Here is a 103,490-nt window from a genome sequence, read left to right on the forward strand (position 1 = left end):
ACCTTTAACCTCGTCTGTTGTCCTTGAACTTTGTCATTGACCTTGAACTTTGATCTTGAACTTTGTCCTTGACCTTGAACTTTGACCATGAAATTTGACCTTGAACTTGAAATTTTACCTTGAACTTGAAATTTTACCTTGACCTTGTTATTTGACATTGACCTTGACGAACATCATGGATCCATCATTTTATGTTCAGTACATGCAGTGGGGGATCCAGGATTTTGGTTTGGGAGGGGCTTGACCCAGCTGAGGCTAGGCTTTATCAAGGCAAACACTAAAACAATAGTGGACCCAGATGCTTTTGGGGGGGGGCTTGAGCCCCTTAGCCCCCCCTCTGGATCCGCTACTGAGTACATGCTACCAGGAGCTACCACATGCTAGTGGTCATTGCCGCCATCATGTTTTCGTCTGCTGGAGGACACCATCATGTGTGTACTCGTCTTACCATCATGCTAGTTTTATTCTAACCTGCTACAGTGCAGTAATCATTTATTATTACTGAGGTGCCCACCATCTTGAAATTTGGGAGCCATCTTGAAAATCCGTAATTATTTAGCTAGAAATGCGGGAAAAATTCCAAAAGTCTCCGATGAAATCAATTATTAATTTACAAATTGAATCGATGGATTCCTGTCCACGGTTCGATTCTTGACCAGTGACAGTTGTAACAAATTATTAAATAAATTTTATATTCTGTTTTCCATTACCTTTCGTGGTGTTTATTAATCATTCACTCTACGAAAAACAACTCAAGTCAATATACCTGACCAACGAATTAATACAGTGCCGATTATCATATTATGAAAGTCTAATTTTTCAATGATCTGAATAACCTATAAGCCGTTCATGTAAAAAGCCACACATATAGATCAATTGCCGTTAGTCCATGAGACCGAGTCATGTCATTATCAGACGTATAGGCTAGTCATTTCAGGACCGCATGACCTTCGTCGTTAGCTAATTATATTCAATTAATCCATCGTGACATTTTTATACATTCTAAAGGACCAAGTAACCTTGAAAAATATTTTAGTAACACCAAGAGGTTTTAAACCTGTAAATATTCAATCACTACATTTTGTACTACGCGAAATCAACAAAAAGGAAGCACCGTCAACGAAAAGGCAGCACATTTGGCAGCACCGACAACGAAAAGGCAGCACCTCCAACGAAAAGACAGCACCGCCAACGAAAAGGCAGCACATTTGGAAGCACCGACAACGAAAAGGCAGCACCGCCAACGAAAAGGAAGCACATTTGGAAGCACCGACAACGAAAAAGCAGCTCATTTGGAAGCACCGACAACGAAAAGGCAGCACATTTGGAAGCACCGACAACGAAAAGGCAGCACCGCCAACGAAAAGGAAGCACATTTGGAAGCACCGACAACCTAAAAGGCAGCACCGCCAACGAAAAGACAGCACCGCCAACGAAAAGGCAGCTCATTTGGAAGCACCGACAACTATAAGGCAGCACCGCCAACGAAAAAGCAGCACATTTGGAAGCACCGACAACGAAAAGGCAGCACCGCCAACGAAAAGGAAGCACATTTGGAAGCACCGACAACGAAAAGGCAGCACCGCCAACGAAAAGGCAGCACCACCAACGAAAAAGCAGCAAATTTGGAAGCACCGACAACGAAAAGGCAGTACCGCCAACGAAAAAGCAGCACATTTGGAAGCACCGACAACTAAAAGGCAGCACCGCCAACGAAAATGCAGCACATTTGGAAGCACCGCCAACGAAAAGACAGCACATTTTGAAGCACCGTCAACGAAAAGGCAGCACCATCGACGAAAAGGAATCACATTTGGAAGCACAAGTTACGAGAACTAAGTTTTAGTTAGAAATCAGAATACAAGGAATAAAAGAATTAAATTTTTATAATTCAAATTATTTATTTTATTTCTGTACATTATACAAATGCAAGTAAAACAAGCCATTATTGTATGTAGCAAGCTTCCCTCAGTTATTTGAGTATGAAGGATATTTCTTTGATGCACGAATAGTTTCCTGCACAAAGCGAGCCATGTAGAAGTCTTAGCCGGTCAACCAACATGTTTGGATCTTTCCATGATGTGTAATCAATCTCTTCTACCACCATTTTACTTGCTTGTTTATTATAAATATTATGATCTCTGGTGTATTCCGTTTTAACAACAACCTCAGGGTAACTTTCATTATCGAGATAGTGATCATCACAAGCTTGATCAGATTTATTTAATATATCTCGACGTTTCCATCGTTTCGGTCTCAGGACACCGACACAGTCTTCGATCTTGCCTGCTTTAGCTGCTTCATCACAGTCTATGTCTTTGTCAACAGCCTCAGAGTCGCTGTAGCAATCACCGTAGAAGGCATCATCTTCACCCAGATTACCGTAAGAATTCGATGCCGATGATGTCGAAGTGTCTTCATCGTCTTCATGCTTCCTTTTTAGGAGTCCATCATTTTTACAGAGTAGGAAAGATCTACTTGAATTCGGCTGGAATGTATTCTCACTTTTCACGTTAAGGATTCTTCCATAAATCATCATCATCCTTCAATTTAAGTTTTTTGTCGAGATCGGAAGAGCCGCGTACATAATCTCTCCCAAGACAAGGAAAATTATTGTCGTAATGCAAATCGCTCTTCCTTAGCATAGTAGAGCCATCTTTGTCCTCTAGCTTGTACGCAGGCTTGGCGTTACAAGTTCTGTCATGTCTTTTTAAGCTCTCTCTCCGCGTAAACGACTTGCTACATCTAACACAACTTATCATATTACGTAGTGGATTTTTAACACAGTCATTATTCTCGTGTTGTCTTCCATTCTTTCTCAAGATAAATTCTTTGCTGCAAAACTTACACCTGTGTCCTTTCAATACAGCAACAGTCTCCGAATCAGGATTCATATTAGTTACTGAGACTATTGTCAGATGCAAACTGAGTGAATTAAATTAGATACATTACTTAAATAGAATTTTCTAAATATTTCAACAGCAAGAATTAAGTTACCTCATACAAAAGAAATTGTTTCATGTGGTTTCGATTATTAGCATGAGATGTCGCCACGTGTTTTGTTGAGTCATAATTTATTTAGTTCTTTTATGTGGTATGCGGGATGCTCACTAACATTCGCAAAACAAGGATGGCTTCGCTAGACATCAAGGAGAAGGAAGTTTGTCTTTCATGGTAATGCTTCTCAGCTGTCTCAAAGCATATTATTTGTCTGAGTAAAGTTATTATTTTTTAAATCCACCTGATAAAAATATTGTATGTTCTGATTTATTGACAGTATTTCACTGATTAAATGTAACTCTGAATAGAAATGACATGACTCAGTAAGTAAAAAATTCTTCATGCAGAGATAGATCTCTCACAAATAATCAGGAGCACTCGGTGTTAACCATTAGATGTCTAACCAGGAATAATCAGAAACACTTGGAGAAAGCCATCAATATAATATCAAGATTAATCAGAAGCACTCGGAGAAATCCATCAGATGTCTAGTTAGGTATAATCAGAAGCACACGGAGTAAACCACCTTAATATTATCAAGAATAATCGGAAGCTCACGGAGAAAACCACCATAATATTGTCAAGAATAATCAGGAGCACACGGAGAAAACCACCATAATATTAACAATAATAATCGGAAGCACACAGAGAAAACCACCATAATATTGACAAGAATAATCGGAAGCACACGGAGAAAACCACCACAAGTTTTCTTTGATATCATAAAAATACAGAAAAAATATTTAATAAATAACAAAAAATTTAATAAAAATTTTTAAATATCAAAATAAAATACAAAAATACATAAACAGATTCTGCTAGCTTGTGAACTTCTCATTGTTGAGCAAAGATATAGTTCTAGTACAAGCCAGAATTTTATGTATTTTTAAATTTTATTTTGTTATTTAAATTTTTTTATTATTTTTTTTGTTATTTATTAAATATTTTTTCTGTATTTTTATGATATCAAAGAAAACTTGTGGTGGATTTCTCCGTGTGTTTCCGATTATTCTTGTCAATATTATGGTGGTTTTCTCTGTGTGCTTCCGATTATTATTGTTAATATTATGGTGGTTTTCTCCGTGTGCTCCTGATTATTCTTGACAATATTATGGTGGTTTTCTCCGTGAGCTTCCGATTATTCTTGATAATATTAAGGTGGTTTACTCCGTGTGCTTCTGATTATACCTAACTAGACATCTGATGGATTTCTCCGAGTGCTTCTGATTAATCTTGATATTATATTGATGGCTTTCTCCAAGTGTTTCTGATTATTCCTGGCTAGACATCTGATGGTTAACACCGAGTGCTCCTGATTATTTGTGAAAGATCTATCTCTGCATGAAGAATTTTTTACTTACTGAGTCATGTCATTTCTATTCAGAGTTACTTTTAATCAGTGAAATACTGTCAATAAATCAGAACATACAATATTTTTATCAGGTGGATTTAAAAAATAATAACTTTACTCAGACAAATAATATGCTTTGAGACAGCTGAGAAGCATTAACATGAAAGACAAACTTCCTTCTCCTTGATGTCTAGCGAAGCCATCCTTGTTTTGCGAACGTTAGTGAGCATCCCGCATACCACATAAAAGAACTAAATAAATTATGACTCAACAAAACACGTGGCGACATCTCATGCTAATAATCGAAACCACATGAAACAATTTCTTTTGTATTAGGTAACTTAATTCTTGCTGTTGAAATATTTAGAAAATTCTATTTAAGTAATGTATCTAATTTAATTCACTCAGTTTGCATCTGACAATAGTCTCAGTAACTAATATGAATCCTGATTCGGAGACTGTTGCTGTATTGAAAGGACACAGGTGTAAGTTTTGCAGCAAAGAATTTATCTTGAGAAAGAATGGAAGACAACACGAGAAGAATGACTGTGTTAAAAATCCACTACGTAATATGATAAGTTGTGTTAGATGTAGCAAGTCGTTTACGCGGAGAGAGAGCTTAAAAAGACATGACAGAACTTGTAACGCCAAGCCTGCGTACAAGCTAGAGGACAACGATGGCTCTACTATGCTAAGGAAGAGCGATTTGCATTACGACAATAATTTTCCTTGTCTTGGGAGAGATTATGTACGCGGCTCTTCCGATCTCGACAAAAAACTTAAATTGAAGGATGATGATGATTTATGGAAGAATCCTTAACGTGAAAAGTGAGAATACATTCCAGCCGAATTCAAGTAGATCTTTCCTACTCTGTAAAAATGATGGACTCCTAAAAAGGAAGCATGAAGACGATGAAGACACTTCGACATCATCGGCATCGAATTCTTACGGTAATCTGGGCGAAGATGATGCCTTCTACGGTGATAGCTACAGCGACTCTGAGGCTGTTGACAAAGACATAGACTGTGATGAAGCAGCTAAAGCAGGCAAGATCGAAGACTGTGTCGGTGTCCTGAGACCGAAACGATGGAAACGTCGAGATATATTAAATAAATCTGATCAAGCTTGTGATGATCACTATCTCGATAATGAAAGTTACCCTGAGGTTGTTGTTAAAACGGAATACGCCAGAGATCATAATATTTATAATAAACAAGCAAGTAAAATGGTGGTAGAAGAGATTGATTACACATCATGGAAAGATCCAAACATGTTGGTTGACCGGCTAAGACTTCTACATGGCTCGCTTTGTGCAGGAAACTATTCGTGCATCAAAGAAATATCCTTCATACTCAAATAACTGAGGGAAGCTTGCTACATACAATAATGGCTTGTTTTACTTGCATTTGTATAATGTACAGAAATAAAATAAATAATTTGAATTATAAAAATTTAATTCTTTTATTCCTTGTATTCTGATTTCTAACTAAAACTTAGTTCTCGTAACTTGTGCTTCCAAATGTGCTTCCTTTCGTCGATGGTGCTGCCTTTTCGTTGACGGTGCTTCCAAATGTGCTGTCTTTTCGTTGGCGGTGCTTCCAAATGTGCTGCCTTTTCGTTGGCGGTGCTGCCTTTTCGTTGTCGGTGCTTCCCAATGTGCTTCCTTTTCGTTGGCGGTGCTGCCTTTTCGTTGTCGGTGCTTCCAAATGTGCTGCTTTTTCGTTGGCGGTGCTGCCTTATAGTTGTCGGTGCTTCCAAATGAGCTGCCTTTTCGTTGGCGGTGCTGTCTTTTCGTTGGCGGTGCTGCCTTTTAGGTTGTCGGTGCTTCCAAATGTGCTTCCTTTTCGTTGGCGGTGCTGCCTTTTCGTTGTCGGTGCTTCCAAATGTGCTGCCTTTTCGTTGTCGGTGCTTCCAAATGAGCTGCTTTTTCGTTGGCGGTGCTGCCTTTTCGTTGGTGGTGCTGCCTTTTCGTTGTCGGTGCTTCCAAATGTGCTTCCTTTTCGTTGGCGGTGCTGCCTTTTCGTTGTCGGTGCTTCCAAATGTGCTGCCTTTTCGTTGGCGGTGCTGTCTTTTCGTTGGAGGTGCTGCCTTTTCGTTGTCGGTGCTTCCAAATGTGCTGCCTTTTCGTTGACGGTGCTTCCTTTTTGTTGATTTCGCGTAGTACAAAATGTAGTGATTGAATATTTACAGGTTTAAAACCTCTTGGTGTTACTAAAATATTTTTCAAGGTTACTTGGTCCTTTAGAATGTATAAAAATGTCACGATGGATTAATTGAATATAATTAGCTAACGACGAAGGTCATGCGGTCCTGAAATGACTAGCCTATACGTCTGATAATGACATGACTCGGTCTCATGGACTAACGGCAATTGATCTATATGTGTGGCTTTTTACATGAACGGCTTATAGGTTATTCAGATCATTGAAAAATTAGACTTTCATAATATGATAATCGGCACTGTATTAATTCGTTGGTCAGGTATATTGACTTGAGTTGTTTTTCGTAGAGTGAATGATTAATAAACACCACGAAAGGTAATGGAAAACAGAATATAAAATTTATTTAATAATTTGTTACAACTGTCACTGGTCAAGAATCGAACCGTGGACAGGAATCCATCGATTCAATTTGTAAATTAATAATTGATTTCATCGGAGACTTTTGGAATTTTTCCCGCATTTCTAGCTAAATAATTACGGATTTTCAAGATGGCTCCCAAATTTCAAGATGGTGGGCACCTCAGTAATAATAAGTGATTACTGCACTGTAGCAGGTTAGAATAAAACTAGCATGATGGTAAGACGAGTACACACATGATGGTGTCCTCCAGCAGACGAAAACATGATGGCGGCAATGACCACTAGCATATGGTAGCTCCTGGTAGCATGTACTGAACATAAAATGACGGATCCATGATGTTCGTCAAGGTCAATGTCAAATAACAAGGTCAAGGTCAAATTTCAAGTTCAAGGTAAAATTTCAAGTTCAAGGTCAAATTTCATGGTCAAAGTTCAAGGTCAAGGACAAAGTTCAAGATCAAAGTTCAAGGTCAAAGTTCAAGGTCAATGACAAAGTTCAAGGACAACAGACGAGGTTAAAGGTATAGTGAACAGAAAATTATATCAACATGTCGCCAGCACACTCTAGCAGACGAAAACAAGATGGATGCCTCCAGCGGACAGAGACAAGATGGCGGACATGACGTCATACCAGCTGATGGTAAATACCTTGTTATTGGTGGTGGTAGGTCAGTCTGAAGGTGGCTTCTGTGGAGGAAAGATCTGATTTTCTGTATTTTTTGCCCTCACCGGTTTCGAACCAAGGACGGGAATCTATATAATCAATTAGAATTGTATTAAGTTAATTTTTTGATGAATTTTGGAATTTTTCCCGATTTTCTAACATAAAAATTACGGATTTCCAAGATGGCGTCTAAATTTCAAGATGGCGACCATAACGACAATTGCAACATTAATAGGATCCAATATGGTGGTCGTAACGTAAAGTGTAAGAATGACATGGTACTCAACCAAGATGGCGGGTGTAACGAAATATTCAACATTTATATAATCCAAGATGGCGACCGTTACGATAACTGCAACAGTGGTTTTTAAGATTTTTATTATTTATTCGATTAAATAATTTTTTTAATGATTTTTAAAAATTTTCCCGATTTTCTAACATAAAAATTGCGGATTTTCAAGATGGCGACCGTAACGATAACTGCAACAGTGGTTTTTAAGATTTTTATTATTTACTCGATTAAATATTTTTTTTAATGATTTTTAAAATTTTTCCCGATTTTCTAACATAAAAATTGTGGATTTTCAAGATGGCGGGCGTAACGGAAAATGTAACGGTGACGTCATCCATGATGAGGCTTATCTGAGGCTGTAGACATGGATGCTTAAGCCTACATATGGACATTTCTAGCTGCTGGGATTTTTACGGAATAAAACGGGAAATTTTCCCTCGAAACGGGAATTTTTCCCTCGAAAACGGGAAATTTTTTCTTAAAACTGGAATTTTTGAGTCATTTTGAGTCAATTTTGAGGAATTTTGAGTCAAAAATGGCCGCCGTGACGTCACAATCCAAGATGGCGGTCGGCTCCACAGCCTGAAGCCTGTTTCCGGACATACATTCGTATACTACTTGTTACAACAGCTCATTTTGTATCACCCAAAGTAACATAGTAAAATATTGCCTTCACTTGTATTTTGCAAAATGTTTTCCCTAACTTGTTGATTTTGGAGGGGGACTGTGTTAAGAAAGAAAAATGTTTAATTCTTTTAATAAAAATTCATAATTATTGTCTTAAAGTGTAAACGCAGTCCCTTAAATTCAATCCTGGATGACACTGTCCAAATTCATGGCAAACATTTAAATTCACGAATTCTAAAATGTCTCAACATGGTTTTACTTTCAGAACTTAGAATTTATAATTTTTTATTTATTTCATGTATGGGTATCAAATATTAGCTATAATGTTATTAATTCATAAAATTTTGTGGTTGTTCAACAACTCAGTATCAACTGTGCAGTGTTTCATTAGAAAACTATAGATGAAAAAAATATACCTACACTTCCGACTTGGCAAGAATTCGAAAAGTTGAGAATCATAGCATGAACTAAACAAGTTCTTAAGTTTTAACATGTATGTATAATTTTTTTGTCAAATAAATGTGCATGTGCAATTTTGAAGCACAAAGTTTTCAGGCTAGATAAAAATGCAAAACTTCATAAATTAAATCTGCAATACCATTTAAATCAAGTAACGATACTTGAGTGATTCAAATAAAAGTATGACAAACCGCTATTAAGTAGTTTTCTTGAAGAATGGAGCAGCTGATTGAAGGAGAGAAGCCTCACGCTCGCCAGTGTTTCGCACAAACTAACCTGCTTCACGTTTATTAAATCATAGTTCTTACATTACTGCTGTCCACTGTGCAGTAAACCATCAATCCACACTGCCCCAACAATCTTACAATCACAAAATTTAGTGAGCAAACTTAAGAAATTTTACCAATCAGCTTGTATAAATAGAAAAGTGATGATTGTAATTAATATTATAGACTCTCAAATTACAATATGTCCTTCCATAACCACCCCCCTCCCCCCCCCCCCAAAAAAAAAATTAACAGATTTCATTACTAGCAGGATCTTTTCTAATACACTACACAAATTAAATTTAAAGCAGGTTGCAGGTTGCAGTTTGGGAGAAAGGCATTAATGGAATAATAAAGACATGTAATGAATGATAAGGCAAACTTTACTGTGATTTATTTAGCAGAACAATAACTCTCATATTACATCAACTTATGGTTTGCATAATTAATGACTTATAACATTAATATCACTATTTATCACAGTATGATTCCAGGTTCCACAAATATAGGCACTAGCGCACATCTATCATGGCATGGTTGCGTTTCACAATACAATTCCCTGGAACACAGGACCGTCGAGAGAGAGAGAGCAACAACATATGTACAATATTTTAACAACCTAACTTTTGTGACAAAACAAAACTTTGATTGCATGTTTTTAGATATGAAGATACAACACACACTTATTGCTGGGTATGCAGTAGGAGCAGAAATATAAACCAGGATATTTTGTCTCATTTCATTCACTAAACACACAGCAAAAACCCTACTATTTACAAAGTCTGAAAAATCATAACAGTACTCCAGCTTATGTTAACATTCTGGAATTAACCTTGTGACACACATTCCTGACAAAGATTACACAAAATGTAACTTAATAATAAAATGTGATACATTTTTTTTATCAACTGGTAACATATATAGACGTAGGTTTCATGTTCTGTTGAAAAGCATTCAGATTAACTGTAATTCCCTCTACATTTCTTCATATGAAAAAAATTCACACAATTAACTAAACATTTGTACAGGAACTATAAATTCTCATAACAATTTAATAATTAACAATACTACACAGCATTATTAAAAATTTAATTAAAAATATAAACCTACTATATTTTCAACTACTACCAGTATAATTCCAAACACAGCTGCAAATCACTTCAGTACCTTTACTGTCCTAAACAAGGCAAAAAAATTAGCATTAAATCCATTCATTAGTAAAATTTGTCTTTTTAATTTATCCGCCTTAGTACAAACGATGAACTATTTACAACATTTGCCAAATATAATCTTTACCAGTAAGTTTCTGCTAGCATTATTTATTTTGAACATTAGTAATATAGCATTATACATTTTTATATCTCTACAACTTGAAACACAAAAAATTGCACTCTAGTCCATCTCTATAGAGCATCCCACTCTTAGATTGCAGTATGGAAGTAAATGGGCGCATTCTCTCTCTCTCTAACACACGCAGAATGCTGTTAGCACTGTCCTTGTTTCTCCGTGCGTTGTTGCCAAATATTAAACGAAATTTAAAATTTTAATTTTTGGACCAAGCTTTTTTCATATTGTATAGAATCAAAATACGCATCAGGCAATGCTTATTTTGAATACTTAACAATATTTTAAGTGTCCGAAAAAATTAAAAACATAACTTATTCGCTGCGAACTGTTTTGAAGTATTCCGATATGTTTCACATCAAGAAAAAAAAACCTACATGTGTATTTCATTCAGATTTTTTTTATTAGTAAATTAATGCCTTAGGACGCCACCGAACAAATGTTAAGACAAAAACTGTACAGGTTTCACTTAAATAATTTTTTTAATATATTGAAATGCATTTTCTCACAAACTGACACATCAAAAAGTTGACCCGCGGAAAATTTTTTTTCTATTAAAGATAGATGGGGGACGAAAGCGAGAAAAATGTTCACAATGAATTGAATTAGTTTTTAAAAGCAGCTCCATCTCAATTGCTTCTACAGTTTCCGTGGAAATAGCTGTTAAAGATGTGTCTTATCAGTACAAGAGCGCGCGCTGCCGTCGTAAGAGGAAACAGGGTCGTGTGTTTAGATAAGTGGGGTTCTGTCCTACAAGCAATTTCAAATACATGGCTTCCTTAGTCAACAAAAAATATTATAATCGATTCTTGAACATAATATGTAAAATGTATGAAATAAATACGAAGGAATTTAATAGCGATCATGGTACAAAATTTTGAATTATTTTTCTATCCTTCTCACCAAGCATCTTATCAAACATTGTTTTAGACTTAGTTTTGGAAAATAATTATGATATTATTACAAACAATTTAAACAGATTTGATAAGGTGTCTACTAAGGCAGTTGCGTTTTTTTGTCCGGTGAAAATTCTTTTCGAACCCATGCAGTTATGGCTGGTCGTATCAAAAATGTATTTAGAAGACATTTTTCAGCATTAGGTAATCCGAGTTATCATACGTTAAAACAGATTCGATATTATTCATATTATGGGAGTTGTTGCGATTTTTCTGTTTTTCAAAAAATCTTCCCCATTTCGAACCAATTGTTCGGATTTTTCCGTAACTTACTCGACCGAGAATTTCCATTACCGTATTTTATTTATCATTTTGGACATGACTTGTCCAAAAGTACGGCATTTATCGGGCCCATGAAAATGTGATATATATATATATATATATATAGTTTTCTTTTCTGTTCTAAAAATCCCATATATATATATATATATATATATATATATATATATATATATATATATATATATATATATGGGATTTTTAGAACAGAAAAGAAAACTATAAGAAAATTTCGTCTACAATAGGAAGTTTTTATTTGAAATTTACATAAAAGTGGCATTATTACAAATTTATATGTGTAATAGTATAACATATTATAAATTACGATATGATTTCTTAAAATGCTTCTTGTTCGATCCAAATTACAAAGACACGCATCTCCTGAAATTCGTAATGTGTTAGAGATTTGGCAACAGCGCGCGCCATAAGCCGTGTACTGCAATCTAAGAGTGGGACGGGCTATAGCACTTACGTTATTGAGAGCCAAAAGTGTGGGTTTTTAACACCTGTTATAATGAGATTTCACTGCTGCAGTTACGAATGTGCAGTACGTATCTGGAACAGCAGGATGCTGTGGATCATAAGGTTACGTGAAGACTTGCAAATATATGTGAAAAACTTGGAGGAAAACGTCTCCTACTTGCAGAAACCCATAACCATTTTCAAAAGTTTTAAACGGTACGATGGACTCGTTCGACATTTCTGAAGACTCCCGAGCGCAGTGCCACTTCCCCTCGTGTGCCTCCGCGCCGATGCACGGAGCGCTACGGCACGGCTTTGATAAGGTTCAGGTCCTTGATGATTTCTCGTTAGCACGGCACGCACATCTGGGTCTATTGTGGTATTGTTTTGTACGTGGTGGCTGTACTGATTAATACAACTACAATTTTTGAGTAACATTTATTCTAAATTCCTATTCATTCTGCCACTGTATAAATTATGTAGCTAATTTATGTAGTTATACAGCCTGATAGTGTTTCTTTGCCATATGCTTAGGCATGTCGCACCCATGCGAATATTTAGCATCACATACTTCCCCCCACCCTTTGTAACATGCTGGGCATTATCATATATTTCTGATTTTATGTCTTTGCTAGTGATGATTTGGTATAGCTCTACCTCTCTTTGTTCTTGTATATTTGCACGAGTACCGAATACATTGGACCCCTATTTCATCTGTTTGTTGTGCACAAGATAAAGAGTTTTTTGTGTGACTTGCTTGTATTACATTCAACAGTATTTTGTATTAGCCTGGATTGTTTTGTTGCGGTCACATAATAAAGTAATTTTGTTTTAGTATAATCCATTCAATATACTGTGCTACGTTCTTACATTTTTTTTGTAATGCTCACTATGCACAACCTAATATACAACTTTGGCTTTTTGAAAGAAATCTTGAGGTGTTTTCTTGTAATCTTAAATTTTGGTGCGATCATAAATAAATAGTTTGAAGTACATTTAAAATGCTGTTAATGGTTCATTAATCAGTTTAGCCACCTCCCCCCCCCCCCCCCAAACACACACAGATACACACACTTAGCCATTATCTGCTGCCTAAACCTGAATAGACTTTCTGCAGCTTTGCCTTCTTTTCTCTTTTGTCGTGCACTTTGGAAGCTGCTCAGAACACTGCGTCCCGGGAGGTTTCAAATTATGAAATTATCAAATGGTAGTTTAGGCTGTAAATCTAAAATATCAGCACTAGCCATTCCGTTGATGCAGCAAAATTTTGTAGTATAGTGTGCTGTAACCACAAGACTAAATGTAAAATAAGTGAAAATTCACAAATTATAGAATAAAACAATGTTAACCTTTTCTATGGAATATAATTTCAAGTGAAACTGACTAGCATAGTAGCATTTATCAAAAATGAACTTCAATAGGCACAATTCTGCGACATGTCGGAATGACTGATCCAGGAGTGTTCATAAAGCAAGGTTTTCTCCAGTTTTCGTCAAAACGTAATTTTACAGTGAATATCCTGCAATCAGATGGCACACGGATCCAATGCTAGTCAAAGACTTCAGAAATAAATCCTAATCCTAAATAACATTTTTTTACAATATTGCAGAGAGCTTACAGACCTATTTACAACATTTACATCCAAAATGGTGTGCAGAGAATGAATACTGATAGATTTATGTAGAAGATTGTGCTGAAAATTTGGTATAAAAGTAATAATATTACAATTTGCACATCTTTGCCTACATGTGAACAACAGATAAAGGATGTGAATATTGATCAAATATAAATTGTGTAGTACTTCTAGCATAACTTACATCAAAACCTTTTTATAGAATATTTCTAGAGTCAAGAAAAAACAAAAAATGTTGCAACATGCAAAAAAACTTGATTTATAAAATGTATAACTTTAAATAAAAGTGATAACATAAAAAAAAAATTTTTTTTTGTTATTCTATGTATGGAAAAATATTTTTCACGCCAGTTACTTAAATAGCCACTTTTTAAATAAAACCATCTATGATTAATTTAAAATTGTAAAAGGTACCATCCAACAGATACTACACTACGTCATTGTTTTCACGGCGCGACTCAGTCCACAGTAGACACGATGAGCCACAGGGAAGTCTCTGCGAGACGAGGCGAGGTGAGGCGCTGTGTCGGAGCAGCAAGCGGCCGTCCACGGGAACCGCTACGTCTCTGGCGGAGGGGTGGGGGAAGAGTTCTTGTTGCGCCTCTTGGAGATGAGCTCCCGAGTGTCGTCGCGGTCCCAGCCGTGCCGCACTGTGACCACCAGGCCGACCACGAGGATCAGCAGGCCGACGGCGGAGAGGCCGAACAGAGTGCCCCAGCCGATCACAGGGGCCGACAGCACCAGCTTGGCCGTGGACGCCAGGCTGTCGTCTATGTCGGCCTTCTGCGTGAACCACAGGGTGGGGATGAAGACACGCGGCAAGTCCTTGAACATCCTGGAACACAGGCATCGTGTCCCGTTGCGACCCACATGCCCCATACCATACTACCGCCATTTCATTACAATCGTTTTATAATCTTTTCACTTATTCAATATTTCCCGCTGAATGACTTGCTTCTCTGCATGTGAGAAGAACTGGACCATACTACCGCCATTTCATTACAATCGTTTTATAATCTTTTCACTTATTCAATATTTCCCGCTGAATGACTTGCTTCTCTGCATGTGAGAAGAACTGGACCATACTACCGCCATTTCATTACAATCGTTTTATAATCTTTTCACTTATTCAATATTTCCCGCTGAATGACTTGCTTCTCTGCATGTGAGAAGAACTGGACCATACTACCGCCATTTCATTACAATCGTTTTATAATCTTTTCACTTATTCAATATTTCCCGCTGAATGACTTGCTTCTCTGCATGTGAGAAGAACTGGACCATACTACCGCCATTTCATTACAATCGTTTTATAATCTTTTCACTTATTCGATATTTCCCGCTGAATGACTTGCTTCTCCGCACGCGTGAAGTACTGGTCGCCAGGAGATCGCAATGCTACTGTACAGCATAACCTCACACTAGTTGCAGTAAAATGAACAAGAAGGGGAAGGGGGCAAATGGCCCGGTGCCGAGGCACTGACCTGGGCAACATGAGATGGAACAAGAACACGAGAGATTCATAACGTCTTTAAAATAAAAAGAAGAATAACAAAGTATAAGATATATAGGTAAATGATCAAAACACCAGAGCACTTACTTCATGTCCTGGTATGGTTGAAGTAATATATTAAGCTGCATGCGTGCTCTCACTGCCAAAGGTATACCAGTTTTCTGAAAAAAAGATACAAAAAATTAAACATTTAAACACCTCAGTCATGTGTTTGTGAGAAACCTCAGGTAACCTTATGTTCCTACAAACCTAAGCACACCCGCTCCTCTTAAGTAACGCTGTTCAATTTGCAGGGTTTTGAAGTAACTACGCCAATAAATTATCAATTATGGCATGATTTGAAGTAACGCGGTCATATATTAGAAGTTGTGCTTTTTTATTTACATGAATTTTTATTTCCATGTGCACACAATTGCAATGGCACTTGTGTAGCATTTAATAAATGCAACAAATTAATAATGTGACGAATCAACAAGAAATATTTTCCTCTTTCCTTAATAGCTATTCGCTTCCTTCATTGCGTATTTATTTCTGACAACGCCCAAATATTCAGCAAACGTTTATATTCCGCCATCCCGCATGTCAGCAGCAGATATGTAGAGAAAAGCCAGAAGCTTTCGGGGATAGTTTACCTCGCACTAACTAGGATGCGCTAGGGGCAAATCATTGCAGAAACACATTTAGTAAACAACCTAGCTTGAAAATTCTTTCTAATAATAGAAAATGTTAAGTCAGTACTTTTTAAAATCTTATTAGAACAAAAATATATATATGACCTGTATTAATTACATTATTATTTTGTAACTGAGAAATGTTGTCAGCAACTACTTAGAAATGTTATACCCAAGCCCTCTTAAGTAAACAATGTGGTACATGAGTTATATTTAATTTAATTTTCGGTTGTTTTATTTCAAAATGTTTCAATACTTATTTCAAAGTACTTCAAAAGTATTTAGGCATATAGTAGTACTATAAATTGATTTAACATGAGTAATGTCGTGATTCAAGAAGCAAAAACACTTACCTGTCTGGAAAACAAATATTATTTTGATTAACATATTCTCTTACAGGACGCATTTGGTTAGCCTGTTGTTGGTTCTCTGCTTTCTTGAAACAACTTAGGGCGTTACTTCAAGTGGTAGGTGTGCTGTGTATATTTTATTACGTGATTTTAATTAAAATTTTATACAAAAACAGTTGACAATTTTCTCAAATTCTGATGGTAAATCCAAGAGAGAAAGTTTAAGCAGTGTTTACTGCAACATATCCATTAATATCCAACTCACGGCCAGTTTGACATTTTGCCAGTAAAGAAATAAATGCCTCTTAAAATAGCAAGAAGCAAAAATACTATGTCCATGCATTTTATTTCTTTTCAAAATGAAGACTAATATGAAATCCTGTTGAGAAATTGCTGAAGGCATTCACTGAGACAGCTACGACCTCACCGGCAAACAAACTGCCATGCACTCACCCGTGCTACCTGTTAGCGGATCTGATAACATCACACACGGGAGTGTAGGGAAGGTTAACACAGCATACATTACAATAATTTTTGTTCATCTCACAGCCATTTAGGCATTAAGACATTGAAACTTTTCTCTAACATGTAGGTTGGAGCAGACAGGCAGTTGTGGACATGGATGAGGGTCCAGTATAAATTTTCCTGATTAGCTGGAAGGTACAATATGATTGAAATTTGAAAATAATACTGTATTTAAAAGAATATTACCTGAATGTACTTAATGGAACATTGCTGGGTGCATGTATATATATATATATATATATTTTTTTTTAATAAAATGTTATCTTGTACAGTCAGTGAAACACAAATATCTTATAAAATATAAAATTTAAAAAAAAATTAATATTTTAATATACTGTATAGTATACCTATATTTACAATATGTGTCCAGAAAGTAAGTACCGTTTGATAATTAAAAAATATAAACTCATGAAAAAAAAAAAGGTTTTATTGAAAGTTTTAGTTAACTACATATCTACATCACACTCTCACATGGTCGTCTTCAGTTCCAAGCCTAGCCCCTCTGCTTAGCAGTTCGCCGCGTGGGAATGGAACTGAGGCCTCGGCCGCAGGCATCGTGGACTTTGAATACACAATGCGTGTAGCCCAAGTACAGACACTTAGTACACATCTCCGGAAACAGTTCAAGCAATCTCCGTACTCGAGTCCAAACATGATGGCTACTGTTTTTTGGGGCAAGAAGGGCTTCATTTTGGTTGCTTTAATGAAACATGAGTCCGACAACTACAGCAAAATGTACAAAACTATGATTGTCCACTGGTTTGGTTCCCAGGCGGCGAACTCCTACGCAGGGGGGTTAAATAAACTGGCGCAGAGTTGCGAAAAGTGCTTGGAACTGAGAGGCGAATATGTGAAAATGTGATGTAGATGTGTGGTAAACTAAAAATTTCAATAAAACCTTTTTTCCCCACGAGTTTATTTTTTTTTTTTTTTTTTTCAATTGCCAAACGGTGCTTTCCTCCCGGACACGCGTCGCAAGTACAAATCGCACCCTGAGTACCTACAAGACTATCGTAACTCAAAAATCAGTGCAATACTATCACAACTCAGATGCCATAGTCTTGCACATATTCTTACATAATGTTTTCCAGAGTGCAACACTACATTATTTGCCACAAGTCCCGTAAAAGTAAATATAATATAGCGATAGTCTTGCAGTGCCTAGATAATGATATTTTCCTGCTCATGGTAAAAATATATCATAAACTCTATTTTTTGAGTAAATATAATATTGCGATAGTCTTGCAGTGCCTAGATGATATTTTCCTGCTGATGGTAAAAATATCTCATAAACTCTATTTTTTGAGTAAATATAATATTGCGATAGTCTTGCAGTGCCTAGATAATGATATTTTCCTGCTCATGGTAAAAATATCTCATAAACTCTTATTTTTTGAGTTACGATAGTCTTGTGCCGAGGGTGCGAAATAAAGCCTGCGACGAGCTGGCGGGACGGTTGCACGGAGCAGCGCGACTCACCGGCTCCACGGCCAGGAAGAACTCGTGCAGGGACTTGTTGGGCCTCATGCCCGCCACGGCGCCGCGGTACGACTCATCCGCGAGGTAGAAGTGCGGGTACGACACGAACGCCGGGGCGTTCCACTTGCACAGGGAGATGTTGAGGGCGCCCGCCGGCACCGGAGTGCCGCTCGTGTAGCAGGACTTCTCCGGGAAGTACGTCCCGTTGTCCAGGTTCCTGAGGTCCGCGCTGAACCTGGTCCCGACCACGCCCTTCGTCTCGTAGTCCCCCTGGCTGACGAGCGACAGCGACCTGTTCCGGTAAGTGGGGTACCGCTTCACCATGTGCTTTTAGTGTTCTTCTCAGGTGCATTTCCTGGCCAACTAACTCACTTCACTGCCTACTCACCTCAACAGTAGAAAAGATAACATATAGTTTAGAGATGATGCAAAACCAATAAATCTGTCATGTTTGGGGTTGTGTGTGTCGGTGCACAGACTGTCACCAGGAAGCGGTCAGACCAGGAGAGGGGGGGTAAACTGGTTGTGGAGGGGGTGGCTGTCTTGCAAGCAACGAGAGGACTCGCAAGGACATTGTGTTACGAGACTCGTGTGACAATGCGGGTAAACATGTGATAGGAATTTTATTTTTATGTAAACCAGTTCTTTTATTATTTATTTCAGTCATCCATTATGGTAATCTGTCAACACCTCTTACTCATGACTTCTTTGTAACAGTCTATGTCCTAATTGTGCATGTTCATAAATAAGAACCAACATGTGTAAAAACATTTCCTCCGAATCAAAATTTACAGCTGTAATGTCCCAATCATTGTGCCCAATCAAAGCCTAATCAGTTAATCATCCAATGATTACTAATTTTGCTTCCAAGTTGGGCACAAAATAAATAAAAGGATTTCTGAAGAATTTTTTTGGTCATGTGAACTTAACATAAAATATTAAAGATTTTGGTTTTGTGATTTATTATTATTTTAGGTTTCACTGGGTTGCAATTATAACCTGCCCCTTTCTGCTGTGACACGGTATGGCTGGGGTGATAGTGACTGGCCACATTTCATAAGTCACATGGGGACATGTGCATTACATTAACATGTTGCAATCTCAACATTATGTCAAAAACCTACTGGATGATATTCTTAAAATACAGTTATATTAAAATTATGATTTTCAAGAAAAATTAAAGATAGCTTTTTTTTCTTTTCAAAAAAGTATCTTGTATTATTGCATAATTCTCGCACATTTTATACTAAAATCAAGTTTGAAAAGTAGGGTGCAACTTGTGTGCAAACAAGCCTCTTTATATATATATATATATATATATATATATATATATATATATATATATATGTGTGTGTGTGTGTGTGTGTGTGTGTGTGTGTGTGTGTGTGTGTGTGTGTGTGTGTGTGTGTGTGTGTGTGTATATGTATATATATGTATATATATGTATATGTATATATATGTATATGTGTATATATATATGTATATATGTATATATGTATGTACAGTAGAGCACCCTTCAACCGTAATTCCCACAAACGGAACTCCCGATATCCGGAACTAATTTTCAAAAAAAAAAAAAATTTCAAAACATTTCCGCACTGGAACGAGGCATTTCTGCTTGTGCCTGACTGTACATGCCTTCTAGGCGCGCGCGCGCGCACGTCTGTCAGAGAGCTAATTATAGCCAGTCTTTCCCGCGCATTGCGTCGACGAGATGCATGAAGTGTTAAAGCTGGACTCCCAATCATCCGTTTCATCAGTCCGTCACCCGTCCGTCCGTCAATCACGTGACCTGCAACCAATCAGATGGCCCGAAAAATTCCATCCGTCTGTCCGTCAAAACCTTGCCAAGCTTTAGCTTTTGACGGACCAACGGATGGTCCACCGCCTTGTTAAGTCGATCGTCTTCAATACGACTTTCCAAAAACCGTGTTCCATTTTTTTAATTTCCAATATATAGAAGGCTGTGTCGTATTGACCTATTATTATTGTCATAATAACGGTAAATATTGCTTATGAGAATGAGCTTTTCGGAAGAAATGCTGATATATTACGTCCGGGAAAGGGAGCATTTGTATAATATTTAATATAAATATATATAGCAAAGACTATCGGGATAAGCAACTGAGGGAAAAAGCCTGGATAGAAATAGCTTCTTTCTGTTTCCTTTGACGCAGTAATAAAAGAAGCATAATTTTGTTTATTGCTGGCATGACTAATGTTATTTTTAAAACGGCACCCGTTTAATCCACTTGTTAAAGCACGGTTCCCGCCTGTCAACTTATTATCACATTCATAAAAACAAAAGTTAATTATCCCAAGTAAATTATTTTCACCAAAAGTTTACCTACAATTGAGAAAGTATGTGGCGGAAAGTTTAAGTACTGATATTTTAGAATAGTGACGGAAGGACGGATGGCAGATGGTGAGTCGGTAATAATTGCCGAGAGAAATAAGGACCGAAATTGACGGACGGACGGGTGACGGACGGATGAAACGGATGATTGGGAGTCCAGCTTTTGTTGTGTATGTGAAATGTAAACTGTGCGTGGCAGTGACTATACACTCTCCCGGAAGTGTGAATCACTTGCGCGTCAACACAGAAGTAACACAACACCGCAGCTGTAGGTCTAATACCTCCCCTGACCCCTCTGTTTCTTCCTCTTTCCTCACGCACGCACGCACCCACCCACAGTGATAAGAAACGCGTGCCTGCCAGCTTGCTTGAATGAAGGTCATTCAACCGGCCGGGAGGCCGGCCCTACCGCAACTCCCCTTAACCGGAATTTTCCCATAACCGGAATAGACCTCCCCCCGATGATTCCGGTTGAGGGGTGCTCTACTGTATATATATATATGTATATATGTATGTATGTATGTAAAGTTATTCATAAAAACCAAACCTATTCATGGAAAGTATGTTTACTTAAACACCAAACAATTTAAATTAATAGTCATGCAACAAAAACTTTGTTCAACTTGAAATAATAAAAAATAAAACTTTAAATTTAAAAAAACAAATAAAACACTTAAACACACAATATTTGTTTCGCATCAGTACCAGTTTCGGGAAAAAAAAAACTGCACTGGCTTTGACAATGGACTACAACCCCAAATACAAGGGAACCTTCGTGCTACGGATAAAATGACCACATTGTTTGAAATGTTTAAATCAATAGACGTTGCGACTTGTGCCTTGAAAGCAAACATTAAACAAACTTAAAAATAAATGAAGTGCCAGAACTGAGTGAAAGTTCACTGCTAGTGTGTTTGCAATGTTGTGGAACGGGTGCGTGGCAGGGAAATGTCCCGGCTCTACAGGGTAGCGGGAGGCGAGAGGCGAGGGGCACTCACGTGCACAGGTCGGGCGAGAACACGAAGATCTCGTCGAGCCCGTCCACGGGGGGCATGAGCTCGCCGGTGGAGCCCCTCACGAGCCCGCAGGTGGACTTGTAGTAGGGCGTGCGGGGGGCGTAGTTCCATGCGTACAGGTTGCCCAGGTTCCGCACGTCGCCCGCGCCCGTGTGCATGTTGAACCACCCGTCGTAGCTCGCCGAGTTGTTGCGCTGCACGACACGTTCACAGTGTTTCAAACACACCCGAACCACCGTCAGAGCTGTTTCACTTACGTCCCAAAACGGTAGCGGAGGGAATCTCCTCCACATTTGAAAAAAAAAAAGAATTTTAGACACTTGAACACGTAAAAGCTAGTGCCGGCTACTCTGGGAAAACATTAAAGATGAAACAGTTCAAATAAGAAAAACCTCTTTAACCTCCCTTTCGTAAAAAACAAACAGGTCAAAATCAACGTCTCCGATAAAAAAAAAAAATCACCCAGTGTATTGTGCAGATCTCAATATAAATTTTCCATATTTTATGTTAAATGCTGTTAAAGACTTTGAATGAACTCACATGAACATCACAGAGTCAATGCATAATAACACTTTAAAAACTGCAATGTCTCAAAATTCTTCCTTAACTTTTTTTTTTCATTTACTCTACAGCGATTCTTCAAACCAAATGAACTTTTTATATAGATATTAAATGCAAGATGGGCTAAAATCAGCTATTGCAATTCTCTATATATTCATGCTTCTAACACACCCCAGCTTCGCTCGGGTAGATAAATATTTATTTTAACAGAGAAACACTTTTGAAGAATCATAACAAAAACCTGATATTTAAATTATTGCTAATTTCAAACAAAGGCAATATAAATTACAGAAAAGAGTAAGAATAGGTACTCAAGATGTACGAGATGAATAAATGATTTGTTTAATTTTACCGAAACAGATTTGTTTCAATATTTTTGAGTAAACAGACTACAATTTTTATAATATTTCTGAACAGATCCAAAATATACTGATTCTCCGTGTTCCATTATTTAGATAGATTAATATATAGTTGTCCAAACACCAACATATTAGTATGTTTGACACAGAATTGTTGACGATGATCACAAATAAAATTTTAAGTGTAAATTGAAGTCGCTTAAATTGAAGAGGTGCGTCGGTTGGGATGACGGGAAAGCGAGGAATGTGTGCCTTTTGACCGCTGCTGGTCCTGCAAGGATGCTGTTCCCGAGGATCTTACTTGCAGTCTCGTCCACGGCTCAGGTTCCATCACAGTCATTGGAATCCCAACTTTTATTTTCGACAGTTAGACGGAAGGCCTGGTAGGTTGAGGAGTTTCGTATTAAATTACACATTATAAGGGTACTTGTAGAATTTATGTTTTGCTATTTTTACCTAAATCATTGTATAATTTATAAATATTTTGTTGTACAGTTGACAGTATTGAAACATTCTGAACATTCATGAAATGTAGCCCCAAAATTTAACAAAAAAATTTTATAATTTTTTTACTGGTGTCACTGTTATTATAGATGGTGGAGTCTGCCCTTGAGGCTATTAATGACTAGGTTTTACACGAACGAATATCGTAAATATAGCAGTGCACTACATTACACACAATAAACATTAGTTGTAGACAATACAGAAACAATTTCCACAAACATAAATTTAATAGTTCATATTGTTGAAAACAATACAATTTATTATGTATGACATAGTATACATGATTATTGTTATTATATATGGTTGTAACATTTATATTAGTTTGTGTTAATGTTTGTCATGTTGGTACAGGAAGTGTTTTTTTATCTTTATGGTGAAGTGGGTTGTATCCTTACAGAACCATGTTTTGTGTTGTCTTTCTCTGCTATTAAAAGTCGGTAGTAAAAGTGATGTGTGCTATAAGATAGTTTTACATTTATGTATATCTCATCACAAATACCATGCCTTCTAACACATATTAGAGTCAGGGTTCAGTATTGTTGACATGAGAAGTTATCAAAGTACTTCTGCTAATTATATTGAGTATGAAAATGATGATCTTAAGATGGTTTTACTGAATTTAAAGGAAACTGATTTACAAACAAAATAATTATTACCTCAGCGAACCACGCAAATTTCTTGAAGGGTAGTTTGAACTTCTGAATGTGCAACTCAGTCGCGAGATCAATAAGTTTGTCATCGTAGCCATCAAACAGCATCTCCCCCACAGTGTGTGTCGTCGAAATAGACTCCAACTTTTCCAGGAAGCCATCCATAATAATCTTGAAGTAAATGTTATCATACCTAGAAAAATAGGCTGCTGCCTAAAAGGTAAAAAATTCTTCAAGTTAACAAATTATATTTCCAAAGTATACAAAAAAACTCACTACCTAATAAGTTTATAGTAATTATAATCTTCATGTAATTCATTAAGCTACCAACAAAATAAAGTGTCATCATTTAAGTAAACAAGATGATCGTCTCACGTGTCGAATTAAGAAACCAAAATTAAAAATAATATGAAGCATCTACTATAAAGCAGTCAACCTAAAGCAACAACAAAATACATTCCCGTAACATTGTAAGTAAAATCGAATTCTCATTAAAAATTAATTATGAAAAATAACTGTGTACTCTGCAGACGTAAATACTAGAAATTATTCAGTACACAGTCAAGTATTTATACCAATACCTGCATAAAATTATACTTAAAAATACGAGTCTTTAAAGAATGTTAGCTGAATAATAAAGAAACAGAATGATAGCAACAACATTATAAAACAGAGACACCAGACAGTCCCGCTCCTTGCACGGACAGCTGGCGAGTGGGGGGTGCCACGGAGCACAGATCAACTCGCACAGGACTACACAACATGCACAAATGTCGCGGATGGCGAGTCCCCACGGTACTCAATTAACATGAACGTGATACATCAAAATCAAGTCAAATTGTTGAATATTCTATTGCCTTTTCCACGCTTATGCTTGGATGAAACACTAATTAAAAATTAAATTATGCATTAATTGTCCTAAGAAATACTCACTATTATTATGTTGAAAAACATGAACATATTCGCTGAGTACTTGAACATGAAAACTTTTAAATTTTTTTTTCATTTCAATAAAGAGGCAATATGTAAAATCTTAGCAAAATACACTACACCTATCCCTCACTTAGCACAAATAATTTGTTTCTAAAAATGCTCGTGTTATTCGAAATCGCGTATTCTGAAGCATTAATTTCCATAAATAGCAAGGCTAATTTATTTAATGTGTTCCAAAATTGTGTGGCAAAGTATACTTTACGTAATATAAATGCATTGAATAACACTCAAATATAAATATATGTCTCACCATTTATCTTTATATGCCTCCCATCGCACTTTGTATGACAAATACGACACCGCGTAACGGGAGATACGTTGTTATGTATATTATCGTCAGTCGGCTGGCTGACTTGCCCGCCTGGGCGTGACCAACTCACGTCGCGTACCTTTCCAAACCATCCTTTACTGACAGTGAAACCGATATTACTGTCCGGATAGTTACATTTTAATTTTTCAAAAATTAAAGTGCTTATTCGCGTATCACCACTTGGTAAACACCAATCCTAGCAGGCCAATGATTATTTTTTTCATTGCAACATTCATTTAACAACATGTGTATCATCTGTTCATTTCTGTTCCGGTATCTAATGTCAAATATATTCCCGCTAGTACAACCAACAGCATCAGACTTACAGAAACTTTTGGTAGGAGTCCTTATTTCGTACGATTGTGTGCACAGTCGACTTGATTAAAACTAAAGTGCGACCAACATAAGCGTGGTCTTCATGACAATCTGCGTGCCGTAATACTTCTAGTTTTGTCTCAGATACTTGAACACGATGCATTATGAGTGATCAAGCACGTACAGTTACCGGCAGCTGAATGGGCAGACATTGCTTTTGTTTGAGTGAATTCCCTGCCACTGGTTAGACTGAGTTCACGGCCCAGTTTGTGGCCAGGCGACAATGGTACGGCACGGCGGCATACGCGCAGACGTAAAAACATTTGGTCTTTACATTCCATAGCAGCAATTTAACTAGCCGTAGCTGATGTTTGTACAACAGCTGATAGCGTAGACAGACCTGCGCGCGCTTATGTTCTCCCCTTGTTTGGCTACCTGTATCCCACGACATCTGTTGTTTACAGAAGTTGAAACAGACTTTGTGGCATCGTGCTCGACTTTTTTTTTTTTTTTTTGCCTGCTGAGATTGCGTGCTAACTGAACTTTACAGATGTGTTATTCAAGACTGGGACAGTAAAATTCACATCGCGCTAAATGAATCCGCGCAATCTGAAGACGTGCTAAGTGAGGGATAGGTGTACGAATAATGATTATAACGTTACAAATATGTAAATCTAAAATTTTGCTAAATATACTTAAAAGTTAATAAAAGGTAACTAAATATCATAGCTGATAACATGATAACTATCAAAGAATGATAAATGGCAACATGGCAAGCTATTCCCCTAATATCTAAATACCCAATATATAATCTTAGCCATGTTGAGTGTGTTTTGATTTACATGTTATCCTGATTTGAGTTTGAGGTTAACATAAAAAACCATTCTGAGATCCATTTTTTATTGTTATTTTCCCATCTATAAAGCCATAATGTTTGTTGTGAATGTACAAACCTGTGATTTTTATGATCAAGTTGCTATGCACCAGCCTCTACATAGAATAATTCTACATTGTTCTGTCTTGTGATTTTGATTTGTAATTGTCGTCATGCCTTATGTGATTTTTATTTAATATATTTTTGCAAATGTTTTCAAATTTAATTACGAAAAAAATCATACATCACAACTTGTAAAATAAAAAAGATGATAATTTTCAATTAACATTTCAGATATAAAAAAAATCAATTATCAGCATTGAAATTATATTTCAACATTTATATTTTTTGAAGAAAGTAATACATGGTCAGTAGTTCAAAAATTACCAGTCAGTATAAAATATGTTTCCGCTGTTCATAATACAGACAACGTAGGTAGTTTTTACATACCACAGCAATGACATTGACGGTAGTGACTTTATCATCAATAGAACCACTTGAAAGTTCAGGACGAAAAACATACTGTCTTGTTTGCTGGAAAGTGACAGTATCGTTGCTGTTCCAGGTGAGATTTACTCTTTTATTGTGTTCACTAGAAAAGAAAGAAGTCAGTAAAATCATTTTAGTTTCCAGACAAAACTCTTAAAATATATGTATTTTCTTTCCTGAAAACTAAACTTCTGCACTGAAAACATGTTCCATAACAAAAACACCCAGTGAGAAATGGCCGCGAGAACCCGCGGTACACATGCCCGTCCAACCAGGTCTCTTCTAGCACGGCCAGGAGTCGCAACACAGCAATCAAGGAGACCTGCTGCAAATAATCTTACCGATTAAAAACAAATTGATCTGCAGCAATACCAAATTAAAGAATCATGCTTCTGCAACTACAAAGTTTCCCTTCAAAAATCGGTGCAAGGAACTATCAGGAACCATCACAAGGGAAGGAGAATTACATACAATTAACTTTTCTCAATGTGGAAAAAAAAATTCAATACATGCATTGGCCTTTGAGTAAGTATGCATAATTATATAGTTGTATGTAATATTCTGAAACACTGAACATCCACGATCATGCCTGGTCACATAAAACGTCAGTTAGCTTACACTGTGTGTACCAAACTTGAGTTTCGACATTCCCGGCTTTTCCCCCGGTTTTCACTGGGATGTTTTCAGTTTTCCTGATTATTTGCAAGACTGAAGTTAGGCCTGTAATAGAGTACATGAAGAGCAACGGGCGACACACTGCAGATTACCCATTGAGACGCAGAAAAGAAAAGGTTTGATCATTGGTGGGTGCGTCCAGCCCAGTTTGTTTTATTAAATCTTTAGTCCCCGCACTTTCACTCTGCTGCATTGTGCACTGAAAGTAACCACCACCACAAGTAATAAACTGTATAGTTAGTAATTCCAATGTCAATTCTTATGTAACTTACACATCCAATGATTGCAACATAAAGTCCCAAAGTAAAACACCTTCATTAGGAAAAAGTAGCATTGTCATTAATGGTTTACAATTTTTTTTTGATGTGCAACTTCTTACATGGCATTTGACAGGAGTAACTTCGTGAGTGGAACAGAAGTCGACCGGAATGGGAATGTGTAACCATGGTGCTGTCATCTGCGAAAGTCTTAGACCCACATGATTCATACATATATAAAGTTGTAGCAAACATTGCAGAATTAACATCACGCGTATGAATAAAAAAAATAAAAAAAGTAATGCATAACACCACATCGTTACCATAAGTCCCAAAGAGAGAGATAAATAAACATTTTGGACCAAATAACTCGCTCCCGACCCCTATACATAAAAATTTGCCATTTTTTGCACCAAGTCCGTGTTCAGTCGTATCTGGCACAGAGTCAACTAGTTTTCAAAATCAAATATGATATTTTAATACTATGCATCTTCCAAAAATGAAAGATACCCAAGAAATGCATATTTTACCAACAACTGTCACCGAAATGAGCATAAACACGGAGCAAAGTGCAGCGGAAATGAACCATTGCCCCACTGACACAGATTTCATAAGGAAAATAAAACGAATTTTCTTACAAATGTTGGTTTATCAGGCATGGGCCGCAACTATGGACCACTCACAAGATGTGGAATGTTACAAAGGGCGGACGCTGTGCAGTGTGTAGCAGCACTTAAACTTTTTTTTTTGCGCTGTGAAGCCACCTTTCTTTGTTAACCCAGGGAAAGATTAAACTGCCTTAGCTATCACGGCCGCTGATAAAACGCTAAGGGGGAAAGGGGCGGGCCATAGGCATGCATCTAGATATTTTGCTGTCGGATCGCAACCTACGCGTTCCACTGTCGCGATAATGTGATCCCAGCAACACGCATGTAACAGTGAACGTCACAAAGACATTTCACAGTTGACCCGGTGGCGTTAAAAAGAGAAAAAAATTGAGAGAATAAGTATCGCCCACCGTAAAGAAGAAAAAAATACTTGCACAACTTTCCCAGAATAATTTAGAAATTCACAGCTTTTTCACCTGTTGGTTCTCGGTCAGTCAAAATTCCCCACATTTATCTGGTTTTTGCGGTTCATAGACATCCTGGCATACTTACATTAAATCCAATCCAGTGATAGCATAGTAACAACGTACACAATTCTAGCAATGTTACCAGTTAGGTGTCTCACAAACGGCAAAAAGCAAGTATGAAAAAGGATGCTAAAGAGTAATGTGGAAAGTCTGCTTACACTAGTTAGCAAATTAGATTGCTCATTTTGTTTAAGCTACAAAAAACAAGGACATCTGTAACAGACACTACTGTACTTATAAAAGCAGGAGCAAAGCTCCACAACAAGGGACGAGCTACAAGGTCGGACCACAATAAGACTGCTCTCGAGACGTCGCACAAGCATATCTATCAAACAGCACAACGCTGCGACTTCTCTGAGGTGACTAGCTCCGTGAATAAGCAACAGAAACCACAAATGTAACCTACATTTATAAAATTGACCGCAAAGTACCACTAGTTACAGCTTACCTGAAAACATACGGCCCCAGCTCTTTGAACTCTGGCTTGGTTCTGTTTGCTACTGGGAAGTTCAAGTCGTACATGTAAGCATTCGTCCAGTTGAAGAGGTAGAATTCCATGTACATAGGTATGGGAGTTTCAATCCACATGTCATAACTTGTAGACGTCGGTGAGAGGACCAACTTCTAAAAAAAAAAAAAACATATACAAGTCTTTTATATTTTCAGTAAAGACGTCACTTTCTGATTCACTCTAGTTTATCTTAAACTCATCATAAACATCTAAAAATTGATAAGTTTTATGGTTAAATAAATACCATACATTACTCAACATTTAAATTAAGCTTAATTGAACTGCTGACTACAATCACAAGTAAATAATTTTATGAAATAAATATGTAATCATTTAAATTATACATGTAAATTTTTTATCAATTTCACTTCATTCTGTTCATTAATGGTTTTCGATTCAGTTCTCTGGCACAGTGCTGTTCTTGCAGAATGTTACGATGTAACAGCATGGAGCCGTAAACTGGCTGTGCTGGTAAAATTACAGGTGTTTTTAAAATGTTCAATACTTCTTTAACTATCAGAATTAAGAGTTCAATTGTGTGCAGTGCTGATAGGACAAATTACTAACCATAGCTGTAAAATAAAAGGATCTGTGGCTGGCAAATAAAAATGGGGCATTGAAGAAGTGACGCACGGATTGGTTGAACAACATGGCTGTCTCCTTCCACTCGGAAATGAAGGCAACATGTCGGCTTCACTTTGTTCTTAGCCGTGGCCACAGACAGACTTCTCGCACAGTCATGTCAATTTTGGCCGATGACACAGGCATTTCTACGTGTGATGTATACCTAGCATTTCGTAACTCTGACACCTGTGGTGGTCTTGTCTTCGGACTTCCGACCTGCTGCGTTACGCCATGATTCGTGGGCAGATGCGCAAGAGGACAGGTGGCGAGTGAGCAACCCATCTTCTCCACTGAATGACTTAAATGAAACTCTGGAATTAGGACCTCAAATAATAAAACCAATTTGTGTCCAGCAATATTTTCCCCATGCATATGTGAAAATATATTATATTTTCTTTTATCAATCCTATACTCTCACACTTATTTCAATGTATTCTGTGTTAGATAGTCTTCTTGATTAAAAATAAAAGCCTTGTGATTCACACTCCACCATCAACAAAATCATAACTTTTTTTTCAGGATTTCTTGTTACGTGCTACTGCATGCTTCACCGTCCATCTTGATGCACAAGTCGTCCGGGAGCTGTGTTAGCAAAGGTACACTATCTTCAGTCACAGAGAAGGTGTAAATCAGCATTATGATTACTGCTACAGTAATGAATGAAACATCACCAGTAACTCCTAGATACTATGCTTCATTCTTAATTTCTGTATTACATACTATTGAGTTATCCCTTAGATTTAGCTGCACATAAGAGTTTTTGCTCAAAAGAAACTGAAAACTTCCCATTTTAGGCTTTATTTTCAATGCTTGTTGAAACATTATATACCACTTCCATATTTTTATATTTTTGGCAGTTTTAATAATTTTTTTTTTTACTTTAATAGTGTCATTAAAATAATCACCACAAACACACAAAAAAATTTAAAACCAAGCATGTCATTTTGATGCAAAGCTCTAGACTCAGCACACAATATGTATAATGAATGATTGTTATATTCATGGCACTTATCTATGCAGAAACAAATATTCTGGTGCCTATTTTCCTCACATAGCACAGCACAACACAACCCAACTCCACACCACACTCACTCATTATGCAGTCACATACGCACGAGAAGTCTTACAGCGGGACACCACTCTGGCGCCCCAGTTCTGTTCCAGATATCGCAGTCAATCTACGACACCTTGACAATAGCCAACCTTTCAGATACGCTGCGCAAAGTGAAGCTTGTGTGGAGTTGATACGCTGGTCCGAACATCAAAGGTGAAACTAACAGTGCCACTGCACGTCTTTAATCAACTGTAATACTTTGTGTTGCGTAAGTGGCTAAACAGTCTCCGCAGTTTGTGCTGTACTGAACTTCACAACCAAGCAATTCTTACAACATCAGGTATTCAAAATACTACTGGGTGGCCAAAAAAATATTTCCAACCTAAGAAAAAATATTTCAAAGAAATTATCATAGTATGGTTTTAGACAATATAAAGAAAACTCTGCAAGTTTTTATCTTTGTTTGGAGTAGAAGTTTTGTTGGTATAAAGGAACTGCAACCACAGGAACTGAACACGTTGGCACGGCAGAGACCAGCTGCACAGCTGCAGACAGTCACCGCCCGACCACCAAGTACTGTCGCACGGTGCACCCAGTTCCAGAAGAGCAAGAGAACAGGGCGAGAGAGTTGATACTATGCAGCAAGCATGTTCACGAAAGTGTTCCATGTCTACTCGTCGCCAGTCCACGGTATGCACATAAAGTCCGCACAGCCAAACCAGTTTGGTCAAGCTGCTTTAGGGAATGAGATTTTGCACCGTGACACAAGTGTGCCTGGCCTACACTATGACAGCGTAGAAATTTTGGACGAGGCTAAAATTCCACATTGCTGAAACATGGAACAAGAACATTATGCTAATTAGGGGTTAACCAAATTCCAATTCTACCACTGACCATTGCTGAATAGTTCTTGAATCGCTCAAGGTGTTCCACTCATGAAAGAGTCACTCGTAATTTCTGTTTTTAAAAGTGTACAGTTACAACAAATATTTACTTGAAGTAACAATTTGTTGTACTCTACAAAAAAATCTGTGATGATTTGCCAACCTCCAGAGTTCCTGGACAGTGTGTGTGGCGGTCCAACATTGTGGCCACTACCATCACTGGCATGTTCCCTCAAGCATTCACTGGGGTAACACTGACCCCATCACTAGTTACTACAATAAACTGCAAAATACATGGTGCAAAGTTGAACACCTCTCCGACATTCTGTGGACAACTAACGGCACTCAAGTGGCACTGACATTGTTGATAAACTAACAAATTTTTCCTCCCTTTGGGTATGAAAATCTTTTGTAAGTCTTCATTTCTAAACAAACTATACCACTGTAACTGCAGTATATAATATTTTATTAGTTTTAGAAAGACTTCATGTCACCTGTACAGTTTTAACTATCAAGGGGTTAGAAGTTAGCAAACCCTATTTAACTTACGATGAATTACAAACATGTACTTTCTAAACCTGAAAAAATCCTTCCCAATGTGTGCTATAAAAAAATTCCACCCAATACAGCCTAAAGAATAAATAATATATTTGGAATAAAACACGTGACGCAGGGTAAACCCAATAATGTCATACAACTTAATTTTATTTCACAGTTTTTCTTCATTTCTTACCGATTTTAGGATTGTGCTGAACAACAGGAACCAACATCCTCCCAGAACCAATCCAAACACAAAAAGGAAGGCACCCAGGCCGAATACAATAATTTTTTTGGTTTTTGCCTGCATTGTGACGGCTTGTGATCACCGCTGCCCTTCTCTGCAATATGGACCTGGAAAAATAAAAACAGTATTTCACTGCATGAATTGGTTTTGCAAGAACAGGCATTCCGCTACACTAGCTCAGTGTTGGACATCACGTCAGCACTGCAGTAAGAAACAGTTGGCATCGCAAGCACAAACCAGTGGTGCAGTGAGATGCTGTGAACTGTGAACTGTGCACTGTGCACTGTGCACTGGGTCATTCCAAATCAAATCATCCAGAGAAAACAAAATTTTGCACCCCACCCTCTCCGATTTTTATGAAATTTTTTTTACAGCATCTATGAACAAATATAACTCGTATTTTTTATTTTGGCTAAATTTGCTTTAGTTATTATTTTATAATTTTTTTAGAAAATGGTGCATTTCAACCAATCTGTTAGTTGAGGTGCAATGTGAAAAAGGCACTTTTCAGTAAAAATTTAATTGTGAAGTTATTATTTAATACTAACTAATGAATTTTACAATTCTTACTTGAAATTTCATCAGGGTTCCAAAAATCAGGTTAAAAATAACATTAGACTCATATTAAACCCTGTTTCCCCTCTTTAAAGTTGGCGCAATGTAATTTTTTTCATCTGTACAGCAATTTCCGTAAATGTTCATAACTTTTTTCTAGCTTATCCAATGTGGCTGAGAAATGTCTCATATGAAAGAGGATGAAAAGTACTATAATAATATAAAATAAAATTCATGGGTATTTGATGTTATCATTTGATAAAAAGGGAAAAAATTATTATATTGCTGAAAATATGCAGGTTAGCTCTAAATCATTATCAAATCAATAGTTAGAACAATCATATTAATTTTATTTATTTATCATTACACATAACACATAGTTTGTGTACACTTTAAAATTAGTTAACCTTTTACTTGAGATTTACATTTACAGTAAACTCTCTATTATCCATGTTAATTAGAACCCACCAATGTAAAAACCCTTTTCATGCTAAGAGCCCTCGAATTTGGACTGCACCATATATTTTACTTCAGTAGAATTCTGAGCACAAGAGAAGTCTTTGTATTTTTTCTCAGGTATTGGAATGTAAACCTTACAGCACTGCCCCCCCCCTTTCCCACCCCCCCTCTCCATCTGCTGGAGAGGCCGCCTTCTCCCTCCTTCCTTGTATTTAATTTTTTTTCCTTGGTGGAAAGTTATTATTTCTTCTCAGTCCCTTGCCAGTTAGTCACATGACCATAGAAAAAAATTGTTGGTGGGGGGGGGAAATTTGCCAGGCAGACAGGGGCAGGCTGAAACAAACCAGGCGGCTGTGAAGCAGCTTTCAGCCCCATGCGAGGGGGGGGGGGTAGGGGGGCTGGGCTTCAAGTGTGACAAATGTGACAGCTGAGGGGGTGAGAGATAAGAAGGGTCAGACCAAACACCGTTTTGACATCATTTTTAGAGAGAGCAGTGACTGACAGCAGCAGGGAAGTTGAGCCCTCTAACCTCAGTTAGCTCTGCGACCCTGTTGTGACAAGAGCAGCATAGCACTGGCAGTTTTTATCATTAGTTAATTGTGAACAGGTATAAAAATTATGAAAAGTAGTTTTGTAAAATAGTTTTTTATAGTAAATTAATTTATACGTAAAAGAAAACAGTGTGAGTTTTGGATCAAGTAAACTGTGCAGTAAGTAGTTAGAGTAAACTGATTAAGTGCTTAAAAACAAATATTTTTTGATATTTTAGTGACATCAAGATAAATGGCAAATTGTTAATTCATGCAGGCTACTAACTGTAAAAATGAGTTCAGATGAAGAGTTGCCATTATTACCTAAAGAACAGTGTAGTGTGGGCCTGATCACCGATTCTAATTGTCATAGTTTCAATTTTACGGATAAGAAAGAAATTCTGTTAGTTTCAAATTTACCAGATCAAGTACAAGAAATCCTTAGTTGGAGGTTAGCAAGAACCTTGACACCTAGTTCTGATGTATGCTTACATCACTTTCTGTACTATACAGAATATTATGAAAATTACCAAAAAAAAGTGTTGTGACCCAAACAATGTCCACAAAAAAGTCATTAAAGCAGGCTTAAGAACGATTTCACTGAAATTTGCTAAAGCAGTAAAAAGCAAAAAAGGAGCAGTGTTAGTTCCTGGCAAAAAGATTTGTGACAACTGCAGGAAAAAAATTGTTTTAGACTATGATGACGGTGACGAAATAAGTGATGGTTGTAGTGGCAACTCCCTTGACAGTAGCATGTTAACATCAGTAAATATTAAAAAAATTGATCCACTGTCCAAAAAAGCTTTGGAAAAGCACGATTTAGACACAAGTATGGCAACACTAGGAGTTTCACCGATAAAAGTAAAATCACTCTCAACAGGATCCAAGGTTAAATATGCGAAACAAAAAGTCAGTGAAATTAAATGTAAAATAAAATCAAAGGTTGCACATGTCCTGACTCTACCAGAAAATGAGTTAGAATCTGATGATTCAAATTCATCAACGGAAGCTGTATCCACAATAGCACAAAAGGCCCAAGATTTTGACAACCTTGTCAATGCTATTAAAGAGAAGCTCATAATCACCCAAAGTAGGAGAGAAAAAATTAAAATTTTAACTCTGACACCCCAATCATGGTCGAGGAAGAAAACTGCATCAGAATTTAAAGTGACTGAATACATGGTTAGAAAGGCACACCAGTTGCGTCAAACAAGAGGCATTTTGTCTATGCCTGAGCCAAAAGAAGGAAACAAAGTTCATATTGATGTATTAGAAAATGTCAAAGCTTTTTATGAGGATGATGAATTTAGTAGGATCATGCCAGGAAAAAAAGATAAAGTTAGTATTGCAAGAAATGTCCATATTCAAAAGCGTTTAATGCTCTGTAATCTTGAGGAACTGTACTCAGCTTTTAAAGAAATGTACCCTAATGCCAAAATTGGACTATCAAAGTTTTGTGAACTTAGGCCCAAGTGGTGTGTAACAGTTAATCAAAGAGGAGTTCATTCAGTATGTGTTTGTTGCATTCATCAAAATCCTGTACTACTTATAAGTCCAATGAATCTGGATAAAATAAAATTGAAGGAATTAACTAAAATGTTAATGTGTGAAGATGTAAAAAGAGAATGCATGTTAAGAATGTGTGATAAATGTCCTAATTCTGACAAATTGAATGATTTAGTTAAAACAACACTGGAAGACTATGATGATAAAGACCAAATAATATTCAAGCAATGGACAAATACTGACCGGAGCCAGCTTCAAACAATGGTCCTACCATTGTCCGAGTACATTATACTTTTAAATGAAAAACTTGAAACCTTGATACCTTATTCTTATATTTCAAAGCAACAATCTGAATACATAAAAAAGAGGAAAGAAAATGTATCCCAAAACGAAGTTCTTTGCTTTATGGATTTTTCAGAAAATTACGGATTTATCCTTCAAGATGAGATTCAAAGTTATCATTGGTTCCATGCATCTTGCACACTACATCCAGTAGTATTACAGTAGTATTACAGAGACAATGATAGCTCCTCTGTTTCACAGCAATCATTTTGCTTTTTATCAGATTACATGAAACATGATGTAAACTTTGTTTATGAAGTACAAAGCAAAATTTGCAGTTACATGAACGCAAAACAACCAAAAGTAACAACAATAGAATACATCACAGATGGCTGTGCAGCACAATACAAAAATTTCAAGAGTTTAGTCAATCTTTGTTTTCATGAAGCAGATTTTAGTCTAAAAGCTTCCTGGACTTTTCATGCCACAAGCCATGGAAAATGTGCTTGCGATGGTATAGATGGCTCAGTTAAACGATCTGTTACCAGAGCCAACCTCCAAAGACCATATGAAGACCAAATTTGCACACCAGAAGAAATGTTTAAGTTTTGTAGAAAACTCTTTTCAAAAATAATATTTCAATTCATTAATATAGATAGTGTAGAAAATGTAGAACCAAAGTTGACTCAGTGTTTTAGTGAACATAAATCTGTACCTGGCACAAGATCTTTCCATTTTTTCCAACCTCTATCTAATACTGTAATAGCAGCAAAACGGATAAGCAGTGACAAAGATTTTTCATCGAGGTATAGTTTATCGCAAAAACTAGAACTTCCAAATTTCCAACCAAATACCTACATAGGCTGTGTGTATGAAGTTAAGTGCTTCATTGGACTCATTTTGGAGCTTGATGATGACAATAAAGATGCTTATATCAATTTTATGCACCCTCACTGGCCATCACAGACATTTTTTTGGGCAGAAAACTGAAATGTTGGAAGAGAGGATAAGTGCTGGGTCCCTTTTACCAACATAATTTGCTCCATAGATGTTCCACAATTAAGTGCTCAAGTTGGACGAATGATGTTCAGTCTTTCTAAAAAAAAAAGTGTTAAAAACATTAATGCTGCCTGGCCAAGGAAATATTAAGTTTCATAACAAAAAAGGTAAGCCAAAAAATTAAATAACTTTATTAATACCTATAATTTTTAACACACTTTAACTACCTACTCGCCACTTGAATGTTACCTAAAAATCCTAAGTAGTAACCTCTACAAAATTAAAACTATATGATTAGTTTCATTAGCCTTTTAGTGTGTATAAGCTATTTGTTATGTGTAATAATAAAATTAATATATTTGTTCTAACTATTGATTTGATAACGATTTACAGCTAACATGCATCTTTTCAGCAATATAATATGTTTTTCCCTTTTTATCGAATGATAACATCAAATACCCATGAATTTTGTTTTATATTATTATAGTACTTTTCATCATCTTTCAAATGAGACATTTCTCAGCCTCATTGGATCAGCTAGAAAAAAGTTATGAACATTGACGGATATTGCTGTACAGATGAAAAAAATTACAGAGTGCCAACTCTAAAGAGTGAAAACAGGGTTTAATATGAGTCAAATGTTATTTTTAACCTGATTTTTAGAACCCTGATGAAATTTCAAGTAATAATTGTATAATTCATTAGTTAGTATTAAATAATAACTTCACAATTAGATTTTTACTGAAAAGTGCCTTTTTATCTTGCACCTCAAATAACAGATCAGTTAAAATGCACCAATTTCTAAAAAACTTATAAAATAAAAACTAAAGCGAATTTGGCCAAAATAAAAAATATGCGTTGTTATATTTGTTCATAGGTGCTATAAAAATAATTTCAAGAAAATCTGAGGGGGTGGGGTGTAGACCCCTGGATGATTTGAAATGGATTGACCCCACTGTGAACTGTGAACTGTGAACTGTGAACTGTACTGGTTCCTCAGCAGTAAGACCGAGGTCCGGGGGTTTCTCCTGTCGGGGAACATTGAAAAAATGTTCTAAAAATCTTTCGAAAGGATCAATTCTAAAAAAAAAAAATTACTCCTCTCCTTCCTGTTTATAAAACCATTTCTATTTTTTCTGGCTTTACGTCACTAAGGCTTTAAATGATTAGATTTTTATGTTGGTGGGATAACAAGAAAAACAGCTTATAGCAATCAGTGGCAAAAGAGTTTTATGGAAAAAAATTCTATTGATTTGACGTCTTGATGCTAGGGTATCGCCATTAACTCGCTGTTCAATAAACTCCTTCCACTTTGGACAAAAACCTTAACTTTGTAATGTTATATTTGGAATGTGCGACACAGTGAGCGGACAGTCATTTGGCACTCATTAACTGTAAATGAATTAAAACAATATATCAGCAGCTATAATCTCGTGTCAAACATACGCAAACGTCTTTAAACTCAACCACAATGTTGTACAAACAATTAAAGCCTGTAAAACCATTAGATTCAACCACTGGCACAACTGAAGAGCGAGTGTGCACACACTCGGGATGTCCTCCCTATCGAACTGCTGGTCCTGGCTCTGGGTGCCGGTGTAGGACTGCACCCAGACTGAACGCCAGCCGAGCCTGCTGGCAAAGTGGCATGTTTGAGAGCATGTACAATCATGGTTTTGATTGAAAAAAAAAAAAAAAGCATAAAAGTGTAAAAGTGTGAACCTCCATTACATTTTCCCCTGACCCAAATATAAACATGACTATGTTCGGTGACCCCCAGTCAGGTATGACTCAGTCCTCTCCCCAGACCACCAGTGACCAGCTATCGAACAGTCCGCAGCAGGGTGTGTGTAGTGGGCCAGGCGGACTGCAAACACCAGCGAGTCTACAGGCTGCTGCTCGTGACCCACTGCCCGACGCCGATCATCACACGACTTTGTCGTGACTTGGTTGCACGTACATAACTAGGTTCCGTTGAGGACGTAAGAGACAGCATGCGGGAGCCAACTAGACACTCGCCATGACCACCATACAGCGGGTCCCGGGCCACCTCACGGGAGCGAGCGGACCAACGGGTAGAACCACTGGCTCTCGCCCAGCCAGGCTCACTGCCACACACTGCCAACTGAGTGGAGCGAGTCACGAGCACCATAGAGGTGGTCAGAGGCCCTTGGGGCGGAGCTCACTCCCAGCGGCCCGAGACGAGCAGAGTCGCCGAAGCTGGCAGTCCCGGACGTCCCTGGAGGACGCCGTGAGATCAGGGCCCAAGGAGCAGTGAGAGTACTCAACATCAGGCGAGTAGCAACTGATATACACCTATGGTTTGGATGGGCATATTCGCCATGACCTAGTCTCTAATGACGGCCATCATCGGCTACAGAAACTACTCAAATCACAAATATTGTTTTAATTAAGGAAGTAAACACAGCGCTAGTTTCAATCATTGAAAGTGTACTGCTCACAAGTAAATTTTTATTGTGGTTAAATGTGACTGTGCTAGGCGAGTGGTGGGCACACACAAGTATGTATGTGTGTATGTATGTGTGTGTGAGTGTGTGCGTGTGTATGACGATAAACTCTCACTGTTTGACCGATTGATATGAAAGTGGGCACATCAAAGTGTTTTTTCACCGAGAAGATTTATATGCAATTTTTTTAATGTGACGTCTAATAAATCGATGAACGCCGGCTGCACGCACAAAAAAGTGTCCCGTAACGCACATTGTCCCGTAACGCACATTGTCCCGTAATGCACTGTGTCCCGTTGCACTGTGTCCCGTTGCACTGTGTCCCGTTACGCTCATTATACGCTTGCGCAGCATCTATCTCTCTTCCACTCGATTGGAACAACCATCGATTTTGACTTTTTCGAGGCACATTAAACTTGAAACACTCCCATTCATTTCCTACTTTTCCTATCATCGTCCTATCCTTAACAGAATAACACAGATTGGAAGAAGTTAAATAGCAAACATGTATAAAAGTTATAGTTAAAATAATCTCTTTGTTAAAGTAATAAACATATTTGAATTAATGAGTGCAAATAAAAGTAAATTTAGGAATTAAATTGTAGGTTTCATTTCACTCCTTCTTTGTATCCATACAAAATAGTGATAATTCAATAAAAATGATTCAATTTTATTCATAAAAGTATGCAATCATTTCATTAATGTTTTGTTATGACGTTGTCACGTTAAACTATCATCCGTAAAGTGACTTTACAGACAACCAATTTTTTTTGTAACTCACTGATAGATAGCGCTGCAGCGAATCAACTTCTAAACCATTCAACCAATCTCCATGAAATTTGGTATACATAGGTATTTGAACACTGAGAATATTTTCGCGATATCCATTTTGCTATAACTAGCTACTAGATGGCACTGCTACTCATCAACGTCTAGTCCTTCAACAAATTGCCATGAAAATTGGCATATTGTGATATTTACTGTCCTTAATCCTCAATAACAAATAGGTAGCAAATGTGATTGTGATAAGTATTTACTGAGTGATTTAAAATGAAATGCAATTTCTAACACTTTATAGATTCTAGATTAGATACAAACCATCCTTTTAGATACTCAGAGGTACATAAATAAACACTGGCCAAACGACATCTGTCTGGTTCTGCTAGTTATGTATATATTATGAATTGACACCACATGATAAGCAAATTATTTCCAAACAAGTTACTAATTGAAATGGCATTACCAAAAGGCCTGCGAGTCATAGATGGGTTCAAACCCCCCGAGAAACGTCGTGTGCACAAGCCTATTGTCTGGACACTCGTCCCTATCACCCATCGAGCAGTCCGACCACACGTACAAAGGTCGCCAATCAGTGTGCGGAGTCTCCGAGTCTGTTGACACGCAGTGTGTTCCTTCATCCATCTGAGCTCCAGAGTGCATTGCCCACGCTGCAGCGGATAATCTGCTCTCTACTGACCATACTTCGCTCTCACAAAGTAGTGTACTTGATTACTACAGCTGACAGTATAAATATTTTTTTTTTCCTCTAGGAAGGCTCCTGTGTATCAGATTGAGTCACATAACTGCTCATTTTGGTAAATATGTATTGTACGGATTAGCGCCAAAAAAAATCGTACAAATATGAAATAACTTTCATTATATGCTATCTTACGTCCTCTTTTCAGAACCGCCTGCGGAGATAAAAAATTCCAATTACTTTTGGAGATATCAAATTTTTTAATATTATTTTTTTGGTGATTTTTTTAAAAAAAAAATTTAAAAATCCGAAAATACCTTTATTCTGTGCTCTTTAACTTCCTCTTTTCATTAAACCTGGCGGAGATCAGAAATTCCAAATACTTTAGGAGATATGGAATTTTTTAATTTTCATGTTGTGCACTGATGCGGCGTTCAGCGGGAAGCCTACGATTCACACATCCTTCTGGACATACCCGAATACTCACGTTGGCAAGCCTTCTTTTCTTAAAATTAGCAAGAAGTAATTTAAAATACTTTAAAACACTGTGGATGGTTGGTTATATTAGGTAAGTATAGCTACATTAAAAAAACTGTAAAATCATTTTATGGTTGCTTAGCAAATAACTTTTTAATATGTAGCTATCCAGCGCTAGGAAACCGTTTACATGATTTCACAGTATTTATAATGTAGCTAACATAACCTAATTGACCATTAGTTTTCATGAGTTGCATATTTATTTACAATAAAAAAAAATAAAAAAAACCGAAGATGCAGGATCGGGCGTTCGCCTCTCGTCTGTTGAAAGAAGGCTTGCCAACGTGAGTATTCGGGTATGTCCAGAAAGATGAGTGAATCGTAGGCTTCCCGCGTTCACCATTGTTGCTTGTTTACAAGTATGATTTTTTTTTTTTTTTTTTCGCGACGTAGTTGGACTACATCACGTAAAAAGAAAATTACGTGAGTTCCTACTGTTCATCCTTTTTCCCGGTTTGTTAGGTCAGGTCAGCTACATTATAAATATTTTAAAACTAAACAACCATTAAAATTAATTTTTATTATTTTTAATGTCCGTTCAGTTTCAAAGTATTTATACTGTAGCTGACCTGACCTAATCTACCTTTGTCCCGTTTTGTTAGGTCAGGTCAGTTACATTATAAATACTTAAAACTATACAAGTAAAATTAATTGATATTATTTTTAATTTCCGTTTATTTTGAAGTATTTATAATGTAACTAACCTTACCTAATGGAAAATTTCTGTTATTTAGGCATTCACGCACACACGGCAAAATATAAAATGGCGTCTGTTGAATGATTACATAGGGCTTGTATTGCACAATAAGAACGGCGATATCTCCAAAAGTAATTGGAATTTTTAATCTCCGCAGGCGGTTTTGAAAAGAGGACGTAAAAGAGCATATAATGAAAGTTATTTCATATTTGTACGATTTTTTTTGGCGCTAATCCGTACAATACATATTTACCCTCATTTTGATTTAATAAAATAAAAACCGGGACGGACCACACCTTAGATGCATGTCATCACTTAGGCCGTTGTTATCCCAAGTGTGCCTGGCCGTGACACACACTGGCTGCCGATAGAGCCAGCGGATAGAGCTAAATTCAGAATTGTGTAAAGAACTAGGTATCTCCTAAAGTAGGTGCAAGAAAAAAATTAAATTTTCAAACATCTGGTTTATAAGAACTGTTTTGTCACCATAAAAAATACTCTTTAGTATTTTTTTAATGTCGCTAACCTAACCTAACCAAAATTGTATACGCTTTTAAAGATAAAATTAACAAAGATTGCATTAAATGCGCACATTCACTAGATGTACAAATCTGACAGCCTATAAACATACAACCGTGTAATTTAGTATTACACTTTATAATCATGCAACAGTCACTACTATCTAACACCGCAAAAAATATATATATGTATATATCAAGACAGCACGACGCACCTGGCATAACGCAATAATTGTTTTCGTGAATCCTCCCACACACAATGAGTAAGCATTCTCTCAATCAATGCAAGTGTAAATGCCATACAATAAAATTTAATATTTAATGCATTGATGTAAGTTAAATTCAAAACAATGTCAAATTATCAACCAGCACCGCAACACGGATAATTCGATCTCTTCTCGTTATTATTCGCCATCGCTGTAAGTCAATGTCATTGTCAATTTCAAACATTATTATTTTAGTTCATTTTTGACTGCGATGACACTTGTTAGTACAAAACAGACTACAGAGTAGTTTTATAATGGAGACTCCCACATTAGATTGCCGAGCACTGTTTATAGCGCTTTTAGTAACTGAGTTACTAACTAACAACACGAGAGCGGACTTTTTGAATCATGTTAGTTGAAATAGAGTGCTACATTTTCAATCAAAAATATTAATATTCCAATTTATATCGATGATATAAAGGAAAGTTATGATTGTGACATTATTTTATACATCAGCAATCTTTTTTTTTTAATTTTAAAAATAAAATTTCAAAACAAATAGCATTGATTAGTGACTGATAAAAATCACGCACACAAACTTCAATTGAATTATTTTGAGGTCTCAAAATTTAAGCATACAGACGCATTTTTTTTGGTGTCGACGTTAATATATTACAAAACAACATAGTCATTCACAAAAAAAATTGAAACCTTGAAATTGTCATTACCTCGCCTAACTTTATTAAATTTCCTAGAGCTAACTTACTATTAACAGGGTACCAGTTGAAGAATAATATACAACTGACTGTGCTCCGCACACAGTTAAGACACGAGACTACTCAGTGTCAGGGTTCGACACTTAAAGGCCAAGTTAGGGTATTCTGGAGGTATGATGCACGATGGGCTAACTCCAGCTGTTCTGGCCACCGGAACGCCACACTAACAAATAACACACAAACTGAGACTGGAATACTTTTATTACTAACCTCATAATCAAAACTACATCGACTATTTGTAAAAGCACTGTGCGACTGCCTGTGCTCTACAATGCTACTTCAGTTCAAATTAACGGGACTGACAACCGGTTAGCTACACGGTAGAGCTGACGGCCAGTCTAATCTCCCAGTCTCACCACCCCGGACTCCATCCACATGGCACCCAGTTCAGCTACCGTATATTCCACTGCTCCCCTTCCCCCACCCCTGCCGATGGTACGCGAATCTTCCCGAAGCCTACCTCGGGCAGCACTCACTCTCTATACAATACTACGGTTCTTCAAAATACATATACATTTATTGCCATACAAATAACCTAGTGACATGCAAATATAAAAGTTACACACTTCAATACTATAATCTGTTTCCCTTTGATAGGTCGCGGGCAGGAGTACTCTATTGATGAAGGGTCGCGGGTAGGACAGGTCTATGGATGAAGTGTCGCGGGCATGGGAGGCGCTGTGGCGAGACTGCAGGCGCTTCACTCGCGGCAAGAGAACCACGCGTATTCGCCACGCTCCACTTTATCAGGACCTCGTGTTCGTGTCCATATCTTGTGAGCGAGCACTTCGCGTCACTTGTCAGAGTTCACTGCGATGTAGGTCGCAGAGTTGCGACACTCCGTGTGGACTTCACACACCCCGAGCAGGCGGAAGATGACTGGCGGATTGGTCAGGGACTAGGTAGATGTCCCTTAGCTCGTAGCGGTAATGAAGTCTCGATTAGCACAGTAGATAAGGGAACCAGAACTTTACATAACCTGCTCGATAAACAAGACACTTTACAGCAGTGACTTTACTTAATTAGCAATCTCGATCATCATATCTATCATATTACAGCTTGCATTATTTATTACACTTCATACTCAAATCCTCGCGATTGATTGCAAGCAGTGTTCTCTGGTATGCCCGGTACCGCCCTATAATTAAGGGGCAAAGTTGGGTTTACTCATTTTTCTGGGAAACTGCCATTATTGTGACAAAATGCAATACCTTTATAAATTCTAATACACATACCATAATATGTAATTAATATTTTTCACCCCTAATATAAAACTACAATGTTTTGACATGGCAGGCATTTGTAATTTGAAAATATCTACAATTTTGATGATCTAACTATTTGCTTTACCTCCATTCGTTTTAAGTACTTTAAATTGGTTCTTTATGCTATAAAATTTTCATGATTCTAGAAGTCCATAAAGTAATTATATTTTGTATGTGTGTGTGTGTGTGTGTGTGTGTGTGTGTGTGTGTGTGTGTGTGTGTGTGTGAGCGAGTCTTTGAGACTCGCCAGTGATGTGTTAACATCTAACCTCGGTAACGTACTCATTTATGTCTTCTCATGTTGCAAATAAACTTAAAATATGAAACTCGGACACCAAATATTATTTTTAATTCTTTAAAATACTACCAAACGTGATAAATATACACAAAAGTATACATTTTAGGGAAAATCGATAGCAATTTCCCCCCTTTTTAAAACCTAACTATGATTCTGTTTAACAAGGTGGTAGGCCTACAATTGATTTCTCAGGGACAGCCGAACATACTGAACGCGTCGCATGTGAATGTCTCAACACTGAACCTGTGACATTACCTTCTAGACCGGAATTATCAACGCCTGCGTTTATAGGTTATAATTCTGTAGACCTGTTGAGAGTTAAATTTCAGTACGCACCAGAAATACTTACATTACACAACGGGAATTTGTCGGGTTGGAAGTCCAATGCGCATGCGTGCAGAAACTGCTACGGCCACGAGCGGGAGACCTAAGATGTCCATCAAGTTCTGTCCCTGCCCGAACACGCCCGAACACTCACCTTCGGCCAACCTCGGGATTTGTTTTATTTTTGCGCAGGAAAAATGAATTCAAATATTAAAAGTGGTCGGTTAGGTTAGCTACATTAAAACACTTTAAAACACTATGGACGGTTAGTTAGGTTAGTATAGCTACATTAAAATAAACAGAGAAATATAAATATATATAAATAAGCCCGAGGTTGGCCGAAGGTGAATATTCGGGCGTGTTCGGGCAGGGACAGAACTTGGACATGTTAGGCTTCCCGGCCACGAGCTGCAGTCAAGATGGCGGACCCATGCGTGGCAACAATCACCGCGCATGTTTCGCTAACATCAGGGGATGAACCAAGCGTACTGCCGTGCCGGAGTTAACTTCGTTTTAGTGAAACTATTCCGGAATACGTTTCGTAAACTAGTACCTATACCTAGTCATAACAGAATATAAAAGCAACTTTAAAAATAAATATAATTTATTAGCCACGGTGTTAGGACAAATGCCTATGGCGTGAATAATAGTTAACATTTGGTTGGTTCTTTCAAGTGTTACGAACGGGGCGCTATATATTTTAGGTAGTTTCAAACTACAAGTTGCAGTCCAATACATCCCGGCTTTGGACTTGAATTTCGACAACTAATTATATTAAAATACTTCTTATCTTGTTAAAATGCATTAAACAGTTATTACTTTAAAATTTCTGCACACGTTAAAAGTTACTTCTATGTGATCACTAAAATATTAACCTGAAACATTTTAAAATACATTCTAACACTAAGTATGTGTTTGTTTATTTGTTTTTACTCAAACGACTGAAATCAGTCTGAAATTACCTTCTACAAACAAACAATAGATATCCTTATTGAATTGATTCAACATTATTGCTTAATATTATATTATAATGTTATTTAAAAAAGTAAATAAACGAACCTTTTTCCAGTTATAAGCTTTGACCCATGTACGTATTGCTAACTCAAGCTCAGTGTACAACAAAAAATTATATTTAAAAAATTCTGTCAGCTTGAACTTCTCCTTTGTTAAGCTAGGACACTAGCACACACAGAATTTTTTTGTAATTTTTTAAATATAAATATTTGTGATTTACTTAGCTTGATTTAGCAAGACATACGTTGGTTTTCTCCGTGTGCTCCTGATTATTCCTGTCAACATTTCGTTGGTTTTCTCTGTGTGCTCCTGATTATTCCTGTCAATTATTTGCTTGGTTCTCCAAGTGCTTATATTCATTCCTAGCAAGTTAATTATCTGTTAATTTACTCAGAGTGTTTCTAGTGATTCGTGAGAAAACAATCCCTTTCATGTATTTTTTTTTTTTTTTCATAATGACACAAGCAATTTTATTCAGAATTTGGTTCAATCATTGAATTCCTGTTACCAAACTAAAACGAATAATATTTTTTATTAGAATTCAAACAAAATAGATTCCTTTCTCGGTCGATTACAATGAAGATTTCCTTTCCCCTTAAGAGGCCACTCCAGTGTTTCAGGGGCACTACGCAACCCGCGTTAACCTCATAAGATTCAATGCTATTTTCATTTTGCTTATAACTTATTAACTAATATAGATTTCGAAATGATGCTTGCTTGATATGTAAGACAACGATGCTCTTATCAAAGCCCCTTTCTTCAAAATTGTGCATAAATTATGGTTCAAACCTAGACAATACACTTTTTCATATTAGTAAAGATTAGTATAAAACCATAATTTATGCACCTTTTTGAAGAAAGGGGCTTTGATAAGAGCATCGTTGTCTTACATATCAATCAAGCATCATTTCGAAATCTATATTAGTTAATAAGTTATAAGCAAAATGAAAATAGCATTGAATCTTATGAGGTTAACGCGGGTTGCGTAGTGCCCCTGAAACACTGGAGTGGCCTCTTAAGGTCTAGCGAAGTCCACCTCCTCTTGCGAATGTGAGTGAGTATCCCGCACCCCACGTGAAAAATTACACAATATTTACTTCCATGCAACATATTGCGTCATATGTTGTTGAAAAGTAGAAATACTTGAACATGAGTCTTTCAAAACGGAAAATTAATTAGTTTATGGATTACTCAAATTCGAATTTATGTATCAGTATCTAATTGAAAACCTCAGTATGCTACTGGTATTAAGCTCAGAAGCTAACATAGATCCTGGTTCGTTGCCTGCTGTGTTATCGAAAGGACACGGGTGTAATTACTGCAGCAAGGAATTTATCCTGAGAAAGAATGCTTAACATCACAAGAAGAATGATTGTGTTAAAAACCCACTACGGAAAATGTTAAGCTGTGATCGGTGTAGCAGGTTGTTTACAAGAACTGATAGCTTAAAAAGAAATTGCAGACTTTGTAAAGCTAAGCCCAGTTAAGAAATAGACATCGATAAAGCCACTACACTAAGGAAGTGTGGGCTGCATGATGTAAATAATGTTCCTTGTCTTGAACGTGATTATGTTCATCGCTTCCTGATCTCGACAAAGAATTTAAATTGAAGGATGCTGACGGTTTAAGGAAGGCTGAAACCAATGGAAGTATCATCACCGTGAAAACGAGAATACATGCAAGACGAATTCAAATATATTCTCCGTACTTTGTAAAAATTATGGTCTTTAAAAAAAAGCTTTAAGATGATGATGAAGCTTCGACGTCAACGATTTCGAATTCTTATAGCAATCAAGGTGAAGATGCTGACATCTACGACGAAGGCGACTCTGACTTTGAGGCTGATGATAAAACATTAGACTTCAGAGATTTTTAAAATATCAGTAATAAACATTACAGGAAGATAACGGCAGCAGAGATTGATTACACATCATGAGAAGATGCTAACAAATTGGTCGACTGCTACTGACATCGATTAGTGGAGGAAACTATTCGCACCTCAACGAAGCGGCCACCCTACTCCGGGAACTATTAAATGCATGCTACATACACTAATGACCTGTTTTACCTGCGTGCGTATGAAATTTAAAAAATTAATTATATTTTGGATTTCAAATAGGCTATTAGGGTTTTATTTCTTGAAATATTATTTCTAACAAAGACTGAGTTCTCTCGACTGTGAGTACAGGGTGTTTCCTTTTTGTCAAATGTATGTCCATAGCAAGTCCAGTGTGTCCATTGCATGTCCAGTGTGTCCATTGCATGTCCAGTGTGAAAAAGGTTGGGGCCTATTAGGGATTGAAGGAAGACCAAAGCCTGGCTAGGACCGCGGATTACGTGTTTGGAGCAGTTGGGTAAGCAAGGTAAAAGGTTTCAGGTACACAGACATTTTTATTCAAACAATTAAATCAAAACAATAAATTACTTATGTTAAGTCGATACAATTTTAGGCAAAGTTTAAATACAATAATCAAAGAACAATGATATAGGACAAAACGGGCTTCAATGGTAAGCCGGCTACACCGTGTAACGATCCCATTAAACAACGCAGATGACGTGAAGTAAGAGCTGTGTCTAGTATTACAATTCAAACATTTTACATTTTTCAAACTACTGCAAAGTGCAGTTAAAAGCGTTACGATGACAAAGCTACTGCAAGGCGCAGTTACATTTAAAGATTTACATAATTAAATAAAAGATCAAAACAGATGCGACGACGACTCAGGGGAAGAAAATCACAAAAAAAAAAAAACTAAGTTTCCAAGTTAGATTACGTTAAGTCACGTTAAAACATTAATCCAAACTTATAATTTTCCAGGTGGCGGCCGAAAGGGAATTTAGACAAACAAATTACAAATATATGACTACATTAAAGCAAGGGCCACCGCCTCACACATAACTCAATTCCAACTTACATGTTTCCCCTGAGGTCGCACACACACGTAGGTCTAAGTTGACCTAAACGACTACATGCTCGTAGACTACAACCGCTGACAAAAAATCAAGGAAGAAAGAGGCCTCCTGACCAACAAACACAGCTTTTATAACATCGCGCCGCAGCGCGCGCATGCGCCAATCAACGAGAGGAGGGGGTGAACGAGTAGACATAGGAACACTAGGGAGGGGGAGAAAGGAGGGAGAAGGAGCAGGGGAGCGGAGTGCCGGAAGCCGATGCGGCGCGCACAGTTCAAATCGCTACAAGTGTGTCCATTGCATGTCCAGTGTGTCCATTGCATGTCCAGTGTGTCCATTGCATGTCCAGTGTGTGCATTGTGTGTCCATAGCAAAACCAGTGTGTCAATTGCATGTCCAGTGTGTGCATTGTGTGTCCATAGCAAGTCCAGTGTGCCCATTGCATGTCCAGTGTGTGCATTGTGTGTCCAACAAGTGCATTGCGTGTCCATTGCATGATTTTTCTTTTGTTGAATATGTGTCGTTCAGTTAAATGTGCAAATTCAAGACTGTGTTGTCAAGCCATTATTGGCGTCGTGGTTCTGAGTTGCCTGGTCTATACGTTTGGCACTGAACATGGCTGTTTAAATTTTTCGCCGAGTATCGTCGAAAAATATCCCTTGGTTCGGATTCACTTGGTCTGTATGAATATTTTTTTCTGTTATTATATTCATGGTGGTGTATTTTTTGTGGCATATGTTCTGGGTACGACTCTGGTAAAATACACTACAAAAATTTTCGGGGCGCAAATGTTACTTTGGTACGCTCGTTTTCTATTCTCGTTCCGTTTTTTTTTGTGTTTTAAAGAGATTCCATAGAGTACTTTTCATGTACTGGGTTATTATTTCAAGGATGTTGTTACTGCTAGCGAGACGGCCCGGAAGCTACGACCTGCATGCCTCGAGCAAGCAGCCAGCTGTCTCCTGGCTTTCCTGCAAGCTTGCACCTCCCTCCCCGCGCGCAATGGGGTCAAAGTCCTTCCTTCGACTTCGTCAGCCTCTGCCTCCAGCCTAGAGACCTGTGTATGCTGACTCCTTTCTCTTCTGTCCTGCTGTTTCGTGTGATGATGAGGGGGGGGGGGGTATTAATTCATCCCATACTTTAGACTGTTTACTATATAATTGATCAATTTAATTAACTCTATGCTTCCTGATATCAAAACATGGATATGATTTGATCGAATCAATCGTAATTTTAATTAAATTACTTTTTTTATATTATCAAGAATCAAACAAGCACTGTAATTGAAATTATCATTATTTTAATAACTGTTTTTTTTTTTTATAATTTTAGGAATTCTTCCCGAATTTTTTTGATGAATAATCACAGAATTTCAAGTTGGTGGTCCAGACTATTGACAAGATGGCGGACGCCGTGGTAATAGATACTAATGCATTCTAGCAGGTTATTATGGCAGCAACAATCTCTCGTTTGTACTACGTGACACTAGCGCTACTGGTATCGAGTACTGAAACAAGATGGTCACCATGACATCATACTGGCTGATTTAATATATTCCTTGACATTAGTGGTGGGGGTCAGTCTGCCGGTAGCCCCCATGGAGGAAGGATCCGTTACCATTATTTTTCTTACATAACCAGGTTTGTACTGAGGATTCCATGATGTAGTTACGTTTTTTATTCAAATTTTATCAAAATTGTATTTAAATATTTTATTTTGATTTTAAAATTTTTCTTAATATTTTGGATGTAATTATGGATTTTCAAGATGATGGCCGTAGTGAAATTTCTACATTATAGGAGTGGGCCGCTCTATTTCGGGATGGCAGAAAGTTTTAGAATTAAAAAAAATGGCGGCTATGAGGTCATAATTCAAAATGGCGGACCGTTCTAGAATTAAAAAATGGCAGAAAGTTCCAGAATTCAAAACGCTGGGATCCAAGATGATGACAGATTCAAAATGGTGGCTGGGGTCAATGTCAAATGTCAAGGGTCAGGGTGAAGGTCATCCAAGATGGCCGCCGTGACGTAATGGTGGACGGCCATTGACTTGCAGCTCCTGCGGTGCCCTGCGCTCAACTCGACTATTACCTACTACTCTCTTTGCGACTCAGAAATCCACTGTTTGGTTATAAAACGAAAAAAAAAAAAAAACGCATGCAAGATATTATAAAGGAAGCAATAACTGGCATTACCAGCAAAAAAAAACTTAAAAAAGTACGGTAATTTATTATAACTAGTTGTGCAAGCGCATTTATTTATTTGTCACTTGCAAGAGAAAGCTGACGTCCTCTACTGCTGCAGCTCGGGTCTGGCCGCGGTGTACAGGCCTTCTATACGGACTACCTTGGTGGGGGGTTTCGGCCTAGTTCCCCCTGCAATTATGTATGTTTTTATCGTGTGATTTTGGTCATGTATGCAGGGCCGGTGCAAGGTAAATCGGCGCCCTAGGCGAAAAACCTTAAAGACCCCCCCTCCCCCACCCCCCTCCACGGACACCCCACAAAAAAAATTTCCTTGCCTCAAAATACATCACGTAAGCCTAAGATTTTGTCAACAATCAAATGTAAGCAGGCTTGTGTTTCTTTTTTTTTTACTTTTTTTACTTATTACAAATCATAAACAGGTCACCGTGGACTTTAAATAATTACTTATATCAATATAAACATTCCAAACTGTTACAAAAATCCATTTTCATTTAGTTTCAATAATCGTTAAACATATTATATGAGCTGTTATGTGTCGTGCTGCGCCGCCCCCAGCTACTTGGCGCCCTAGGCGGTTGCCTAGTTCGCCTATATGGACGCGCCGGCCCTGCATGTATGCCCTTTTATCCTTTTGTATTTAGCCACTTCAAAGTCTGCAAGAAGAGACAATACCGTCCGGCATTGCAGCTTGTATGATGTAATGGAATGGTTTGTTGCGTATTCTTATTATTGTAGTATTGTTGGCCTGGCCGCCTTATGTCATCGATTTTTCCAATGAATAAAAGCATTTTTTGAAAACAAAACTGACCATGGACCACCTCTCCCGGGGTAGGCATATACCACGCCTCGCGCGTGGATCCTGCATTACCGACAATACCAAGTCACTCACATTCCAATTCCCAGTTCAGGCAGAATGTGACTTAGAAACACGGCAGTTTTACTTGCGAGTCTAATTTGACTCTTACAACGTTTTAGAGTTGAGAAAACAATTTTACAAATGTTTTTTTTTTTTTAATAAAAGTGCAAATCAATTAGTGTTACGCTGTCGGGTTGGTGTCCTGTGTTCATTTCTATCGCACTCGTCAAACACCGTTGGGATTTTGCACGTATTTGTTTGATGTATTTAAAATTAGAAGAAAAAAATTGGTTGTTTGTTAAGTCAGTTTGCGGACGACAATTTAACGTGAAAACGTCATAACAAAATATTGATGAAATGATTGCATACTTTATGAATAAAATTGAATCATTTTTATTTTAATAATAAAAGAATAAATACTTGAAATTATACTAGTAATCAGATTTTTAAAATGCAAGAATAATTAACCTTTATTGCCGAAATTGTTGTTGAAATAAGCAATGAAAACCACATTAACTTTTCACTTCACTTTAAAAACAGTCGACGAAACAGTTCACGTGTAGATTACTTGTAATTAATTTAAAAAACTGGCGTTTAATTATAAAGTTTAAATACAATTATGAACAAGTTTTCATATAAATAACTGTAATCATATATCTATCATCTATAATAATATTATAAAGTTGAAGGGTTTGTTTGTTTGTTTGTTTGAACGCGCTAATATCAGGACCCACTGGTCCGAATTGAAAAATTCTTTCAGTGTTGGATAATACATTTATTGAGAATTGCTATAGACTATATTATATTAGCAATAACATTAGGGATCCTTACTAAAAGTCCAATTTAGAATCAAATGCGTTGGAGGGGGATAGATACAACATGCAGTACACGTACAAAGTGTGTGTTGACAATGCCGCAGGCGCTAGAAGTTTATTTCCTATTGCCTATTAACATTGTTGCCACGCACTAGATGCCTTATCATTCTTAATTTTCCCATACAAGTAAAAAAACACCCGTGTGATATTAACAACGAAGCAATCAGTACCCTCATAAGAGTTCAATTAGTATTTAAATACTTTTTATCACTTTAAATCGCAAACCTAAACTATTGTGGTTTTTTTCCTCTCTGTGTTTAATTTGTTTTTATAGCCCTTTTTTTCAAGTATATATATTTTACAGACTTGAAACTTCACAGTAATGTTCCTTATGTTACGCAGGATGACATTTTCCGAAAATTAGATCCCATGGGTGGTTAAAACCAGGCAACAGTGGGTACTTTGTCTGCATGAGAACAGGATTTTGCATTGGTCATGCCTTCTGCGTCTCCATGGCAACGGGCATCGCGCGGCAGTGGCGTACCCACAAGGAGGGGCATGTATAATGAGCGGCGCAAGAGTGATCTGCCTGTAGACTGCCGTAGCGAAGTACGGGTACATCAGTTGTACTTTGCGTGCACGAGTCGGGAAATCATCGGTGCTATTCATTTTCTCTCCGGTACATTATACAGCATTGTAATAAATTTTCACTGAATTTTTTTTTTATTTACCATTACTGTAAATGGGAGATGTGGCTTAATTTTGTCCATCAGTATAGCCGTGCGAAGCCGGGTCGGGCAGCTAGTGACTAATATTGATATTACTAATCAATAATTGTACTTAAAAATGTCTGATCACCAATTACTCACACATAAACATGTTTATACTCAAGTCACTCAATGTCTGTCCAGTTCCACAGTTCGCACTCCTCACTGGAGCCAGGCTCGACAGTGGTTCGCCCCTCACCTCGCGCCTGTCCACACACATAGTCTCGCGCCACTCAGTCGCACTCTCTCGATCCAGTCACTCCGCGTCGAGCCACTCTAGAGGGGGTCTCTCACCCTCTTAGCCGATGTCGCACTTCCCTTCACTCGCGGAACTCGCGGAACTCGCTTGGCACTCTCGCGAAGGCCGGCGTCACTGCTTAAGTACTAGTGGGTCGTCTTTCCAGAACAAACGAGAGCGGCTGTGACGAGTCGCGTCATCCCGGGTCGACCCGACGCCCGAATTCCCAAGGCCCGTGGAATTCCCAAGGCCGCTCAACGATAGGTAACAGCGCCGGGGCAGGACGATGCGTGGGTAGCGAAGGGGGGAGGGGGTATTGACACACTTAATCAAGCCGGGCACGGGTGGCATGCCTGACGTCAGAGGCCATGCGTGGCCGCCAGCCAGCATCGCGGTCCTATCTCTCGCGTTCCTAACAATACACATTATTACACATTAATACCAAATAAAAATAAAATAATTATTTATATAATCCTCGTCACCAGAATCGTCCAAGGTATCAGTTATGTGACAGTCTTCGTCGTTTTGGGGTGTCCGGTTTGAAAATGGCAGAGGTACACGCTGATATAGGAGCTATAATCAGTTTTAAGACACATAATTTACCAAGCTACTATTTAGGAACCTCTCGGAGGATCAGATGTTGTCGTCAACACGGAAAGTCGCAGTAATACGTGCACGCTTTCCGGTGTTATGGTCCCGGAACCTATGACAATCTTTGCACCTAGCTTCCTGAACTTCTTCCAGTAGCTACCCAATTGGAGCAATCGCAGATTTGATGACCACTGTCTTGTGGACCAGTATTTTATGTACAGTAAGAGGCATACAAATACCATGAATAAAGACTGAGATAATGTTTTCATTTGTCCATACCAAATTATTTGAATTCCACTAAATTTATCCCGAAACCAGAAAATAATATCCTCTTGCCTTTATTGACAAATGTCTAGATTCCTTCTGCCAAGAGGCAGAGTCAATTTTATTCGAATATTATACTTTTAGAATAAAAAAAACGGAATCTGCCAAGGTTCACCTCCAAGTTAGATTCAAAAGTTTTTACAAGCTAAGAATATTCAGAAATATTGTGTTCAATGTGTGCTAATAATTGGTTATAACATCGGTTTATTGAGCAACTTAATTTTTTTGTAAACGGACTTCATTGAATCAAACTTTAATTGCAACCCATCCAAGTGTTATGAAACGGGTCGTTAATTTTAAAGGTTAGGTTATCTGTTCAAATCCTGGGTGATATACACCACGGTGACTGTTAGCTGAAATATCCGAAAATGCGTTGAATGACATTCATATACATTCACCTATAAGGTAGAGAATTGAAGACAGTAGACCGATAGCTCAAATTTTATTTTTAAACGTACTCTTCGCACACTAACTACGTAAATAACTTCGGCCAAGTGCGTGTAACTTGTGGGAAGTGGAATGTGTTTACACTCGCCACTAGCGGTATGTGTTATCTCTCTATCAGTGGTCATTGTGACCCGCACAAGTGTAAGATCCAAGGTAAACGAAGGCGAGATAACAGCAGCACTTTACCGACATTTCGAGGTGTACACGTAAGCTGGCGGTTATGTAACTTCTCCACGTGAACAGTTCACTGTTGCTGCACACCAATATGCTCGTATTCTCGTGTGAGACTGTGCGACATTTTACAATTTTTGGAACGATGTTTTGATACTAAGGTGATTTTAGAAGTTTTTTTTTATGCTGATGTCAAATATGACTTTACGTTTCCTGTATCACGAAAGGTTTTTTTAAAATTCTATTTTGAGTTTTTTTTAACGGGCAGTAAGACACCCCTGGCCTGAACAAGCGTTTTCGGATGCTAAATTGTGCATTACTTATTTTAATACTTTGTTTATAATTACGATTGAGGCTCATAATTTAGATAATGATGTATATAAATTTAAAAACTGAAACCATTAAAAAATGTTACGTTGCAGGAGATAACATGGCTGAAAACTTAAAATTAAGTTTTTTTCCGCCAAATTTCTCTATTGTAACGTATTATTTTTAATGGTTTCAATTTTAATAATTAATTTACATTATTATCTAAATTATTTGCTATAATCTTAATTATAAACGAAGTATTAAAGAAATTATGCGCTGTTAAGCATCCCAAAACGCTTGTTCAGACCAGGGGTAAATAAAACCCCTTAAGTAAATGAAATTTTTGGACTTTCATTAAAAGTCGTGTATTTTATAACCCAGTATGAAATTTCAATGCACTTGCATTACAGTGGACAATTGTATAATATATTATACTCACTTTAAAATTCTGTGACTTACGAAAACACAACGGTATCTGACAATTCAATTCGTTGTCTTCGCTGATTTCACTTCAAGATCTTTTAAGCACGAAGCAGTAGTCCGCCTTCATCTTTATATCCCACCTTCCCTGGTCTCTCTCTTCCTAGTCCTTTCCTTTACGTCCTGGTGAAAACTTTCTCCTTGTTCTTCACTGACATCGCCGAGATTCACAGGGGGGAAAAATCAATATGTGAATGTAAGAAGTTAATTTTCACACTCATGTTGCATCCTAATTTCATGAAATCCTCCAACATTTCTTTAACCATCCTTTTGTACTCTGTAAGTTTTTTTTTACCTAAAAAGTTGGCCACGACGTCTGTAAAAGAAATCCGGACTTTTTTTTCCTTCAGGATTCATTGTATTTTCTAACATACTGTCTTTCATTAATTTTCTGATCTGTGGCCCCTTAAAAAGCCCCTTCTTTCAGTTTCGCATAAGATATTTTTGGAAGTTTTGTTACCAAATACTGGAAGCAGTCACCTTCTTTTGAAAGTGCTTTAGTGAACTGTTTCATTAATCTGAGTTTAATGTGAAGAGGAGGTAATAGTACCTTGTTGAGTTGAACAAGTGCTACATTTAGTATGTTCTGTGAACCGGGTTGTAGGGTTTTTCTTTTGAGCCAGTCTGTCTGCTCAATATCACAACAACAAACCAGAGAGTTTTCTTATTTAAAGAATTATATTAATTCCTTCTCTCGAGTTCTATCCCAAGAGAACGAAACTCCAGGAAGGAGATTTTATTTTTGCTTTCAATCTTGGATCCAAGCATTTGAGCAGCATTCTTTGTCAGATTTAAGTCACGAGTTAAATCATTAAGTTCATTTTGAGTGAATAATTTCGGCGCAGAATTCACTTTGGACTTGTAATCATCAGCATTATCACATTCATTTTCTGAACTGATCTCCTGTAGCACATTTTAGAGAACGGTAGGTGGAACTGTGATAGGAAGAGATTCGCAATGTATAACTGGTCACATGGCCGAAGAAATTTTCGGATATTGTATGTCAGTTTTTTTCGTTATGACCCTGAACGTTGACCATACAGAAATAATAGTCGTTAATATGATTTTGTGGCTTCCCCCAAACCACTGGAATTGCAAAAGACATTGATTTTTTTGCACAATTTTCCCACAATCTAAGTCCCTCGACACATGTACGACATACCTTGTGCGGTGCCCGGTTTTTGTCTTGATCACCAAGCTTTATGCTGAAGTAAGCATAATAGACATTTCTCGCAAAACTGCTGATGTCTTGTATATGCTTGGCAGTTACGTAACTACCACAAATATAACAGAACACGTTTGGGTTATTTAAACACTTACCGGAACTCATTTCTCAAATATAACCTCTCACCACAGCGTGTAAACAATGAATTACTGTTTACCTCCCTCCTAAAGTCAGCTGGGTGTAACAAGTGTTGCCAATTATTTCCTCTTACCCAAATAAAGTTTTCCCTTCGCAATGAGGATTCCCTTTGTAAAATTTACGTTTGAATAAAAAATGAGTTCCTTCAATTTGCAAAAAAAAAAAAAAACTGTACATGATAAGAAAAAACTGATTACAGATCTGGAATCAGCGCAAATAAAAAGAACTTTAGGGACACCTAAGATCAGAGAATCATAGAAGTAGTGTGATTGGTCGATAGGAGCGGAGAAACACGGCCGTGTGACCAACAGTAGTTACCTCCCCCCCCCCCCCTTCTCCAGAGTTCCTCACCTACCAGTGCGCTTGTGATGACCGACTAATGCCTGTCCTTGCGACAGAGATAATGATGATGATGATGCAGGCACTCTCGTCTGAATCAGCAACTGGCTTGTTAAATAAAATGACATTTTTTATTCCAGTGTTACTTGAAGTGTTCGTAACTACATAATACCAGTACAGTTCTTCTGTTTATAAGACCTGATGTATGGCCTGACGCCTTGCGGACAGAGACGGAGCCATGTTTACACGACTGTGCGGTGGTGGCTTGCTGTGACGACGCAGAATGCTCGCCGCATACCTGTAGAGGCAGCTGTTACCTGGCCTGTGGGTACCGCTCTTTGCACAAACACTCGCTTCTCAAGGGCCAGTGAGGTCATTAGCTGACCTCACTGCATGAGGTCCTCACAGTTTGTTTCAAAATACTTCAGTAAGATTATAGCAATATTTTAGCAAAACAATAATGTTCGCAGGCTTTCACGGCCATTGTCTGAAGTAGCTATGGCTTCTGGGTTGTAGCCGCGTCCATGGCGAATAATTCCCCGATGTTTTGGTTGTCATTGCAGTCGCCATAATCAGGGAGTAGTTACCTACAGTGGGTAACTGCAGTAGGTAACTACTCCCTGATGATGGCGACTGCAATTTCGACCGAAACGTCGGTGAATTATTCGCCAAGGACGCGGCTATAACCCAGAAGCCAAGATACTATTTTAGCAAACTCTTTACTACAGATTAAGTATAATTTTACTATACACGCCAGACTTTATTCAAGTTAGTAGCTTAATATGTCTAGCGACTTTAATTACATTTCCGTAATTTACATAAGTACCTAACTTATTTTGGATTTTATTCGGTGTTGAACCCAGAAACTGACCCAGTTCTCACTCACTTAGTCATAATACGCATATTTTTCGTGTGTATTATACGTGTCTAGCTTCTTGAAGAGAGAACTGCCTACGAAATATTCAGAGTTATAACACGTTATAAGTGGGACTCGAAAAACTGAACCCAGAAATATGGACGTATTGTATACTCAGTGCTTTCATTCCGTTTGAACCCATAATTATGCAATTTTGTAACCAGCATGGTATGTTAACTTGCTACGTCACAAGCTATGTAGGACTCAATTTTAGTAACGACTATTTAGAAATACCAGATAATTACAATTCTGTGTATTTTTATTACAAACTAGAGCACGGAGACAAATATTATCATATGCACCACAGCGGACTTTGATTCAAGGAACTCACTTTCACTTATTTCAAGTCGCGGTCCACGCTCGCAATCTGAGGTAACAAGAGAAGAATGATCCGAGAAAATTAAATACTTGACGAAGTTAAAATTTATCCACGCCTATAAAGAAATGATGTCCTGAACATTATAAACCAATTAATTAATATTAAAAATTGTTATACCAGGCCTTGAAGATAGGTTGTGTTTAAAATGTATCTGGTACAAACATAGTAACAGTGGAGCCTGATAATACCACTGAACACTGGTTGCTGAGTCACCACCGCTGAGACGTCACCAGCGACCTGTGACCCGCGCAGCCCAGACACACGGTCCATCGAGCAGTCCTGGGTCCCGGGGACAGCGCACAGTGTTGGTGTATCGTCTGAGGTGTATCTGTGCTATAGAGCATCCCACTCTTAGATTGCAGTATGGAAGTAAATGGGCGCATTCTCTCTCTCTCTCTAACACACGCAGAATGCTGTTAGCGTTGTCCTTGTTTCTCCGTGCGTTGTTGCCAAATATCAAACGAAATTTAAAATTTTAATTTTTGGACCAAGCTTTTTTTCATATTGTATCAGGCAATGCTTATTTTGAATACTTAACAATATTTTAAGTGTCCGAAAAAATTAAAAAACATAACTTATTCGCTGCGAACTGTTTTGAAGTATTCCGATATGTTTCACATAAAAAAAAAAACCTACATGTGTATTTCATTCAGATTTTTTTTTATTAGTAAATTAATGCCTTAGGACGCCACCGAACAAATGTTAAGACAAAAACTGTACAGGTTTCACTTAAATAATTTTTTTAATATATTGAAATGCATTTTCTCACAAACTGACACATCAAAAAGTTTACCCGCGGAAAATTTTTTTTCTATTAAAGATAGATGGGGGACGAAAGCGAGAAAAATGTTCACAATGAATTGAATTAGTTTTTAAAAGCAGCGCCATCTCAATTGCTTCTACAGTTTCCGTGGAAATAGCTGTTAAAGATGTGTCTTATCAGTACAAGAGCGCGCGCTGCCGTCGTAAGAGGAAACAGGGCCGTGTGTTTAGATAAGTGGGGTTCTGTCCTACAAGCAATTTCAAATACATGGCTTCCTTAGTCAACAAAAAATATTATAATCGATTCTTGAACATAATATTTAAAATTTATGAAATAAATACGAAGGAATTTAATAGCGATCATTATACAAAATTTTGAATTATTTTTCTATCCTTCTCACCAAGCATCTTATCAAACATTGTTTTAGACAAAGTTTTGGAAAATAATTATGATATTATTACAAACAATTTAAACAGATTTGATAATGTGTCTACTAAGGCAGTTACGTTTTTTTGTCCGGTGAAAATTTTTTTCGAACCCATGCAGTTATGGCTGGTCGTATCAAAAATGTATTTAGAAAACATTTTTCGGCATTAGGTAATCCGAGTTATCATACGTTAAAACGGATTCGATATTATTCATATTATGGGAGTTGTTGCGATTTTTCTGTTTTTCAAAAAATCTTCCCCATTTCGAACCAATTGTTCGGATTTTTCCCATAACTTACTCTACCGAGAATTTCCATTACCGTATTTTATTTATCATTTTGGACATGACTTGTCAAAAAATACGGCATTTATCGGGCCCATGAAAATGTGATATATATATATATATATATATATATATATATATATATATATATATATATATATATATATATATATATATATATATATATATATATATATATATATATATATATATATATATATATATATATAATATATATATATATAATTATATAGGTATATATATGGGATTTTTAGAACAGAAAAGAAAACTATAAGAAAATTTCGTCTACAATAGGTAGTTTTTATTTGAAATTTACATAAAAGTGGCATTATTACAAATTTATATGTGTAATAGTATAAAATATTATAAATTACGATATGATTTCTTAAAATGCTTCTTGTTCTATCCAAATTACAAAGACACGCATCTCCTGAAATTCGTAATGTGTTAGAGATTTGGCAACAGCGCGCGCCATAAGCCGTGTACTGCAATCTAAGAGTGGGACGGGCTATAGCGAGGCGGGATGATAGCGCGACGCTCGCTGGTGCTTCTAGCGCGGTGTCTCCTCTGGACTGGCGCGCAGTCTTCTACCAGTGCATTTGAGCGGTGACCGTTACATTACATGGCCGAGAAATGAAGATAAAAGTGTAATGCAAGTCCCTTAAGTGCTATCAAGAATTTGTATCTAAAAATTAACTCTGAAAACATGCGTTGTAGCCATTTTAACTCTTACAAAAATACAGTTTAAAAACTTAATCCGAAATCAAAAGTACATTTCGGCCCTCAGCGAACTCTCAAATGCTTTTCGTTAGCAGACCCCCCACTCGGATATCTTGAGTAGTTTTGAAATAGCGTTGTTCTTCCTGGAGCTCTGCGCATCGTGTGTTTGCCCGGGTAGGCGGAGCCCGTAAGTTTAGACTGTCATTTTACAAATAAATATGGGTCAGCGTGACAAGTGTTATCTGCTGTCGCCCCAGTTAAGTAAAAGGTTACTTCATTCTGGCGAATGCATGATAAAGTATGTTTATTAAATACCACCCTAAATCACCACTATCAGATTTAAAAATTGTCGTACTAAAACTTATAACAGTAAAATTTAAAATTGGAAAAAAAATACCAAAGACGAAATAATTGAGAAGGTAATCGTTTGAAGGTCTCGTTTAAAGTATGTTGTCACTTGTATCATGTCACTTGCATTGATGAGTCGATTTAAACTACGTGATATGAGACTTAAAATGTGCTACGCAAATGTGCGATTCACTATATGTTTTTATAATAGTCACAATTTCCATAATTTCTAATGCTGTTTCATTGCTTTTTCATGTTATAACACTAAAATTGTTTACGCCTTTCACTCTTTATACAGATACATAAGTTATTACGTGAACAAAAAATTAAAAAATGTATATTTTTTGTTTAAACTTTAAGAAATGTTACCCATCTTTAGCTCACAGTCAGTCAATATTACCTCTCGTACTTTGTGAATGCTTGAAACTCGCAATGCAACCACGAACATATCTTGTTGACGTGGATGGCGAGTCCTGGAGAAGCCAGGCTACTGTACACCCACCTGCTGGTCCACACCCCCTCGGATCCCACACACGAAACAGGTCGCCTGAAATACTATATATAGTTATAACTAAGCGTGTGAACACGGGATTCGAACTCGAGGTTATACACTACATGTTGACCGACCATTTCCCTGTTCAATGACGCGACTCTGGACTCAAACCCGCAACGAAAAATTAACGACTACTAAAATGCAGATTGGCGAAGTTCCAAACACTACTTCACTATGAATCTCCCTGGCGCGGCCGAAATTAGCATCGAAAATAGTGGATATTTAGAAACAGCAACAACTGAATTCACAGCGAAAATCCAGGACGGCATAAACCAGTGCATCCCAGGAAAAGAGGTTAGTTAGCACACGAAGAACTGCCTACATACATTCGTGATTTAATATTGCAAAAAAAAAAAAAACTGACCGCGTCGCTAATACACACGATGACGCACACACAACACAAAACACCGAAAAAACGACATACAGTCGGTTATCTCGAAGAACGAAATCACTATGGCGAAGAAGCCAATGGGAAGCAAGAAGCGCACCACTCAAAATCCAGGACGTTAGCGCCTGGACTATGACGAGGCGATTTTTGAATAGATCTGAAAAAAAACTCCGCCCCTTCAAACAAATGATGTATTTTTTTTCCAACCCCGTGAAAAAGCGCAAGCTTTCACTGACGTGTCTTGGAACTGCCTTCTAGAAAGAAAAGAAAGAAGCCTCGTGGCAGGAAATCCTCCGCGAACTCCGGGTAAAACTGTCAGCCCTCAGTCTGCGAGGGTATGCCGACCCAAGCACAGGAAGTCAAGCGAGCTAAGCCGCGCAAAGCCCCCGTGAATGACAGCGCACAGGCTGTGGTTCTCAAATATATCCCAGACGAAGCCCTTGAATATCTAGCTGAACGCATAAACGCAATATTCAGACTAATTTTTTTCCCCTCCCAGTGGAAGGAAGCTAAGCCGGGTAAAGTACTGTGTCGAAAGTCACCGAGTGTGCAATATTGCACCCACTCAATCGCCACATACATGAACACAACAGTTCGGCTTTCGCAGTACACCAGCTAGTACGTCTCACAGAAGAGATTACCAGCACCTTCAACGTACAGGATTATGTCGTTGCAACGTTTCCAGACGTAGATAAAGCCTTTTACAAAGTATTTCATGCGGGGCTCATGTACAAACTCTACCAAACGGAATTCCTGGACTGCTACACTAATTTGTTACGTCCTGCCTAGTCTCAACTGAAGGGGCTACGTCTGACATCAACCAAATCAGAGCAAGAGTACCACAGGGCAGCATCAACATGTAAGTAAGCGGCATGACGCGCCCTGCACACAGACTTGTCAAGCAGGCTGCTATGCAGACGACACGGTGCTGTATAGCAGGTCCTGCCGGCCACAGACACACTGCAAGTTGCTCTCACTTGATTCCAGCAGTGGTGCACGACTTGGCGAACTAAAGTCAACACAACCAGTCAGAAGCGAGTGTGTTAACTTGCGAGAACCTCCCTCCCCCGGATCGCAGGTCGCAATATGTATGTTTGACGAGCAGATTACCCGCAAAGACGTGGTTAAATACCGAGGCGTCCACGTGATAGGAAGTCGCTATGGCGACACCATATTGTTGCGATTCAATATGTGGGGGGAACTAGGTTCGTAAGAGATAGCCCAACCAAGTTTTATTTATTAATAATATTTACATTAATAATTAATAATTGTTCTTAAAAATTCCTAATCACCAATTACTCACACATAAAAATGTTTATTCTCAAGTCGCTCAATGTCTGTCCAGTTCCACAGTTCGCACTCCTCACTGGAGCTGGGCTCGACAGTGGTTCTACCCTCACCTCGCGCCTGTCCACACACACAGTCTCGCGCCACTCAGTCGCACTCTCTCGATCCAGCCACTCCGCGTCGAGCCACTCTCAGGGGGTCTCTCACCCTCTTCGCCATGTCGCACTTCCCTTCACTCGCGGCACTCTCCGTCTCGGAACTCCGTCACCAAACTGCCGCGGAGACCGGCGTCGCTGCTTCAGTAGTCTGTGGCGCCCTTCTCGAACCGACGAGAGTGGCTGTAACGAATCGCGTCATCCCGGGTTGACCCTACGCCCGAAGCGTCGAGAATAGCGTCGCTCGCTCACGCCACTCCGCGCGGCGGCCCGCGGAATTCCCAAGGCCGCTCAGCGATAGATAACGGCGCCAGGGCAGGACGGCGTTGGAAGCGGAGGGTTGGAGGGAGGGGGGGTAGTGACGACCCTTGTAATCCGGCCAGGCACGCGTGGCATGTCTTACGTCAGTGGATAGCACGTGACATGACGTCAGTGGCCGTGCAGAGCCGCCAGCCAGCTGCGAACCTGTCGCGCGCCACGGTCCTATCTGCGTTCGTAATTGCCAGCAATAATTACGTAATAGTGTTAAAGACACGCAACCAACACAATATATTACTTAACAAAAAATAACCTACCAAAATACATATAAGCACACACTGGCAGTTCACAATTAAAATTAGTTATTAGGCTACATATACTTTCCCTTTCTTCATCGTAGCATAGGCTGGCTGGCAGCCTGGCGGAAAACGACAATTGTCACCCCCGAAAAAACCAGCGCCCCCAAAACCAATGCGGATAGTAATGTCCAAGCGCCCAAATCCCGAATGGTAGACTCTTTACTACTCTGTCCAACCTTTGAATATATATACTGTATATAAGTTGCGAGTGGATAGGATTTACTCTACGTTTTTCAGAAGCGTATGATGAGCAGCTTGGGAACTTCACCGCTGCAGTGCGCTGCCGTAACGCCCTGTTCCCTCCCTTAGTTGTTATTTACACGTTAGAGCGCAGCACTGTCGCCCGCTGTCATTCCCCGCACCACCCATCTATCATTCAATGCAGCTCAAGGTCGTTCAACAGGAGGGGGAAGGGGTGTCTGAAGAGTTGGACACTTGTCCGCTAGGGACCACCACAAGTCAATGCCCTAGAGATGGTGGCGATTGCGGCGGTGAATTAACCAACTACCTCAAAACCGTATTAGAAATGTTAACCTGGGCTGGCGACTTCTATACAGTATATATATATATATATATATATATATATATATATATATATATATATATATATATATATATATATATTCAAAGGTCCAACTCTTCCTGAACCATCCCTCTGTTTCCCGTGACCAACCTGCTTGCTTCATGCATGATCGTCGCACCTCGCATGTAAGTGCCCAGGGTTTTCCCCGTGTCTGTGCAGGTTTTACCTGGGCCAAACTTATCTAGTTTTAGTCTAGAATAGTCAGTGAGGGGAGATAGTCGTGGCGCCAATCGCTGCCATGGCTGGCCAATCCCCTCCTAGCACACGATGCATGCTACCTGCTGCATAGCTCAAACCCTACATTACTAGGCGTATAGGCTTCGGCCTGAGACACAATTAGTATTTTATACCCATCCCCCCCCCCGCCCAAACACGCTTAGTTTTAGTTAGGTTAGGGGAAAAAATAAGTTTCACAACAATGTTTCATCACGAAAACGTTGCATTATAATTCGGCCTTGAAACTTTACTCTCATCGCGTCCAAAGCAATTTCAGTTCATAAAATTTATATATACATATAATAATAGCCACATCAAGATACGGTATTTTTTCACAGTAAAAATTAAATTGCCACGTTTAACGGAATTCATATAATTAAAAAAAAAATAAGGTAATTGTTACGTAGCGGCTTTTACAGAAATTAATAATAACATTTAAAAGAATACTTGTTTTCAAAAATTAGACCTATTCTTGTTTTTACCTTGAAAACGTCTTTATATGCCAACTGGCCGTCACCGTTAATAGTTTACATTATAACACCTAATACTGTGCAATTATTTTTAATGGTAACGTGGGAATTACAACGTAGAGTAGAAACCAGTTCCAGTGTTGCAAATGCAGTTAACTTGCCAAAATACCCGTTTTTACCCGCACTTCCATAAAAAAAAAGTTTTAGTATAGTTTTGCGCCAGGTAAAATGGTATAAAAGATCAGCGAAACTAATTTTTTCTGGAGTCATAACATTATTATCGCTTAATGCTAATAAAAGGGTGTAAAATTAACTGTACACTCTATTGAGGATAATATGAACTTATTTTGACAGTTCTTGGACTGACATTTCTGCTTTGACAACTAACATAGGCCTACTTATGAAATAAATAAAACAAACAATCCATGTAGCCTAGCCTAGCCAAACATATAATAATTGTTTATTTGGTTTGTTTTACAGATATTTGGAAATTGTCAACGTCAAAATGTTGGTTAAAATAACTTGTGGTTAAGTAGTTCATACATACGATTACCATCTGTGCTGAAATGCAGTGATACATTTTCCAACAATGCATGTTGAAACATGGTTATATGTGGAACACCTACTTCCAATGGTTTAAGCAAAATGTTTGTCCTTTATTTCCACTCTCTTACCACGAGGGAACGGAGGTGTGTGCGTTTAGGGCGAGAGGTTGTGCGCGCACAAAACAAATGCTGCCATTTATCTCCAAGACGATTTGACGGATTCAGATACGGTTTTCTGTAAAAGGTTTACAATTCATCGGCGATGGTTCTTAGTTACTATAGGTGTTGTGGTGTTGTGGTGTTGTGGTGTTGTGGTGTTGTGGTGTTGTGGTGTTCAGTCGCCAGCGGGCACTGTAATAAACATTTTATATATAAAATTGGATGTTGGAAGTTCATAAAACCCCAGACATCTTTTGACCGATCACATATAAATTGGCACGTCGAAGTTTTTTTCATGGAGAAGGTTTTTATGGTAGCCATTATTTTGTAACTCGCCGCTAGATGGCGCTGCAGTGCTCTACTTCTACTGTTCAACCGATCGCCATGGGTAAACATAAAATCATGGGTAATATACATACAAACAGCTTTTGCGTGTCATTTCTCTATGTCCACCACGCTATCGATTTTTCTTTAACTCGCGGTCAATATATATCGCCCTGTGTTCATAGCGGGCCCGGATGGATTTTCTTGGGTTTGTATTTATATTAGGTAATAGGTAGATGAATATGTGTGGTACCTATAGTTGATATTATAGCTGTGTCTGTCTCTACGAGGAACAATTAGGCACATAAAGGAAGGAAGCTCTGAGAAAAGTCATAATTAGTTGTTTGTATGACAAACTTTGCGACAAATCGAACCTTTTTAAAATGCCTTTTATTTTTATACTTCGTTACTTAGGTACTTCCTTTAAGCCGGGGTTTTTTCAGAAATATTTAATTTTGCTTTTTTCAAAAGTGTTATTACTTGTGATACAAAAATACCCTCATTTTAGCCGGTATCTGAGAACACTCGCAGTTTTCCCCGCAGTAGTTTCAAATATGGGGACTTCCCGCAAATTGGCAGCCCTGACCAGCACACACGAGTCATCGCCGCTCGTACGACTTAACTCAGTGCCACACATCGCAGGATAAATACGCGTATGATAGACGTCCAATGTCGTCTTTCATCTTTCATATACTATTGTGAAGGTTAAATGAGAGAATAGTCGAGCTACATTAAAAATACGTTTAAAAAGCGTGGGCGGTTGATTAGGTTGGTATATTCCTAAGCAAACATTAAAAAAATATATATTATTTGAAAGTATTTTTAATGTAGCTACCCTAACCTAACCAACCACCCGCAATATTTTAAAGTATTTTTTTTTTCGTAGCTAACCTATCCTAATCGACCATTCTCAATATTCAGAACTTAAGTTCTCAACATGGGACAGTAAAAAAAAACAATTGCGATGACCGCGTGAATGCACAAGGTTGGTAATGTAACCTATAAGCGGCGTTATATCTAATTTAAAAACGCTGTTTTTAGGATAAATAGAAGAACGTATTAGAGTTCGAAAAAAAAATTCGAATTTTATTATTTTAGAGACGGAAAAACAGCGACGCGGGAATTTTACGACTTATAATATATACCTAATATTCACGTTTGTACAAATAAAACAAAAATATACACGGCTGTTTAGTCAGGGAAGAGATGGAGAAGTATAGGGGCCTGACGTGGGTACTCACGTCGCTATCGGCTCGCTCGGCGCGTGTTGACAGCGTGTGTCGTCCTCAGCGCACGTGAACACACGTCCGCTCGCGCCAGCTGCCGCGCGCGCACTGAGCCACTGGCCCAGGCTGGACTCTGGACGCCGCGCGTGCGCAGTGACGGAGCTCCCGCGCATGCGCAGTGGCGGAGCTCCCGCGCATGCGCACTGGCCACCGACCGCCAGCACCCACTCGCGCGGTGTTTGCACGCGCGCGCTCTTCTAACGAACATTGTTGATGCGACAGTGGTGCTGTGCAGTGTTGTTGCTGCAGCAGATAGCGGATCCTTGGTCCATGGCACGCCCCCACTCATGAGGTGGGTTTACGAAGAACCTAACCTGTACGCCGCTGAGCACACGGTCAAGTAATACGTTCAACTACCAGGCTGTGGTTTACGTATTAGTCGATAATTACAACTGATAAAAATGAGAGAGAATATAATAATGTTAAATTTGCGGAAATTCGTATTTTGGGCGTCGTCTGCAATTTGGAAGTTAATTTTGGCTAGGAATAATTTCTGATTTATTTAGTTGATTGTAGCGTTTTTATTGATTTGATTTGTTTTTTATTGCATTCAATAGACGATACCTAATGGTATAGAATATGTTATAAAAAATACAAATAAACATAAATACAAACATAAACAGGTACAAGAACAGTATTAAAAACATACAAAATTAAAATAATATAACAGCTGCACTTCCATGAATAAGCACCTATTTAAATAATATTATATATAAAAGAAAAGTAATACATAATTACAGTGAACAAAATTAATAATAGATATTAACAATTAGAACACAATCTAACCTATATCACATAGTACAGTTCATCATAATCATATATAAAAATCACCAAAAAAACAGTAAAAATGTTACGAAGCTACCTCCTGTTCATAATCATCTATATTATAAAAAGCCTTATGTGATAAATAAAGAAATAATTCTTTTTTCAATACATTTTATTGCTCCATATTTTTAGAGCTGATGGTAATTTATTAAATAATCTAATACCAACATTTCTAACTGACTGTAAAGTTTTTTTTCTTATGAACCCTTTGCAGATGAAATTCTGCATTAATTCGCGTGAAATACTCATGAATATTAGTTTTTTTATATAAATTAATTTTTTTATAAATAAACAATAATACTTTGTAAATATAAATACAGGGCACAGTAAGAAGACCTAAAGATTTATAAATTTCACGACAACTGTCCAAACGTTTCATGTAAAGTATAATTCTGATTAATTTTTTTTGTATAATAAAAATTTATTGTAGATGATGTCTATTACTCCCCCAATACATAATTCCATAGCTGATTAAAGAATATACATACCCGAAGTAGGCAGACCATAGGCATTGTTTGGTAGTTATATGAGAAAGTACTATAAACATATAATTAACACATACTGTATTTTTTTTCTTTAGCAAACCAAACGTATGTTTGTCCCATGATAAAAATTCATCAATATCAAGTCCAAGGAATCGTGAATGTGCCACAAAATTTAAGTTGGTATTTTTTAACAGAGTATTTGGTTTATTTGATTTTAATTTAGAGGAAAAAAAATTGTTTTACCATAATTCATTAGCAGTTTACTATTTGTAAACCAAGAGTTTAATGTATGTAGTGTACTCATAACCAGAACATCAAGTTTAGAAGCTGTATTGGCTTTAACCAGTACATTAGTTTCATCTGCAAAAGAAATGATAGGAATATCGGTAAAATGATAACTTAGATCATTTACATAGACCAGAAAAAGAAGTGGCCCTAAAACGCTACCTTGAGGAACTCCTACATTCATAAATTTAGGTAGGGAATTATAAGACTCTAAAATATTGTTACTATTGACTCTAGTAACTTGAACTATCTGCATTTATTTATTCATAGTGACATTAGTCATATACTTGAAATACTAGAGTTAAGATAAGATTGAACGTAACAATTTAGCTCGCACTAACTTCTTACACAAATCATAATCACATATAATTAACTTTAATTTATAAATATTATTGCGTGTAATACAGAATCATAGTTTATTTAGAGCCAATTATCGTAACATAAAATTACTGTACAGTTAAAAATATATTAATTAATTATGAATATATTTTATATACTTGTGTATAGGTACATAAACATTTATCAGAAACACATCAGAATAATTAATTCCCGAAATAATAAAAATTAAAAAAAAATCCAAGTGGTTATTTTTTAATACGTAGTTTATCGAACGCGAGAGACTTGACCTCGACACGCGCCGGGTTCGGAGCTGGCTGGCAACCCCGCACGGCCTCTGACGTCACCCGCCGTCCACTGACGTGAGGCATGCCACGTGTGTCTGGCCGCATTACAAGGGTCCTCGCTACACCCTCCCCCTCCGCTCCCTGCGCACCCTCCCGCCTCGGGCTATTGTCACCTTCAGCGGCCTGGGAACTACGGGCCTACAGAGGCCGCAGCGAGGAGTGGCGTGAATAAGCGTCGCTGTTCTGGTTGTTTCGGGCGTCGGGTCGGCCCGGGATCACGCGACACGTCACAGCCACTCTCGTCCGTTCGGGAAGGACTTCAGGGGTATATAAGCAGCGACGCCGGCTTCCGCGGCAGTTCCGCGAGTTCGGAGAGTTCGAGAGTGAAGGGAAGCGCGACATCGGCTAAGAGGGCGAGAGACCCCCTGAGAGTGGCGCGACGCGGAGTGACTGGATCTAGAGAGTGCGACTGAGTGGCGCGAGACTGTGTGTGTGGACAGGCGCGAGGTGAGGGGCGAACCACTGTCGAGCCTGGCTCCAGTGAGGAGTGCGAACTGCGGAACTAGACACACACTGAGTGCCAGTGATTGGTGATCGGGCATTTTTAAGTATAATTATTTATTAGTAATGAATACATTAGTTATTTAATAATAAATAAATGCAGACAGGATCTTATGTCACTGAGCAGGGAAAAGGATATTGAATGTTCGGCCATTGAAATAAAACTGGAAAACATAAAATATTTTCTGATTTTAATTTACAGATCTCCAGATGGGGATTTAAATATATTTTTTTCAATAGTTAGACAAAATAGTTAATAAGGTATGGAATGCAATAAATAATAATATAATACTATGTGAGTTCTCAACATAGACTTTGCAAAAGACAGCAGAAATAGAGACAAATTATTAATTTTTTTAAATCATGTGATCTGACCAACATAATTAGTCAATTTACTAGAGAAACACGCTCTACTCAATCTATATTAGACTACATCATAACAAATATAAATCCTAAAAATTACACTAGCGAAGTTAAGAACCTAGGAATAGCAGATCATTATTCTCAACAAATAACAATACGTATGAATGGAAAAATATCATTTAGTGATAAATGTATAACATTTAGGCCAATAAATAAACATTTAGAAGAAAACTTTATTAAACGATTGCAAGCAGAGGATTGGATAGATATCTATAACATGGAAAGTGTTAATCAAAAATGATCTACCTTAATAAGTACATTAGTTAAATACATTAATGAATCATTCCTAACAAAAAACATAAAACTAAATAACCAGAACAAGAATAATAAATGGATTACCAAAGGTATACGAACTTCCAGCAAATATTTAAAATACTCCACCAAATAAGTAAGAAACAAGAAGTAAGAACTTCCTTCCTTGAATATTACAAAAATTACAAAAACATTTACAGAAATGTATTACATCAAGCTAAAAAGATTCAATTAGAAAAAGTAATTCACCTAAGCCAGGAAAAAATAAAAACCACATGGGGTATTATAAAGAAAGAATCAGGCAAGTCAGATGTTAAAAGTGATTGCTTTAAAAAACTAGAGGTTGAAGGAACCGAACTTACAGAAGGTGAAAAAATGCTTCAGCATTTGACACCTACTTCACTAACATCAGTGAGAATTTAAATTCGAACAACAATGAACCGATAACGAAAGCTATAGAACATTTACAAACCAAGTGCCAGCCAAATCCAAAAACTATTTTTCTATTTGCAACCACAGAACAAGAAATAATAAACATTATTAGTAATCTAAAAAATACACACACTACAGATTTTTATGATTTATCAAACAAAATAATAAAAATGTCCAAACACCTAATTGCGAAACCAATTACAGCTATCTTTAATGAAGCATTGGTAGAAGGAGTGGTACCTGATTGTTTAAAATTAGCTAGGGCCCTGCCTCTGTATAAAAAAGGTAACCCAACAAATCCAGAAAACTATAGGCCTATTAGTATCCTACCTACAATGGCAAAAATATTTGAACGGGTTGTATATATAAAAGACTTATTTCATTTTTTACCCATAACAACATATTAAGTATAAGTCAATATGGTTTCCAAAAAAATAAAACAACATCAGCAGCCATTAAGGAGTTCATAAATAAAGTCTTAAATGCACTGGATAATAATACTTTATCATTAGGAATTTTTTGTGATTTATCCAAAGCTTTCGACTTAGGCATCATGCAATTCTTCTAGATAAACTATATCACTATGGCATAAGGGGCACAGCACACAAATTAATGGAATCATATCTGAAGGAAAGGAAACAGAGGGTAGAAATTAAAAATGTAATTGGTAAGAAAAATTCAAATTGGTCAATTGTCAGAAATGGGGTACCACAGGGCAGCAATTTAGAACCATTGCTATTTTTAATATATATATATATATATATATATATATATATATATATATATATAAATGACTTACCTCTACAAATAGACCAAGGTCAGCTTATCCTTTTTGCAGATGATACATCAGTTATAATCACTGGGGAAACTTCAGTACAGGAGAAAACCAACGGAGCCATTGAACGGATGAAAAATTGGTTCTCATACAACAAACTTGTATTGAATGTCTCTAAAACTAATTATATTAAATTCAGAAATAGGACCAAAGTACATGAAAACAAGTTTAACATAAAATTCAATGGAAACAATATATTACAGGTTAACTCATTAAAATTCTTAGGGGTATATATTGATGAGCAATTAAAATTTACGAACACATAAATAATATTGTGAAAAAATTAAATTCAGCCTGCTATGTCTTGAGGTATCTTGTAGAATTAGTCGATTTAAAAACAATTAAAACTGTGTATCATTCATATTTCCATACAATCATGTCATACAATATTGAAATCTGGGGAAATGCCAAACTAAACGGAAATATACAAAAATTGCCAAAAAAAAAAAACATTCGCATAATAACTAAAGATAAAAAATATCTAGTTGCAGAAAAAAATTTAAAAAAATAGGAATACTAACATTTACTAATGAATTCATATACAGAACATTAGTTTTCTGCTATAGACACCAAACCAAATTTAAAAGAAACAAAGATGTCCATCATCATAATACTCGAGGCTGCAATAAATTGAGACCCATACAACACACCACTACTCAATTTGAGATAGGAATACAGCACATTGGCAGAAAACTATTTAATATCTTACCTTACAAAATAATGGAAATCAGCAACATAGACATATAAAGCTTTCATAAAAAATACACTTGTAGGCAATCCATTTTACAATTTTAAAGAATTTATGGAGTATACTGCTGAAAGAGGGGAAGCATTCTGGAACAGCCAGACTCCCTTGTATAGCTACAATGCCTAACAACAATATCCTAATAGGTACCCTAAATCCTGCTTTATTATTTCTTATTTTTTTATTACTTAATAATATAAGAAAAAATATAGGAATTGCTTGACATGTCATGTCTATGGGTATGTATAAAAGAAATAATATTATATTTGTAATTCAGATTATCTGAAAAATTTTTATTACTATTTGTTTTACTTCAAATTAATGTGCATGTGAAACTATATGTGTATGTGTATGTAAAACTGTGTACATGTAAAACTGTATATATATGTATGTATAACTGTAAATATGTAAATGACATGTTCCATAGCCTTATGGTTTCTACCAAAAGAAGGCTCAAGGGAATACAAATAAATAAATAATAAAACTGTAACAAAACTCAATTTGGCTATCCCTTACGAACCTAGTCTTTTTATAATATATATCGTAAAATGTTTGGTGTCAGAATGGTATAGCCCTAATTAATAGATTTTGGTTTCAGTTACATAACTAAAATTAAAGTAAAAAATAGAGTTTAGGTTTTTTCAGAATTAAGTTAGTGTAAAGTACTTTAGTGACTCACGAATGTTATAAAGTTAGTTTGAGTGTCATGAAGTTAGTGTTAGTTTTGAATGTAATAGAGTTATTTAAAGTTTTGATTGGAATTTTAGGCAAAGTTTTTTTTATATTAAGAGCAGTTTTAGAAATAAATAATTATTTAGTTTAGTTTATTAGTGAAAGTGGTAGAGAGAGAGAGATGCTGCTGAGGAAGTTAGTGTTGAGGATATCAAGAAGATAAGGGTTGCCCTTTAATAATTTTTTAATGACATGAGGCCAATGAGAAACATTATGAATAACTTCCCGAACGAAGTGAAGAGTGAAAAAAGAGAGTAAGAACCACCATGAAGAAACGAAGAGTGAGACAAATAATAGCCTAGAGGAGACGACGGTTGATCAGGTAGAGATGAAGAGTAATCAAGAAGACATTCGGAATTAAATTAATAGTGAAGTAATGGACCACCAAGAAGAGGCTAGTATGGCCATGTGAAGTAAATGCAACCAAGAAGAGGGGAATAATAGAATGAAGAATTAAACTAAAAACTTTCAAGAGGAGTTGGAGAATGCTATGATGCTCAAAATTGATGAAGTGGAGATGAACCAAGAGAAGAATAGCAGCAAAGAAGAGAATAACAGCCAAGAGAAGAACATAAAAGATGAGAAGATCAGCCAAGAGAAGAACAGCCAGGAAAATAAGATCAAAGAAGTACTAAAGATAAGCCAAGAAGAGCTAAAGAAGAACACAGAAGTAATGAAGGTGGGTTACAAAGTGGTGAAGATTGAACAAGAATAGATGAAGACAGACTAAGGAGAGTCGAAGACAGACAAAAGAGAAAGAGAAAAATACCAAGAAGAGCTGGAGAAAAACCGAGAAGTGATGAGCATGAGCCAAGAAGAGATGAAGAAAGACCGAGAAGATATGAGGAAAGATCAAGAAGAGACGCTGATAATACAAGTAATCATGAAGATGGTACAAGAGAAACTAAGTGCAGTTCAGACGAGATTAAGAAGATTCAAGCAGGGATGAGTAACCAAGAAGAGCCGGGAAGAAATGCTGTGTGAACAAGTAGCTGCGAGAGAAAAAGGGAAGAAAGGCAATGAGCGATGCTCTCAAGAGTACCGGGAAGCAGACTGAACGACAGAAGTGGCACCGGGTAATGAGAGAGGCTGCACAGCCCGAGATGGAGGAAAGGCAGGCGGCCTAACCTTCAAGGAGGAGATGCGGTAATTGTTCGGGACGAACAGGTTCAAGGAGGAAGCGGAGTTACGGACGAGAGATGCAGGACCGCGACTCGCGTCAGGTTCGGAGCGGGCTGGAGACCATGCATGGTCACTGACGTCACGCTCCAGTCATTGACGTAACGCATGACCCGTGTGCATTGCGTCACGCGCCGTCCATTGACGTAAAACATAACCACGAGTGCCTGGCCGGGTTACAAGTGTCCTCGATACCTCTCCCCCCCCCCTCCGCTTCCCGCGCACCAACCCGCCTCGGGCTATTGTCACCTTCAGCGGCCTGGTACAGAGGCCGCCGCGAGGAGTGGCGTGAATAAGCGTCGCTGTTCTGGGTGTTTCGGGCGTCGGGTCGGCCCGGGATGACGCGACACGTCACAGCCGCTTCTGTAGGTTCGGAAAGGACGCCAGGGTATATAAGCAGCGACGCCGGCTTCCGCGGCAGTTCCGAGAGTTCGGAGAGTTCCGCGAGTGAAGGGAAGCGCGACATCGGCTAGGAGGGTGAGAGACCCCCTCGAGAGTGGCTCGACGCGGAGTGACTGGATCGAGAGAGTGCGACTGAGTGGCGCGAGACTGTGTGTGTGGACAGGCGCGAGGTGAGGGGCGAACCACTGTCGAGCCCAGCTCCAGTGAGGAGTGCGAACTGCGGAACTGGACAGACACTGAGTGACTTGCGAACAGACATTTTTATGTGTGAGTAATTGGTGATCAGACAATTTTAAGAACAATTATTTTTATTAATATAATTATTAGTAATTTAATAAAACTCTAAAAAAAACTTAATTGGGCTATCCCTTCCGAATCCAATTTTTTCCTTACATAAATCGGAACAATGTTGTAACAAAGTAGAGGTCTAATTATTTTTCATGTGGAACATCTTAGCTATTGGTATATGGTATTTAGTAGGAATAATTATGTGAAGGAAACGGAAGTCGATTGAAACAGAAATATGTAAACACGGTGATGCCATCTGTGAAAGTCTCGGAAATCTCGAATATTGGTGAATCTACTTGATTGATCCGTAGAATAAGTATTAAAATATTAAATATAAAGTATTAAAATAAAACTTTATAGTAGTACAACTACTATTAAATACTGTACATTAAAATGTATAGACACGAAAATAAATAATGAAAATACGCATTACAATTTTGAAATGTAGCGATAGCGAAGCTCTCATTATACTGTAGAGAACCAAGAAATTGTTAACCCACATATATTCGACCCAAAGTTGAATAAAACATTTTCGTGGTAAAAATTACTTTTAATTAATAATTTTGAATCAGCTCAATAAGGTTAATGTCTGTTTGTAGGAAGTACTTAGTTACACACCGATTTCTGTCGTTTAAGAAAAATATTCTGTTATAATATGAATTTTAAGATATATCTGGTTAATTTTTTTTTTCAATGTGTCCATTGATTGGACTGCAATTTTTATTTTGAAAAATACTTACTTAAATGACAGCGCTGCGTTCGTAATGCTATAGAGAATCAACAAAAAAAAAAATGTTAATATCTGTTACGCTATGTTTCTTCCAACATAATTTTCATGGCCAATAAATTATAGGTGTTTATAGATTTTCAATTATATCTTGTTATGACTATTGAAGTTTACAATATATATTTCAGGATAATTTAATTACCATAAAGTTTCTTTTGTCACACTAATGCGCATACCTAGTAGATCCCTGATGTTCTGGAAAATTAATATGTACGGGTGCATGTTGCCACTCGTGGTTCCACCATCGGCTCGAGGCTATAGCAGTGTCTGCACGCATGCAGAGTGGACTTTCAACCTTTTAATCTACGTTGTGTATTTTGCGCTTATTTCATTGCATTTCTGGTGCATACTAAAAAAAATTGGTTGTCTGTAAAGTCGGTTTACGGACGATAGTTTAACGTGACAACGTCATAACAAAACATTGATGAAATGATTGCATACTTTTATGAATAAAAATGAATCATTTTTATTTTAATAATAAAAAATAAATACTTGAAATTATACTAGTAATCAGATTTTTAAAATGCAAGAATAATTAACCTTTATTGCCGAAATTGTTGTTGTAATAAGCAATGAAAACCACATTAACTTTTCAATTAACTTTATAAACAGTCGAGTGGAAGAGAGATAGATGCGGCGCAAGCGTACAATGAGCGTAACGGGACACAGAGTAACAGAACAATGTGCGTAACGGGACACTTTTTCGTGCGTGCAGCCGGCGTTCATCGATTTATTAGACGTTGTCACGTCAATAATTCGTATTTTTATCACGCTCGGCATTATTTTAAAGAGTTCTGCATTAAATGGCATGTCTGAGTTTCGCAATATAGGTTCATTTGCAACATGAGATCTCACGGACTTGGTCGTCGCCGAGGTTTGATGTTCACACATCTCTGCGAGTGATGACTGACTGGAATACTAGCTCGCTTTATTTTTTCTTTCAAGCACTCATCGAGTGACGCAGGCAGTGGAGAGGCCTCTCATTGCCAAGGTCGTCAGCAATTAGCGGTACACGGCGTGCTCCACTACTGTAACCTAACCTCACTTCTGGAAGCTGCTCACGTGTAGAGTGTGGGTGTCACGTCAGCTCCGCAGACCACGGACACTGTGTGTGTGTATAGTGCACCTCACACTCAGTCTGGTCGCGCTGTTGCCAGATCGGCACTGCCCGGCTTGTCAACATCCAATATCTTATTGACGTGACAACGTCTAATAAATCGATGAACGCCGGCTGCACGCACGAAAAAGTGTCCCGTTACGCACATTGTTCTGTTACGCTGTGTCCCGTTACGCTCATTGTACGCTTGCGCCGCATCTATCTCTCTTCCACTCGATTGGCCTATGCGTCCGAGGAGAAGAAAGACAGCGGCAGCACACAACTTACATCTACACGTGAACTGTTTCGTCGACTGTTTATAAAGTGAAGTAAAAGTTAATGTGGTTTTCATTCCTTATTACAACAACAATTTCGGCAATAAAGTTTAAATATGCTTGCATTTTAAAAATCTGATTACTAGTATAATCTCAAGTATTTATTCTTTTATTATTAAAATAAAAATAATTCAATTTTATTCATTTCATCGATGTTTTGTTATGACGTTGTCACGTTAAACTATCGTCCGTAAACCGACTTTACAGACAACCAATTTTTTTTTATAAAAAATTCTTATTCCAATGTTCCGTAACAAAATACAACTGTGCAGATACAAAGTTATGTCTGAAACGTACCTACATCTGGCCACAGAGCACATCGAAACAAGAGCAGCGCTAACGGCAGAGAGAGAAGTGTGAACGCACCTCGCAAGGGAGCATGAGACGCGCTACGGGATTGGACTGCCGCCTGCTGAGTCGCAGTAGGTCCTACCTCGGCGGGAGACCTAGCTGGCCACGGCTGTAAGCTCGAAGCAGCGACCGTAAAGTCATCGTTTGTATATGCTATAGTGTTCAACTCGGTTACGATAATGACATAGTGCAGATGATTGCGCCGCTGACACGAGCAGCCAGGCCTCAGACTGAACACTCGCCGCTGTCGCTCCTCGCACAGATCACCCCGACCTCTCACGTTCCCCTCTCAGGCAGGGTGGGAGCAGCGTTCCAGTTCGCTTCATTATAACATTCCACAGCTTATTTAAAAACAGAACTGCTAGGGATCACTCCCAGTTGTTTGACCGGGAGGGTATTAGACCAGCGGCTGGGGCCACCAACCCAGCATAGTCACCGCATCAGCCCCTTTACCACTCCTCGGACACTTTTTCACAAGATCTATGAGCTGTGCGCACCTGGGCTCAGTACCTGCTTCCTAATGGACAGAATCTGTGTTTACTCCGTATGGTGGATCTTTTACATGGCAGGTGTGGGCTTTGACACCGATCCTTACCATGGGTCCCACGGTGGGACTTGGAATATTTACGTCATTCAGACGCGGCACAGTTCTGAAGGCCAACGGCTACGCACAGAGGTCGAGGGGGACCCATCTGATGACGAGTGGAAGTGTTGAGCTACTAGCCTGCTGAGCTAGTAGAGGGGACTCCTCTGAGTGTGCTCCAAGCGTAAAAATTCCAATTTTGAAAATTTACTAACGAGAAAATATTTGTTGAGACTAAGAAAACCGGAAAGAAATATCAAACAAACACGCCGTCTTGCATTTTGCAGTATTCAAATGTCTTCATATTCGCATTTATTTAACGAAAACTGCGTGAATATGATGGAAAATATGATTACATAAATATTGATTGTCATCTGAAAATGATTGAAGCAGAAATAATTGTAATATTCGTCGCCAGGAGACAGAGAGAGCATCAAACATGCAATAGCCGTCACCGTGGAGAGTATCGGGACAACGTCGCAAGCGTGGAGTTGACGCTCGACAGAAGTGAAACGATTGGCTTATTACATTATACCTACATTATTATCTAGGTATAGGAAACATAACTCTTTTTTCCTGAGATTGCAGATAAAGAAAGTAATTTTGCGTTAAGTTATATTATTGCGCAAGTATGCAAGTGCGAAAGTGTGCACAGTGCAAGAGTGCAAGTGTGAAAGTATGCAAGTATGCAAGTATACATGTACGCATGTGTGCAAGTATGTAAGTGTACAAGAATATAATTGGTGCAAGCTATGCGAGTGTAACCAAATCTGCATATATGCGAGTGTAAGCAAATCTGCATATATGCAAGTGTGCAAGCATGGAGTTGTGCATGTGTGCAAGTGTGAAAGCATGCCAGAATGCAAGAATGCTAGTGTAAAAAAAAACGTAAATTTGCAAGTATCTAATTGTGCATGTGCAAGTATGCACACTCACATACTTGTATGCATGCGAGTGTGCAAGTATCTCTCCCCTGCCGTCTCCTCTACGGTTCCCCACCACGTACCTCACTATTCCCCTACTCTCGGAAATTGTAGCCTTCCCCCCCCCCCCCCATCAAAGAAGTTTCACTTTAAAAAAATTAGAATTATATGACGAATCTAAAAATAAATTGCTTCAGGGGGAAACATTCCCTTGATAACTTGATAACCGACGCACCCAACACTCACGGCCCTAGACTCGTGGTCAGACAAAAGAAAGATTCCGTTGTATCAATACTAGAGGTCGTGCAGTGGTCGAACTTTCTTTCAACAGTACATAGCGCAAGCTGTGTTTCACTGACATATACATAAAGCACATATATACAATGTTTACAAATATTACAAAGGAAATATCAGTGCGACTGCTCAACCACAGACGTGCAATGTAAACAATGAAATTTTTTCTTTAAATTCATTAGATAAATAGATAAAAATGGACGTAATTAATGTTGTCCATTGAATGAATTTAATGATTCATAACTTCTGTGTAGACGATGTTTCTTGTAAAAACTCTTTCATCGTTTGATAAATGCCCTTGACCGTTATATTCAGAAATATAAAATCTCAATAAACTACCCATTTATTTTCGTATGTTTGTCCTTGAGATTTATTTGTTGTCATCACAAATGCAGGTACAATTGTAAATTGAGTTCTCTGAAAGGTATATAGTAAAATTATACCGTAATATGTTAAATTTATACGTGGAATAAAAATTCTCTTATTGCGTGGTGTTCTAGTTAAAACTTCGCAATCAATAGCATTACTATTCATAAACTTAATGCGCATTCTTCTTCCATTGACTAATGCTTCCTTTGTATTTATGTTTCTGATCAGTAAAACGATGCAATTAACTTTAAATACTAACTTATGTGGTGCCAAACCACTAATAGTCAAAGAATTCAAAAACTTTGCTGGACAGATAATGATTTCATTATCATCATTCCAAATTATCTTATCGTAGCTGTGATATGTTTTTGTTCGATTAATTATATCAGTATTAATAAAAGTGGAGTTATCATTTTAGGTGCTAAAATAACTGACTTTAATATGTTACCTGAAAGTAAGTTTTCAGAAATATTTTCATACACCTCATTAATAATATTATTTTCATCTTCTATTAATTGCTGAAGTAGTTCAATATTTTACCCAACTGAGGGTATTGTGGAGATTCATTATTACCAATTTTTTCAAGAATTCGACAAATTCTGTTTCACTCGGCAAGGCTCTCATATTTTCAGTAAATTTACATTCAAGAAAATAAACAAATTTATGCAACTCGTGACACAATTTTCAATCAAAGTGTAAATGTGATCAATTTTAAGATAACTGGTAATACCTATTTGCCGAAAATCACCGCAAAGAAGTATTGTTTTTCCTCCAAATGGTTTATGTTTATTATTTTCATCACAAAGATCATACAATAATCTAGCTACGATTTTCAACACTTGCAGTGGGCACATAGACACTTCACCAATAATTATCAATGATGATGAATTTATATAATGTCCATAGCTACTATTTGCGGTAATATTTGCTATAGAATTTTCCAAAATGGGTATAGGCAATTTTAACAGGCTGTGTAAAGTTCTACCTGCGAATAATAAAGTTGAAGCTATGCCATTGAAAGATGTTGTAATACAACGAAGAATTAGCAAATTTAATTTGTGAATGATTGCTGTTTGTGTGAATGTTTTGCCACAACCTACATGAGAGGTTAAACAACAAACTTTAGATCCTGTATCCTGATGCAAAACTTCACGAATCACATGATCAATAAGATTACGCTGTTCAATTTTTGTATTGTCATAATTCTCACCAAACGGGAACTCTTGTTCTATTGGATCAATAGCATTTGCTTCTTCTATTCTTTTCGAATATGCGGAAACTGGTAAAACAAATTTTTGACATGACAAATTATGAACATTCAAAATATCTTCAATTTCTAATAAAGCCCTATTAAGGGATGCTCTTATTTCTAAACTGTCAAAAAATCTTCACTAAGATATGCTTTTAATTCATTCCATAACGCAAATGAATTGGCTGGCACATTTAATGCACAAATGTAATCAGATAAATTTCGCATTTGTTTTGGTAAGTATAATTCTTTTGCTTCATTTAAACATTAGTGCCATTCATCGTCATTTGAAGCAATACTGCGAGAATGGCACGCTTCAACAAAATAAGTGTGTGTGATTCCATTGCATGTTCTAACATCCTCAAATGATTTTTGACCACAGGCATGTATTGAAAGCAACCGTAAATGGAAAAGTTCGATGTCTTTTGGTGTTACTACATATGTACATGCGTGCAATTATTTAATCACCTCCACGGTTTCTCTTCTTCTTCTGTTTCTTTTTTTTTTATCTTTAGTACATAATGCAGAGGTATTTCAAAAGACTGTTACGATTTACGTGGGGAGAACTACTGGGTTTGTAAGTGATAGCCCAATTAATTAGTACAGTTGTATTTATTACTAATGACTACTCTATAAATTTAATTAATGTACTCAAGATTTCTGCCCACAGCAATTAGTCTCACACTGGTCATTGAAACACTAACACTTTCCACTGCAGCTTGGCTGGACAGTGGCTCGCTCTTCTGTCCGCTTCCTTCGCACACTCACCCACGCCGCGCCGCAGTGCAGTCCCAACTATCGCTCGCCAGGCCTTCACTCGCAGGTCCTGGTCCGCTCAGCAAGGGCCACCTGCCCTCTTCACCTCTCGCTGATCGCACGGTTGTCGCCAGTATCACTCCCCGAGGGGCAGACACTCTCCCCTACTCACAGATCTCTCCGAACCCTCGGAGCTCGCGCTGAGGCCGGCGTCGCTGCTTATATACCCCTGGCGTCCTTCTAGAACCTGCGGAAGCGGCTGTGACGTGTCACGTCATCCCGGGCCGACCCGACGCCCGAAACATCCAGAACAGCGACGTCTATTCACGCCACTCCGCGCGGCGGCCTCTGTAAGACGCTGAAGGTGACAATAGCCCGAGGCGGGTAGGTGCGCGGGGAGCGGAGGGGAGAGGGGTAGCGAGGACCCTTGTAATCCGGCCATGCACGCGTGGCATGTCTTACGTCAGTGGATGGTGCGTGACGTCAGAGGCCGTGCGGGGTTGCCAACCCGCTCTGAACCTGGCGCGTGTCGAGGTCAAGTCTCTCGCGTTCCTAACAATACTTAATATTCACTGTTGATGGATCTGATCGATTCAATTTAAAAAAAAATGCTAATAGTTTTGTTTGTCTTACATTTTCAATTGCTTGACATTCTTGCCATTCTCTAAAGTAATCATTCTGTCTATATATTGTCAATGATAACATGTGACTGAAAATGCATTGGTGATTCACAGATGCGCCAGCTTCAATTGATCCATCACGATCAATTATGAAATTTGCAACTTAATCAAATAGTCTCTCTTGGCCTTCTTAATTACTCCCTGAACCTAATTCAACAGATGCACTGACATAGCCTTTATACACGTATTTATAAATGCATTGTACACTTTTAACTGTTGTGCATACTTCAAAATTTATATGGAAATTAAATTTGGCAAGTAAACATAGATTTCATGGTACAACATAACGATTGCCAAGGCAACTAGTACGGCGAACTTCAGCAATAATACAATGCAGTATAATGGTTGTCCATTTAATTATTTATTAGTAAATACATTTAATCGTTTTGGATAATCTTTTGTGCATTTTCCATCTCTCGTACATACAGAATTTGGATTGAGTATACCGCATGGGCCATGCATAATGTATTTTACAACATATTCATGTAATGTAGGATGTGTTTGAATGTTAGGAATCACCGCAGATACAACTGTATCAATATCGGTAGCGTTATTAATTTTATCTTGCTTATGTAAAGAGAGTCAAATGTGATCATGACGCAATCCTCTGTTTTGAAACTTAATAATTGTATAAATGAGTGCTTCAACTTTACCGAAGATATTTTTTTTAGTGTAAGGCAGTCAAATAATGATTTCAGTTTAAAATTGAATACTTGCACAACAATATCAGGTCTAAAATTTGCTGACTCACCTACACCAATACTGTTAAATATTTCAGGCCAACTTGGATTGCAAGTCATTGTAATAAACAAAGAAGGCTTTCCGAAATGTTGTACAATTGAAATTGCATCTAAATATTTCTGATACATATTTCTTGGAGATCCATTGAATAAAGATTATAAAATTACTCTACGGCCAACTTTACTGACATTGGAATGTGTTAAATTGTTATAAACTTCAGACCTAAGACTTGTTTGATGTTGTCTGGAGTCGCTACTCAGTGCTGCGAATCCCTCTGTAGTATGCAGTAGTGAGTCGCTACCCTGCTGTAGTATGGGAGGTAGCGTCGCCCCGGGCTCTTTACGTAACCTGGTCAAGCGAAGCACCATCCTTTCAAACCAGTTTTAATTCCAATTTAGGTTGTTTTCATTACTGGTTTCACGACCTCACGCAACCGAGTTACGTAAACCAAGTGCGACTGTTATTTTTGCGCAAGGACATACAGTTGTGGTTATCACGACCATGAAGCATGGTATCTGTTCGGTTGCTCGGAACTGCCCTGAGCCGGGATGACGTCACGATGCGTCAGAGACGTGATGAGGCGGCGCTAGGCTCGTGTCGCAGCCACTCATCCCAACAAGAAGACAAGACTGCTCTTCATGATTGTAACAACTTCTGTTAGGACTAATTAGTCTTTTCTAAATCATTATAGTTATGTTTACGTCACAGATGTATTAGGTCTTCTGAGGAAATGAAAATCCGCAAAAGAAATATTGATTAATTTTCTATTGTGGCGTTGCAATTATATTTAAGTAAGCCTGTACAACCTCGTGCAAGATGGCCTCTCGCAGCGAGCAGAGAGGGGCTATAAGCTGACCTCACTTCTGGACACTGGTCACACCGCCGCGCGTGACAGCTGTGCGCGAGTGTCCGCCGTCCATCCAGGCCACGGACAGTGTCTCCGTGAGGCATTTGACTGCCGTGCGCAGTCGCAGTAGGCCCGTGTGCCACGGGGTCTCGGTCGCCTTCACAGAACACGGAGGGAAATAAACATGTGCGACTCTTACAGTGGAAACTGAAACCATGTATCACGCGACATGTGTCGCTATCTGTTGGGCGGGCCCATAACTACCAGCAAATAAAAATCGGAATAGAAGTTCTCATACAAAGTTTTTTTTAGTTAATACGTTGTTTTTTTTTTTTTGGTTATATTAAGTTATCTCCTTGGCGGCGCAAAACTAATTTAATCGATGCGAAAATACTTAATGCTGTTTTGTAATAAACTGGACTTGACCAATCTTTAACGCTTGAACACTTGCGCTCTCGCACATTTCTGTACTTGCACATTTGCACACTCGCATACGTGCATATGCGCAGTTGTTTCTTAGAAGAGGCGCGTCGCGCTATCCCCACTCCGGGGCCGTTGGCGCGGGTGGTGGTCGCTGGAGCAGCCTTGAGCGGGCTCCACGTGGCGGCTGAACCCCGCCATGCTGCAGGGATAGGCAGGTCGCGCTATCCCCACTCCGGGGCCGTTGGCGCGGGCGGTGGTCGCTGGAGCAGCCTTGAGCGGGCTCCACGTGGCGGCTGAACCCCGCCATGCTGCAGGGATAGGCAGGTCAGGCTATCCCCACTCCGGGGCCGTTGGCGCGGGCGGTGGTCGCTGGAGCAGCCTTGAGCGGGCTCCACGTGGCGGCTGAACCCCGCCATGCTGCAGGGATAGGCAGGTCGCGCTATCCCCACTCCGGGACCTTTGGCGCGGGCGGTGGTCGCTGGAGCAGCCTTGAGCGGGCTCCACGTGGCGGCTGAACCCCGCCATGCTGCAGGGATAGGCAGGTCGCGCTATCCCCACTCCGGGACCTTTGGCGCGGGCGGTGGTCGCTGGAGCAGCCTTGAGCGTGCTCCACGTGGCGGCTGAACCCCGCCGTGCTGCAGGGATAGGCAGGTCGCGCTATCCCCACTCCGGGGCCGTTGGCGCGGGCGGTGGTCGCTGGAGCAGCCTTGAGCGGGCTCCACGTGGCGGCTGAACCCCGCCGTGCTGCAGGGATAGGCAGGTCGCGCTATCCCCACTCCGGGGCCGTTGGCGCGGGCGGTGGTCGCTGGAGCAGCCTTGAGCGGGCTCCACGTGGCGGCTGAACCCCGCCATGCTGCAGGGATAGGCAGGTCGCGCTATCCCCACTCCGGGGCCGTTGGCGCGGGCGGTGGTCGCTGGAGCAGCCTTGAGCGGGCTCCACGTGGCGGCTGAACCCCGCCATGCTGCAGGGATAGGCAGGTCGCGCTATCCCCACTCCGGGGCCGTTGGCGCGGGCGGTGGTCGCTGGAGCAGCCTTGAGCGGGCTCCACGTGGCGGCTGAACCCCGCCATGCTGCAGGGATAGGCAGGTCGCGCTATCCCCACTCCGGGGCCGTTGGCGCGGGTGGTGGTCGCTGGAGCAGCCTTGAGCGGGCTCCACGTGGCGGCTGAACCCCGCCATGCTGCAGGGATAGGCAGGTCGCGCTATCCCCACTCCGGGGCCGTTGGCGCGGGCGGTGGTCGCTGGAGCAGCCTTGAGCGGGCTCCACGTGGCGGCTGAACCCCGCCATGCTGCAGGGATATGCAGGTCGCGCTATCCCCACTCCGGGGCCGTTGGTGCGGGCGGTGGTCGCTGGAGCAGCCTTGAGCGGGCTCCATGTGGCGGCTGAACGCCGCCATGCCGCAGGGATAGGCAGGTCGCGCTATCCCTACTCCGGGGCCGTTGGCGCGGGCGGTGGTCGCTGGAGCAGCCTTGAGCGGGCTCCACGTGGGGGCTGAACCCCGCCATGCTGCAGGGATAGACAAGGTCGCGCTATCCCCACTCCGGGACCTTTGGCGCGGGTGGTGGTCGCTGGAGCAGCCTTGAGCGGGCTCCACGTGGCGGCTGAACCCCGCCATGCTGCAGGGATAGGCAGGTCGCGCTATCCCCACTCCGGGGCCATTGGCGCGGGTGGTGGTCGCTGGAGCAGCCTTGAGCGGGCTCCACGTGGCGGCTGAACCCCGCCATGCTGCAGGGATAGGCAGGTCGCGCTATCCCCACTCCGGGGCCGTTGGTGCGGGCGGTGGTCGCTGGGCAGCCTTGAGCGGGCTCCACGTGGCGGCTGAACCCCGCCATGCCGCAGGGATAGGCAGGTCGCGCTATCCCTACTCCGGGACCTTTGGCGCGGGCGGTGGTCGCTGGAGCAGCCTTGAGCGGGCTCCACGTGGCGGCTGAACCCCGCCATGCCGCAGGGATAGGCAGGTCGCGCTATCCCCACTCCGGGACCTTTGGCGCGGGCGGTGGTCGCTGGAGCAGCCTTGAGCGGGCTCCACGTGGCGGCTGAACCCCGCCATGCCGCAGGGATAGACAAGGTCGCGCTATCCCCACTCCGGGGCCGTTGGCGCGGGCGGTGGTCGCTGGAGCAGCCTTGAGCGGGCTCCACGTGGCGGCTGAACCCCGCCATGCCGCAGGGATAGGCAGGTCGCGCTATCCCCACTCCGGGGCCGTTGGCGCGGGCGGTGGTCGCTGGAGCAGCCTTGAGCGGGCTCCACGTGGCGGCTGAACCCCGCCATGCTGTAGGGATAGGCAGGTCGCGCTATCCCCACTCCGGGGCCGTTGGCGCGGGCGGTGGTCGCTGGAGCAGCCTTGAGCGGGCTCCACGTGGCGGCTGAACTCCGCCATGTCGCAGGGATAGGCAGGTCGCGCTATCCCCACTCCGGGGCCGTTGGCGCGGGCGGTGGTCGCTGGAGCAGCCTTGAGCGGGCTCCACGTGGCGGCTGAACCCCGCCATGCTGTAGGGATAGGCAGGTCGCTCTATCCCCACTCCGGGGCCGTTGGCGCGGGCGGTGGTCGCTGGAGCAGCCTTGAGCGGGCTCCACGTGGCGGCTGAACCCCGCCATGCCGCAGGGATAGGCAGGTCGCGCTATCCCCACTCCGGGGCCGTTGGCGCGGGCGGTGGTCGCTGGAGCAGCCTTGAGCGGGCTCCACGTGGCGGCTGAACCCCGCCATGCTGCAGGGATAGGCAGGTCGCGCTATCCCCACTCCGGGGCCGTTGGCGCGGGCGGTGGTCGCTGGAGCAGCCTTGAGCGGGCTCCACGTGGCGGCTGAACCCCACCATGCTGCAGGGATAGGCAGGTCGCGCTATCCCCACTCCGGGGCCGTTGGTGCGGGCGGTGGTCGCTGGAGCAGCCTTGAGCGGGCTCTACGTGGCGGCTGAACCCCGCCATGCTGCAGGGATAGGGACCCGCCTGCGCCAGGCGCACCCGACTTGCTGCCAGAGGGCAACGCAACGGGGTTCGAGCTTATTATTGCGCACTTCACCATGAGCCATACTGTTCTTTCATGTACGTATTTTTATTTTAATTACAGTTATGTTTTAACAGTGTTATATGAGTATGGTTTTATCTGTGTAACTTAATATTTTTGCTGGTATAATTATTTTCACTCCTTAGTTTGAAATGGGTAATTATTTTTCACGAATTATTATTTAAATAAGCAATCACACGCCGTATTATAGTTACGAGCCCACGGGTGTGTAAATATGTAAAGTCCAACTAAGAGGCGTGAATATTTATTTATCTGAGTGTTGCTGTGGGTGGTTGTGGCTCAACAAAGTAGCATTGAGCTAGGTCCTATTCGTATGCCACATTGTCACTTTCACATGCCAGATACCTACTCGGACTATATTTGGACAGTTAGTTAAGATGTATAAACTACCTCATTATCGGATAGCTTCAAGTTTAAGAATTATTTAAAATCAAATTTAATTTTCCTTTGAGTAAGTTGGTTTTAAATATACGTGAAGACAAAATTTAGTGCATTTTTTATTTAAAGAATCTACAATTTTTTTGTGTGAAAAAGAGTTTTTTTAATCATACCAGCATAATTAATATTTTCAATTATTATCTTTTGTTCTATAAAAATACTAATAATTTATTTCTATCTATATCTATTAAGCAAGAATTTTCACTTATTTCGCACGTAAACTCTACGCACACCTTTCTTTCTATAATACTAAGCATAACTAAGAATAGCTAATACGTTAGGTAATATAGTAGTAGTATAGGAATGGGGCTCCGAGGACACGGCTTCAGGCTGAGGTGCCTGAGGTGCCGACCGCCATCTTGGATTGTGACGTCACGGCGGCCATCTTGGATGAGTGTAACGGGACACATCGTAACGGGACAAGTTTGACCTGGAATTTGATCCTCAAAAATCGCCAAAAATGACCAAAATTGGGCAAAAATTGCCCAAAATTCCTCAAAAATCGTCCAAATTTCAATTTTTTTGAAAAAAATTTCCGCCAAAAAATCTCAAATAATTCCACAATTCAAAAATTCGGATTTCGAAAATCCTCAAAAGTCGTTTTGTCTTAGAAAGAACCCAAATTCCTAAAAGCGGCTTAAAACTCCTAAGAGCTAGCCGCTCTAAGCCGTCGAGGACATGACCTTGAAAATTAGGATGCCATGGCAGCCATATTGGATGATGACGTCACCGTCGCAATTTCCGTTACGGCCGCCATCTTTAACTTTTTTATTTATTATCCGAATTTAATGAAATTTTTTTTTAAATTATAAAAAAATTTAAATAATAAAATTTTAATAAAAAAAATTAAAAAATCATACATTAACGACACGGAGCTCGGAGTCCTCGGTTCGAACCCGTCGAGTACAAAAAAAATTAAAAATGGCGACCGATCCTTCCCCCTAGGTGGGTGCTAGCAGTCTGACTCCCACCACTTTTCTTAAAGCATATATATCGTCACCTAGTATGACGTCATGTCCGCCATCTTGTCTTCGATGCTGGAGACCACCATCTTGTTTTCGTCGACGAGAGTGCGCTGACGTCATGTTAGTTGAATTCTTACCCGCTAGAGTGCAGTAATCATTTATTATTGCTGTGACACCCGCCATCTTGTCATTTGGCCGCCATCTTGGAAATCCGTAATTATTTAGCTAGAAATTCGGGAAAAGTTCCAAAATTCATTAAATAAATCACTCATTAACTTACATATTGATTCGACGGATTCCCGTCTTTGGTTCGATACCCGATCGATGCAATAATGTGTAATTTTATGTAAAAAAAATAATTGCCATAAACCATGTTCAAAATTCATTAAATAAATTGACAATAAATATACTGATTGAATAGATCGAATGAGGTCCTTGGTTCGATCCCTGACCGATACTAAAAAACAACTTTAATTTTAAAAAAGTACTAAAAAAGTGTTAGGTTGGAGAAAATAAAAACTCCACAAGTTCTTTTAAAAAAACTTTTATTACATACATACTACACTACTACAAGTACAAAAAAAATACACAGACAAATTACTAAAGCCTTGTGGATTTCTCGACGTCTGCATCTGTCACCCACGAATTGAAGCGAGGTGGAAAGCCCCACCTTTTGACGTAGGACAGTCCATTTCTCCGTTTTATAATCTTCTCCACCAAGTACGTATCGGGATACAACGTAGGCTGAATCTCTTCGGCATAGAAGCCGCCATGGATAGGTTTGTGGTCCAAATCTTCGAGGTAGTAGGTCCTAGGCTCTGATTCACGAACATGTGTCACACGGAAAAGTTCAGGACTCCAGTTTGCAGTGAAACCTTTCTCGAAGATACCATTCTGCTTGGAGATTCGCACAATGTCACCGACGTTAGCTTTACGCTTTCGTGGATCTTTCTTCTTCGTGTTGGGAAAAACTGTTTGAAGCAGGCGATTATCCTTTACGTCCTTTGGCTTCATTTTCGTGGTGGAATGCACAGTGGAATTATACTCGCTTATTAGTTTCGGCAAGATGTCAAGCCACTTGTAATTTCCGTTAGCCGTGAACTGCCGCCACATCTTGGAACGCAAAGTTCTGTTAAACCTTTCGACAACGGAGGCTTTGAAGTTACTAAATGTAGAGTAGTGTTTGATGCCATACTTCTTCATCAAAGCCTTGAAGGTCGCATTGTAGAATTCTTTCCCGAGGTCCGTTTGCAGGTGCGACGGTACACGTCCATCATGCAAAATATTGTTCATGGCCTTGGCTACGTCAGTTGCAGTCTTTGATTTGACAGGTCTAGCCCAAGCGAACTTGCTATAAACATCGATGACTGTCAACATGTACTTGAAACCTTTATTCAATCGGGAATATGGTATCATCTCAACAAGGTCCGCCTGGAATAAATCATCAATTCCACGAACTATGACTTTGCGACGAAGGTATTTCCGTCTAGCAGGAGCATGAAGTTCGCGAGCGATTCCGGTTCGACTCATTGTATGTAGCCGGCTTCCTTCAGTTCTTCAAGTATGGAGACTATTTCGTTGATGTGCGAATAGTTTCCTACACTAAGCGATGCATGTAGAATTCTAAGGCGATTAACTAATTCATTAGGGTCGTCCCAATATACATAGTCAAATGTCTGACCACTTTCTAGCTTTTTTAAACCTTCGCCATGTATTGTTAGTTCACTGAAGAGATTAGCGAGAATGTCGATTTTTTCATGATCTACGTCTTTATATACACCACTATCTGGATCGTTATCGCGAAAATGTGCATTGGTTAGCTCTAGCAGTTTTTTGTACTCTTGTAAGTCGTTGTGAGAATATCCTTTAGGCTCCCTGCGAAACAGCAATTCGTACAGACCCGGAGTCCCGCGCGTTTTGAACTCTGCTACGCGCACGATATTTCCTGGTAGAAAGTCTATTTCTTTAGCACCGAGGAACCATTTATTATGTTTTCTGTACACTCCGTAGGTCGTGTCATTATTCCGGCTCGTAAACGATATCAGGTATGGTCGGACCATTGCATTAACTTGATGTCCCTTTTTCGGTATTTTTTTCTTGTGCATGGACTCTGTACTTGTTAAGTCCTCTTCTTCTCGATCTGGTTCATACTTTCTCTTCTTTACAGTCGGCATTTCATCTTCAACTTCTGTCTTCACAATGAAGGCTGGTTCTTCCTTGTTTTTAAGTTCGTCGAGGCGACTAGTGATTGGTTTAAATATCTCCTCATTTTCCATCTCACGTGCAAGTCTGGTTCGTCTAGCAAGTAAATATTTTTCGCGAACAGACTGTATAGCTCGATGAAGGTTACTGGCCAGGTCCGACATTGTACTGGCTGAAAACTTATTGCAAGACCTCCTTTTATACTTTTCTATTCGTTCGCAGAAACTTCTTTCTTGTGTTTGGCCAAATCTGAATTTGTTGACGATTGAGATAGTGATGCTTTCAGACTACTTTGAAAAGTCCTCAGATCGTCCCGTCTTTGTGCATTCGAAACTTCGATCATGTCGCGAATGCGAGAATCCGAAGCTTCCACGCGCTGGTCTATGGCTACGAGGTACTCAAGTAATTCCTTTTTCACCCCGTCTATTTTTTGAGCCAGTAGCGAAATGTATTTGCGGATAACGTCGTCATGAGACTTGAGAGCAGTATGTAAGTCTCGACTGCTACGACCGAATTTCGAAATGCTATGACTCATGTTTGGTGATAAACTGATCGAAACCTCGTCTGTACCTGCCCTTATATAGAGGCCAGTCTTTGACTATAACTAGGAATCCGTGTTCTTCTTTCCAACACAAGGAGCACATGTCTTTGAATTCCTGGAATGTCATGTCGGTGTTTACGTGATCATCATAAGCGTGGCGTAAATTAAGTTCGTCCATGCGAAACAAAACTATGACATTTGCGTTGTCTCGTAGGAGATGTTTTGGAATACGACTGTACGTCTGACACAGGTAAACGCAGTCTACCTTGACGTGTCTGCCCATGGAAAAGTACTCTTGTATTATGCCTTGTTTCTCGCACATTACATCATCGAAAACAAACACGGAATTGGCTTTTGCTTCGCTTGGAGGTACAACATCGGTATTATCGCTAAACGGAAAATACTCCAGACCATCCACAGATCGTAGAACAGTTGCTAGGCGCTGGTACTTTGGCTGTTGCAACGACTTGGAATACAAGTAAACGTTCTCGAACCGAAGACCATTTGGTTCCTCCAGTAAACTCAGTAAAACACACGTTTTACCACAGTTGGACGGACCCGCCATTATGCAACGTACGGCAGAAGGCAACAGTAAGCCATGTCGTGATTCACGCGCACTAAATACATCGTCTTGCGTAATGCGCACGGGCAAACACACGTCTTGCTTGACGACCTGCATTGTACTAAAGTAATTGTATAAAAGAAGCGTATTTATACTTTCTGGTCAGTTGTGCGTAATGACTCGAAGAGGTAAGAACAAAAAACACATCGGCGCAGGACTCGTGAACTCTCTGATAAACAATCTACCATTCGAGCTACACATTCCCGGCTACAGATTTTGCGGCCCCGGCACGAAACTAGCGAAAAGGTTAGCTCGCGGTGACGTGGGCATTAATTCTCTCGACGAAAAGTGCAAGCAGCACGATATCGCATATTCATTAAGCAAGGATCTGGAATCCAGGCACCGGGCCGACGAGATATTGGCACAGGAAGCCGAAGATATAAGTAAATCGTCGAACGCGGGACTAGGAGAGAAAATCGCAGCGTGGGGCGTATCTAAGATCATGAAGGCAAAGACGAAATTAGGACTGGGTGCTCGTCGAACCAGCTACATCAAGTCAAAGACTAACTCACGCAAGACCAAGAAGCGCAAGATCGGTGCAGGCGTGCAAAAAGCCAAGCAAAAACTACAGACTCTCGACAAGAAGATTATAGGAGGATTTCTTCCTTTGCTTTTGCCTGCATTGGGTGCTCTCGGAGGCCTTATCGGTGCAACGAGCGGTATAGTGCGGGCAGTCAACACTTCGAAGAATGAGCGCAAGCAGTTAAAAGAAGCACAGCGACACAATGCCAGCATGGAAGCCATTGCCATCGGTAAAAAAAACGGCGCAGGACTGTACTTGCAACCTCACAAGACAGGACGAGGCATGAGAAAGAAACGTGTAAAGAGAAAATCCTAAGTTCCCTGCCGAAACGACCGCTCACCAACGTAGATTTAATAAAGTACGCACGCAAACTGAAAATACCAAATTTCCGCGGTGTGTTTATGCGAGACACTCTGCCCAGCAAGCCAAAGACACGCGAGCGCGCCATAATTAATTTAGACACGTCGTCGGGTCGAGGCACGCACTGGGTGGCCTATGTAAAGTCTGGAAACATGGCCGAGTACTACGACAGTTTCGGTAATTTACGGCCTCCGCCAGAACTGCGACAGTACCTGGGCCGGTCCACTACATTGTTTTACAATTACGAAACGGAACAGAGGCCTAATCAAACAAACTGCGGACACTTGTGTCTTCGCTTTTTAACAAACAAAAATTAGCTGACAAACATAAATTGCTACTTAAAGGTTGTGCAGTGATGATAATTTATTAGTCATGTCGATAACACTTACCTTGACAGGTCACGCATCTGAGCTGCGGGCGGTTCATTTCCCGCCTCTGGATTTAGACGGAGAATGGTGTATCGGACTCGTAGATTTTCAAACGTATAATGCCATACCTAATATCGACGAGGAAAACTGCAAGATCTGCTTCCTGAAAAGTGATGGGACCGTTCATGAAATACGGTTACCTGTTGGCTCTTACGAAATTGACGACATTGCAAATTACATCAGGGATATGTTACCACAGGATGTAGACTTTCAACTGCGTGGAAATCCAAACACTCAAAAAAGCATTCTAACATGCAGTGAAAATGTCGACTTTACGAAACCTGGCACCATAGGTACGATGCTCGGATTCGAATCAAAGGTTTATGATACGGGAAGAACGTACGAATCTACGCGCGCAGTAAACATTTTACCTGTGAATGTCATAAGAATAAACTGTAATTTGGCAAGTGGAACGTATCTCAACGGAAGACTAAGCAACATGCTGCACGAGTTTTCGCCAATGGTCCCGCCAGGATATAAACTGGTCGAAGTACCGCAAAGTATCATTTACGTTCCAGTCGTCGTGAAGTGCGCACACGAAGTCGTTGTCCGAATCGTTGACCAGCGAGGACGATTGGTGAATTTTCAAGACGAAGAAATTACATTACGTCTGCACTTGAAGCGATGGGCATAAAGTTCGTAACACCGAACAATTATAAAAGAAATCGTATTGGTGTGAACAAGAACAGTTCTCTACCAGACATCGGTGCATTAACACCTGACAACATAAAGTATCTTCTCAGTATTGGGCAAGTGCCGAATAAATATGGAAGACGAAATCCTCAACGTGGAAGATCCGGTCATTTTTGATGACAGCATTACGAAAATGGAATTGCACGAGTACCAGCCTTTCCTGCTCGGGCCGTACGCACTACCATCGGAAGTACGCATTGCAGTACAGCACCAAGATATTTGTACTTTACCTTCGCAGTCATTTCTACGTATAAGAGGCACGCTTACAAAAGCGGATGGTACACATCCGACAACGACGTCAATATCCTGCAATGGTATTCTTCACCTAATCGAGCGCATTACTTATGTACTCAATGGTGTCGAGGTAGACCAGACGAGAGATGTAGGCATAACATCTGCTATGAAAAATTACCTTTCGCTCACGCCAAATGAACTGACTGCTGCAAAGATGGCCGGTTGGGCTCTCGAGGATGAATATAAGCTTCCGGTTTATGCCGAAGGGAAGTTCGAAGTTTGTGTTCCTCTGTCCATGCTTCTCGGATTCGCTGAGGACTACAAGCATATAATCATTAATTCGAAACAAGAGCTCGTACTACTTCTAGCCAACACGCACATTAATGCAATTGTCGCCGCTGCAGAAAACCCTCAGGATGTCTCGCTAACACTACAGTCTATCGAGTGGATGCTGCCCCACATCCAAGTGAGCACCGTTGAACGAGTCAAGATGTTGAAGAACATAGAAAATGGCAAGAATTTCGATGTGCCATTCCGATCCTGGAGCCTGGAAACTTATCCTGGCTTGCCTCATAGTCAGCGTATCAATTGGATAGTAAAGTCCAGCTTCGCTACGGAAAAACCAAGATACATCATCGTCGGGCTTCAGACCGGAAGACAGCTCAATGCAGGAGTAAGTCGCTCCGTATTCGATAACTGTCAAATACGCAATGTAAAAATATTTTTAAACAGCGAAAGTTATCCGTACGTTGACATGAACATGGACTTTGAAAGTGGAAGATTCCTTCTAGCATATCAAATGTATGCCAAGTTTCAGCAAGCTTACTATGGGCGGAGACAGTCACCGATACTGAGTCCTGACAGTTTCAAGAACAAGGCACCGTTAATGGTGTTTGACGTTTCCAAACAGGATGATCGAATAAATTCAAACATCATCGACTGTAGGATCGAGATAACGACTAGCGGAAATATTCCACCAAACACCTATGCTTTTTGTCTGATACTTCACGATCGGCTTGCTTCGTACAATTGTCGAGACAAACTTGTGAAAATCCTGACATAAATACTGTTTCGTTTTCGATGTTAATTTAGTTACGACCGAACATTGCTAGCGACAAGATGTACTGCAACCTGCAAGGTTTCCAGAGTCAAAATGGATTCGTGCTCAAGGAAATTGCCGTCACCTCTGGAGACAAGACTCGAACCCGCAGCTTCCGACCTCCATATCCGTGGAAACTACTAGACGAAAAAAGTAAACGGTCGAACGAATGGCTATGTAAATATTATCACGGACTAGAGTGGGACGAAGGAAAAATTCCGTACCACCAAGTGAAAAACACACTTCAAGATTTACTAGTTCAAAACGAAATAATCTACGTTGCCGGACCTGAACAGAAGAAATGGCTACGAGAACTGTGCGACGTTTAAGCAGCTGAAATCGTAGATATACAGACCGACTACGGCTGTCCTTCCCTGCGCAAGCTTAGTGCAATATACGACATGCAGCCATGTGACAAGTTTGAACGTGTCTCTGCCTGTACAAACTCGCAGCTAATGCAGAAATGGCACACACAATGTTAGTAGGAGCCTGCATATATAAATGGCGTACATACGTACGTGTCTTCAGTTGACGTTCGACCTGCAAGAAGATGTTTACGTTTCATCCTGCTAACGTGTATGTGAGCGCAAGACCTAGTTTCAGCAGTGTCGAGTACAGCTACTGGGATTCCGGATATCTACGTACATATACAGAAACCTGTGATGGAGGTGCTCAGCATTGGCGGTTTGCGCACTTTCCTGTGTCCTACGAACCGACTCAGCAGCTGGTAGCTTGTTGCGAACCTGGAAACTGTGCCGTCTATCACATGAGACCACACACAATCCTTCCTGCTAGCATCGCTGAGGTAGTCGCCTCGTCTGCATGTGCAACACCAAACATGAGCGTGTTGCAACCTGTTGCGACCTGTGATGCTTCTACGCAGACGCCCAAACGGTGTGTGTCTCGTCGTCGCAGTTCAGGCAGTGAATCTGTCCCAACTAGCACTGAGCCAAAGCCCAGGCGTAGACGTGGTCACAGACGTCACCGACCATGTCTTGTCGGAGTTGTCAACGTCGCAGAAGATGACCAGCTGGAAACCTGTGTTCCTGATGCTGTGGCCTGCGAACCAGTTGGAACCGGAGTCGACGAACCAGTTGGAACCGGAGTCGACGAACCAGTTGGAACCGGAGTCGACGAACCAGTTGGAACCGAAGTCAACGAACCAGTTGGAACCGGAGTCGACAAACCAGTTGGAACCGGAGTCGACGTGTCAGTTCGTGCGGCATTAAAGACTGTGCTTGTGAAAATGCTTGATTCCTTAACCTAATATGTATTTGTGTACTTTTTATAAATAAATGTGTAAAACTGGAACTCGTGTGTTTTTTATTTCTACAATTTTTAGGTACCTAATAAAAAAAATTTTAATACAGACATTATTTTGACTCATGAGGTATACCAGTAGACCACGGGTATATAAGCGAGGTTCAGACGACTGGACCCGCAGTTCACCTCTGGTCGCGGTGCAGTACGGACGTGCTCTCTCCATTAAGTTTCGTGAGATTTAGTTATGTCGACCGGAATAGAATGTTTACCGACAGCAGCGATGATGGAGTCGGAGATCCCGATACCATTTGCAGAGGAGACCACGGCAGCGGAGGGCTCAATGGCTGAGGTGTCGACAGCTGTGAAGATCCCGATACCTGCTGCAGAGGAGACAACGATACGTGCTGTTCCACCATCAGCTGAAGTTTCATCATCAGCAATGGATTCTTCAACTAATGAAGAGCGTACATCGCATCAATGCAAATATTGTGGTGCATCAATAACCTGCAGTAGGTCTCTGACAATCTCTCGAGAGACATATAAGTGCGACAAATGCGATAAGGTTTTTTCGCATTGTAACAGTCTGGACAGGCACAAGATTATGTGCATAGGAAACGAATCAAGTGATAGTATGCTTCCATACCATCAGACATCATCATTTATTGCCTTACCTGAGGCGATAGTCAACAAAAGAGCAGTAGTCAATTGCCAAAACTTCAAGGACCAGTTTTGTTTTAAATGGAGTATTTTGGCAAGATTTGTCGAGGGAAGTCATCAAAACCGTGTTGATAAGAGGTATTATGCTTTGGAGAATAAGTACAACTTCGATGGACTGTGCTATCCGCCACCGTTAAATCAGATAAAAGTTTTTGAGAAAAATAACCCTGAAGTCTCAGTTAATGTGTATGCGCTAAATGAGGATAATAAGGTGTGTCCGATTCGGGTAACCAAACAAGAAAGAAAAAATCATTTCGATTTGTTGCTTGTGACAAGTGAAGGCGGTTCTGCACACTACTGCTACATCAAAAACTTCTCCCGACTTGTGAGACCCCAGGTTACAAAACATCAACATAAGATTTATATGTGTAAGATGTGCTTTAAGTATTTTGCTAATCGACCTCGAAAATCAGGACTCACAGCTATACAGTGTCTTGAACAGCACAAGATTAAATGCGGAAATAAATCTTAACCAAGGCTTTAGTAATTTTTCTGTGTATTTTTTTTGTACTTGTAGTAGTGTATTGAATTTATGTAATAAAATTTTTTTAAAAGAACTTGTGGTGTTTTTATTTTCTCAAACCTAACACTTTTTTAGTACTTTTTTAAAATTAAAGTTGTTTTTTAGTATCGGTCAGGGATCGAACCAAGGACCTCATTCGATCTATTCAATCAGTATATTTATTGTCAATTTATTTAATGAATTTTGAACATGGTTTATGGCAATTATTTTTTTTACATAAAATTACACATTATTGCATCGATCGGGTATCGAACCAAAGACGGGAATCCGTCGAATCAATATGTAAGTTAATGAGTGATTTATTTAATGAATTTTGGAACTTTTCCCGAATTTCTAGCTAAATAATTACGGATTTCCAAGATGGCGGCCAAATGACAAGATGGCGGGTGTCACAGCAATAATAAATGATTACTGCACTCTAGCGGGTAAGAATTCAACTAACATGACGTCAGCGCACTCTCGTCGACGAAAACAAGATGGTGGTCTCCAGCATCGAAGACAAGATGGCGGACATGACGTCATACTAGGTGACGATATATATGCTTTAAGAAAAGTGGTGGGAGTCAGTCTGCTAGCACCCACCTAGGGGGAAGGATCGGTCGCCATTTTTAATTTTTTTTGTACTCGACGGGTTCGAACCGAGGACTCCGAGCTCCGTGTCGTTAATGTATGATTTTTTAATTTTTTTTATTAAAATTTTATTATTTAAATTTTTTTATAATTTAAAAAAAAAATTTCATTAAATTCGGATAATAAATAAAAAAGTTAAAGATGGCGGCCGTAACGGAAATTGCGACGGTGACGTCATCATCCAATATGGCTGCCATGGCATCCTAATTTTCAAGGTCATGTCCTCGACGGCTTAGAGCGGCTAGCTCTTAGGAGTTTTAAGCCGCTTTTAGGAATTTGGGTTCTTTCTAAGACAAAACGACTTTTGAGGATTTTCGAAATCCGAATTTTTGAATTGTGGAATTATTTGAGATTTTTTGGCGGAAATTTTTTTCAAAAAAATTGAAATTTGGACGATTTTTGAGGAATTTTGGGCAATTTTTGCCCAATTTTGGTCATTTTTGGCGATTTTTGAGGATCAAATTCCAGGTCAAACTTGTCCCGTTACGATGTGTCCCGTTACACTCATCCAAGATGGCCGCCGTGACGTCACAATCCAAGATGGCGGTCGGCACCTCAGGCACCTCAGCCTGAAGCCGTGTCCTCGGAGCCCCATTCCTATACTACTTATAGTTGATATCTGTACTCTACATTTTCAATAAAGATGCGTTTTTATCAAATATATTAAAATGATTAGTTTGTATTAATGAGGTGAAATAACTTAATTATTCTAAGCATAGTTTAACCATATTGAATTAAAGTTTTAGTGTAAACTATGGCATGAACATAATTAAAATAAAATAGGTGCGTGTTTAGCAATGTTTTAAATTGTTTACCTCGTGAAATTAAAAGGAGGTAAATGTGATTACATCAAGGTAAAGTATATCCTGGAACACTCTAAAACAGAAGTTACAAAATCAGCTACTTTATCTATTATAAAAATTAAATAGGGCTACTCATAAGCATTTAAAAAATTATTCTTGAACGGTTTTGTTATGAATTGTTATTTGAAAGTTTACAATAAAATAGTTGTTCAGCTTCTACTTCAAAATGTATACCAGCCTTGATAAGCACTTCCAGCAATAAGTTGTATAGAGGTTTACAACTTATTCTGTCGCGATGAAACTGCAGTCGAATTCAGACTCATCCTGTATAAAGTTATACTGTGCGTGACAGGAGACCTTATCACTGTGCTCAGTTTCACGGTGGAAGGAGTTCATGTTGATTAAGATGAAGCAGTCCGAGCCACTTTTTTCCCGCTGTGATGGCGATGTTTAGACATTCCCAAAGACATTTTACTGAATCTTCTGCTTTGACATTAATTTGGACTTGATTCTTCTTTATAAACTGGTCACTTGCAAGTATCGATGAATGACGCATGTTTGGAAGTTTAGGTTCTGGTACACACGAGGGCATAGTGGGTGAGAGATTGCAACAATAGTCAACTGAGATAGTTAACCTTGAACTGTGTAATTTAAAAAAATATATTTTGCCTGCGCGTGGCGATATATGATAAGATAAACTATTAAATGTTTGAACAACTTGCGACAAGCAGCGTCTCTATATTCGAGGCTGTTTCCCGATGTGCTTGTTCCTGTTGTTATCTGTGCATTAATTGAACTAGTTTTGCTTGTGCTAATGATAAGAACAATGTTAAGGATGTCTAAACGAGACTCTGAGAGCGGTGCTCGTGCAGACTATACCACGCAATAACACGCCTGGGAATGACCTCGTGTCTTCGATAACTTGTCTGCGTGTGAAGCAATTAATCAGAGGAATTCTTTGTAAACCACGACAGCTACATTGACACACGGCTAACAACAAGTTGGTTCTTTTGGCACGTTCTGCGTTGTATGTTTTGCCCAAATTCGTGATGTGTTTGCTCGAGAAGGAATTCTGTGCATCATGCGTCAGCCTCACTACAAGCTCCGCGCGGTGCTTGCGTGGTTGCACGTCACACCTCCGTTCACTGAGGAGACGTTTACACATCCTCCGAACAGTATCAGTTGGTTGGCAGTATTCGTTTCGCCTTTCTATGAGGAATTGAAATTCAAACAAATATCTGTTCATAGATAATATATTTATAAACGTGAAACACTGCAATGGCGTACGATCCTTCTGTCGAACCCCAGCTCCAGCACGATGCTGCGCCGCGCTGATCGCTCTCCGAGAGCTAATACTTGCACGTAAAGTCGCTAGCCTTGAACCATTTGGTCGGAACTGAAGAGAATTGCATGAAGGCGCTATCGTTGGGGACATTAGTGCAGAGTGAGAGGCATCCCACAATTGTTTACTACAGCAACTATTGCTCTAGGATCTAGTATTTCACGTTTAAAATAGTGAGTCTGTGGTAAAAGCGGTTGGGGTTGTTTTTGTAAAATAATCTTATGTGGACAATAATCGTCCTCTTTATTGAAACAGATGTCAACGTTAATTTTTATTTCACTTTGTTTTTCAGTTGAGCAAAATTTCATTCTGCTTTATGGGGTGGGAAATGTGGATAGGGTGGTAAAGTTCAATCTTGTGTAGACAATGACATTTCTCCTTATATTTTCTCAATAAGATGTATAGACGGTAATATTCCTATTATTTTACACCTCAGTTGTGTAAAATTTTATCTGTAAGTACAAAAATTTTACCTGAAGAGGTGAAAAAGGCAAGTGGAAACAGTTTTTTTTTTTTAGAAATATTAAGCATATAGTCAGATTCTTCTTGTTTCCAAGGTCAAGCGTGCATAATGTTATCAAGCTTGGTATAAAAATTTAAATTTGT

The 103,490-nt window shown here is 39.2% G+C and overlaps 1 protein-coding gene across 2 annotated transcripts; it reads right to left on the reverse strand.

Annotated features, from left to right (window-relative positions):
• Window positions 1–12,020: 12,020 nt before the first annotated feature.
• LOC134538535 (protein croquemort-like) lies at window positions 12,021–69,036 on the reverse strand. 2 transcript variants are annotated; one of them, XM_063379943.1, is made up of 9 exons: window positions 68,932–69,036; window positions 32,755–32,912; window positions 29,397–29,572; window positions 26,843–26,984; window positions 23,907–24,113; window positions 21,809–22,020; window positions 18,455–18,746; window positions 15,517–15,590; window positions 12,021–14,751 (listed from the first exon to the last, which is right to left on the reverse strand). In XM_063379943.1, exons 2-9 carry the CDS (start codon window positions 32,866–32,868, stop codon window positions 14,475–14,477), a joined length of 1,494 nt encoding a protein of 497 aa, XP_063236013.1. In that variant the 5' UTR covers window positions 32,869–32,912; window positions 68,932–69,036; the 3' UTR covers window positions 12,021–14,474. The 2 variants fall into 2 exon arrangements, with proteins under 2 accessions (XP_063236013.1, XP_063236012.1); XM_063379942.1 differs by lacking the exon at window positions 68,932–69,036 and adding an exon at window positions 43,049–43,356.
• Window positions 69,037–103,490: the final 34,454 nt, after the last annotated feature.

This window comes from Bacillus rossius, chromosome 13 (genome assembly GCF_032445375.1).
Source record: "Bacillus rossius redtenbacheri isolate Brsri chromosome 13, Brsri_v3, whole genome shotgun sequence".
NCBI classification, from domain to species: domain Eukaryota; kingdom Metazoa; phylum Arthropoda; class Insecta; order Phasmatodea; family Bacillidae; genus Bacillus; species Bacillus rossius.

Excerpts from the sequence above, each read along its gene's own strand:
- LOC134538535 (XM_063379943.1), bottom strand. The coding sequence starts at position 32,868 with ATGCAGGCAAAAACCAAAAAAATTATTGTATTCGGCCTGGGTGCCTTC. Across the intron at positions 29,573-32,754 it reads TCAGCACAATCCTAAAATCG|AAGTTGGTCCTCTCACCGAC; the intron begins GTAAGAAATGAA and ends TTTTTTTTTTAG. Across the intron at positions 14,752-15,516 it reads CAACCATACCAGGACATGAA|GATGTTCAAGGACTTGCCGC; the intron begins GTAAGTGCTCTG and ends CCTGTGTTCCAG.